General features: G+C 30.8%; 3 protein-coding genes and 1 long non-coding RNA gene across 5 annotated transcripts; 1 reads left to right on the forward strand and 3 right to left on the reverse strand.

Annotated features, from left to right (window-relative positions):
• Nucleotides 1–47,480: 47,480 nt before the first annotated feature.
• Nucleotides 47,481–50,645, reverse strand: LOC129294661 (G-type lectin S-receptor-like serine/threonine-protein kinase At1g34300). The gene has a single exon (XM_054933118.1). The coding sequence runs from the start codon at nt 50,347–50,349 to the stop codon at nt 47,830–47,832; it is 2,520 nt and encodes an 839-aa protein (XP_054789093.1). The 5' UTR covers nt 50,350–50,645; the 3' UTR covers nt 47,481–47,829.
• A 9,216-nt stretch (nt 50,646–59,861) lies between these two features.
• LOC129303375 (uncharacterized) lies at nt 59,862–60,914 on the forward strand. Its single transcript, XR_008591465.1, has 2 exons — nt 59,862–60,155; nt 60,268–60,914. It is a non-coding gene; the product is annotated as an uncharacterized LOC129303375 (long non-coding RNA).
• Nucleotides 60,915–69,967: 9,053 nt separating this feature from the next.
• LOC129289299 (ethylene-responsive transcription factor ERF106-like) lies at nt 69,968–70,853 on the reverse strand. The gene has a single exon (XM_054926075.1). It carries the CDS (start codon nt 70,675–70,677, stop codon nt 70,105–70,107), a length of 573 nt encoding a protein of 190 aa, XP_054782050.1. The 5' UTR covers nt 70,678–70,853; the 3' UTR covers nt 69,968–70,104.
• A 26,276-nt stretch (nt 70,854–97,129) lies between these two features.
• On the reverse strand, nt 97,130–107,957 carry LOC129316353 (uncharacterized). Of its 2 annotated transcripts, none has more exons than XM_054960743.1 (13): nt 107,638–107,957; nt 107,125–107,321; nt 106,069–106,198; nt 105,877–105,979; nt 103,183–103,306; nt 101,746–101,811; nt 99,572–99,610; nt 98,952–99,032; nt 98,776–98,823; nt 98,279–98,329; nt 98,115–98,183; nt 97,789–98,034; nt 97,130–97,669 (listed from the first exon to the last, which is right to left on the reverse strand). In XM_054960743.1, the coding sequence occupies exons 2-13, from the start codon at nt 107,272–107,274 to the stop codon at nt 97,421–97,423; spliced, it is 1,356 nt and encodes a 451-aa protein (XP_054816718.1). In that variant the 5' UTR covers nt 107,275–107,321; nt 107,638–107,957; the 3' UTR covers nt 97,130–97,420. The 2 variants fall into 2 exon arrangements, with proteins under 2 accessions (XP_054816718.1, XP_054816709.1); XM_054960734.1 differs by having other exon boundaries at nt 107,125–107,327.
• Nucleotides 107,958–130,574: the final 22,617 nt, after the last annotated feature.

Consider the following 130,574-nt stretch of genomic DNA (forward strand, 5'->3'; position numbering starts at 1 on the left):
TGTGAAATGGAGGGAAGGGTGATTAGTTTTAGCCTTCAAGGGGTGTGAGACAAGAGCATTCTCTTTCCCATATATATATATATATATATTTTTTAACAATGGATAAACCATCTCATATAATTTTTGATGCTGTGGATGATAGTAGGTGGAGGCCAATGAAGGTGAGAAGGAATGGAACTCTGATTTCTTATTTGCTGTTTGCAAATGATCTTCTCCTGTTTTGTGAAGCTGATGTTGAACAGCTATGCAATGTGATGAATTGTTTAGATTTATTTGGCAATCTTTTGGGTCAATAAGGAAAAAACTAGTTTGTATTTCTCAAGGAATGTACTAAGGGATGAATGGATTGCACTTTGTGACATGTGTGGATTTCAAAGGAAAGAGGAGCTTGGACGTTACCTTAGTACTTGTATTACACAAGGAAAAGTTACAAGAAACAAGTTCCAGTATTTGATAAATAAGGTTCAGAATAAACTTATTGGGTGGAAAAGGTAGAATCTTTCTCTAGCTGGTAGAATTAGGTTAGCATAGTCTATTGCTTCACAAATCGATATCTTTTCTATGCAACATGAGCAAGTTCCAGTTGGTGTTTACTCTAAAATTGTCAAGTTATAGTGTGATTTCATTTGGGGTTCTCTGGAAAGGAAGAGGAAAATGCATTCTATTAGTTAGGATGTTACATGTAAGCTCAAGGAGTATAGGGGAATGGGCTTGAGGGATATACAAAAAATGAATGAAGCCTTAGCATGTAAAGTAGGATGGAATATGTTGATTCATCCTGATAATTTGTGTTCCAAAGTTCTGCAAGTTAAGTACCAGTATGGAATGGATTTGATAGAGGAATGTCAAGTTAAAGATAAAAATTCATAGTTGTGGAAATTTCTTGCAAGTTCTTGCCAAAGCTTGTAGAAATGGTTACTTGGGAGTGTAAAGATAGGAGTAGAGTCAATTTCTAGAACGATTTATGGCTGGATAATAGGATGAAGCTCTTTGAAGTTTGTTTCTGGAAGCCTGAACAAAGATTACTAGATTGTAAGGTGAGGGATAGGGTAAATGAAAGGCATAAATGGGATTTCTCAAAGACTATTTACCTAAGGATGTGCTTATGAAACTTTAGGCAATTCAAACCCTAAAGCTCGATTATGGGGTGGATTATATTAGGTGGAAGGGTGCGATACATGATAAATACTGTGCTTTTGAAATGTATCTCAAAATCTCCACTAATCAAAATGATATGATTGAGAAGGCTTGGAAAACTATATGGACTTGGAAGGGTCCGTGCCAAATCTAAGTCTTCCTGTGGTTAGTAAGACATGATAATGGGTTTAGGGTTTATCTAAGAGAAAGGCAAGAATAATGGGTGGATCTCTTGATTGTTGTAGGCGTGCTTAGGATGTGAAAAACATTCTTCATGCAATTCAGGATTGTGGTATGGCGAGACAGACATGGTTATAGCTTGGCAGATCTAAGTTAAATTCTCATTTTTTCTAGATGAATTTATGTGAATGGATTGATAAAAATATGTGTGGAAGTGCTGATTGGAATAGGATCTTTGTTGTCACTTGTTGGTGGCAGTGGCATTGGTGTTATAAAATTTTATTTGAATTTGATTTTGTGATGCTTGAAAATATGGTGGGGATCATTAGTCAATATGTATGGGAATTGGTGAATCTAAAGGGTGGAAGTATCTCCACTTCTTTTAAATGTATTGTAGTTGAAGTTAAGTGGTTTTGTCCTCTTATGGGCTAATTTAAGCTGAATTTTGATGGGGCTGCAAAGTGTGGATTGAATATGGCTGGGTGTGGTAGATTATTGAGAGATGATAAGGGTATTTAGGTGGGAGGTTTTGCCAAGAAAATTGGTGATTGTTCCACTGTATCTGCTAAGCTTTAGGGTGTTCTGTAGGGTTTATGCCTGGCAAAGGAGTATTTAGTGGAAGAATTAATTGCTGAAGGGGACTTTATTATAGTAATAACCATGTTGAATGATGCATGGTTGGAAAAAAAAGCTAGTAGTATTAGTGGAAGACATATGTAGAGAGTTGAGTTTGTTTAGAAAAACTAATTTTTGCCATGTGTATAGAGAGGGCAATCGGTGTGCTAACCGACTTGCCAATAGAAGTTTTGTTTAGGATTTTTCATTCATACAATTTTTAGATCCTCCAGATCCTTTATAGTCATTTTTGTATAATGATCTTTTAGGTGTTTCTTATCCAAGAGATGTTTCAATAATGGAATAAAAGGAGGGCCCAGCCCATATTCACCAACAAAAGAAGAAGGATATATGTGAACAATACAAAATACAACTTATTATTTTATTTTTGAACTTATTACTTGTAAAAAAATTAAAAGGTAAAAATATAAAGTATATTGACATGATATTATAAAAATATAATAACAAATTAATTTTAAGAATATGATATTATAAAAAGATAAAACTATACGTAGGCTTCATCTAAGTACATAACAAAGGATTTTTATGTTTGGTAGGCAATCGCACTTTGAACCCTTTCAATCATTACTAGTGGTGAAGACCTATAGCTGATTCAACTCAATTAAATAGGCAACCTAGCAAGGTCTCAAAACTTATCATTCCTTCTCACCTTCCTTGGTAGAAGGTTAATGGAATTCTACTTTATTTTATGAGCTTTGTCACCCTTTGATTGCACATTAAATTCTTCAGATGCTTATATCTTATAGTTAGAGCTATGAATAAGGGTTAGGCTTGGCGGGCCTCCCATTTAAGCCGTTTTTTTATAAAGATTCGAACTTGAAACATAGCTTATGTTTAAGGAAACTAGGCTTCTAGGGCGATCCTATTAAGCCTGGGAAAAAGGGCTTGAGCTTGGGCAACTCGTGAAGCTTGGTTCTCCTTTTTTTGCATTTTATTTCATTAAACTCATCGTTTTGGTCTAAGAAAAAAACCTAAGTCAGACTCGCACATATCGAGCTCACTGCCTTACCCACCACAATTCGTAGTTGAGCTCCTGCATCTCACCCTTCACCCGTCCTAGACGCCTCTCTAGTCTCCTCCTTCTCTCTTCTTGACGCACGACAGTTCATGATTGACAAAACATACATATCAATACACCACAGTGACATAGTCCACAACTTTGAGCTCTCAGCCTCTTGCCCTCGCCTCTCCAATCTCCTCCTTGTCTTAACTCTTCTCTTTTTATCTTCTTGATGAATAATATCTACAGAGTGCAGACTCATCTTTCTTTCTTCCTTCACCTCTCAGAATCGACTGCAAAGTGCACAAACCACTTGCAATTAAGGTGGTCAGTCTCACCCATAGACTATGCAAGATAGTAAATTGACTAATAGTGCTCACTTTCTAACTCATGATGTAGTCGGTGCTCACCATTCAAGTGTTTTCTTTAGTCTTCAAGCACCTCTATTTCTCTGATTCAATAGATGTTTGCATGAATAAATGAGCTCTAATAATGTTAAACTATGAATCACATTATGTTTGTTCATGTACTTCACATATCAAAGCATCATTAGCATGATGTCTCAATTTTTTGCAATTTTTTTAAGGTGCTGAGGATGCTAATCTAGCTCATATGTTAACCTATGATTTCTTGATAGTAGTAATGGATAGATATTATGAGGATTTTGATTTTTTTATTTTGAATTTCAAGATATTTTAATTAATTTATAATATTTAATTAATTTACTTTACTTTTTAATTTCCTAAAATAGGGCTTTTGGGTTTGATCTTGAGGCTTTTAAATAAGAGTTGAGCCTAAAAAAGGGTAAAAAATGAAAAAATCGGGCAAGCCCTTAAGGGTTGGGCCTATAAGGGCTTGGCCCACACCTATTTCCTAGCTCTACTTACAATGATCCTAAGGATAGGCTTATTTGAAAAAATTCTTCTTAGACTATTAAGGAAGGCTATAACTATTTGTTCTCTATGAACTATGTGCTATTTAATCTTTAGAATACAAATCTTTGGCCATCACTTTGAAACTTAATCTTCCATATAAAACCTTACTTTTCATATGGAAGTTGGTTCATAAAGGCATTCCCACCATTTCCTAACATTAATACATTGTGTTTTTGGATGTGACAATGAAGAATCCTTGGAACATCTATTCTATGATTGCCCTTTCATAAAAGACATTTGGTGTGGCTTGCTTGGTATTATAACTCATGAAATTTCCACCATAGGTATTGTTAACTGGATCATTAACATGCCTATTGAGTTAATTTTGGACAAGAGATTTCAAGACTTGAAAGGGATTTTCTTCCTTCTTTGTCTTCTATGGTTTAAGAGAAATCAGGCGCCACATGAATCTTTCAACTTTTCTTTTATGAATGTAATCAAAGAATTTCATGGTCAATTAGGATTTCTCAAGAATGTGGGCCTTAAGGCTTTGCAGGCAAAGGATAACTAATACAAATGAAGACAAAAATAACATGATACTTTACCTTAGGACAGGCATTTCATCTTACCTTCTTTTAATAGAAGAAAGATGGAAGATTAGAATAAAAAAGTTCAAGAAATAGGAAGTTACTTGCTATGGAACTAAAATTTTGTACAACTCTGAGGAACCTTGTAGATTCCTCATTAGCGTGCTCACCACAAAGATCTTAGATCTTTCAGACTTGCATGCCTACAAGCAGTTATAGTTTGGATCCTTGAATTCATGGGCAAATTGAAATGAATGTGTGGATTAGATAGTCTGCTAATTGAAATTTATCGAGAAAACTACAATCTAATCGATCATAGGTTGTATTGCTATGTGAAAGATGTAGTTTATTTTCTCAATCAATTTAGCTCTATTCCAATAGTGAAAATTCACTATCAATGGCTAATAAATTCGTTTTTTCTGTTATAATTTTTATTTTTTAAATATCCAAATGTAAAACACTGAATTCTTATTTCTTAATATAGTCTTTTGACTTTTGAAGAAAAAAAGGATTTTTGTGTTACGATTGTAAAAAAATCTAACAAAATATTAATTATTATGCACTGTAAAAAAACAGTGTTTTCATTGTGCCAGGAATAGTATCTCAATGGAATTTACAAAAGGTGAAAGAAAAGGAAAGACTCAACTGCTTTTTTCCAATTTTTTTGTTACGCTTTTTTGTAATTATTTTGTTAAAAATCAAAGCATGTTTGAGCATGACTACTAATATTTAAAAATTATTTTTATATTATATTTTTTAGATATAATGTTAACATATTTTATATTTATATAATTTTTTTATTCTTCATTTTTTCTACAAGTAATAAGTTTAGAAATAAAATAAGGTGTCTATATTTTTAGCATGCACAAAAGTAAAAAAGAGTATTGTAAAAAAATAACAAGTTTTTTTATTATTTATAAGTATTCTTTTATAGGAGGTAATTTAAGATATAGTTTAATACTAAATATTGGCACTTCTCCAATAAAAATTTGAATTTAATTCACCACATTATTGAAGGATTAGCCTCTTTTACTATACCCAACTCTCATTCATAAATAAAAAGGTGTTATTCAAATAACTTATTGCATGTTAGTCATATGAATAATGAATCTTATTGGTGGGCTTTATTATTATTTTTTCAAGATGTAATGGTTTTTTTCACATTTTTTAAGTTCATAATCTTTTTCACTTTGTTTAAAAACAATTATAATACATTATGACCCACTAAAAATAAACAACATAATAAATATAATATAGGACTCATATTTTATCAAGTCAAAACTTCAATACAAAGATATATATTCACGTAAAGTGACGTCCAAAGACAAATAAAAAAAAAAACAAGTGAATTTCTTTTTAACCCCGTGCGCCGCCATGGCCATTTTCTAGTTTCTTATTAAAAAACAAGATTCGTCATTCTCATATGTGTGTGTTATTTGTCGCTAGACCGTGCGTGGACCTTTATTTTGCATAAAATACAACATAATGTCACACCATTCTTAATTTGTAAACAGTACAATTTCTTATAATATTTATATTGTATAGATTTAAATGTCTCTTTTATTAAAGGAAATTATATGTTTTATGAACTGTACATAGCATGCAAATACATACATATACATATACATATTTGTATGTGTGTGTATATATTCACTTATTATTATGGTATCAATTGAATGAGAAGATATCAAAGGTCTTTAAGACTTGAGAACTAGCCTTCAAAGTGTCATAAGTTTTGCCCTAAATATAAATTGAGGTTAAACTTTGTTAGATGCATTATTGACATCTTTTACACATAATAATTTATAAGAAAAATGATAATAAAATTTTTTTAAATTATATAAATGGTAAGTTAGTTCCTCAAAATGCCATAATTCTAATGAAGTTTCTTGGGACCTCTTTATCAATAAATTTTAAAATGAAAAGATTATTTTACTTTTATTAACAAATTATAATTTTTTATTCAATTCTTATAATTCTTTAAATAAAATTTATAATTCTTAAAACAAAAGTTGTGAATAAGGTTGTTATTTTAAAAATTTATTTTTTAATAATAGAAATTATATTTGATAAATTTTGATTTCTTATTCAACTTTTACGATTTATAAAATAAAAATTGTTATTCCTTAAACAAAAATTATGACTAAGAATTATTTCTCGATAATACAAATTATATTTGAGAAGTTTTGATTTTTTATTCAATTTTTATGATTTACAAAATAAAAGTTATAATTTCTTAAACAAAAATGTCAAGGTCAAGTTTTAATCCAAGATCTCTTCCTAATAAAGGAGGTTTAAATGATTAAGAGTTACCTTAATAGCATGTATAATATGGTGATTTGCAAGACGTACGTTTCACTGAAAGTAAAATTCCAATATTCACGTTTGATACAAAATGCAAAATAAAAAGAAAAGAAAAGAAAAGAGGAATTTTTTTTTTTGCCAACTAAAGATGATATAAGTAATTCTTAGGTCTTTCGTACGCATCATCTCTACGATTGTACTTTATGTTCATGCTTTTTTTTTTTTTTTTATTTTGATCATCAGTCATCACTAAAGTTTTGATCTTTGTTTTGTTTAGTTTAAATCCAGTGTGTGTGGTCGAGTCTACTACTTTACATTTTACAAACACATTCATTTGTTTTCATTGTTTTACTCGAGTGAATGTATGTACACTTGCAATATATTGTTAATTAGAATTAACAAGAAAACAAAAAAAAAATTAATATTAGAATATTCTCTATCAGTAAAAATAAACTCAAAATTGGTGGGTGGTTTTTGGCTTTTTGCCGATAACACGTTGCGATACTTCTCTTAAAATTTTCTCTCGAAAAAAAGTTGAGAGAAGTTTTTTCAAAATTTTTCTCGAAAACCTCTCGTTTATCAATTGTCTCAAACAAAATAAGCATTTTGAAAAGAAAATTCGCAATGCAATATAAGTTAACAGGTATTGAAAATAAAAAAAGAAAATTTTTTCAAAAAAGTCCAAAAATTTAATTAAATATCTAGAGAAAGAAAAGGTTAAAAAACACAAAAGGGTACATTCACGCCTATGAGTTCTTTAATTCACAAGACAGGAAGTGGCATGTCCACTAATAAGTTTCCATTTAATTTGCTCTATTACTACAACAAGAAAGATTCCGAAAGAGTTACAATCTAAGCATAAATTCGAAAAATAATGAGGCTTAATTAATTAATATTATTGTTACACATAAAGATGACAGCTAGTTAGGTAGAGGAATGGAACTTATGCTAGACAAATCCAAAAATATTTATAAAACACAAAGTGGGTTTCAGATCAAAAGAGCTCAAAGCACAAGCTTTATATATCCTCATTGTCGAGATCGTAAAGATTAAGAATCATAATCTTTTCATTACCATTATTAATATTATTTATTATTGATATCCATGTAAAGTGTGGTTGTCACACACACCAAAAAATAAAAGTTGTTTGTTTTATTTAATTTGTGGTTATTAATTCAACTGTTGGTCTTTAGTGAGAGGACCAACCTACAGTATTTCTAAGCTTTTATAAATAATATATATAATTAAATATTCCAAATGTGCCTTCAAATTTGAAAATCCCACTGGATAGTCATTTGTGTTAACCATATGCTGAAAGGCACCTTTTTTCTTTTGGTGAAAAAAAGTTTATGGGAGTTAGTCCTAAGAGCTGGCAAAGATCAAATCTTCAAATTCAAAAAATATTTAAAAAGATATTTATAAATTATTCATTAACAAAATTCAAACTTCAATAATGCGGTTCAAATTCACAATCTTATAAGTTATAGATCAAATCATTATCAATTGAACAAACTTTTATTGGTTGCTGAAAGGCACTCCTAAACATTCTCGTTAGTGCTATGGGACTTCAATATGTGTTTCCGTCTATTTTAAATTATTGGAAGCGTAAATATATATTTTTACTCTTGAAGTATCTTTCAAAGAACACCCAATAACCCAAACTATTGATCAAGGTAATTTTGTCATTAAAATAATTAAAACAGAGCATTTTTGCTTTAGCCATGAAACTTCTTAATAGTCAATGTTGGAGTTAAAGTTAGCATTTTCTAACGAGCAATATTAGAAATTTGATGGTAAGGGCAAAAAAAAAATCTCTATTTTAATTATTTTAAGAAGAAAATTATTTCAACTATTAGTTTAGATTTCTCAGTAAAAATGCACTTTATCCTTATTGAAATTTTGTTCTTAGTTTTGGAATGAATTAATATTTTTTAATTTAGCGCTCTCTCTCTCCCTCTCACAATCATCTATCCCTCAATCTTTCTTCTAAAACTAACAAAAATAAAATTGAGTCATACTGAATGATTACCACATGCGAAATTATTTTTAAGTTGATTAAATTTCCACAATACTAGGAGTGGATTATATTGGCTATGTTGTTTTGTGTTAATATTATTTTCTAGGCTTTGGACCTGCCAAAAACATAATATTCTAAACTAAATTTTACATATTTCTTAATTTTTCGGTCATGTGCGAATAATTACTTGCACCTTCAAAACTTTATAATTAATGTCAAAGGGTTGTTTTTTCTACAAATTTAGAAGTTTAAGAGAATTCATTGTCAAATTTTAAAAATTAGGATATTATTCATACATAGGATTTTTTTTCCAATTCACTTAGAATGATTAAAAAAAATACAAATTGATTTATTACTTTTACTTAAAATTTGAATCGAAATCAAAATTTGCCAAACACATTAACTCACCCAATAAAAGGATTTTTATTTTTTTTAATGCTTTGAAAATGACATTTTACCTTATTCTTGACCCCATTAATCGTTCAATTTAAAAAACACAATCAATTAAATACATCGATATAAAATAAAAATTTATGGGAAGTAGAACTTTGGCGATAGTGTTACACTATTACAAATAGTAATGTTTACATATAAACTCACCTCAGCATCAATGGCGAGGTCTAAAATAATTTATATTATTAGCCTAATAATGCAGGTCATCCGTGATTTTATTTTATTTTATTTCCAGTGATGCTAAGTTCAATGCTCAAATGATCATTTTATTTTAATTAATATATAGTTACAAATAAATACTCCCTCTATTCTAAATTATAAGACACTTTTAAATAAAATTTCACAAACTAATGAATTTCATTAAATATATTTAACAACCTTATCTTTTCAAAATAAAAATATAAACTTTTCAAAAATACCCATCATTTAATATATTAAAAAGAAAAGTGATGGAAATTAATTATAGAGAGAGAAGGGTAATATTAAAATTGATACATTTAATAAAACTTTAATTTATTTAAAATGTCTTATATTTTAAAATATTTTTTTTAAAGTATCCTATAATTTAAAATGAGTAGAGTATATGTTAACATAAGATCTCTCAACGCCTGAATATTTTGTATTCATGTCACTGAACAAGTATAACATTATGGTGTTGTGTTTACAACATTTTGCTAACCCCAAAACCAAATAATTGACATACTATATTACTCGTACACCTCATCACGTGCCTCCCTCTTTCTTGTGACCTTCAATTTTTGAAATCCGTACTTAATCTGATTTTATTTTTGATTAAAAAAAAAAGGACAGCGACTAAACAGTGGTACTAACGCCCTGAACTAGAATTACATTTAAATTAGGAGGAGCAAATAGATTATTTTAATTATAGGAAAAAGATAACCAACTTCAACAATTCTTAAGAATGATAATTAATACTTTTAAATCAATAAAAAATTAAATTTTCAATTTTTTCCCTTTACTAAAATTAAGGACTGCAACAACGTGTATCTAGAAATTATAACTTGTTGCAATTAATGAAGGGTAATATTAAAAAAATTAACTATTACATCTTTATCCTATATTTAGAACCAAATAGAGCTTTAAAAATTTGCCTATGACTTGGTCCGGGGGAGTCCATTTTATTTATTAGACGTTTTCAACATATTTTATCAAAACTAAGAAAAATATTAAAATTCATTGATTCTCTATAAAAATTTTAACAAGTTTTTATTTTGATCACATTAAATATACATGCTTTAATAATGTATTTTATTTTACAAACATTTAATGAAAGTAAAAAAGAAATTTGTGATAAAAAGTTAATAACATGTCTTATAAATAAGATTAAAAAATTATTTAGTTGAAGATTGTATTTCCTCATACATATGTGTGTTTAAATTAAAATTTGTATAATTGAAGTTTTTATAAAGTGAAGTTAGGATAAAAATCGTTTATTATAACATAATTTTATGCTTGAATACTTTTTTCCCTTAAAAAATCATTTTAATAAACTGAAACTTATTTGCATGATAAAATTTAAAAGCAAGTTTAAATGTATAGTAACTGAAAATGACATTAATTTTATGATATGTATGTATGTATCTATCTAATTTGATATCTTTAATAAAAAAAATTAATCTTTAAATTAAAAGTTAAAAAAAAGAATGCATATATAATTAAAAATTATTATTTGTAAATTCTAAAAAGCTAAAATAAATTGATAAATAAACAGATAAAGCCAAAAATAAAAAAAATCAGCTTCTTCTGTTTTTATAATAATAAATGGAAAAGAATCAGCTTCTTACCTTACCTTGTTCTTGAGCCAAAAGCTATTTGTAATATCCTAATTTTTAATATGAGATTTTAATGAGGGGATTACCTTAATTTAAGGTTTGTTGAGATTAATAAATAACTAGGAATCTAAATGTGTTGGTTGTTTGGGATTTAGAGTGGTTAAGTTAAGGTTAAGTGATAAATTAGGGATTATGTGGGATTCTGTTTATCACTACACGCGGTCAAGCCTCACGGGTTAATGTAGTGCTCTCTGTTCAAGATCATTTATGGTTGAATCTAGTACATGGCAAAACCATCTGCAATCATAAGTAGCGATGGCAGACTGGTTTAAGTGGGCTTCAACTGTCCACGATTGTGAAATATACATGTCACGACTAGTCACTGTTGAAAATATATATAAAAGTCCTTATTCTAAAAATTAGATCACAATGCATAAGAGGGGTAGGAGAAAATAGAGGGCAATGATTAGGCTCTACTAAGGCTCAAATTTTTAGGGGTTTTAAGTTATCTTTAAGCCTAGTAATCACTCAAGGCAAGTTTTTAAATCCCTCCTCTTCTATTCTACCTAGTTCTTTATTAGATTTGGGCAAGTCTTTTTAGTTAGCGTTTTCTATGAGATTGAAAATCTAAAATTATGATGATTTATTATGATTGTTGAGATTGTTGGGAGCACAATAAATGTTATACAACATTTCTTTGTGGTTGGATTTTGGGTTGAACCCTAAATTGAAATGGTTGAGTTTACGTTGAATACAAACTTTTAGAATGATTTTCTAAGGACTAGATTTTATTTAAGTATAAATAAATGTTTTTAAAGCTTAGGAATGGTGATTTAAGCCTTCACAATGTTTTATTTTTTGGGATATTTTTGGATAAATTTATGAATAGGGAAGGATGAAATGGTGATATTAGAGGTGATTTGGAAGTTAATTATAATTTATTAGTGTGTGGGAATTTTAAGTAGAAGTGTGAAAAGTTTAAATAGGCTGCTAATCTTAAATGAGTGTTAATTGTGGGTTAGGCTTGGACTTCCTAAATGTATTGTTAGAGTTGTTTATTGATTTCAACTTGAAATTTATATTTATATATTGTGAAAAAAATTGTGTATATTGTGTGGACGAAAAGTGTGGTGGAAGTGATATTGTGAAGGGAAACTTATTGACCAAATAAGAAGATACTTTATCTGTTCAAAAATGTAAGACATTTTTAATTAAATCTCACCCTCAATAAAGTAGTTACTTACTTTCAAACTAACCTTATCTTTTCATATTTTTTCCTATTAAACACCCTACAATAAATATATAGTCATTACCAATAAGGATACTTTTGAAAAAAAAAGATAATTATTACATTTCGAAAGATTAAGAATGCCTTACATTTTTTAACATTTAATTCCTTAAAAAGTGCTTTACATTTTTTAATAGAAAGAATAATCATTATTAATGTGTGATGGTGCGTGTGTCCATGTGTGTGATTGATTATGTGTGATTTTTTATTGTGTTTGGCAAATTATGTTTGCTCGAAAAGAATGTATTTTGTTTGAAAAAATTAATTTCCAAGTAGGTTGAACTATATGTGAGCATTGTTTTTGGTATTATATTATTGTTCATAAATATGGGATTGTTTGGATTTTCAAAAATGTTTAAAATATGCATGACATGTCGGGTTTGAAATATGTGATGTTGGGGATTTTCTCTAGAGTTTTTTTTAACACATGGGAAGTTCTCATTGGATGAGTGGCTAGTAGCTTAGACTGACTCACTTTTGGAGGGGTGACTTAGTTCTAGGCATGATGTATGGAGGGATATAAAGTATAGTCATGCAAATTATTTTTGTCCAAATTGTTTGGATATCATATGTATGAAAAATAAGCTTATACACCTACTTGGTAATTGCATATTTAGTTGCATTGCATATTAATTTTGGTTATTGGGACTTTTATGTCTCATTTTCCTTAATTAACATTTTTTACAAAAGCGGGTCCCACCAAGGAAGCACTAGAGACCTAGTTTTAGTGTATGAGGCACCAGTTCCTTTTGTTTTGCCTCTTTTTGGGTTAAGCAATGTATATTTGCCAACCTAAAATAATTATGATTGCAGTTGAGTATGTAAATTGTAAGGTTTCCTTTACTAATCTCTAATTAACTCTAAGAATTAAGGTAAATAAGAAATTAACCTAAAGGATTACCAAGTGGTGCAATTTACAAAAAGTGGATCCCAAGTTTTTGCAATTTAAAACGATTCCAATATAGATACATTCACTAAAAATTAGAGTAAACTATTTTTATGAAAGCATGAAAATCCAATTGTATTGTAGCATTTTCAAAAGAAGTGGAAAAACATCCTTTTCAGCAAAACAATTCGATGCGCCATAGCTTATCTACCTTTGTACCATGCGTCGGGGTGTATTGCATGAATTTGCAATATATTTGTTGTCATAAGATAGCTCTAGGGGAAAAATTTTAACGTTTTTCATTTCTCCATCTGACGTTTGATTGAGGTTATTTAGGTATATACACAGAGATTTCTTCTAGCTCTAGCTAATAAGACTAATCTCATAACAAAAACATTTTTCAATCAAAAGTGAGACACCAATTTTAAAACTTACTCATTTTTCACAATAGCATACAACTAGGGTATCCATTTCACAATGCAAGTGTCAAAAAACTATACTAACCTTTAGACCACACTCACTGGATAATTACAGACTCATGCAACACACACAACCAATCAATCACATATAAATTATATTTTTAACGCTCAACTCCTTAATTACAAAAACATAAAGGACAGCCATATTATCATAAATCTACATATAAATAATCACAATCATTTTTTTACACAATGCCTTACGTGCACTATTATTTTGACACTATATACACATTACAACCACATGACAAACATCCTAGGGCAAAAATACACATTTAAATCATTTATTATCAATAGTACAAGTAGTAAAAAAAGGGACCACAAGATAACCTAGTTGAAAATTATAAATCAAAATACACAAAATTAAAAAACTACAACAGGCGTATAGTCAGGATTGCTTGAAATCCTTTGCCTTAAGTTGTTTTCCCTTAATCCTGATCTAATGAGTTAGTCTATGTGATATTAAAGAATGAGAGGTGAGTATAACCATTCAGTAACTAAGGTCAATCTAACCTATACAATTACATATTAATGGATTATACATGCAAATGGAAATAATGATTTTTGCATAAATTTTGTAAGGTTTTCAAAAGGTTGCTTTGACCACAATACTAACAACCATATAGTCGAGTACCATATTTATCATCTCAAGACATATAAACATAAATGCACATGTGAGGTTATAATAATAACAATCATGTGCCCTCATCAAATCATGACAAACCACAATAATAATAACTATGTAGCTAGAAATATGAAATGCATGATTAATGCTAATTTTATATCCTTCTGATACCTCTAATATAAAACTGGTGGCTATTATGGCTATATCTATAACTTGAACTAACTAAGTTTTCTACTCATGAGGAGCTATCTAACTATGGCTACCTCACTCACTTATGATCCACAGTTTTCACTATTACTTACAACCATGGGATGCTATACCCTTAATCTAGCCTCCTCATGAACCAGTGAAGACTAGTTAGGTTCAAGTTCCTTGAAGAATAAGTGAGACAGTTTTTAATAAATCATGGGATAATGACTATTTCTACCATGGGACAATTAGCCAGTAGTCGGATGACTTTTGATTCCAATGATAAGTCATTGCTACTACGTGGATTTTATAATATCCCTCTTCCTAGGCAAACTCTTGCCAAAATGATCATGCCATGCACACATTAACATATAGTATGCAAAACTAATGTCAACTATCTTATCATGACAATACTTATCACAAATCATCTTTATTATACCCCACACATCTTAATACCCATTTTTAATTACATATATGCATGCTTTCTCAAGCCTTAAAACTTACATGTTCAATATACATTTCATTTTCCTATTTTAAACATTTCACTTATCACATAACATGCCAAGCTTTGCATTAATGAATTTACAAACACCCAATAAATTTCAAACAATTTAGTTCGACAAATAATTAATTAACAAGTACTTATACAAGCTAAATTTTTTTCCAGTTACTTCAAACCTTTAAGAGGTCAAAGGTTTATCTATCAAAACACAAACTTTCAAAGCTTTAATTAGCTTAAATGGTGCCACATTTAGTTAATCTATAATTTAACTATAAGGATAATCATCAATATTTGGGTAAATTTCAACACTTTATCTCATCATTCTAACTTACCCAAAAGCAAAAACTCTCACTATCAAACATACCCATCAAGTTTATTAGGTTTTCTTAGCTCATATTGTTATTAATAAGCCATTAAACCACTATTAATGGCTTCAAAACAACTCCAATCACCCCATTTATGCCAATTTTCTAATATTAATGGCATTTACCAACCAATAGCTTGTAAACCCATTAATGCTAAGTTTAAATAGCCTAAACAACTCTCATTAACTTTATTTAAGTCAATGAATTTGGACTCTTAGCCTATATGACAAAAAATCACTAACCTAACTCAAACCCTAACTTAAACCTGTAAGGAAATTGAAGATAAAGGGAGGAAAGGAGTTTAGAAACCTTAGCTTAAGCATAGGATGACTCAAAATTGCTCCTAAACCTTTAAATTGCAAACCTTAGTAGAGCAAATACTCAGTTCTTTGTCCTTATTTGTTTCCTTTCTCTTTCTTTCTTTCTTACTTTATCACAATCTTAATATTCAACCATGCACTGCGATGCACACAGAGAGGTCTTTCCTCTATGGATGGACACCTATGTGTCGTGGCGGATGTGCTGCACATTGCGGCATACGGTAAAAAGACTCCTTCTTTAGATTTTCTATCTTTTTGATGCCTGGGTGACCCAACTTCATTTCGGACCTAAATTAAGAGTTGAAAATCACAACCAAACACACTTATTAAACTTCTTTAACCACATACCACACTACTTTACTCAATTACTCTCTTTTATTTAACTCGGTTCTTTAATTTTTAGGATGTTACATAAACTCTATGTTCACATATGTTGTCCTGAGGATTCTATTTATCCCTCATGGCCATTGATTGATTCTATATATCTTTCCATGAGGATTCTGTTTATCTCTTAAGGTTCTTGTTGTTTACTTGGAATTCTTATGCTGTAAACAAACTTGAGATTTTGAGTAACTAGTTATGATTATATAAATGTGTTGGTTGATCGTAACCCAAGTATGGCTTTACTTTTCTCTTGTTTAGGTTATGTTTGATTAGTGATGTCAAATGGGGATGTTACTGTGAAGTGTACACCTTAGAGTGGACTTTAGTTGGACCATGCTATTAAATCATAAAAAGCTTTGTTTGGGTCCATTTTGGATATTGACATTTAAATTTATGTTTGGAAAGTGTGGTTTATCCAATCAGAATTTATTGTACTTGTCATGGATGTATGCTTGAGTCACTTTATTGACTATTATTTGTGTTTAATATAATGTTTGGAATTAAATTGCCCTGGGAACCTTGCTTCATGCTTTTTTATGACTTTTAAAGAAAATGATATATTTTGAATATTAGTTTTTAATGGAATCCCATTATGTTATTTAATATTGTTTTTTTATCAATTTTTATTTAGGTAAGTTATTTAGTTTCTAAATTTTGATGGTAAACTTTATGAAAATAATTTTTATTCTTAATTACCATGATAGTCCCTTTTTACCATGATAATATTTTGAAAAATTATGGTTTATTCTTTATTATCAGGATAAACACTTTTATACCATGGTAAGTGTTTAATAGTTAAGGGTTAATTATTTAGTTGTATTTGGCAAAAAAATAAGAATGAAATTTTAGAGTATTACACTATTCTCCAATTAATGGTAAAAATAGGCTAGGTTGAGTTGGGCTTTGATCAAATAGACTTAAGGTTGTATGGTAGGTCAAAGGTCAGAGCTTGTATGGTAGGTTAGAGGTTTGAGCCTGACTTGAAGCTTATATAAAACTTTTTTTCACTATTCAAGCATTAGCTTACCTAAAATCTGACATGGCCTGAAAGTTTATTTAAAAGCCTACTTAAAATTAAGTTTTTTAAATAGGCTTACATATTAGCTTTAAACTTATTAAATTTGCTGTATGACTATTAAAGTCCATATTTATATAACATGATTTATCAATTTCAATATATGATAATTTAAAGGAAAAATTAATTGTTTGGTTATTGTAGTTTTGACCTAATTATAATTTAATTTCTGAACTTTGACTCATTACAATTTGATCCTTATAGTTTTGACTCAATTATAACTCAATCTCTAAACTTTAACTCATTATAACTTAATCCTTATAATTTTGACTCAGTTGTAATTTAGTTTCTGAAGTTTGATTCTTAAAACTCAATCACTATAGTTTTAACCATTTAAATATTAGTATTATATTTTAAAAAATAAACTTATAAGGATTAAAACTATTTTAAAATTTTAATCTTTATAATCTTTATAAATATTAAAAGGGTTTAGTAATTTAAAATAGTAGTCCTAAATTTTAACATAATTTTAATCTCTATAATTTTATTTTTTAAAATATAGATACTAATATTTAAATGACTAAAACTATAGTGATTGAGTTGCAATACTCAAAGTTGAACGATTGAATTATAATTAAGTCAAAACTATAAGGATTAAATTACAATGAGTGAAAATTTAAGGACTAAATTACAATTAAGTCAAAATTTCAAGAATCAAATGATTAGTTTTTCCTAATTTAAATGACATATCAATTACAATACAACAATAAAGTAATAACATTAAAATCAATATATAAGTCCAATATGATTGCAAACATAATTAAAAATAAAAAAGGATATATTGATTAAAAATCAAATGGTGAAACTAGTGTATATGTAATATATTACATAATATATATATATATATATATATGTCAACCTGTTAGGCTTATAGATTAGAACACATAAAAATAGACTAGGTTAGGCTTAAAATAATTTAAATAGGAATATGCCTAAACTTAATTCTAGCCTATTTAATAAATGCACTAGGTTAGGCTTAAAATAAGTTAGATTGGAAGCCCTAAAACCTGGTCTATTTTCATCCTGTCTTTTTCAAGCATTTTGGAAGTAAGGTCATAGATTTGTATTTCTGTATTGTATTGCGAACACGAAGAATAGATTGAGCCAATAATTTTACACTAAGTAGTTCTTCAGCAAGTTCTATTGTGGCTTAAAATGTAATAGTCCTACTATTAGCTTCATTAATCATGAGAGAATGATAATTAAGTGTCAAAGGAACCATTTTATCCTAATAAAGTCCCCAAGAAATTCCAAAATATAAAACAAATCCCATAGATTCTTGGCTGATATTATGATACATGGAAAAAGATTCAAATATCCTTTATAGTTATAATAGAAATTTTTGAATACAGACATTTGCAGCTTATCTTCCCAAATTTGCAACTTCATTTACCTTGACTTGCAACTTAATTTTATAATTTTATTTACAAACACAATATTTTAACATTGAATTTTAAAATTGTTTGCGACTTATTTTCTCCTATTTGCAACTCTCTATCCCAGTTTTCTTTATGAACATACATTTCAACTCCATTTCTAGACCCCCAGATAAAATTAGTTATTGTTAAAATTCAATGTTAACAAACAATTTTAACCTTACATTATCCAGTAATGTTAACTCCATTTATGAGCAAACAATTTTAAAATTCAATGTTAAAATATTGTGTTTATAAATAAAATTATAAAATTAAGTTGCAAATTTGCAAATCTAGAAAAAAAGTTACAGATTTTTTGTGCTCCAAATTTTCTATTATAACTATTAAGGGTATTTGAGTCTTTTTCTATCAGCCAAGGACTTATAGTGGGACTTGCTTTGTATTTTGGAATTTCTTAAGACTTTATTAGGATAAAATAGTCCCTTTGGCACTTAATTGTCATTCTCCCTTAATTTATTTTTAAAAGATAATTATCGTAAACTTAATTTACAAATAAATCAGTTCAATTCCTGAAATTTGTTTATAAATTATCCCTGGAGAGAAATAATCAATACTGTTTGAGACCTCATTTATTATACATTGAGGTGGAAATGCATCATGCCTTGTGCTTGCCCTTTCAAAAACACACAAACGCACAATTAATTGTTGAAGTGAATAAAATTATTGCAAATTTACTTGCTTGAATGGCTAGAACTTAAAAGCATGCTTATTATTTTCTTTTTTTATTTGATTAGTATCTAAATTAATCACTTGCATCCGTAACTTTGGTTTGATCAATTAAAATCCCTAAAATTGAAGGTGGCCGAAAACTATGATTGCTAAAACAAAAGCCCAAACATTTTCAGGCACAACAAAAAAAAAGCCCAAATAAAAACAAAAGCCCAAATATTCAGCGGGTTAATACAGTTAATGGGCCAATATGTCTTGACTCTAGATAACATCACAAAACATAATAGAAGTTACTGTAAATATGTCTAGACTCTAGACAATGTCACAAAACATAAAAGAAGTTATTTATATAAATATATTATATATAATAAATATTGAGAAGATTTTCCCATTACTCTCAATATCTTATGGGAGGCTTCTTTGCAGTTGGCAGAGGATAATCCTTGTGTATCATGATATCGTTGAATGAAAATAAAACCCATCGGTCTTTAAGAAAGAGTGGACAGAAAATTAGGGTCGGTTAAATGCCAACAAATATTTGCTTTCAGGAATAAAATTATTTCTTTTTTTGATAAAAATATTTCAATAAAGTTTAAATGTTAAAGAAAATGAGTATAATATTAATGATCCCTTTGGATGGTCCAATCATTAATCCTTTTGTGTTGATTGACAAGAAAATAAGCAAATGTTAGAATTACAATAACATCCTTATATCAATATAACTAATATCTTCCCCCTGCAATGCACGAGCAATATATCATTTAATTATATTATATCATTATATGTATACTTGCAAAGTTACTTCCTTCTAAGATAAATTATGTTAGAGTATTGTTGTTACGTACTATGAATTTGAAATCAACAACATTAATGTGTTATTTAGTTTTTTTTTTTTTTACGAAGTGTGATCTTCAGTTGAATTACATTAATTTGTCACTAATTGAACAAATAATAAATTGAATGACATAATCATAATTAATTTTGATGGAGGAGTACAATCCATAAGCAAAAGTTTAAGCAAATAATCAATGTAAAGTATTACACAAAAAAGAACTATAATTCATTTTTAATGTTCTCAAATATCTACTGAAATATAACATTAGTCATTCTTGAAAACATTTTACAACTTTTATCATGGATTAGTATATTTAGGTCTTTTTTGTGTAAATTTATTTGCATCTAATCAAATTAATTACATGTAGAGAGAAACTTATAATGATTAATGCCTTATTTCATTAGTAAAATATGAAGTGAGTTATTCAATATCAAAGTGAAAGTCTTCTTCCACTCAAAAAAAAAAAAAAAATTGAAACTCTTCTAGTAAGATGGATAGCACTATAGTATCATAAACTTCATAAGATCGAGAAGCCACAAATATGGCTCATTCTATCCCTATTTTATTATTTTCCTCACAAGCCCTCTTGAGCAAATCAAAAACAAAAGAAAACTACTAAATAAATGGGACCAACATAGAATTGTTTACTCACAATTTTGTCAAAGAGCGCTCCACTAGTCACAAATTCCAATACAGTGTATGGTTTAGCCTTGCTTCCCATGACCTGAAAATGAATCACATAGTTCAGCACAACACGATATCATGCAAGGAAGCTAGCAACAAAGAAAACAGAGCAATGAGAACAGTTAGGTTTCAAATCATGATAATACTTTTTGTATAAAGCAAGATCATCTGATTTAGGAGAAACAAAAGATGATATCACAATGAATAATAAGCATCACTTATAAATTCCATGTTCAGAGAAATACAAATAAAGCAAAAATCAAGGATGTAGTTTCCATATCCATGAAAAAAGAATGAAAATACAATACTAATTTTTTTTTTTGGGAGACACGTGATATGCCACGCTTTCCTTCAATGATAGCAAAAGACAATACTTCAATAATAGAACTTTGATCGATTCAGTAATATTTAAGGTAAAAGCTAAAGTTCACAGATTATGGATTATAAGGACATAAAAAAGAATTATCATAGGCAATCTATTAAAATGGTGAACACTAATGTTGCCTATGAGCCTCAACTGCAACAAAAAATTACCTTCAATAAACGTAAAACCACATATATAGAAAGCTTAAAAATAATAGTTCAATTAAAGCAATTAGAAAATAAAGAAATCAATACACATATCATATTGATGCTTACATGCTTGTGTTCAAACGACTATTGATTAATGTTTCTAATGCTAATAGCTTTGGTGTCATTGAATGGTATGATCACTTCTTGTATCTTCAGGAATAAAATTCCCAAAAAACATGGCAGCAACAAACATGCAAGAAATAAAAGGGAGAGATCACAAATCAGAAAGAGTGATTGTTTTCGTGTTGATAATCGCTTTACTGGAGTTACAATTAAAGAAAAACTTGATGACTGTTAAAAAGAAAAAAGAAAGAAAGAAAAGAAAAGAAAAAAAACCAGATAATTTGCGAAAGAAATTGGATTTTGTGACACCAGTACGCTAAATAGGAAGAGGACACAAGATTTGATAGGAAATGGCATAGAAGGCTCTCCTAGGCAGTTATTGTTTTCTGTAATTTGGCAACCAAGGCTAGAGAGCATCACCGACGAATGAAATAAATTTTGTGGTTGTGGAAGCTTTGGCTCAAGATGATATTCAGTGACTAATATTCCTTCTATTCATTCTTCGTGACATGACCTTGATAACCACAATGCTCCTTGAGCTGTACTTTTTTTTTTTTTTTTGGATGAGGGGAACTAAAGCACTCCATGATGGTTTTTGGTCCAGCTTCTATCTCCAAAATGACCTTGAAGATGAATATGAAAATTATCAATTAGCCTCCAAGAGTGGCAAAAATATAATTTAATACTGCACATCACCTAGTTCAATTGAGTGAGAGGCAGGGAACTGAATCATGAGTGCCTAATCATTCAGTATCATAGAGACAACTTCTTTTCTATCATTTATTAAATATGAAGCCCCCTTGATTGAATAATTCTTAAATTTATTTTATAATGGCCTGTTGATAAAAATGGAGAATATGATAAACAGAGCCATCATTGAGTTACTCCCTCCATTTAAAAATATAAGGTATTTTTAACTGGATCTCACTCCTAATAAAATAGTTACTTTCAAACTAATCCTATATTTTCATATTTATCTCTATTAAACATCTTATAATAAATATAAAGTTATTATCAATAGGGATATTTTTGAAAAAAAAGGCAATGATTATACTTTAAAAAATTGTCTTATATTTTTAAATATCTAACTCTTCAAAAAATACCTTATATTTTTAATGGAGGAAGTAAGTGATAAACCTTGAACTCTAGTATAGTTGCTTGACAACAAGAAAAGGTTTGGTGTGGGGGGAATTAGATAAAACCATATTTTTCATATATTTTTATATTAATTGATATTCAAATATTTGTGATTTATTTTGCATTTTATTTTCATATAGAGAGTCATGGAAGAGGTAGAGACTGAGTTGACTTTTTAACAAATTAAAAAAGTAAGGGGTTCAAGTATCTGTCAGACCTTTTCTTCTGCACAGTCCAACAATTCACAAGAATTTCTACACTAACCCTTACTTGTTTATATTTATGAAGTTAGATAGATAAGTATAACTTAAGGTTATACGGTTTAAGATGAAAATAAGATTAAAACTACACTCATGTCATAACATGAGTGCAGTTCAACCCACATTCTTTTACTTGTATTTTGCCTTAAGCTTCATCAGTTTTAATTATTCTCAGCTTCACATGCAAATTCATCTAACTGCTATGTGTATTATGTGAGTTGGCTATGTGTATTCATCCAAATTCATTCACCATAAAATTTTAAATTGGTAAAAAAATCTAGCATTTAATACTCTAATTTCTCCACGCTATTAGTAATTAGATCATACGAAAATCACTTCAGTTATTGGCATAACAAAATAAAAACCATTTTAAATAGAAGCATTTGCCTTTCCTTAGCCTCTTGTTTTTTTGACTGACTTGGATTCCCTCTAGATATTAATATGTGAAACCATGTTACCCAAGGTTATACCATTCCATTGGTCAATCATAAGTTTAAGATGAAAAATATGAGTAGATTCACGCCTTCTCCTTGGAATGATGTAACATCCTAAACATTTACCCTCTAATAATAATACTAATTAAAGGTAACTAGGTAGGATTTATGTGGTGTGTGGTTAGAGGAGACTAATGAATGCTTTAGTTGGGATTTTATGTATAAATTGAGTCTAAAGTAAAATTGGGTTACTTGGACATCAAAAAGTGAAGAAAAACAAGTAGAAAAGTCTCTGTACCATATGTTGTGGCACACAAGGCCAAGAGACACGAAACAACCTTCTTTGTACCACATGCTGTGGCTTATGGGGACATGTGCCATAATGCACAGTGTGATTTCTGTAGAATTTAATAGCGAATTGGTGCAAAAAATAGAGAGAAGAGATAGAGGAAATGAAAAGAGCGCATTTTTGCTTTGATAGGACTTTTTCCCTTGGAGATTTGAGAGCATTTTAAAGTTAGAAACACCTAAGATAAGTGAAAGGGGGAAATTGAAATAGGTAATCGAAGATAAAGAAATCAAACACAAGAAGACTTTCAAGGCATTGAGAAGATTAAGATCAAGGAGAAGAATCTCATGATTCTTTAAACCAGATTAGCAATGATAGACCAAAGGAGAGATGAGGTTCTAGCAACATGAAGCAAATGGAGAGGATGACGGCGAAGCAAGACGAAGAAGACAAATGCACGACTTGAACCCTTAGCAATGGAGGATCACGATAGACTTACCCACTCATGCCGATGAACACTTTAGAAATGACGGAGAATGCCAGACATAGAGGGTTTTAAAGATTCTAGATTAGTGATCTCCATCCCTCTGGATCTTGGAACCTTCTAGATCAAACCTTAATATGAGAGCAATGACTCTAGTTCCTCCTTAGATTTGTCGTCACTCATCCGTTTTTGGATTGTGCCAATCAGAGTTCATCATTGCTTGTTCCATTTCTACCATTGTATGCCACTTGGTTCGTTGAAAGGTAGCTAGTTCATTATGTGAACAATATATTTTGTCCGGACTTTTTTTAAATTTAATAAAAATTTAAATAATAAATAATCAAAAAATATATAAAAATACAAAAATAAAATTTAATTTTTTTAGGATTATATTTTCAAAACAAAAAAAATTAATTTAATTAATAGGGTTTAATTTTATTTTAGATAATCTTTTGCTAATTAGAATTTTATTTCTCTTAATTCTTTAAAATAATCAAAAAATATAAAAATACAAAAATAAAATTTAATTCTTTTTAGGATTATATTTTCAAAATAATAATAATAATAATAATTTAACAAAATTTAAAAAAATCTTGTATCAATCTTTTAAAATTTCTCTCAAATTATCTCAACCATTCAAAAAAATATTGAGAATTAACTTTTGAGAGCTAACTTTTTTCTCCTTAAATCTTATTTTTCATTTAAAATATATATGTGCGTGCGCGTGTTAATCTAATTAAAATTTAAAAAATAAAATTAATTAAAAGCTGGGCGAAACGATGCGTTTCACCACAGCCAAAAGAAACAAATCCTTCTCGGCGCGGACACAGAAGACAGGAAAAAAGAGGGCAGCGCCCACACAAAAACACACAGAGAAAAACACAGAAAGCAAATGAACACAACAATACAAGAACAGTAGAAGCAGACAGCAGATAGAAATGAAGTCAGACATGCGAGCAAGATAGCAGACAGAGCACGAAGCTTTACCTTTGAAAAAGAAACGCATGCACGTATGAAGAAGCAAAGAAAAACAGAGTCGGAGATACACGCATGCACATTGCAGTAGAAAAGAAGAGAAAAGGAGAAATCAGAAGCCAGACACGACAAGAGGGAGATCACGAGCTTTAGTAATAAATGGATCTCTCACGTAAAGATGAGGAGAAAGACTAGAATGCAGGAGGATTTCTAGAGGAAGAGACTGAGAGTAGGAGAGAGAGAGAGACAAGGAGAGTGATAGATGCATGTTACAAAAAAAAGAAGAAAAAAATAGAGCACAGAGACAGACGAAAAAGAAGAAAACTAGAGCACAAAAAGAGAACAAGAGAGCTGGGAACGAGGATGAAGATTTTGAAATGAAAAAAAGAAGAGAGATTCGAAAAGGAGAGAAAGACAGAGAGTGAGAGGAACTGACAGCATGAGCACAGAAGCAACACAAGAAAAAACTAGACGGCAAAGGAAAGAAACAGTATAAAACTGAGAAGAGTGAGGGAGAGACCGAGAAAGAGAAGTTTTGATGAAGCACTGAGAATGAGAGACAAGCTTTGAGAGAGGGAGTTTGAAAGGGGCCAAGGATAAGAGACCGAGAGTAGGAGAGAGTAGAGGCACAGACGAAGACGGAGAGCAAGAAACACAAAAAAGAGAGACGAAGCCAGAAAGAAAGGCTAGATGCAACAAGACCTGATCTTCTTCCACCTTGCGCATGAAACATGATACCGTGAGATCTGGGAAGATGTTTGAAACTGTACAGAACCATATGAATAGAGGGGAACTGAGAGCTAGATTTTTCCAAAAAAAAAAAAAAACAGAGGAGTGTGGCTGAGCACTCTGAATAGAAAGCTTTTAGAACAGTTCAAGCTAGCTCAGAGTAGAAGAAGAACGAACCCATAGCTTAAATCAAGTAATATTTAAAATCATCTCTCTTAATCTAGATTCATCTATACACACACATGTATATATATTGATGCATATTGAGAATGTAGACTGATCGGAGTAGAGGTGTTTGACAAAAAAAAAACTTGTGATAATATTGTTGATAATTTATTGGATTGGTTATGGCTTAAAGCTGTGTCTATCATGACTATAATCTTGCTAAAAGTTTGTTTGATATGTTGAATCTGTTTAAAACTTGCAAGTGAAAATACGATCTCCATTTACTAAGAAAAAGAATTTTTGAATAATGACTACATTGTTTTGTTTTTAAGTTAGATGTTTTCATGTTCTTAATCTAGATTTCAAGTTACATTACTGCACTTAATCTTTTTCTTTTCTCCCCAATTTGTAAAATATGTATCATGTATTGATTGCATTCTTGGTTATTTTCAATCTAAAAGAAAGCTCTTAAATAATTTCTGTTTTGGCTACTAATTTATGGATTTTTTATAGAATACATCCTTAAGTCGAAAGAATAGTGAATTATCAAAATAATTTATTTTTCTATTTTTTTCATTGTCTTTATTGCATAAATTGTTTATGCATTGATTGTAAATGCAAATATTTCAATTATCTATTTATCATGTGAGATTTTAAAAATCTCTATAGGCATTTAGAATGATTTCAAACTATGCAAATCAATAAAATTTTACAGGTATGAGGATCAATCTTGTATGTATTTATAGGGGTTCCAAAGGCTAATTATTAAAATTAATTCTCTTTTTATAATAAATATTTAAGTCTCATGTGAGATTTCAAGAATATTCGTAGAGACTTAAATTAATCATATCATTGTGTGAGATAATATATCCTCACAAATATCATGATTCTTAATTTATATGGTAAATAAATAAACAAATTTTTGTAAATAAAATAATAAAAAAATTTTATAATATTAAGTAATTAAATTAATAAATTTAAATTATAATTATATTGTCTAATTAGATCTTTTTAGTCATGTGAGATTTTTGAACTCCATAGACCTTTAAGGTAATGGTACTACCATGTGAGTCAATAAGGCTTCACAGGTATAACGAAAAGATTTTTATATTTAAAAATATATGTTATATAATTATGCATTAAAATATATTTAAAGTGATTATTATTTAATCATTTTATTGTGTAAGACTTTGAATCTCTACAGATATTTAGAATAATTTTGTATCGTGTAAATTGATAATAAGTCCTCATAGATGTAGTAATTCTCAATTTTTATAATAAATAAATGATTTTTATAAATAATCATATAATACACAATTTAAAAAAATTAATTAACTAAATTAATGTATTTAAGTTGTAATCACCTTTACTGGTTATATCTTTTAGTCATGTGAAATTTTTAAATCTTTGTAGACTTCTAAGATAATCGTATTATCATATGAGTTAATAAGACTCTATAAATATAACGATTAAGTTTTTTTAAAATATATATATATATATATAAATTATATATTAAATTAATTAAATTAAAAATGTATTTAAATAAATTTAATTCTTTTATCATGTGATATTTTAGAATCTCCGCAGATATTTAGGATAATCATATTACCGTACAAGCCAATAAAGCTTTGCAGGTATGACGATTAAGATTCTTTAAAAACATATATATACATGTTTAAATAAATTATTACTAACATTCAAAAATATAAATAAATTAAGTTGTTAAACTCTTTTATTGTGTGAGATTTTAGAATCTTTGCAGATATTTAGAACAATTACATTATTGTATGAGTCAATAAGGCTCGATAGGTATAGCAGTTAAATTCTCAATCATAAAATATAAAAAATAATAATCTTAAACTCTTTTCCTTCCTTATTCTGAAAATTTAAAGTTGAGAGAATATTTAAAATTCAATTACTTTTTGCAATATAAAACACATGTATCAAATTTTAAAAAATTATTTTATTTACAAAATGGTGAATTATTTTTAATTAATTTTTTTTAAAAAAATATTTTCACCAACAACTCTTAAGCTCGAACTACATAGACTTTGATCCCCATCACAGGATACGTAGGCCTCAGAGTCAGATTCTAAGTCAAGTCCTCTCTCGTAAATAAATAAATATTTCTCACTTAATTCTTATCATTTTTATATCAAACACATGCATATAAAAGGGATAATTAAAATAATTTTAAAACTATATTAATATAGCACAACAAACTTTAAGTAACCGTTCTGATAAATAGGTGTTGTGGGGTGCCTAACACCTTCCTCACACTCAATTGACTCCCGAACTTATTTTTTTATTTTTGCAGACCATCCTTATTCTCCTTTAAATGGTTTCCCAAGATTTACCTCAAAATTTTGGTGGTAACTCCCATTCCATCCAATTCTTGGCCTGAAGGTCAGAACCTTCGCTCTCGCGTGCCGTCCGCATCACATTTTTTGAGTGTGACATATTGCATAAGTTTGTTGTTGCCATCTCATCGTCTCCTTTCATTCGATGATATGTAAGTTATCCCTCCATCTCCCTCCATTTGGTGCTTTGTAAGCTCATCTTTTGTGGTAATCGAGGACAGATTGGAAGAGGAAGAGGGTAGGAGGAGCATAACATTGAAGAAGAAAAGCAGCAAGATATTTGGGTAAAGGAGACTCACATGTGGCAAGCACATTCAGATCTACCTCATATTTTTTATTATTGGCAAGAAGAATGGGGCTCATTGTTGAAAATTAATAGAGGTTGGTGATAGCTGACAGACTGATCATTTTTACACTAACTTAGATAACGTTATGAGTATTTTTACTTTTTTTTTCTTATTTTAGATTATTGGATGCTCTTGACTGACCATTTGGAGGGTATTCTTGTCCTTTTTCCCCTTTAGACTTCTCATTTATTTTGAAAATTTATACCTCATTTAATATAAAAAATATTTCTCCTCACAGTCTAATTGTCTAGTATCTAACTCTCTCCCCCTCAATATAAAAAAAATATAAATAACAAAGTAGGGTATATTTAATTAAATGTTATAAAAATTTCATATTAAAATAAATAAAATTAAAAGCAAAATAAGATAAATTATATATTAATCATTTCCCCCTTACTATACACATGTCATGTTACTATCATATTTGTAATCTTTTAATTGAACATTTTACCATAAAACAAAATTATAAAAAGGAGAGAAAATAAGTTTGATTCGGAAAAACTCATAAATAAAAAATAGAACTTTTTATGATTCAGATTTAATAGTCCTTTGCAAGCAAATTCAGTTTGTACTGCTTCAGACTATCTTTATAAGAAAAATATGCAGTGATATCTCCAGAGTAGATTGTTTTCCCACTTTTAAATTTTTTGTGCTAATTGTGTAGTCAGTATTCTTTTGAATTAGAACTTAGTGCCATGTAATATATCTAGCTGTAGAGGCGTAGGTTTTTTTCTTGCCAAAGAAAATTTTATTTACTGCGTGTAAATTAAAACATATGAATACATTCATCCTTGCATTATGCTATGGGTATAGTACTTGGATGTTGTCGCATATTTCTATTTTCCTTTAAATTCCATTTCTTTCTTTCCACTCAGTTACTTGAACTATTTAATAATTTGTATCAGTACATGACACTTTTCTATCATCTATTTGCAAGCATCGTATAATGTTGTCACTTACTTGAGTTACCTTACTTAGTGTTTGCTTCAAAAATCATAAGAGCTCCCTAGGAAATAAAACAGCAATTGGATGAAGTATGCTGATCTTCTAAATTCTTATATACTATGTTGCTAAAATGTTGATGGAATCCATAGTATTCTGCAGAAACTGTCACTGGCCTTGAAAATAAAAAAAGTTTTCATCCTTCTTTGTATGCAAAGAGTTTCAGTTATTTTCACTGCTCCCTCCTATCTTTCATCATTACTCAGTTATTTTGCTCATTCAATTTTCTATCTTTATATAATTAATAAACTTAATCTGCACTAATAGGCTCCTATTTTTTGCCATTTTGCCACTCCCCTTTGTTTCCTTATTTGTAATTTAGTGCTATGCAGATGGTTAGAGTGGGGTGGCCATGACACTTTTCTATCGTCTATTTACGAGCATCTATTAACATTGTTGCTTATTCGGGTAGCCATGCTTAGTGATTCCTTTAGAAATTATAAGAGTTTCTTAGGAAATAGAACATTTATTAGAAAAATCATGCTGATCTTTTGAGTTCTAAAGTCTTATTTATGTTATGTTGTTAAAATGCCATAGGAATCTACAATATTGTGCTGAAACTATTGGCCTTGAAAATAAATGAAAAATGCATGTCCCTCTTTATATGAAGGGATGGTTGTAACATCCGGGAGAATTTAATCGTGATTAGTTAACCCAATGAGAGTGATTAGTGAGTTAATGAGGTGTATGGCAAGAGGGGCCTAATTTATGTTGATCATTATGATTTTAGCCCTAAAAGTGGGTCTAAATCGGGGGCGAACCACCCAAGCAAGGAAAGAGGAAGAAAGAATGAAGGTTTGCCCTTTGTACCACATGCCGCGACGTGTGGTCAATTCGCCACAATGCACAGAGGTAGATTTGAATGTGACGGGCCTCTCTGTGCCATGTGCCATGGAAAAGGGCATCATGCACCATGATGCACAACTAAAAATATGATAAATCAAATACGTCTCTACGTGTGAAAACAGAAGAAAGGAAAGGAAGAAAATGAAGAGCTCGGTAAAAGCCCTGTTAAGGCATGTTTTGGGATCATATTAAGGATAGATTGAAGCTCTCAAATAACTAAGATAAGTAATCTAAGCCTTCTTCTTCCTTTCTCCCCCTCATTTATGGAGATTTATTATAGAGTTTGAGTTGGAGAGTTTACTTTCAGTCCATAGGAGTATGGGTCTGATCTCATCAATTAAAATGGGTATAATAGGAATTGTTTAAGGTATTAGAATATCATATTAAAGGTTGAAGTGGTTGGTCTATAGGGGTAATAAATACCTAAAAGTTGACATAAATGTAGTAGTTGGGAGAGGTTTATGTCCATTAATGGTGGTTTGAAGTGGTATCAATGATAACGTGCATTAATGGAATTTAAAGAGCCCATTAGGCATGAATGGTAGTGATTTATGGACTGATAGAATAGAGTATGTGAAGATTTATGTTGGTAAACCCTCAAAAATGAGATAATGATGATATCCTTGTGGTATAGATGTAGTGAGGTTTGATTTTGGCACTATTTAAGCTTGGGAGTAGCTTTGGAAGTATTATATGTGAGGGGTAAATTTTTGACCTCTTAAAAGTTTGAGGTAATTGAAAAAAATCTAACTCTACATAATTAAATGTTAATTGTGTTTGTAAAATATGGTTGATGATTTAACTTAAAGATACATATTGGCAATGTGTTTAATTTATGAAATGGTTTTGTAAAAGAAAACCTTAATTATGCCACCCAATTGTGATTTAAGAATTTGATTATGGTTTGTCATTGTGGGTGGAGATTTGTGATGTGTAATATGTTGAATATGTAGATTGTTCAAGTATGTGAGTTTATATGTCATGAATTGATTGTTTAAAATACATATTATGTGAAATATGCTTAGCGTGATCATTGGTGAGAGTTTACTTAAGGAGAGAAGTATATTGATTTAAATTCACGTGGTACTAGCAGTAACCGTTAAAATCAAAAACTTGTCTTGCCATCGATCGTTGGAATCAGGAGGTAGCCCTTGTTCCATTATTGATTTAGAATTGTCCTACTTGTTCTATAAGAAACTTGAACCTAACTAATCTCCACCAATTCATGAAAAGGCTAGGTTAGGGGTACAACACATTATGGTTGTTACTATTGGGGGAAACCGAATTACATAACTGAGTGAGTTCACCTTGGCCCGATAGCTCCTCACAAGTAGAAGGCTGGGTTAGTCCGTGAAGGGCGTAGCCACGTGATAGCCACCAATTTCATGTCGGAGGTAACAGAAGGATATAAGGTGGTACATGATCATGCAAATAAATCTAGCTACATGGTTGTTAGTATTATAGTTTGGTATGAGGTAGGGGTGTATGATTGGCATTATTGCAACCTTGTGTTATGATTTACAAAAGAACATGATTATGTGTGTTGTAGGCTTGGTCACATGGTTGTTAGTTTTGTGAACAGTGGCCAATTCCATCATGTGATTTTATTATGCTTGTTTTCCCTATTTGCATCTATTTTTTAATTGATATGCAACTGTAAAAGTTAGGTGAAACTTAGTTACTAAGTAGTTGTACTCACCCCTCAATCCTCAATATTTCAAGACCTAACAACTCTTTCTCTTCATGAAACCACAATTAAGAATCTCAAGTACAAATGGGGCAATTGGCTTCATAAATGAATGCTATGTCAAGAAGCAATCTCCCTAATGAAACCATTCTAAATCTTAAAAGGGATGGTAAGGAAGAATGTAAAGCAATCACTTTGAGAAGTAGAATGTAATTACTAGAAGTTCTTATGCCAAGTTTAAGTGGTGTGAGTAATGGTGTTACTAATGTGGTTATTGATGATGAAATAATTAATGAAGAAATTGTGGTTAAAGAGTGAAACAACTCAAAGAAGAATCAAGAAGAGAAAAAGAATAATGATGAAGCCAAAAAGGTTGGTGATGAAAAAAAGCAACAAGAGGCCAAGCCAAAATATGTGCCTCCACCACTTTTTCCTCAAAGGCTTAGGAAGCAACAAGAAGATGGCCAATTTAAAAAGTTTCTAGATACGTTTAAGCAATTGCACATCAAGTTTCTTTTTGTGGAAGCTTTAGAGCAAATGTTAAAATATGCCAAATTCATGAAGGATGTGCTCTCTAAAAAAAAAGGCTCAATGAGTTTGAGATGATTACTCTAACTAAGAGTTGACAGATATCATTAAGTAATTACCTCAAAAGATGAAGGATCCCGATAGCTTCTCGATTCCATGTCACATTGCAAATAAATTTTTAGGTAAGGCATTATGTGATCTTAATACTAGTATCAATCTTATGCCTCTTTCTATTTTCAATAAATTGGAGTTGAGTGAGCAAGACCAACAATCGTGACTTTACAATTAGCAGATAAAAGCTTGGCTTATTCACGTTGTGTTATTGAAGATGTTCTTATGAAAGTGACTAAATTCATTTTTTCTGTTGACTTTATTGTCCTTGATTGTGAGGTAGACCATTCTTGGCAACCACTAAAACCTTAATTAATGTTGAAAAGGGTAAGCTTACTATATGGGTTGATAATGAGCAAGTTAATTTTAACACGCACAAGTTGATAAAATCTCTCAATGATCTTGAGCAATGCTTCTTTATTATATGCTTGATCAAGTTGCACAAGAAGAATTCAATGAGGAAACTTCTAATGATTTTTTGGAAGCTTTGTTGATAGGAGCTTAATTAAAGACTCGAGATGGAGAAGAGTGTATGGCTATCATGAATGCATCACCAGTTTATTCTAGAGACTGTGTCCAATTTAAATTTCTAGATTTATCTTTTATTAATAGACCATCTTTAAAATCCTCTATTGAAGAGCCACTATCTCTTGAGTTGAAAACATTACCTTCTCATCTTTAGTATGTCTATTTAGGAGCCAAGAATACCTTACCAATGATTATTGCTACAGACTTGAATGTACAACAAGAAGAGTAACTTGTGGAAGTCTTGAAAGCTCATAAAAGAGCTATTAGGTGGACTATTGCTGACATAAAGGGTATTAGCCCTTCAACTTATATGAATAATATTTTCCTTGAAGACAATCATAAAGCTTCCGTGAAACATCAAAGAAGATTGAATCCAATTTTGAAGGAGGTTGTGAAGAAGGAAATCTTAAAATAGCTTAATGTGGGCATTGTCTATCCTATCTGACAGCTCTTAGGTGAGTCTAGTCTAATGTGTTCCAAAAAAAGGAGGCATGACTGTAGTGGCTAACACTCATAATGAGCTAGTTCTTACCCACACTATTACTGGATGGAGAGTATGTATGGATTACCAAAAGTTAAATGTGGCCACAAGGAAAGATCACTTTCCTACTCCCTTTATTGTCCAAATGCTTGACAAATTAGCTAGAAGGAGTTCTTTTACTTCCTTGATGGATATTTAGGCTATAAATTGCCATAGCTCCAGAAGATCAAGAAAAAATGACATTCACGCGTCCTTATAGAACTTTCACTTTCAAGTGCACGCCTTTTGGGTTATGCAATGCACCGGTTACTTTTTAGAGTTACATGATGGCAATTTTCTATGACATGATCAAGCACACTATAGAAGTTTTCATGGATGACTTTATGATTTTTGGAGATTCTTATGATGAGTGCTTGATCAACTTGGCCAATGTGTTGAAAAGATGTGAAGAGACTAACTTAGTCTTGAATTGGGAAAAATGTCACTTCATGATTAAGGAGGGCATAGTTCTTGGCCATAGAGTCTCCAAGAATGGCTTAGAGGTTGATAAGGCAAAATTTTTTATGATTGAACAATTCTTCCACCTATTAATGTCAAGGGTGTAAGGAGCTTTCTTGGCCATGCGGGATTCTATCCCTGTTTTATCAAAGACTTCTCCAAAATAGTTAAGCTTTGTTGTACTCTTCTTAAAAAAGATATTGAATTTAAATTTGATGATTCTTGCTTGAAGGCATTTGAAGAGTTAAAGAAAAGAATTGTGTCTGCACTTATCATGATGGCTCCTAATTGGATTTTTTCTTTTATTGTTATCTGTGATGCTAGCAACTTTACTGTGGGTGAAATGCTCGATCAAAAGAAAGATAAAGTGCTTCACCCAATTTAATATGCTAGCAGAACACTGGATGATGCTCAAGAAAATTACATCACAACTAAGAAAGAATTATTTGTAATGGTGTTTGCTTTTACGAAGTTCAGATCATATCTTGTGGGTGCTAAGGTGACAGTTTACACCGACCATTCGGCTTTGAAATGCCTATTTAGCAAGAAGGAATCTAAAACAAGGTTAATTCGATGGGTATTACTTCTATAAAAATTTGACTTGGAGATTGTTGATAGGAAGGGTGTTAAGAATCAAATAGCGGACTATCTCTCTTGGTTGAGTACTGATGCTCAACTTGAATCTAATATTACTATTGATGAAGCTTTTCCTAATGAGTAACTCTTTAAGGTTGACAACATTCAAACACTGTGGTATGTAGACATTGTTAACTATCTTGTTTATGGTGTCTCGCCCTTTGATTGAAGTTTCATCAAAAGAAGAAGTTTTTCCATGATGCTAAGTTGTATTTTTTAGAAGAATCTTATCTATTTTGCCAATGTGACGACCAAATGATTAGAAAATGTGTTCCTAAGTGTAAACAACAAGAAATTCTAAGATGTTACCATTCTTCTGACAACAGAGGCCACTTCGAGGGTGATAAGACAACATTTAAAATCTTGTAAAGTGGTTTTTATTAGCCCTCTTTATTCAAAGATGCACATGACTATGTATTGAAGTGTGGTAGGTGCCAAAGGATGGGTAACATATATAAAAGGAATGAAATTCCACTCAAAATATGCTTGAAGTTAAATCATTTGATGTGTGAGGCATAGACTTCATGAGACTATTTCCTATGTCTTTCATCAATCAATATATCTTTATTACTATAGACTATGTCTTAAAATGGGTCGAAGTGATGGCATTTCCTACCAATGATGTTAAAGTAGTGCTCAAGTTCTTGAAGAAGCATATTTTTAACTGCTTTAGAGCACCTAGAGCCATTGTGAATAATGGTGGCGTTCATTTTTGTAATAATCAATTTTAATCTGTCTTGAAGAAATATAGTGTCAAGTACAAGGTTGCACTTGCCTACCATCCTCAAACTTACAAACAAGCTAAGATTTCTAATTGAAAAATTAAGAAGATACTTGAGAAGATGGTTATAGTGACAAGAAAGGATTGGTTTACCAAACTTGATAATGCATTGTGGGCTTATCAAACAGCTTACAAAACTCCTATTGGCATGTCTCCATACCAGTTAGTTTTGGGAAGGCATGTCATCTTCGTATAGAGCTGGAACATGGTGCTTATTGGGCTATCCAAAAGCTCAACTTTGATTTTAAGGCTATGGGTGAAAAGAGACTTCTCCAACTAAATGAACTTGATGAATTTCAGTTCAATACCTATGAGAATCCTAGGCAATAGAAGGAAAAGATAAAAAGATGGTATGACAAGAAAATTTTATGCCAAATATTTGAGCCAGGCTAAAAAGTACTCTTATACAACTCTAAATTGAGATTGTTTCTTGGAAAACTTAAGTTTAGATGGTCGAGATCGTTCAATGTGGTCTAAGTATTCCCTCATGGTGTTATTGAGCTGGAGAACATTGAAGGAGAAAGATTCAAAGTCAGTGGGCAATGATTGAAGTACTATTAAGGTGGTGAGGTAGACTGTGAAGCAATCACCTTGCCTTTATTTGATGCCTCTTGAAGAAGAGAAGAGTCAGGCTGAATGATTATAAAACAAGCGTTACTTGGGAGGCAACCTAAGCTCTAAACCTTCTCTTTTGATTTTTCCTTTGTATTTTAGTTGTTTTGGTGAAGTTATGTGTGATCTTGTGTCTTTTATAGGTTAATATAAAGATATAAGGAAGCATGAGCCTTTGGAGAAGAAAGAAATGTGGCAAAAGACTAAAAGATTCTAAGAGAAAGGAAAATTTCAAGCAAGTCAAGCTATTTAAGTTGTTTTTATACTTATGAACTTGTATTGGCAATTATTTTGAGCTTATTGAAGTGAATGCAAATTTGTGTGGTTTGATTCTCATAAAAAATGATTCTTTTTAAGGGTTGATTGCTTTTTAATTGAAGGAAATTATTTATGGCTAATGAATGATAGTTAGAGATTAATTTTGGAGTGAATATAGTGCTTGGGGGAGGTTTTAAGGGGTAAACAAATTAGATTTTTAAAAGCAGATTGCCACAAAATTTTGCTGTTAAAAAAGTTTTGACAAAAATCGTGACTTTGGGCTCATGACTTTAGGGGTCCGGAGAAAATGAAAGTTGTGGCTTTGGTTTACAGGCTAATCTAAAAGTCACAATTTTAGGGTTAAAAAATATTTATATATTTCTTTTGTGGGGTTATTTTTTTAAAAAAAAATATTTGTATATAATAGTTATTATTGTTGTTGTTATTTTTTTCTCTCCCCCTCTTTTTCCTTTATGTTCTGCATTTTGCAGCTCCTTTATTTATTTATTTTAATTTTTAACCCCAATTTTACTTTTAACCTTAAAGTTTGAAACATCAACTCCCTTCGTTAATTCTCATTCCCTTACCTTGCATCTACTTTGCCTCTCATATTCCTCCACCATCGTCTACCATAGCTTGCATCTATTAGCCTTCACCATCGGCCACCGGCCCTCAAAACTCTAGCAACTAGTTAGCCTTTCTCCTTTATTTTTATTAAGTGTTTTCTACTCGCCTCTGCCATTGACCCTTGAGGAGTCCTCACTTCTGCCACTTTTCATCTCTATACTATTGGTGATCTTTACGAGCTTTAATCTCAACTTTGCCTAGACCTTTGCCATTTGCACAGCCCCTTGATCAATCTCCCTCGGTGTCCCTTCATAGTCACTTATCCCCTTCACATTCCTCTTCTATTATTTTGGGTCAAGCTCTTTTGAGCTTTTAAATCCAAATAGAACCTTGATTTGAGCTGCCAACTGAGCTATTTTTCTTCAAAGCATTTTCACTGTCAGGCTCAAGGTAACTCGGATTGTCCTCTTTAAACTTATAATTTTGTTGTCTTTGTGTTCAAGGATTCTTGCTCTTGCCCTTGATTGTTGCTCTTGAAGATTGTAGCTAACTTCTAATTGTGCTTTTAATCATCGAGTTTAGCTCTTGTTTAATTACCCAAGTACCTTGATTCAGTTGGGCAATTTTTTTTGGTACTTTGTGATACTACAATTTACTTTGGCCATTACTTTCTTTTGTTGTTAGGTCAAATATGTACTTCTGATTTTGCTAATGGCTTAGGTCTCTACGAGATATATGAAATATAGAAAATATAACTTTTGTTTTAAGAGCAATACTCTGGTGTTTTGAAGTGGTTTTATTGCCTCATTTCTTATTTTGATGCTCAAAGTTTAACTCATGACCTTAGAGCTTAGGTTCTATGTTAGGAGTTTCATTGGGGATGCTTGTTATAGGTGGCTAGTTTTGGCGGTGGAAAGTGTAAACCTTATTGATAAAAATTTTAGAATTGCAATCAAAAAATTTGGTGAGAATGTTGGTAACAATTTATTGATTTTGGATGAGAAATTATTCTTCTTGGAATGGACTTTTGATGTGTACTTGTATAGTCATAATTCAGGTTAACCTTTATTAGGCATGACATATAAGCAGTTAAGATGTGCTAATTGTTGTGTTTTGAGCTTTATGGACTCAAATTTGAACTTTTATTTTCATCTTTATTGACTTGTGTTAAAGTGTAACTTGTGATGCTGAATGAGAATGAGGGTAATCTATAGCCAAATTTTTAATTAGTGCTAAACCAATATTCTAATTGTCATAGGATTTAAATTAAATTTAGGCCAATTAATGTCAAAGCTTCATGTCTGGGTTTATGGTTTAGCATAGTCATTTATGTTTGAACTTTTGTTCTTACTTTTCCTGGCTATTACTTTATAGTGTTGCATTGTATGCTTTCTTACAGGCCATGGGTAAGAAAAGTATCCCACTTTCTAAAAAAGCCAAAGTTACTAAGGTTGGTGAAAGCTCTAAGACATTGGGATAGGATAAAACCTAATTTGCCATTGCTACAATTCAAAATTATTTTGAGTAATATTTGAAAGACTAAAAAATAGTCTAAAGAAGACCCTTCCCTTTGAAATGGTCTGAACAATTTTGTAATGATTTGCATAATATTTATCATGCCACTAGCCTTATCTGTGAATAAAGCCATGCCTCTCAGCTGCTTGTTGAATAAGGATAGATTACAATGCAAGATAAATAGGTAGAGATCACTATGGACATATTTCAAAAGGTGTACAACCTTTATGCAATAGACGAATGCCAATATGCCATTTACAAGAATGATAGAAATCAATTACCATTTGATGATGTAGTCCGAGTGTTATGCCTTCCTAACAAATATTTGGCAACATGACACTCATGGCAATCCCAAGAGCATTTTTCGCTGTAATCTGAACAGGATAACTCATATATGGTAGACTTCTTGGCATCTAATGTTATCCCAATGACCCATATAAGTGATGTGATTGTTGATCAAGCTACCCTATTGTTTACTTTGATGATGAGGCAACTTGTCAACTTTTCAAAAATCATGTTTAAGTACATGCGAAAGTTGCCTAAAAGCAAATATCACAATCAAGAATTTGGATTCCCCTACTTGATTACTCAAGTGTGCTTATAAAAGGAGGTTCCCACTTACCCGAAGGATCTTATGCTCCCTCATTTGCTAAAGTTTAATTATAAAGAAATTCGATGTGCTGAGGGACCAAGAGATGTGCCAGAACAAGTTGTGGATAGCATGAGGCATATTGATCCACCTAATATTGAGCAATCTCATAGCACTCATCCAAAATATACATGAGGGCCTCCAAAGCCAGCTTGATCGAATTGATAATAGGCTCCACCACATTGAGCTATTCTTGCATCAAAGATTCCAGATGGACTTGCCAGAGGAAGAAAAGGAGGCTAATACTGATGTTAACTAAGATTCAAACGCTCACACTGACTAGCTTTACCCTTCTTTAATTTACTGCCTTTTATTTCTGTTTTTAATTTAAACTAATTGTTGATTATCTCTTTTTAGGTAAATATGGTTAGCTATAATCTTTTGATATCTTTTGTGCAGGGCTAACTTTGATCTTTTTATAGTTAATCTATGATACCTTAACTGATCTCTTGTAACTAATTATTCTGTGACAACTTGATTGCCATTGTACATGTTGTCGTAGTTAGTTGTACTTTTGGGCTGCTTGTGGATATATTTCAATTATATTGTTACAAATTCTAATTTTTGTGCCTCTCATGCAACTTCTTTTTTATTGTTAAGTTACATGAGAGAGGACCCTTATTTTGCTCTTTTGATAGTAAGGACACTGTTTAATTTAAGTTTGAGGGTAAGGGTATTATTTTGGCTGAATTGACATGAAAATTAATTTTAAAACTTAGATATTTACTATTCCTTTTTTTTCAAATTTAAGCTAGATTGATAAATTATTTATTGAACTGAATGTGTGATCCAATAATAGAATGTTGCTTAGACTATATATTTTATAGGAAGTTGTAATCAATATTTTGGCATGCTTGATTTGTAGTGTTAAGGCCTGTTTTTCAGCAATTTGTAAAATTTTCTTTTACACTTTTGAATTAAACAATGATTTAAATGCCTCTGTTAAGGAATTTTGTAGCAAGTTGATACGTATTTTCTTTCTCAATTGAGAGACTCTATAACCTATTTTGAAATCTCTTGAGGTATTTTACTCACTTTGCATGATATTGAAAAATGATTTGGGCATTCTTTCAAACATGTTTAAGCCTTTCAAATCTATCTATTGTATTATTTCTATTTGATCCCCTTTTAAGCCTTGAATTGAAAACCATGTGTTTTTTTTTTTTGAAACTCACATTAGACCCTAACCTTTTCAACTTGAAAAACCATGAACTATCTCACTTTTGAGATAAGTGATAAAAAAAATGTGTTAGTGGTGAAGATTGGTTTAGTTGTTAAAGGAGATATTGTTATTGTAAATTTGGGTGTGAAAAATAGAAATGAAGTTTGGAATAAAGCACTGCTAATTGTGCTTAAAAAATGTATAAAAAAGAGATATATGCAAAAAAAAGAAAAAAAAGAGCTTTAATGTCAATAAATTTGGAGTATAAGGAATGGTATTTGCGATAAGTTTGGAAAAAGGTATTTGCCTAGCAAGGATGAAATGGTTGGTTTTTCATTGTCATATATCTCAAGTTCTTTGAATTTTATTTATCTTTTTCTTTCAATTAGCCCAAAACCTTTGACAACGCTATAAGCTTACAAAGTCCCATTAATTTTGGATTATGTGAAGTGATATTTTAGTGGAGAGAGAGGAAGAGTTTAGGCATATAAAGTTTTGATATTAAGCTTATTTCATGCATGTTGAGTTGTTACATCTTGACTTGATAGTTGCAAGAGAATCATTTTCTAGTCTCACACACACATTTCTAAATTATTGAAAAGCAAGATCTTAATTTGTAAATTAAGCATTCCTTTATATTCCACTGTTGTCCTCTTTGATATACATTTGGAGCAACTAGTAAGGATATTTTCATGCATGCTTTGTAGATGGATAATTCATCAATCTAATTATTTTGTTGCTTGTTTTACTCGAGGATGAGTAAAAGTCTAAGTTTGTGGGTGTGTTAACCTTTAAAATTTCATATTATTTTATCACATTTTTCTAATTTTCTAATCCATTTTGGCTCAATTGTATATGTTTTTATTTCTCAAATTAGGAAAATGTGCATTTTATTTTAGGTTTGTATTCTTGGCTTTGATTTGATATTTTTTTGATCTACTTTTGTATTATTTTAGTTGAAGACTTGATTAGAAGAATTTTTGGAGTTTTGTAGATGTTTTTGAAAGCTTTTGAATGAAGAAATCAAGCATAAAGTGGATAGTTTTTGTTAGCTGCAAAAACAATGTAAAACTGCTAAAGTCGTGACTTTCGTTTGTGACTCTTGCCACTTTCAAAAAATGCTGCGTTTTATTAAGTCTAAAATGAGTTGAGTAGGACACATATATTCAGATAGCTTGACCCAGTAGGCATTCTACACACTTCAAGACACTTTGGGAGCTTTATTATGCTAAAGTTTAAGCTTTGGATGTGTTGGTCCAAGAGTTGAAGCTTTGAAGAGATTTGAAGCTCTATTTCTTTGGTTCTTTTGTTTTTTTCTCCATTTCTCTTCTTGTAATCTTGTAATGGCTATAAATATCTTGTGTATTTGTAGCTTTTTAATGTTTATGAGTATTTAAACTCTTTGCTCTAGGATTATTTTGAGCCTTTGTATGGATTAACATTATGTTCATCCTCTTTTTTCGTGATTAATAATACATATATGTTTATTTTACTCTTTCCTTAATACTTTTAAGTGATTGGCCACCATTTAAATGTTGGGTTCACTTAATTGATGCTTGAGAGGGTTAGGTTGAGTGTAGAACTTGAATAAAATTGTGCAAGAACTTGATATTTGCATGTTGAATGGATAGTTTTGCTAGTAAAATAGAGATATACTTGCTAGCCTTGCATACCCACATTAGGGTTAATGTTTAAAATTGATTTTTATTAATTGTAATAAGAGATTGAGTAATTAATTTAACTAAACACTTGTCATGACTTGAGAGAGCTTGTCTAAGTATTTTTTAGAACCTTGGGTTAGCACCTATTTTCATTAAAAGAATTTATAGAGAAGGTAATTTTGGTATTAAGAAATGTGAGGGAGATAAATAATCCTAAGTCTTCTTTATCTTTTTAGTATTAATTTAATTTGCAAAATCATTTTCACCTAACTATATATGGCTCAACTTAATTGAATTTACTTAGTCTTTTATTTGATCATTGTTTTTGAACAAATCCTCGAGAGAGCGATATTTTACTTTCATTATATTATTTGTTATGACCCGTGCACTTATAATAAGCAACAGGGTTCATGAATGATATCTAAGTTTGGAGGAGGAGGAACGAGATCTAGTTTTTGGAGAGACGTGCGAGGGTAAAGGACATAAAGGGATCATAAGTGGATGGTAATGTAGGAAGCCAACAAGGCAATTAATAGTGAAATTGTAACATCCGAAAAATTTTAACCCAGATTTATTAACTTAATTAGGGTAGTTAGTAAGTTAATGAGGCGTATAGCCAAAGGAGCTTAATTTGGCATAATTAATGTGATTTCAGCCCTAGAAGTGGGTCCGGAGTGATGGTGACCCACTTAGGCAAGGAAAGATGATGAAAAAGTAAAGAGTTGTGATCTGTGCCACACGCCATGGTGCGTGGTTGGTCCACCGCGATGCAAGGACACAATTTAAACGTAACGAACTCCTCTGCGTCATGCACCGTGGCGGAGGGCAGCGCGCCCTGTGGTGCACGATCAAAAATCTGATAAATCTGATTCGTGAGCTGCATGAAAACAGAAGAGATAATGAAGAGGAAAACGAAGAGCTTGGTTTTGGCTCTGCTAAGGCACGATATTTAGCTCCATTATGGATAGATTGAAGCTCCCAAACACCTAAGATAAGATTATAGTGCTTCCTTCTTCCCTTCCCTCTCTCATTTATAATTATTTATAGTAAGGTTTGAGTTGAGAGATGGATTTTTAGTCCATAAGGGTATAGGTCCAATTCCATTAGTTAAAATGAGGTTAATGGAAGTGATTTAATGTGTTGGAACACTACATTGATGATTTTAGAAGTGGTTGGTCTATAGGAGCATTTAATTTCCGAAATTGGTATTTATGAGGTAGTTAGGAGAGGTTAATGTGCATTAATGATGGTTTGAGGTGTTATTAATGATAATGTGCATTAATAGAATCTAATGAGCCCATTGGGTATGAATGGGTAATGATTATAAGTTGGTAAAATAGTGTATAAGGAGTTTTATATTGATAAAGCTTGAAGAGTTAGATGATAATGATATCCTTATGATTTGGTTGTAGAGAGGTTCGTCTTGGCACCTTTTGAGCTTGTTGAAGCTTGGGGAAGTTGCTATAGCGAGAGGTAAACCTTTAACCTCTTAAGGGTTTGAGATAACCGGGGAAAACTTAATTTTTATAGTTAAATGTTAATTGTGTTGTAAAATGTGATTTATGAGTTAATTTGATATGCATATTGGTAAATGCTTGAGTATGAAATCGTTTTGAGAAAGAAAAACCTTGACTTTACCACCCTTGATTTTATGAAATTAATTATGATTTATTATTATGGGTGAAGAATTGTGATGAATTATGTATTAAAATGTGGAGTATACATGTTATGTGAGTTTATGTGTTGAGTAATGAATGTTGAAATGCATAAAATATATGAAATGTGCATGGCATGATCAATGACGGGAGTTCGCCTAGAGAGAGGAGTAGTTTGATTGGAAATCCATGTGATATTGGCAGTGACCATGGAATTGAGAACTAGCCTTGGCACCGACCGTTGAAATTGAGAGGTAGCCCTTATCCCATGGTTGATTCAGGACTGTCTCACTTATTTTACGAGAGACTCAAACCTAACTAGTCTCCACCGATTCATGAGAAGGCTAGATTAGGGATACGACACCCTATAGTTGTTAGTATTGGGGGAAACCAGATTATATAAGTGAGTGAGTTAACCCTGGCCTGATAGCTTCTCGTAAGTGGAAGGCTAGGTTAGTTTGTAAAGGACGTAATCACATAATAGCCACCAATTTCGTGCCGGAGGTAACAGGAGGATATAAGTTTGGCACACGATTATACATAAAAATTTGGCCATATGGTTGTTAGTATTGTGGTTCGGCACATGTTAAGGGCGCATGGTTGTTATTTTTACGACCCTGAGTTATGTTTTCAAAAACAACACGATATAGTATTTTGTGGCAAGCCCAGTCACATGGTTGTTATGTTTATGAACCGTGACCTAATACTATGTGATATATGTGTTATGTGTCTTTTTACATCTATTTATAATTAATACGTAACTGTAAGAGTTAAGTGAAACTTAGTTATTGAGTAGTTGTACTCACCCCTCAATTTCTCAATATTTTTAGGGACTAGCTCATTGGATCCAAGTTGAGGAAAACACACAGAGACTCAGGGTAAATCCTCTTAATGTCTCTCTTTAATAGTTTACATGTGTAATTGTTAATGTATTTGCCAACTAGGAATTAATTGTCATGATAGATGTACTACTTGCATGATTTTGTGTTTAATTAGTGTATTTTGTGCCCTGAGTCAATGAGTTTTTGTTGTGAACTCGTGGATAGGGCTAAAATACTTGTGCAAGTAGGAACATATGTATTTTTGAGAAATATGAATAAAATGATTGATTTTGTGCAACTTTTCCTCCCCCTCTTTGTTTGTGAAAATTAGGGTTGAGTAGTGATTTTGTGAAACAAGTGTTTTTGATTGTGTATGGTGTGTTGCACGCGTCCACAAGGGTCCATTAAGTGTGGTCGAAGGGTTGGTGTAGGCTATTGGCACGTGTGGTGAAGTTAGGACATTCCATTTGAGAAGTTTTGTGAAAATGTGTCAAAATGGGTTTTAGTGTCCAACTTTTGATAGAAAATGAATTTGAGTGTGAAACCAATGCCATTAGCTAGAGCTAGAAGAAAGCTCCGTGTAAACACCAAAACCACCTTAATCGGACGTTGGATGGAGATTTGGAACGCATCAAAAGTTTGCTTCCTGTGTTGTCAAATGACAGCACTAATCTGTCAAATTTTGTACAATGCACCGTAGCGCATGACACATAGGAGACACATTGTGGCGCACGAACCGTAAGTTGGGGCGCACGTGTCAAATTTTGTGTGAAAAAATCTATTTTGAGTTTTAAAACTCATTTTTAGGTCTTAATTGGTTTTCAAGCTTTCGCTTTGTTTTTAAAACTTTGATTTGGAGTCCTTTAATTATATTTAAGATTTGAAATGGCAAATTGGGTTTCCTTTGAAATAGATTTTAAAAAATTCTTTTATAAACCCTACCGCTTGGTAATTCTTGTGAGTTAAACCCTAGATTACTATAATTTAGAGTTAAGTATGATTTAACCTTAGGAAGGTTACAGGAATTTTTTAATTCAACAATCAAAGTGGTCAAATAGTTAGATCAAGGTATCATTGTACTTAAATAAAAAACAATGGGGCAAAATTATGCTAAAAAAATACTTTAGGATATGAGGTGCACCTTGATGAAAACATTGAGGGCAATTTTATACCTTAGCCCTCCCTTTTTTTTAAAAAAAAAAAAACTAGTTCTTCTGTGAAATTAAAATTTTTTTTAGCTTTTTTTTTTCATATTTCAAGTACTCATCCTTCATATTTTCAATATCAATCTTTAAAAGATTCATTTTTGTGATTTTTTTAGTCTTCATATTAGATATTTTTTAATATCAATCTTTCATGTTTTCACTGTTGAAAGTACTAGAACAATTGAATATGAGAACTGAAAATATCTAAGGTGACTACTAAAAAAATAAAAAAGTAAGCACTAGATATTAAAAAGGACTACTAAAAATATGAAAGATAAGTACTGAAAATATTTAATTAGAGAAAGTTAATCTCAAATAAGAATGATTTTTTTAAATTTTCGTTTTTTTAGAGTTTTTAACTGTAATTAATATTTTTAGAAGGCCTTTAAGGGCCACTTTCCCTCATATTCTTTTGTTGATTAACTTCAAACTCTGACACAGTCCCTCGTTCCTCATTTTTCATGTTATTTGATAGACGACTTATTTGACATGTGCTTTGCATCAAACGTGACAATGTCGTCTTGTTTGGTTTCCCAAATTTCCAGAAATTTTGAGGCAATCAGATTTTAGACTCTTTCTTACTCCATCTCCCTCCAATAAAGCACATGCATGCAAACAAAATGTCAGTCAATGAGGATGGATCCTCATTCACCGAGAGCTAATCCCAACCCTTCATTTGAACATGAAATAATTCCTACCTTTCCTTTTAAATTAATTTTTTATATTTTTAATATTGTCTATAACAAAATAAAAATTATAAAAAATGTTAATATTAAATATAAATTGTTCAAAGTATATCTGGATGCTCATCAAGGGAATAAAACACCATAATTCTCATTAACCTATAAGATCTAGACTATCCAAAGTAATTTTTTTATTTATCAAAATAAGAATTTATATGTGAAAAAAATAAGAATTAATAAAAATTATTAATTTTTTAATAAATTTGTCAATCATCAATCAAGACAACACAAATTACCTTGAATAATCTAATTTAATATTAATTTTTTTAATTTTTATAAATTGATCATTCAAATATACTCTGAATAAGATAGATTTAATTTAGAAGGTTAAATTTAATATCAAAAATTTCTCAAATTTTACTTTGGACAGCTGAAATGCACTATGAACAAACCGTATGTAATATTGATTTTTTTGTACTTTTTATTAATTTTTATTTTAATAAATACAATATTAAAAAAAATCTAAAAATCAATTTAAAATGAAAGACAGGGATTATTTTATATTAAAATGAAGGGCTGGGATTAGCTCATCCACTTGTTAGCACCGGATGAGGATCCCAGTCAATGATGCATCTCAATAAGAGAAAATGTGAAATGAAGACTGATGAAATTTTTTGTTTTTCAAGTTGATTCAGTTATTAATATGCACTAAAAGTAAATGAGTACTTTGAATTTTGATACTGAATTTCATATTTAGTTTCATTAATTGTAATCTTCTGCTGTGCTTTCTATAATGATGAGAAAAAATCTAATGTTTTTTTTTTTTCAATTGATATTAGGAATATCTTTTGTTCATAGTTAAAACTAGTTTCTCTCAAAGTTAAAAGAAAATAAAGTACTTCTCTAAACTACATTTTCTTCATACTGAGAGGCAAAGGATAAATCGCTGTTGTCTAGATGGTAACAGTTCTGAGAAATTTTTATAGATTGATAGGGTCCAAATTCCCAAGTTATATCGCAAGATGAAAAGCTGGTTCACATCGATGGTCGTCAATGATGAACTGTAGAAATATATTCTTCACATACTAATCACAGAAAATCACAATAAGCAGTGAAGCACCCCAATTTCTGCAGCAAAAGATGATATACATCAATTATTGAAAAAACTGCAACCATTTGCAGTTGTCCAGCATCAAAATTTCTCATTGATCACATTAAGGAAAAGTTCTGAAGCTCAACAAAGATATTTATAGCGTAATCTGCACATTCCTATCTCATATTCATTATAATTATTACACCATGTAACTAAGTATCTATCTATCTATTATCTATGACTTGATGACAATTTACCAGCTGAAGAAGCTTACTTTTGCCATTCCAGCATCAAATAATCAAGTGGATAGATTTTTGTCTATAACTGGTCTGATTGTAGAAGAGAGGAAGTTGCCTTCTCAGTGTTCCTTCCTGAAGTCAAACTTGAAACACCACTGTTCAGATGTGAGGAAGATGAAGCAGTACCTGGGGCTGAGGCTGCAACGGTGGAGAAGGCACTAGCATTGCTGCTCAAGTGCGTGCTTGTTCCACTGACGGATCCTTCGACAGAGGGTTTTGGTGCCGGGGGCTTTTCGATCCCGGTTATCCCTTCAAGCATTTGCACGACTCGACCCATCGTTGGCCTCTGAGATGGATGCTCCTGGATGCACCAGAAGCTTACCTGAATTGCTCTTTGTACTTGCTCCATGTCAACTTCTTGGTCATTCAGTCTTTTGTCAAGTATTCCCATGATATTGCCTTTCTCAAACTCTTCATAAGCCCAGTTGGAGAACTTTTTCCTGTTTCTGTCATCCAGCACATCAAAGTTCCTCCTTCCACTCACAATCTCCAACAAAACCATACCATAGCTGTAAACATCAGACTTGGAAGTTATGGGAAGATTGGCAAGCCATTCAGGAGCTAAATATCCTCGTGTTCCTCTCACACTCGTCAGAGTTCGGTGCCTGTGGTCCTTTGGGTTCACGAGCTTTGCAAGGCCGAAATCTGAGACTTTGGCAATGTAATTTTCATTCAAGAGAATGTTTTCAGGTTTTATATCACAGTGGACAATGCAGTCTCGACATTCCTCATGAAGATATGTGATGCCCCTTGCAGTGCCTAGGGCAATGTTGAACCGATACTCCCAATTCAACAGTTTTTCCGACTGTTCTTCAGTCACAAACAGAAGATTATCAAGAGAACTATTTTTCATGAACTCATAGACTAAAAGCCTGTGGCGCCCTTCTGAGCAGAAACCAATCAGCCTCACTAAGTTGAGATGATGAGTGCTGCTTATAGTAGCTACTTCCATTCTAAACTGTTTCTCACCTTGCTCAATGCCCTCAAGTTGCTTCACTGCAACAACAGTTTTATTAGCAAGGACTCCTCTATACACAGCACCAAAGCCCCCAGCCCCAAGCTTCTCTTTAAACCCTTTCGTTGCCCGCTGGAGCTCCTTGTATGAGAACTGGACCGGCGCACCCGAAGCATACTCAAGAAGAGCATATTGTGTAGATAATCCACCTAATATTGTTCTGTTCCTACAGCACCAGAACCACAAACCACCTTCAAAGGCAATCAAAGCTAAAAGGGTACCCAAAACCACTAACACCACAATCCAAGCTGGTACCCTCCCACGATGCTTCTTCTCAGCTCCAACAGAGGAAGCCGGAGGGTTTGGAGCCACTGGTCCGCAAACCTTGACATACGAAGTGCTAGGCAGTGCAGGATTTTGATACCCACTGATAAAATCCGAGGATTTTATGTAACACTGTCCTGTGCCATCTGATAACGAAGTAGAAGCAAAGCAGGAACCTGCCAAACAATTACCTCTACAAGCTGATATACCAATGAAAAATATTTGTGTACTCAGCTCAGGCGGATAAGTCAAGAACTGAGCATGTTCCAATTGCAACATAGTTGCACTTCCAGGACAATCATCAAGATGCACCTTCCTTCTGCATCCTTTTCGGCTGTTACTCGGATCAATCATCTCAAAATTCTGAGACGGGCACCCACAGATTGGGTCTGAATCGTTGTAACTGCAAATACCATAGCTCCCACAGTAAGCATAAACTTCACATTGATCTACAGCAGCCCATCTTGCATTTACAGTTCCACTACCTCTTGAAGAACTGTAAATCCTCAAGTTCCCATCACTATCTATCTTCAAAATTCTCAACACATCACTACCTTCAGCATAGTCACTACTGTAAGCAATAACAACTGGAGTTGACAGATTAGAATCATACAGTTGCAAAAGCCCTATTGATTGCAACCTCAAAACCGGCGAATTTAACTCCGCATTCACAGATGCATTCAAACCCTGATTCCAGTATAATATGCTATCGTTCCATTTAAGGGTCAAATTTCCACTTGAAATAAGATGAAACGAATACGGTCCAGATCGCAGAACCATACGGGTAGTGAAGTTCTGAGAAGGAACAATTGTATCGGTAGGATGGTCGAACGTTGACCAGACGGTGGCGGTTCCGTTTGAGAGCACGAGATTGCCATCGTCTTGTAGGGTAGCGGAGGAGACACCCAGATTTGAAGTTTCGGAGCTCCAAACGGTTGATCCAGACCCATTTACGAGGCGAAGGGTTCCGTTGGAAAGGAACCGGAAGGAGCCGCCGGAGTCAACGGCCAAGCCATCACCAGCGGACCAGATGACGGGGGTGTCGCCGGAATACACGATGGCGGCGATGAAGGTAGGAGGAGAAGTTTGAGGGCTGGAAGGAAGGAAATGAAGGGAGAATGTGTTGTTCGGAGAAGACCATCTTTGATTTGTGTTGGAAGCTAAGAGAGTATCACCAGGAGAGATGGCAGTGGCGGCGGCGGCGATGACAGCGAGGAAGACGACGGAGAGTGTTAAGATTCGGATTGATCGGATCCCCATTTTCTGATGGATCCAACCCGATTTGAGATACAATGAATATGATGCTGTTCAGCCTGAAAAATTTAAAGGTGGGTAGTGGTAGAAGGAGGAGAAGAGGATTGAATTGAAAGGCAAGAGCATGACTTTGACTTGAACGTAGGATTGGTTCAGAGGCATGAGATTTTTTGTTTTTTTTTTTTGGGTTTTTTCCTTGGTTTCGTGTGCTTCCAACATTGAATTTGAATCTGAATCTTCAACTATTGGTTTTGCTTCTGATGACGACTGTTTGCTACTGCTGGTTCTTCACGGTTTTGAGTTTGACTGCATCAAACTTTTTCCCCCCAGCCATGGGATGGAGATGGACGTAACTGGAGGTGCTTTTAATTTTCACCTTCTCGAAAAACTTTTTCCAGTTGCTCAACAACCCAAAAAAAAAAAAAAAAAAAAACTCTCCATTTAAAGCAGAGATTTATTTATTTTCTTAAAAAACTTTTCAACGATTCAAAGTATTTGATAAATTATAGCAATTTTATATAAAAAAATTATAATAAAATCTTTTAAATAATATAAATGACAGTTTAATATTTTAAAATATCATAACTCTCATAAAAATTTTAAATATTTTTGTGTTAATAAGTTTTAAATTTAAAAAATTATTTTATTTTTATTAATAAGTTTTGATTCTTATTCAATTCTTACAATTTTTTAAATAAAATTTATTCTTTAAATAAAAATTATAATAGGGACTTCCTATTTTAAGAACTTATTTTTTAATAATAAAATACTTGACAAGTTATAAAATAAAAGTTGTTATTTCTTAAACAAAAATTATAATTGAGACTTATTATTTTAAGATAGAAATTACACGTGATAAGTTATAATTTCTTATTCAATTCTCGTTATTTACATAATAAATTTTATTATTTTTTAAGCAATAGTTGTAATTGAAACTTGTTATTTTCAATGTGGGTAAAATAATTTTTTTTTACTTTAAAATTTATTGATACAGAAGTTCTCAGAGATTTCAGTAGCATTTATAAGGACTAAATTATCATTTATATAATTTAAAGAGATCTTATTATTACCTTCCTTTTTATATAAGATATATAAATAAAATAAGGATAATACAACTTTTAGTCCCTCAAGTTTGTTTCAAGTATCAATTTAATCTTTTAAATTTAATTTCTATCAAGTTAGTCTCTTGAGTTTATTTCAATTATCTGTTTGATCTTTGTTGTTTAAAAAAGAGATTGCACAATTAAAATTTGCTAACTTAGATAATAAAATATTGATAACAATCATATAGATTAATGAAAAAAAGTATAATTGTTAAGGTAAGAAAAAAAATAAACTTTGAAATTTTAAAAATAAGTCAACAAAACACATTATAAAGAATTATATTGATAAAAAATTAAATTTATTTGAGGGCTAATTTATTCTCATTTAGTAATACATACATGCCAAATCACCAATATTCTTTACACGTTAGATTATTTTGAAAGCCAATTAGTATTTTAAAACATAAAGAACTTACATGATAATTTAAGAAAATATAAAGGATTAAATTGATAAAAATTAAACTTAAAAGATTAAATTAATAGCTGAGACTAACTTAAAAAACTAAAAGTCTCATTATCTCAATAAAATATTATAATTTTAATTTATTTATACAAGGCTACAATTGGTGTGGCGTGTCATGTGGTGATAATTCTGGTCTTTTCTCTTAGCTATATGTTGATAAAGTAAAGTCATTATCTACACTTATGACTGAAGTTTTAGCTCTTAGCGTGCTCTCTTCTAGTGTGAGATTTAAGCTATGATAAGGTAATTCTTGAATCTGATTATCAAGTTCTTACGTCTTGCATCTTGAAAGGGCATCGTAATTTAGGGGACTAAAGATGTAGAATCATCAAAGATATTTTATCTCTATGGGCATCTGAAGCTAGGAATCTCTGTGTCTTTGTCCCACACAATGGTAACTATATTGCTGACGTTATTGCAACATCTGTTCTTAAGAAGTTGTGTGTAATGTCTCGTTTATTAATTTTTTATTAATTTCAACAATCGAGATAATTAAGAGATTAATTAAAAAAGGATTGTAAAGTTTGTAAATTTTATAAATTGAAAATTTCAAGTTTTTAAAAATTTAAAACATCTCAATATGTCTTTACAATTCAAAAATTATAGTTAAAAATGTATGCAGAAACATGAGAATCCAAAAAAATTAAAACATTTGCAAAATAATTGAAAACAGCAAAACAGTGTAGAAAGGCAAATGGGCTCTGCAACATGTTGCATGCAGCATGACACATTTGTCTCTGTGTCATATGCCACGGCACATTGCAAAATTCTGACAACATTGTTGTTATCATTTGATAGCAACAGGGTGGTTTTTTTATGCTCTCCATATTTTCGTCTAACATTCGATTAAAGTAATTTAGGTGTCTATAGAAAAAAATTTTCTAACTTTAACTAATGACGCTGGTTTCACAGCTAAATTATTTTTAATCAAAAATTGGACACTCATTTCTCAATTCACTCCCTTTGCACAAACTCAAAACAACTTGGGTACCCAAAATTCAATCCAAATACCAGAAGCCTAATTTACGCCTTAGACTACACTCAATGGACTATAATGGACCTGTGCAATACACCATATTACAAATTTAATACTCCACACACATTTTTAATGTTCAACCCTTTAATCACAAAATAGAAGGGAGAGCCTCAATTTCATAATCAACATAATCCTTCCAAAATAATCACATTTTCCTCACCTTTTACTTGTACTAGTATTTTAACTTTTTTATAGAGTTCATAATTAATACATATATATCTTAAGGCTTAAAATACAATTAAATTTCATAATTAGATAGTGCAAGTTAACTAATCACATGTACTTTCCTAGTTGGTCATATCATACGAATTATACATATAATAGTAATCAAAATAAATGAGGCTTACTATTTAGGATAGAATACTAGGCCTCAGATTGTTTTGAACGGTTGTGTCTCAATGAGCTAGCTTTTATAATATTAAAGAGCAAGAGGTGAATACAACTACTCAATAACTAAGGTTTATCTAACTCATATTAATGTAAAATCAATCAATTTAAATATAAGTGGCAATCAATTATCATACTCACACTATTTTAGCATGTTCAAAGCACATATTCACATTTCACATCCACAATAGCATATATTCATGAGATAATGGTATGATAACTCAATTTCACATTTATATAAAGCAAGTCACATGATTTGTATCACTAAAGTCACAATACAAATAATCATGTGCCCTTTTATCATAATATGCATGATCACACCTTCTTCATACCCTCTTTATGCCTTCACACAAAATTGTGGGCTAACTCACACTGGGATCATCTATGAAATGAGGCTACCCTAGTCATTCATGCGTGAGGGGTTACTTGACAAAGGTTGCCTATTTCACTAATGGGTCACGATTTCCCCCTAAATCTCACTCTATAGAGTTTTATTCTCCCTAAACTAGCTTTCTTGTCAAATAAGTAAAAACTAGAGTAGGTTCAAGTCCTTTATTACACAATAAGATAGTCTCTCATTGAATAAGTAGGATAATAATATAAATAAATTCAGGTAAACCATCAAACTCTAAGAAAACTTTGACCTCTTATGATCATACAGTAAATAAAAATATAATTTCTCTGAGCATGCAATTAATCACTACACAAGCATACTTAACATTCTCATTGTACTCATATTACACATATTCATCACATAAACATATAATATACGTCATCGAACTCCATAAAACAATTATGTCATTAAACTATATTTACAAACATTTGTGGTACTCCATATTTCACAAAATCATTAAACTCTACATTATTCACATTTGATTGAACTTTGCCAACACATCACATCATTGAATTCTACTTACAAACATCCATAGAACTCTACATAAACCATGTCATTAAACTCCGAAGACACTATTTCATTGAACTTCACACCCATCAAGTCATTAAACTCCATAAAAACATAATATTTCATTTTCAAATATTTTATGCCACATTTACATGTTAAATAATTTCACACACTTCAATTATAACATTTAAATGAATAAATCAATCATTAACACACAAAGGCACAAGAAAGATTTTCTCCTAATTTCTTCAAATCTTTGATAGGTCAAAGGTTTACCCCTCACTTACGTACTTTCAAAGCTTTCACGAAGCTTGAATGGTGCCAAGTTGCAATTATTTTACATTGATTTACACTAATAATTTGTCAATAAACCCCTTAGGTTAATTTCCAGCATTCAATTTAACACTTCAACACCTCCAAAATTTAATCTCCTTATATATAAATGTACCCATAAAGTTTAATAACTTCCTCTAACTCATATTAGCTTCATTGAATTATTAACTAGTCATTAATGGCAAATCATTACCCTAGTCACCTCATTTATGGTGGAATTTCATATATTTATTATCCCACAACTACTAAAACTCACAATGTCATGAATGCTAAGACTAAATAACTTAAACAATACCCATTAACTATATTTAAGTTAATGGATTTAGACCTATAGTTTTTATGGAACGAAAATCATCTTTTTTTAACACACTTTAACTTCTATATTCAAGAAAAATGAAAGGAGAAGAGAAATAAATGCTTAGGAGACTTACCTCTAATATTTAGAAGCTTCAAAACTCTCTTAAGGCTTCCAAATCTCAGGCTCTGGTAGAGCTCTTCTCGTTTTATTTGCTTACTCTTTTGTTTTCTTTTTGTTTTTCACGTTTGAGCCAACTCTATTTCTATATAATCATGGTCATGTATCGCGATGCATGTACCACACGCTGCGGTATGTAATACAGATAAGCCTTCCTTGCTTTTTGGTGGCTCGTGCATCACAGCATGTAGCATAGAGTCATTTTTCTTTATTTTTCTTCATTTTCAATGTTTAGGTGGCTCGACTTCGTTTCAGACTCAATTCAAAAGTTGAAATTATAACTCAAAATATCTGTTGATCTCTATAACCATATTTACTAAATTACCCTCATTTACTCGACTAATTTGAGTTAATTTGTTCCTAATGTTACAATGCATCTAATTAGATGGGAAGCTTCACCATCACCTTCTTTATCTGTTCTTCTAGCTAAGGATGTCTCCATTGCTATTAAGTCTTCAGTGAGTTCTGAAACTCCAAGCATCACTTATGTAAAATTAAAATGATAACTATCAAATATTAAATCATAACCGTTAAAACTTTGATCTAATGATGATGAGGAGAAAAAGAGGGAAATGGAGAGTAAGGGAAAAGGAGACACCCCTCTCTTGTCTCATGGAGCCGTGGATGACAGAAAATTACCATACGGTAGCATAACATTAATACTCAACCTTGGTTAGCCAATGACACAGGGAACCACTGAACTAATCTACAGTTGATTTGGTCCCAAGTTTTGGATGTGTCAATCAAGTTGGATTTTTATATTTTCTTAAGGGAAAAATTTATATCCTTAAGAGAAATACTTAAGTTTATATACTTAAATCAAGATGTGTATTTTTTATAAATTATTTAATCTATAAAGATTTTGAGTTTGGTTGTATCAAACTTCTTCTTTTTTTTGCCCCAATTAAGGGATGAATGTAACTTCATATGCTTTTAATTTTCATCTTCTTGAGACTCTCCATTCTCCAACAGAGATTTATTTAGGGAGAATTACATCTAAGAACTTAGGAAGATAATTATTTACAAATAAGAACTAATGTAAAATGAATTATTATTAAAATAAAAAATTGACTTATTATTATTTTTTTTTTTTTGTGGCATGAGATTTGCTATCGGTTCATGTCTTCCAATAATTGTCTTCTCATGTCCGATGTGATTTTCCCATTTATTTTTCTTCTCAATCGTCTTCTCTCACGTCAGAGGTAAGTTTCCATACCCTCTATTTCCCTCCTTTTTCTTTTATCATTGTTAGATTAAAATTTTTCAACAGTTAAGATTTAATATTTGATAAAATTAGTATTATAATTTTACATAGGACATTTAAATAAAATATTATAATTTTAATTTATTTAGATCAATTTTTAATTGTTAAAATTCATTTATATATTTTTATGTAAAATTAAAGTGATAATTTTATCAAACATTAAAACATAGCCATCAAATTTTAGATCTAATGGCAATGGGAAGAAAAGGATGGAAATGGAGAAGGGAGCGTGCGAGGGAGTCGCAGAGGGAAGCTTCCTCTACCTCTCCACCGAGGCAGAGGCAAATTTAAACCATCCAAATTTAATATTTTTAATGTATATTTTTAAAATAAAAAATATATAAAAATTTTAATAAATTTTAATAAACATACTTACCAATATGACATTTCAAATTTAATATAGATAGTTTAAATTTAATATTAAAAATTTAAATTAACTTTTTAGATGTAATTTGGACAGTATAGGTATATTTTGAACAAAGCAATAAATTTATTAAAAAAATTTTAATATTAAATTTAAACTATTTATATTAAATTTAAACTATCAGAATGAGCTTATTTATTAATTTTTTTATATTTTTTATTTTAAAAATTAAAAATTAAAATATTAAATATAAACTACCTAAATTAAATTTGAATGATTTAAAATTATCTCTATTTTAATAGAGAGATAGGGGAGGCTTCACTCAACGGAGGAAGCCAACTCTGATAAAAAAAATTACCATATGGTAGCATAGTATTAGTACTCGATCCCGGTTGGCCAGTGACATAATTGAACCACTGAACTAATCTACAGTTGATTTGGTCAAAAGATTTGGATGTGTTATCAAGTTGGGTTTTACATTTTTTTAATTCATTTGTTAAGCCTAAAATAGCATTGTTTTGAGTTAAAAGAAAAAAATATCAGTATATCACATTTTTGTTTTAGTAGTTTTGTTTTGCTAGATTATATAAGATTTATACATAAATATTTTATTTTTTTTGTGGAATAGTATTTTTTATTGAAATAATTCTTTTTTAAAATTATATATGAATATTATTGTATATTTTAATTAAATTATATTAGGAGGAAAAATTCATTCCTTTTTCTTTCCTTAAAATTTGGTTTGGATGGGGGGAAAATTGGAGGAAAATAGAGAAAAGAGAATATTAAGTGGAAAAATTATTTCCCTCCTTATATTCTTTTCTCTTTAATTTTCTCCCTATCCAAACTAAAGGTAAATTGCCAATCTAACATTACTGTTCAAATGATTTTGTAAAGGTGGCTGCCACTGACAACTTCTCCAAGCATGACCTTCGTCAACATAATTCTGTTTTGTTATTTGCATAGCAATCCAAAAAATCTCCAACGTCTCATTCCACCCTCTCTAAATAAGTTAAAAATAATACCAAGATTAACTGATGTACTTAGGACAACAAATCACAATGCTCTTTCCATATGTGACAACAATATATATGTTTGTATCAGTCTCAACCAAATTCATCAAGTTTTCTATTCTTTACGCCTAACCATATCAATGTATTTTCTCTATTTGCAAGTAATGGAAGAGGAATCTTCATAATTGCCTTCATCTCTGAACCAGAAAGTTTATTTCAGATTGAATTCAGAACCCAGATGCCATCAATATCTGATGGTGTTATTATATATGGTTCATGCTTTGTTATGTATCCTATCTTTTTTTCACTCTGTTGGCCCCACTTGAATTTGGCCACTGTATTACCTAATTGGTAACTCTTCTCTCAAGCCTTCTTAGAAAATTCAAAGCATGTCATAGAGAACATGGCCTTAGCGATAGCTTTAATAAACACTTTTCTTCTCACCTGTCAGAAAGTAATTAACTCTGCCCCCACACCCCCTCCCCCGGAAAAAAAAAAAAAAAAAGAATTGTAGGTAACCTCAAATACTTAGAAGGATTATCGATATTTTTTCTTTAGAATTGACAAGGTCATAGTTAACACCATATAATTACAAAATCATGAGGAATCTAATCATAAAAAAAAAATTCATACATCTTGCACAATGATGAATTTATAGGGGGTATGTAGGGGCCATCACCCCCATACTTTTTTTTTAATTACCAACACCCTTATACTTTAAAATACTGCTATGTTTTTTGTTTGTAAAATATGTTGAAATGGCCCAATTTTTAAATACATTTTCAGTTATGGCCCCATGATAATTTTTGGATTCATCCCCGATTGTGGGAGTGCAATATTAAAAATTCTGACATTGAAACTACATTATCTGTTTGACATATAGCAAGGGCACATTGATTAGCTTCTTTAAAAACATGCTCAATGAAAGCTTGTCAATCTTGCATGAACACGACTGAGTAAATCCGCCCTAATTTCTCTTGATTTCAGCTCCGCCAAACCATTTTAATTATAGCTTCTACATAAGAAGAATAATGGCAACACCAACATGGACATAATAATGAAGAACATAGCATAGTTGTGACCAATGTTTTAGAACCGGATAGGATGTTGAACTGAGAAGGTTAGTAGTTTACAATTTGCATGGTTCAACCGAGTTAAACTAATGATCAAACTAGCAACGTAATAATTAAATTAAAAAAATTGTATATATATAATAATCTAAATATATAAAATAAATATGAAATTTTTATTTAACTTAAAAATAAAACTAAATATTTTAAGTTTATTATGACTTAACAAGTCACATGATACAATATAACACAAATGATTAAAAAAATTGATCATTTTCTAAAAAAATTGATAAAAAAATTAAAAAAAAGAAATTTTTTGAACAATCCAATTTTTGAAAACAGGGTCTGGTTCCCAGCTTTATCTTAGTTCTCGATCCAACTATTAATCTAAATGACCCGACCCAACCCAACTCAACCCCTAGAATAGTTTTTACATGCTGACCAAGTTGAAATTCAGATTGATCGATGGTCAAATTAGTCTTATTGTTTAGTCCGATCTGATTTTTTGATCACTAATCGTGACATCTCTGCCTCACCTATTTTCAATCAAAATTTTTTCTTTTATTTTTAAATTTGACTTTCGAAACAAATTATTTAACAATTTTTTAAATTTATCATTTCCAAGACATATTTTAAAAAATTATTTCACAAAAACTATTTCAAGAACATGAAAACATAAAACACAATTAAACAAAACCTAACATTTAGCTAAAAGATTCCATTAGTAAGAGCAGTGTTTTATAAGACTTAAAACAATTAATGTTTATTAATTACAATATAGATTCAATAGGAATCAAATAAATCAAACTCAAAACAAAAGCCAAAACAATGTTTATTATTTACACCTCTACTCTCAACCACATCCCTCCTAGTTGTCACACTATTGTTGTATATTTAGTTTGATTAGATACAAGGATTACATACGAAGGTACATTTATTTCTACTTTTAAAATTATAAAAGCACATTTTATGTTCAAAATATATTATATTTAATTATATATTATTAGTTAGGGCCGATGAATTATGTATCCGAAGGCAAAAAGTGGAAATTAACTACACAATAATCTTAACATAAAAATTAAATCGAAGGCAAAGTCAGATAACGGAAACCAACAGCTTAATTTTCTCTCTCTCAAAAGTATTGGCCTGAGATTGCATTATTTGATCAAAGATAATGGATCCCAATGTAGAAAGCAATTGTCAAGAGAAACAGTCGCTCCGATCTCCCAATCCAGTGAGGACCGAGGAGGAAGAAACGGATAATTGCGGGAGAGAAATCGAAAAGAGAGATTGCACGAAACAGAGCAAGATCTAGACAGAGAATGAAGAAGAGGATCGGATATAGGAGGAAGGAAAACGGATCAAGTGAAAGGAATTTCGTCTATCGAGCATTCAATCGCGAGGTCTCTAGGGATTTCATTCCTTTTCTTGAATGCTTTTTGATTTCTCAGGCTTTTATTGGATATTGTTCCCGCTGTTGCTGCAAATGTTGTGCTAAATCTTTGCAATTCACAGTTAATGGAAGAGTGGGATCCTTCATCGCTGTCGAAATTATCCATGATTGAAAGAGGCCTCCAAATTTCGGCGGTAAACTTTTTGAAGGAAGCGTTGTAGAAAGCTGGTTGTCCTGTGAGGCGCGATTTCTTCAAAGCTGTTGTAAATTGCAATGCGAACAAGGCAGGTTATTACAAGCTCATTGAAGGGATAACAGTGTGCATCAACAACCTAACACCGAAACAATGTGAGATCGATGAATTGTTGATGCAGGGGCTGATTGTGGCGTTCGACGAGTGTCGCGGCAGGTCTACGACGTTTCAGAGTGATGTTGTAAGCCATGTGTGTACCAGAATACGAGTGACTCGCTTATGTGGTGGCTGTGGCAAAGATGATAAAGAATGTGTGAAACGAAAAGTTGTGGAACAATTGGGTAGAGAACAGGTCAAGTGCTCTGAAGAATCTGCCAAACTTGCTGTGGAAGCTTTGTGGGATGATTGTTACAATGACAATCAACCTTTTGACAAGCCGCCATCGCAGTTAAAAAAACAATAAGTCGAGTATATTTATCAAATAATAATCATTTTCCTTTGTTTTGAATAATTTTTATGTGCAGGATTAGGAATGTTTTCATCAGATCAATTCTCCATTTTTTATCATTTACAGAAGATGGAGTATGTCTCCGTGTCTTTCGATCATCAACTTATTGCTCTAATTTGCTTAAATTGAATTCTAATATATTTTGAAATGAGTAAACATAACTTTTGATCGCTGTACTTTACTCGTGTTTTACTCTTAATCTTTATATTCATTTTTTAACATTTTAAATCCTTACACTTTTATTTTTAATTATTTTAGATCCTTCTAATATTCCTATACTTTGCTCATATGGGGACTGAAAATAATAAAACATAAAAGTATAAAGATCTAAAACATTAAAAAAATATAGGAACTAAAAATAAAACACGAATAAAATATAAGGATAAAAAATTATATTTATCTTTTTGAAATTTATGAGTTCGGTATATGAAGTAGATTAGCAACCAAAAATTCGGTTTGACTTTTAATCCAAGTAAAGGTTTGAGAGACTACGCCCGATATTGGTGAGGGAGGGATCCATTTTTCAAATTAAATGAATATCACTCTAGATAATTTGCCATGACTACTTTCGCAGCGTTTCTTACAAACACTGGAATTTCCACTAAAATTATTACATCTCCATAAATTTACAAATATAAACCTGATTTAATTTTACATCTCTATAAATATAAAATTAAATCACATAAAATTCAAACAATTAATATCATCTAATAAAAATAAATGACATTCACGGTCCCTTGTTTGGTTCAATGACATTGCACACGTGCAATGGTAATCAGTATTGCATTGCCATTAGGAGCAAGGTTGTTGAACTCGTGATAAGAATGTAAACTCATATTACAAAATCAGATCATAAACTCATAAGAATTTACCTCTATTAACAAATATATATTAAAATATAATTGTAATGTAATTTAATATATTAAAAATATAAATTATTGAAATTAAATTCATATACACTAATAAATTATCATATACAAGACATAAAAATTTTAAAATAGGGGAACTTATTTTTTATATTTTTGCTTTTTTTTATTAATATTAGTTTTTACATTTCAAGTTTTTTTTCCCTTTGAACCATGCCTTATAACTTTTATAAACTGAATTTTTCATAATGTATACTTAACTCACTCAACTCAAAAAAAAAATTAACAAGTTTAATAAGTTTAACCAAGCTTACATCTAATTCGAGTTAATAAATTAGTTGACACGATTTTGTAAGTTAGAAACGTAAAAATGGTAAACTCGTATGTAAACTTGTGAGTTTAACCGAATTTATATCTAATTCGAATTTATGAGTAAGTTAATACAATTTTGTAAGATGAAAACGTAAAAATATTAAACTCATAGAGTTAATTTAAAAGTTTAACAACTATGATTAGAAGAGTGATTAGCTTTTTAGATGGACTCATGATAATGACTTATATTATATGTCATTACCAAAAATTATGGTAATACTCATTCATATCTCCCTCCTATGAATTTTTCATTGCACTCCGTTACCATCTAATGATATTGAGATTGCATAGCATCCCATTACATTACATTCATTGGTTAATTTTAAACACACCCATAATTTAAAATTTTAGAATTATAATAAAACAATTAACTACATATAAAAAAATTAAAATAAAAACTTTACTGACCTGAACACAAGAACTTCCTTGGCAAATATTGCTTGTAGAAAATTTAGCAACCTGCAAATATTTTTTACAAAAAATTATAAACATAAATAAAAGTAAAATAAGATATACTAAAAAACGTTTATAAACAAAACGAAAAATTAAAACTAGACAAAAAAATTTATGAACAAAAATTAAAATATAAAAATGCTAAATAAGATATATACAAAAATAATTTGCAATAAATAAAAAGGAAGAGGTGAGTACCTTAACTTTGAGAGCTACGCAGACAAGCTTAGGACCCATTTGTTTAAAATTAAAAAATAAATTATTTTTGGGTAGTTTAAAAATTTTATAAGAGGCTTATTTCGTATGGATTTTATAAAACACAATATCATTTTATGTTTGGTTATAATAATAAAAAATAATTATTAATTATTTATTTTTTAATTTTATGACATCTTCCTTGATTTTTGTTCTATAAAAATAATTTATTATTATATTACTTAAAATTTTTATAATGCCTTTGCGTTCCTATTTCTTTAAAATACTTTCTCTTATCTATAGTATTAAATTATTTTCAAAAGCTACTTAAGATAATTTCTTAAAAGAAGCTTTTGTATATATAACCCATTTTATAGAATCAAACCTAATAAATAACATAACATTTGTTGTGTGTTGCATTATGGTCATTTTAATATTTAGTTGAGCTTTATGTGAAAAAACTACTCTCTTTACAAATAATATGGCCTACTCTCAAATATTTGAAGATGAAAGACAACTTCATCTGACCTTCTTTCAAAAAAAAAATGATAAGATTAAGTATCCACATATTTACAAAATTAAATAGTATTAATGAATTTTCACTGATATGGTTTTTTAATGATATATAATTTTATGTTACTGATATACTATTGTAAATCAAAAACATGAAAAAAATAATTTGTCTAAAAATCAAACACAGTCCATAAAAAGTTCTATACATCTTAGCTTATTATAAAAAATTAAATATCTAAATTAATAAATCACATTTTTCATCATAAGAAATGATGAGATTAAGCATTCTCATATTTATAATATTAAATGATGTTAATAAATTTTTATTGATATGATTTATTGTATATCACTGATATTCTATCATGGATCAAAAACAAAAAAAAAAGTATAATCATTTATTCAAAATAGATTAAACACAGTCCATAACAAATTCTAGAAATAGGGAATCAAATATCCCTCTACAACATTCATCTTCACACAAGTAAGTGTAGCAATGAGACTCATTTGGAGTGACACAAAAGTAAACTACTCATGTCAGAAGGTCTTTTGCAAAAAAATACACTTATTAGGACAACAAGAAAGTAATATGTAAATATTGCCTTGATTCCTCTGCCCAAAAAGAAACAGAAGGGATTATTGTGAAAAAGAGATAAATATAATGGACGTGTATATAAGAATTTGATTTAATTAATTAAATTTTAAAATCATTTAGTTAGTTACAGGAGATATATTCATGGACCAATTTATACAAAGTGTTTTAATAATATATTTGTTTTATGAATAAAAAGAAAAAATCACTTCTAATTAATTTTGTGAATAGATTATATTTTAAAATATTTAAAAATATCATCCATAATTTATTGAATCTATATTTTTCATGATCATTGAGCCAATTTACTCTTCTTAAAATATTTAGAAATCTACTTTTTTGAATTCTTATTATTTTTACAAGTTTAAATGAATATATTAAAAACTAATTAAAAATAAATTTTTTAAAAAATAAATAATTTTTTATGAAATAAGTTAAAATAAACTAGTTTTTAATGTATAGGTTTTTTCAGGTAGGCATTTTGCTGGATGAAAGTTCCATGTAAGGACGTGATGTCAAGAGTGAGAATTTACACAAGCATCGCCACAACAGGTGCTTGTATAAAGTACTTAATTTATTTTAAATTATAAAATATTTTTAAAAAAAATTTATCATCTTAATATATAAGACATTTTGAGAAAATTAAAGTTTCATTAAATAAGCTTATTTTAATATTACCTTTTCTCTCTCTCTATTTAACACTAATTAAGTGTAGATTTAAGATTATTAAATAAAGGATATTTTTAGAAATTTATAATTTTGTTTTAAAAAAATAAAGTTGTTAAGTGTATTTGATGAGATTTATTGGTATATAATATTTTATTTAAAAGTGTCTTATAATTTGAAATAGATGAAGTATTTTTTGCATTCTTTTTTATTGTTCAAAATAATAATCTTAGAATAATACCTAATTTTTTTATTCTTCAAAATAATATTTAATTTTTATTTTCAAAAATACTTCTTTAAAATGTGTTACTAAATAAATTTTTTTATTTTTTAATAAAAAAAAAATTATTTTGTCAAACAAGCTCCAAAACTAGTGAGTGGGGCCGCGAATGAAGGTTGACTGGCTGATAATGAGAGCGAGCAACTTGCATCTATGCTACTTGAGTTCACTGTAGGCCACTTCAATAATTGGATGTCATTGTATTGTCATTATGCGTGCCTACTTGTTATGGACTCACTAGTATGACAAATATGAGACGCTTCTAATTATTTTATTTCTTGGTATTAGAATTAAAGAAAGATAGTTATTCCTTTTGATATTATATATAAATTAAAATATTTTTAAAAAAATTGTTGACGTTAAATGCATTATTTCTAAAAATAACTTTCTTTCTCATGTAACTCTTCACTTTTTACTAATTGTAAAAGATTAAAATTGGTAGAAAGTAATTAATTATTCTTCTTTTTATAAAAATAACTTATAAAAAATACAAATTCTTGATAAAATAAAACTTATATATAACATCGGAGAGAGTGAGTTAATAAAATGGTTAAAAATAAAAGAATTTTCTAGATTTACCTTGATTTAATTAAAAGCATGAATTGAATTCAATGGGTATTTTGGGGGGGGGGGGGAGCTGATCATTGCTCCGTATTTTCATGCAAAGAAACTAATATATTATACTAATAATTTGTTCTAAAATGTAACTAATATACTCTATAGGATTAGAATGAATATATTTTATTTATAATTCTCTTATAATAATTTTTACCGAAACTATAAGAAAAATCATAAAAAAATTTAACTCTTTTTTAAAATAAAAAAAAATCTAGCTTGCCCATATTAAAAAGAGTTTCATGCTTTTCTACATTAACATTAAATAAAAATAAAAGAAAAAGATTACAATGCATATTCAAATATGATATTTTATGAAAAGGACCACAAAGCTCATGCTTCAAATAGCTCATAAATTTATAGGAGAGGAAATATAAGGTCCCTCTTCCCCAATTCCCAACTTGCCACAAGTTTGTCCCTTTTTTATGTACCATATCACCTTTCACCTTTCACTATTTATTCACAACCATTCATTAATATTTACCTCCCCCCCCCCTCCCCCCAAAACACGTCCAACAATAATTTTTTTTTTTAATGCTATAGTTGTAATCCTTTTAAGTTTAACATTAAAATCTCACTAAAATCAGAAATATTAAAAGAAAGTAAAGCTGCACGATTCCAATAAATATGTCAAATAATTTAAAAAAATTATGATATAGAAAGAAGTCAATTTTTTATAACTTATTAATAATGTCCATATATATATATATGAACGTAATACTAGAATCAAAGAAACCTTAAACTAATTTTATCTAAAAGTTTAATATATTTTTAATTTTACTCTTATTTATGAAGAAATGAATGAGAAGTTCGAGAGAATTTTCAAAAACTTATGATAAAAAAATTAATAACATGTCTTGTATTTAAAATAAAAAATACAACTTTATATGAGACAGGATGAAGTATTTAGTTTAGGGTTGGAAACTTAGAATAGAGCTTATTAAGCCTAAATTTTATAAGCCACTTCTTTTTAAGTAAGGACAACACAACTTGTTAGGATATTGCTAAATATTGGGAGAATTTGTCTGAGACTCCCGTTGAAGAAAAATTAATCTGCACGCCTGAAGGGCTCACATGCAATTTAATATCCAAGCTGAAATGATTGAACTATTCTTGATGACTGGGAAAGAATTACCACGCTAAAAATCTATGGATCTTTTTTAAAATTAATATCTCAATATATACATGCATATATATATATATATAATTTAAATAAAATGATAAGTTAATATGCGTACATGAAGAATAAATGGCTTATGACTTCTTAATTTTCTTGAGTGTAAGCCAACTCATAACCTACTAAGCCCCCATAATTTTCAGAGAGTGTAAAGATAATGGAGAGAATGAAAAGAGAGTTGTGTGTATAGGTTAACGACTGATAACATTATATGAATCACATTAATAATTATTAATTAATTAATTAATCTCTCATTATCTTTAAATGGTTAGTTAAGAGATATAGATTAACCTTTTGTTACAAAGTTATAGGCTAGACCTCTATCTATTGGATTTACTTGTGTGATTCATCTATTATGATTCATATAATATCATAAAGATCAATTTGTTCTATTTGTCCTGTGCATATTAATTAATACAAATCTATAAATAATATTTAAATATTCCAACATCTTTTATATTGTTATTTTGTTTTGGATAATTTGTAAATTTTCTCCTCTTATATTCTTTAACTACAAGTGGACTATTGTGAAGAAACAAATATTTCATTGTAAGCAATTGAACTTTGCCTTTTATTCTACGAACCTTTTGTTATTATTTTATTTTGGTTAATTTCTAAATTTTGTCTTCTCATATTTTTCTAACACAAGTATAAACCACGAATAGATTCTTGTAAAAAAACAAGCATTCCACCGTAAACAACTAGACTTTACTTATTATTTACATACCTTTGATTGTTAATTTGTTTTGGTTTAATTGTAAATTTTATCTTGTATTCTTCAAGTACAAATATATATCACAAATGGACTCTTATGAATAAATGAAAATTTCATTGTAAGTGATTGGACTTTGTTTATTATTTATGAACTTTTTGTTGTTAAGTTGTTTTGGTTAACTTGTAAATTTTTTCTTATATTTTTCAAATACAAATGTAAATCACATATAGCTTGTTGTAAATAAATGATATTTTAGTATAAGTAATTGAATTTTGCTTGTTATTTACAGATTTTTTATTGTTAAAAATTTATTTTGGTATTTTAGTTTAGTATTTTTTAAAAGGGTAGTTTAGTTATTTTGCTTGAAAATTAATTGCGGATGAAAGCATTATCAAATTGAATTGGGTTTATAGAGTATTTTGTTTTTTTTGTTTTTAATTTGAAATCTTCAGGCGCAATTCTCCCTAGATAGTAAATACTACAGGGACAGGATCTCCAAGTATGCCAACCCACAAGCACACGTTAGTTTACAGGCTATAGCTGTCTTTGTCCAAAATAATAATAATAATAATAATAATAATAATAATAATAATAGCTGTCATTTTCTATGGTATTTTCTCTGGTATCCACTTGTACATTATGATATATTGTACAACAGGATTTAATTAATTTGATTTCATTTTTTAATATTTAAAAAATTATATGAAGAAGAAGATATATAATGAGTAATGACACAATGAAATGAATGAAAGAGTTGTAGCGATTTTATTTGGCACACAAAATTTTTAAATATAAAATAATTTAGTTTGACTTTGGTATAATTTTTTACTTATCCTTTATTTACTATTTACATAATTCTCAAATCATTGTAAATGAATTGGGTGATAAGATCAGATTCAAAATCATTATATAAGGCATCAAGTTCAGCCTTTCTAAATAAAATATTAAAAGGCCATGTTAATAGATCCTTTTCAATCTCAAGCCGATGCAAACCGGAGTTTCAAATGAGGCTTTTGTTTTTTTCATGTTTCAATTTAGTTAATAATATTAAATATGGAATGATTTATGAGAGAATAATTGTAGAGTCTCAAAAAAATTGTAACTTCTCTTTAGTTTCATGAAATGGTCAAACACTATCGAGATCTCTCAACACAAATAGTTTTTTGACCATTCCATGAAATTTAAAATATTTACAATTTTTATGTGGGCATCTAGAATAATTCTCCCCATGAGTCATTACAAAGAAAAATATCTACGCCCATCAATTTTGGCAAGAGCAGTATTTTGGACAGAGTGGGTTTATTTGAATGATATTTAATTCGGGTCGTATTTATTTAAATTGAACTTAAAATATTATTTTTTTTTATAAAAAGCTCATATAGTTAAACTTATTTTTAATTTTTTTTGAACGGGTTTTGAATTGACATATTAAGTTTGGTCAAAATTATTAACTCTATAAAATTAAAAATTTTAGCGGTTGAGTTTATTCAAATCACTCTCAATATGGATCAAACTTATTCAAATTTAATTTAAAATGTTTTATCCTCTTTAAAAAAATTTATAGAGTCAAATTTAATCCTAATTTTTTTGTGCAAATTTAGATTGGCCTGTGAATTTGGCTCAAATTGCAGACTTTAATTTGGTCAATCTTTGCAGTTGTTTCAGTTCAATTTTCAACTTTCTATTGACGTCAAATCAAAGCTCCATCATGCGTTTGAAATAAACCACAGAGATGGGCATGTAGCTGCCAAGCATGGTTAATCTTGGACTTTGATATCAATTTTTAGTCTTGGTTAAAAGAGTTTAAACGAAATTATTACATAAGCATGATTTTGGACAGAATTAATTCACTTAACCAAAACGTATAAGCATGTTGGAGCTGCTTATGAAAAAAAAAAAATCACATTTTTAAGCTTTCATAATTAATTTTTTGGGGTCATAACCGACCTAATCATTATTGGATGTTTCATCGTGTGACTAAGTAATTGATGTAATCAAAATATTGATATTTGAATAAACTTTTAGAAAACAACATTTTGGCTCTCGTGATTAATTTTTTGTTCTGTAACTTAGGTTGTGGTTCGTATTACGCCTTCATAAGATCAATATATGATCCAACACAAACCATTTGTTCACTCGCATATTTTTTAAATTCCACCTATTTTCTCCTGTCCACAACACGCGCACACGCACACAATTAGCTGAAACATTAATTTTTTTAATTATATATTTTTAATTATATAGTTATCAAAAGTCCTATATAAATATTTTAATAATGATAATTAAAATTTTAATTAACCATTTTTTAGTTAAGGAATAATTAATGAAGTAAATTAAAGGTATAGTTAGAAAAAAAATTCAATATCATATACTTTAAAACAAATATAACTTCTAAGATATGCTTTATATTATAAATTAGATGGAGTAAAATTTAGCAAAGCATTGTTAATTAGAAACAACAAACATTCTCATTGCTGCTATTTGATCCAAGGAACACAAACAGTCAAACACATATTCTTGCAAAACAAAAACAAAAGGAACCCAAATACATGCATTATATTTTGTGGAATAAAAAAAAAAGTCTCAGCTTCACTTAAAAAAGAAAAAGAAGGAAAAAATTCTCAACTCATGTACATCAGGGCATAGAAGTCTACATAGCCAAAGACTACAAGGACCGACAACAATGAAACGAGTTCTTGGTATTCAATAAATAAACATATAATTTACAACTCGTACTAATTTTCATAAATAACATAGTTTATTTTAATTTTTGTGTAAGGGATTGATGCTTATTAAAAGGGACTCCAATTTAATTATTTAAATCTCAGTGGAAATTTGGGACAGTTCCTCCTGTGAACTTTGTCTTCTCCTTTTCCGGCCACACCGGTTCGGCATCGGATCGGATCCTCCGGCTTCCAGAGGAAAGTTCAATATTGCCCTTCGACCCCTCATTCTGAACGCAGCACAGTCATAAGCCTTTGCAGCGTCAATCTCACTATCAAACGTGCCCAGCCAAACACGTGTCCCTTTCCGGGTCGGGTCACGGATCTCGGCAGCGAACTTGCCCCACGGCCTCCTCCGAACACCCCTGTACCGCCTCATAATCGTCTCATCGCACTCAGGCTTCTCGGTCTCAGGCGATGTGGGCTTCTTCTCCATCACGACCTCCGAGACGGAGTTTAAAACCTCCACATCTTCAAAACCGAAAGTTTCAACAGAAGAACAGAAACTTTGCACCGGAACACACGGATTCAGATCAGCCTCCGATGAAGAATAATCCTCGAGTTTTACAGGATACAGATTGGATAAGAAGGATTGTGAGGACGAAAACTCACCAAGAAGATGTTGGCGAATCCACTCCAGATCCAAAGCTTCACCTGGCTTTTCCATTTCGTCAACTGTAAGTAAGAAAACGAGTGAGGATTTGAGCTGCGGATAGAGTTCAGAGCGTGTATATATCTGGTAGGATCAGTAGGGTGGGACTCACTAGAATTTATGGCTATGAATAGCATAGTGATTCAGCAAGTGGGCATTACGGAGAGAGATGAGATTGTGGACTCTCACACGGTTTGAACTCAGAGAGATAATGTACAAATTGGAAGTCACATAACGATAAAGAAAGGCTCAAGTTGGTCCTTGGAGGATAGCAGAGGAGGTGTACTTGGGAGCAATGAACGTAGTCACGTATGAGAAAATTAAAAAGGATAAGACAATGCATTGTGTATTTGATGGGATGGGACCTACCCTACAAATTGCCTTGAAGAAGCTAAGGACCGTGAATTAATGTTGAGAAAAACGGACTAGGGTCCTCCGAGTGTTTTCTTATGACTACTATTTACTATCGAAACTAACGATCTTCACAACTTTTTACGATTAAAAAGTTCTCATTGTGGCATTAATTATGTTTTTAATCAGGTATTCAGTTGTCATTATGCTTCCCACATAAGTTAGAAGAGTGTTTTACATTGGGATTATGAAGTTTAAAAAATATTGCCAATAATTTGTTTTATTATATATTTTTTTAAAAAAGGTAATTTAACTTTTCCAAGCTATAACTATCTGTTCCTTGATTAGGTATCTCAACTTGGGAGACAGCAGTGAGAGAAACATTTAATGATTTCGACCTTTGCATTGAAATAAAATGACGTATGGACATAGTTTTCATTTTTGGCCAAAGTATAGACATTTGACTTTTCTTTTATCCAATGTTTTTATAGAGAGAAAATATGTGAGGAAAGAAAGTTAGAGGAAAAAATGGGAATTTTTTTTTTTTCATACATTTGACCGAGGAAAGAAAAGTGAGATGACAAAAAAAAAAAAGGAATGAGTGAAATCAATCACATTTTCTCCTCAAATTTTAGCTTCACATATGTGGAGAGATTTTGAGAGTAAAGCTTCCTAGCACTGCCCTCCATTACTTTTGCTCTCTGGCTTTTACCATCATCTTCGCTTGGTCTCTTTCTTGGTCGCTTTCTCCTCTTATTAATTGCATCCGTGCTTGAAAAAAGATGCATCGGAATGTATTTGAACCCAGGAATAAAAAAACCATAAATAATGTAACAATCACGTTAGACTTCAAAAAATAAAATGCAAAATCAAATAAAACTTTAAAAACTCAAAACATTATTTCTCTAAAAATGGTAAATAAAAATAAAAATTTTTAAATTTTTAAATAGAAGCTTAAAAAATAAAAAATAACTTTTAAATTTTTTGATAGAAAAAATAACATGAAATTATGCACTTTTAATTTTTTTTAATAGAAAAATAAAATTTTAAAAAAAATAATAGCGTGAAAATATGTTCAATGATTTGATTTTAAATTATTTTGATAATATTAATTTTATTATATTTTTTCTTTCAAATTATTTTCATAAAGATAAAAACAAAGGTATTATAATCTAACTTAAGTTATTATGATTATTATGATATTTCCTTTTTTTCTTTTGTCTATTCAACATATATAAAGAGTGATAATATTTTTTTTAAAATTTTATTTTCTCTCAATTTTCTTTACTTTGAACTTTTCTTCATATTAAACGAAGGGTTAATTATTTTATAAAGTGAAGTTGAATAGTAGTACATACTAAATAAAAAAATTAATATTAATAACTTTATTTCTGCAAGGACAAATGACAATTAGGTTTTTTGATAATTTTTTTTAAAGAATAGATATAATAGAAATTTTAGTTATAATCTAAAAATTGCATCTGAAGCTTAAATATCTTATCTTTAATTGAAACTCTCATGTTTTTAATTGTTTGAATTGACATTTTCAGCTAATTTTTTAAATTTTTTATTAAAAATTAATTATCCTTAATTAAATATTTTGAGAGTTGACTGTCACACTCTCTCTCTCTTTAAAAATACTATAAGGGAAGAATGACGTTTGATGATTTGACTCAACAATTAATGACAAATAAGGACTTAGTCTGTCACTATTTAAACTTAATTTTGGGAGAATACTAAAGATTCTGATAAATATGGAAATTATATTAACTAACTAAATAATAGAAGACAATGCAAACAAGCGTGGTGCAAATAGAAACTTTTTTATTATCATTTGCCACCTCTTGACAAAGAAGTGCTGGGTGATTGTTGGTGAAAAAATCACCACTAGTTCTATAAGATAATTGCACTACTAAGTGAGCACAAACATTTACTTCCTTATATATAACATTAAAAGAAACAAACCAATCTCTTCCAAGGAAGAGTCCAGGAATTTCAATTTTTGAATAAATAAAAACTATTTATTTCCCAATAAAAGTGTTTCCATGTTGAGATTATATATCAAACTTTAATAACATTTTTTATGATATTAAAAAATAAATTTAACTTTTTTAAATTCTCAACTTTTTTTACACACATGGATATGTGTTTTCCTATCCATTCCTTGATTTGGTATATATATACTCCTTCTGTTTAAAAATATAAAGTATTTTTTTAAAGAGTTGAATGTTAAAAGATATAAAGTATTTTTAGTCTTTCAAGATGTAATCATTGTCTTTTTTTTCAAAAGTGCCCCTATTAATAATAATTTTATATTTATTATAGAGTATTTAATAGGAGTAAATATAAAAAGATAAAATTAATTTAAAAATAGATAATAACTTTATTGAAGGATGAGATTTTATTAAAAATGCTTTATATTTTTGAATAGTGTCAGAAAACTAGACTTGGAGTACTAAAATGTAAATAAGACCGTAAGTATTAGATTGCACAAACATACATGGGTCAGCTTTAGAGGGATTATAAGAAAGAGAATATAGAAACCCTTGCAACTTGTGAAACCAAGCTCTAGGAGCCTGTTTAAGGCCATATAAGGACTTCTTAAGTTTACACACCAATGATTGACCAGTGGTATTATCAACAAATTGATGTTCAAAGTCAGGTGGGGGATCCATATAAATTTCTTCAATAAGATCACCATTAAGAAATGCATTATTGAAATCTACTTGACTTATTTTATATTTCTTTGTGACAGCAATGGTGAGAAGAATCCTAATAGTGGCAGCCTTAACTACAAGACTGAATGTCTCATTGTAATCAGCACTAGCAACTTGAGAATACCTTTTAGCAACTAAAAAACTCTTGTAACGAGCAACTGAGCCATCAACATTTGTTTTAACTTTATGTAACCACTTACAACTAATAGGTTGGCGATGAGAAGGAAGTAGAACCATATCCCATGTGTGAAACTTAAGGAGAGCATTATATTTCTCATGCACAGATTTTTTCCATTAAGGATCAGAGAAAGCTTCATGAATGTTGCGAGGACAAGTGATGGGTTCAAGTGTTAGAAAGACCTTAGGCTTGAAAATGCCTAACTTGGCACGTGTGATCATGGGATGGGTATTGATAGGTGGCGGTGAAGTTAGAACAGTAAAGGGAGAAATAGATGAAGTGGATCTAATAGATGAGTGTGAAGGGGAGTATGTCAAAAGCATGGCAGGATCAAGGGATACATGAGTGGGTGAAGGGATAGAAGGAGGTATAACAAAGGGTGTGGCAGAATCAGAAGGTATAAGAGTGAGTGAAGAGGTAGTAGGATTTATAATAGGAAGTGGATTAGGTGATGCAGGTGGTGTAAAGGAATAGGAAGGTGTAACAGCAATAGCTTGAGTTTATTTCTTAACACTGTATTGCAAATCCTTAAAAAACATATCTTCATTGATCCACACATGTTGAGTAATATGTATCTTGCCTGTTCATGGATCAAGGCACTTATAACCACGATGTTGAGAGCTGCAACCCAAAAAAACACACGAAGCTGACCTAAAATTGAGCTTGTGAGAATTATATGGGTGAATATAAGGGAAACACTCACAACCAAACACCTTAAGTAGTAAATAGTATAGTTAAACGCCATAAAGTTTCTCATATGGAGTAAGACTATTAACAGCTTTTGATGCTTGTTGATTAAATAAAAAAGTTGTTGTCAGAAAGGCATCAGGCCAATAGCACAAGGACAGTAAAGCATAGGCAAATAAAGTTAAGCCAGTTTCAACAATAAGTCTATGATGTCGCTCAACAATCCCATTTTGTTCAGACATGTAAGGACACGAAAAACGCTGCTCAATGCCACATTCTTTAAGAAAACTACTGAACACTCAAAATTCTCCCCTATTATCACTTTGTACTTGCTGGATTTTAAGATTGAACTTGTTTTCAACTTGTAACTTGAATTCTTTAAACTTTGACAAAGCTTTAGATTTATGTTTCAATAGAAAAATCCAAGTAAAGCGACAATAAGGGCAAGGTAGTAAGCAAAGCCATAAGAAACAAGTAGAGCAGGTCCCCAAACATCCATTGTGACTAACTGTAAAGGATGCTCATACACAGTAGTTGAAGAAGAGAAAACTTGTGACATTTACCAAGTTGACAAGCATTACATAAAGGAAAAAAAGATTCTGAATGAAATGGAATAGCATTATTTTTAAGAACAGCCTTGACAGTATCAATAGAGGGGTGCCTTAATTGGTAATGCCACAATGTCAATGACATATCAGCAACAGTTGCAAAAACAGCTGGATGAGAAACAGAACCAGAATTAACTGAGCTGGAACTAGTAGAATAGAGACCAAGCTTCTCAGGCCCATGCATAAGGATATGATGGGTCTGTAAATCCTTAACAGCACTTCCTTGAGGAAAGAATTCAACTGACACCATATTGTCCTTAGTAAATTGAGCAATAGAAACCAAATTTTTTATCATACGAGGAACACATAAAACATACTTAAGGTGAAAATCAGTAGTCGGAGAGGAAAGAGATGCCTTACCTATATGAGTTATAGCAACAGCATCCCCTATGCCAACTTGAACATTACCATGGGTAGATCCTGGAGCCAAGGTATTAAGATTGGAAGCATCATGAGTTATATGTTGAGTTGCACCAGTATCAAAGTACCACTCATTATCAATGACTGACTCAGGAGTAGCCAGGAACGCCTGAGCAAGAGCAGGGGTGGTAGAGGAGCTTGTTGAGCCAGCTGTAAAGGTGTTAACAATAGGAATGGACTCTACAGTAGAAGCAGAGGAGTTAGATATCATAAGAATAAAGTGAGTCATAGACTCAGGTGCAGCAAAAGTAGATGCAAAAGAAGAATCAGAGTAACCAGCAGATGTGAGGTAGACATTTGCATTAAAAGATGGAGATTGATAAGAGCTATCAAACCTGAAGTAGCACCGCTGAGCCAAGTAACCAACCTTAAAGCAAATATGACACACCGGATGATTCAAAAAATGTCCACCACATCCTCGAGAAGATCAACCACTATGATTAAAAGATGGAGTACGACCATAGCCTGAATTAAATGGCGCTTATGAATATAATGCATAAACATCATCATCAGTCTTAGAATACGCAAGATGAGCTTGAGCCAGAATACTATTTGTTAAAAAATTTTGCTGTCGTGCCTTAGCATCAATCAACATATTATGAACAGTGTCAAGATCAAAATGTAGTCGTGCAGCATTGATCATAGCAATTACGGACTCAAATTTTGCTATAAGTCCATTAAGAATGTGTTGAATTTGAGTGGCTTTATCAACTTGTTCACCAAGCACAGCAAGATGGTCATAGATGGACTTAACATTTGCTAGATATTCTCACATACTAAGTTCACCCTTCTGTTGAGCAGTCAGCTGGTTTTGATACAATAAAATCTTTGAATTAGACTTAAAAGAGTACAATTTATTTAGTTTCTCCCAAATCTGAGCTGAGGTTTCCAAGCCGACAAGTTCAGGTAAAATTAAAGGTGCAACTGATGCAAGGAGCTAAGAGGCAAGTGCAGAGTCAAGAAACTTATATTCATCCAACGTAGTATTTGAAACCTCATGAACAGTATCATCACCGATCATTATCGGTGGAATAGTAGTTGAACCATCAAGAAAACGATGAAGACGATGTTGCTTCACCATAAGATAAACTTGCTGCTTCTAGAGTAGATAATTGTTGTCATCAAGACGAATTGTGATTTTTTTTAAAGAAACCATGTTGAGGTGTAGTTGTGATTGGAAAAGTAGTAGATCCTGAAGCGTTTGACATTTTGTTTATAGAATAATCAATCCAGTAAAGGAGATCACGCCACTAACTAATACCGATAAGTTATCCGTTAGCTAGAATCGGAGCTGGCAAATGCACCTAGCTCTGATACCATGCTAGAAAACTAGACTTAGAGATGATAATCAGAATCTTTCAATCTTATTTAATATGATAGTCCCAGAGTACATTATATAAAAGTCATAACAGACTTATAAGAGACACATGAATAGTTATAAAGGCTTAACAATATCTAACAGAATTAGTTAATAGTTGACGTGTACATATGCTAATAAATAGAAAGAGTATATCAACTTGTGAGAAAAACATTTAAAGCCATGGATCTCGCGATTGAAATGAAATGTAGTCAAAACATATAGAGGGTCTACAGCTTTCGATCATATCAAACTCAAATATTGCAAAACCAAAGACACTTGTCAAACAAGCTCTTTAGCTTATGATTAGCCAAATAAATCATATCAAATCCTTGCTTTCATTGTTGAAAGCTGTGTAGCTTAAATTCCTTTAATTCCATAATCCAAACCAACCATTTGCTCAACAAAATTATAAAGAAAATCAAATGTCTTGCCATGAAGAATTGGAGTATCACCTTCGATCATGTGTTTAGAGAATCTAACAAATGTGTAAATTGACTTGCTCATCAAGTTTTGAATGACAATATAAATATTTTGATTTTTGACAATCATCCACCTGAGTGTTGCATCCTTATGAGTCTTAACTTGACCTAATTTATTATTATTGCATGGTTATCCGTGCTTTGTATTAAAAAAAATTCCTCAAACTATTTTAAAATGTGAAAATAAATAGTAGATGTATAAATTAAAATAAAATGTGTAGTATTTAAGAAGCTAATTATGTGTAGTCCTTTTCTTAGCATCTTTCAAAAATAATTCCACTTGTTTAACTAACTTCTTTTTATTATAATTAACTAGAATTAATTATTACCTATTAGTCCAAATTCAAGTATTATCTAGTTTAAATAAGGAATACTTTTCTCATTATACATTTTTTTTCATTCATAAAATATCAATACTTCGTTAGATTATTTGAATTGAAAGGTCAGTTTTTTTTAATAATATATATCCTGGGCCTTCCATTACTTAAATAGTCGTTTGCATTGTGCCCATCTGTATGAACATATATATGGTAGGGAGACTTTTATTACTATATTTCATCTTAAATTCTTGGGAGAATGGTGATGAAACTTAAAATAGAAAATCTATGACACTTAGATCCCAATAATTATTTTTTTAAAAATAATTTGTCAATATTGATATATTCAGATAGTTGTAAATGGAAACTTCAATTGCAAACTAATAATTACATTCAAAATCTAAATGTTGTATTTGTGATTAAAACTTCTGAATTTGTAATTGTTTTAATCAATATTTGTAATTTATTTTTTTGGAACTGTTGGCCCACCTAACTAACAAAAATTTCTTATTTTAAGACTTTACTGCCATTCTCCCTAAATTCTATTGACTAGATTGGTGACTCCTATTTTAAATGAAATCTGAGCTAAACCATACTATTTATAATCTGTAATTTATAAAAAGATACAACTGATTACAAATTATATATGCATCCATACATCGGGGAAGAATCTGACTTGCCTCAGTTTGAGTCAACCTCTAATGATCAATATATCATATATATATAACAAAATACTTCAAGCCAAATTTGAAAAATGACTAAGTATGGCTTCTCTCTCTCTTTTTTACTGTTCATGAAGCCATTTTTACTGTTCATTGAGCTGGTGGCTCCAATGAAAAACATGGCTAGCATTGGGCTGCATGCTGCTCCAAAAATTTGTCCTTTCCTCAACAAATTTCAAAAGTCCTCATGTTTTCAAAATAAGCTGATGATGATCTCAATCGAGCTCCGTAATGCTTACCTCTCCTGCTTTCCATTTTTCAAAGGAAACCCTCTGCCTCGTTCCTCTCTTTAATCTAATATATTTGCTACCATTGTTGAGCTCAGACACCACCCCCGTCGTCGTCCTTAACTCGAACTTGTGGGTGTCCTCAGATCTCGAGGATATTTCCTTCTGCCTCCATTGTTCCCCTCGCTAGCATACCTGCATGTTGGGTGGTTCATTCTCGACGTTGCTCCCCTTTGCCGTGCTGTCATTTAGTGCTTGCCTTCCTTGGTTTGACATTGCTTCCCTCCTAGTTTTAGGGCCCCTGTCTGAGTCTTCGGCTATATGGTTGTTCTTTAGTAGGGTGAGCTTCTGTTTCCCCTTTTGTGTTTTGCCTTCGGCTCTTTCTTTTGTATGGTGATTCGTGTGTTGATTATGCTTGCCACACCGCCTTTTTCGTTTCTTCTCTTCCTGTTAACTCCCCTTCACGAGGCGTCTTCCAGCTTTTCGGGTCCGAGTGTGGTTGTTCCTGTTCTGAAGAAGGTATCGTTTCATCGTCTTTCGTTTATATTTGTTGTTATTTCATTGTTTGGTCTGTGTTTTTTCCTCTTCCGAGTGCTCAGTTTGTTGCAGGAGTGAATGGAGGTCATGCTTGCCCTGTTCATGGGGGAACTCGCAGTTCACTCCTCCTAGCATCGTCAGAGCAGATGTTCCCCTTAAGAGGTGATCCAATTTGTTTTCCACGCTTAGCCCGAAATGAGTTTAGCCAGACTTGTGATTTGTTGACAGGTCGGAGGGTGTTTAACTCCTTTTCCTTTCCTATATGATGCGTTCTTCAGCAAGGTAAACCGTGATCCTTTGTCTGGTGGTTGCAGAGTTTGAACGCGTTGCAGATAATTCAAATGGTAAACTTCATCGGAGAAAATTAAATATCGTTACATCACTTTCACCAGCTTCATCAAAACATATTTTCATTGATTTTAGCTTATATGTTTTTATAAGTCTGTTCGGCTGTGTCTATGTTTGTGTGCTCATTTATTCACCCATCTGACGATTTCTTAAAATTTGTTTACTGGAATTAAATTTGGATGTGTTGTAGTGGATAAAAAAAAGCAAAATTTCACTGTTTCGCATAATTTATTGTGTTATTCTTGCTCCCTCTCATCTTATACACCATTCGTTTGCATGGAAATATTCCAAAATCTGCTATGACAGTATGTCTTATTTTTCGATATTTATGAACATATTAAATATTTAGCTGAAGCATTATAGAAGAACATTATGTCTCAGTTTAGTAAGGTAAAATATCTGTCAAAGCATGTAGTCTTTGTATGTCCTTTGGCCACTACTTTAGTTTAATACGTCATCCGTTTTTTCCCCCCTTCTGTTTTACATATTCTTCATGTCAAGAATTGTCCCATGCACTTGTAGAACAAATTAAACTGGTCAAGTTTAATCCTACAAATTAAATTGCAGTTGTAGAAAACTATGCCTATCTGATTGGTTATCTTCATTTGTGATTGGGGTAATGCATTTTGTTTTGTTCTATTCATCATGATCTGTAACACTAGTATAGATAATAATATTATTTATGCTGTCAATTCTATGAAAGTTATTCGTTCTTGATATGTATGAAATGAACTTAAAACTTTTCTGCAATATATATTGACTTATTTCATCCTATCAGCTTGCTACTTCAGATTATTTTATTTATATTTATAATTTATAATTTATAATATTTATAAACATAAAATAAGTTCAGTTACACTGGCTTCAGTTCGTTGATGAACTCAAATTGAGGAGGAATTGATCCATCTTTAAGGTTTGTCCTTAATATTTATGATCCATCTGTATCTTTTCTGTATGAGAGAACGTATATCCAAGTCTGCTCATCTAAAATCTATTGTAATCTCAGCATTCTACTTCTTTCATTCATTGTTCTATGCTGTCTTTTGGTAAATAGGGGTGTTTTCTGACTTAATACACTTCTTCTTTCTCTTCTTTCTGCCTCCCTCTTATGTGTGTGTTCGTTTCAATCTTAGTTCCTTTTCCATGCGTTTATGTTGTTGACATATGGTAATGTCTTATTGTTTACTATCCTGCAGTTGTCTCAAGTTTGATGAGTTATGCTTATGCTACAAGGGTCTTTTGGAACCCTAGCTTCTAGATCTATGAGATTCCGCCTACTAGGAGGGCTCTTCTTAACCTTTCCTGGAGAACTTAAGATGGAGCTATTTGCTTGGAGTGGCCTGCATTTGTAGTCTTTATGCTTTTGTTCTATTGGTCTTAATATTTGATTGCGCTTGTAGTCTTAGGTCCTTATGCTTTTGTCCCTTTTATATATCTGGGACTTTTTGTGGTAAGGTTATATATTTTCCCCCACTTGTTAAGACCAATGGCCCTCCAGTCTTTTGAACTATCATGTATCCGAAAGCACCATATATCTATTTTAAATCAATGAAAAGTTTAGTTACTAGCTTTGCTTAAGTCTCCTCTAAATCAGTTTGTTTAATTTCTTCACAATGTTATTTCATTGGTATAAGTGTTAAGATCAAGTTTTTACCCATGGGCAATTGTATGTTATTCTTTCCAAAATAAGAAGTATGTATGATTTGAAGATATTGTTGCACGGTGAAAGTGATCATGATTCAAAAACTATCAATGTTGTTTACAAGGAGGTTTTCTAAAATCTGCATACAACAAGCAGTGATGACCATTGAGTAGAGTTCCATGTAATGTTGTAATGCATTAGTTGTTGTAGATTTATTTCCAAGTTCGGTATTTTTGTAGAAAATTATTTCTATGTGCTTAAACTCTTTGATTGCCAGACCTTTATTTTACATTATTGATTGGAATGCATTGTTTTCATTGAGTCTCACATTTTTAATTGGTGAGTCATTAGCAAAATATATTATAGAATTACATGTTTATCATGTTATACTTTTATATATTGTTTTATGGTATATTGTGTTTTAACTGATTCTGTGTTAGTGAATGCTTCGTACGGAGAGTTGGTGCTAGTTCCAGATAATATATATATATATATTTAAAATGGCAACATGCATTAATTAAGACCAAAGGTGCTAAAATGACAGTTGAGAGCGAAACCAGACAACTGTGCAATTTGTTGCAATTTGTAGGCGTCAGTTTGCGTGGTGTGTGCCACGTTGATAGATAGATCTGCCTCATGGAGTTAACACAGCCATCACAGTATAAGATATCTTATAAAAATTTTGTTCACTCTAAAATACAACGTATTAGATTGTTTTCATAATTTTTTTTAAAAAAATTAATCTTTTCAAACTTCAAGTTTCAGCCCAGTTATGACCAGTCCCTTATTATAATTTGCTATAGTTTAAGAGTAAAAATAAATTTTAACTCTATATTTAATATATTTTTATCTAATAAAAAACATATTAATTTTAATGTATTAATAATATTAACAATAAAAATTTATTATGAATAAATAATTTATAAAAAATTTATATATTTTGATTTTATTAAAAACAAAATACATTAAATATAGTACAAGTCTTTTCCAAAACTTAAAAAGATTACTATAATATTGAAAAAGTTATTGCTTGACCAGTGCATGGGTAAAAATAAATGAATGCTTATGAATAAATAATGAAAGGTGAAAGGTGAAAGGTGATGAGATACAAAAATAAGGGATAATTGTGACAAGCAGGGAATTAGGGAAGGAGGACCCTATATATTTTTTTCCTCTCCTATAGATTTATAAGGTTAAGGTATCTGAAGCATGAGCTTTGTGGTCTTTTTTAAAAAAATAAAATATTGATTAATCTCTCTATTTAAAAATATAAGATATTTTTTGAAGAGTTGAATATTTAAAAATATAAGGTATTTTTAGTATTTTGAGGTGTAGTCATTGCTTTTATTTTTTTTTCAAAAGTGTCCCTATTGATAATGACTTTATATTTATTATAGGGTATTTAATAGGGATAAATATAAAAAAAGAGTTAGTTTGAAAGTAGGTAACTATTTTATTGGAGGGTAAGATTTAATTAAAAATGTCTAACATTTTTTAATGAAAAGAGTATGTTTATAATATTTTCTTTCTTTTTTATTTAATATTGATGTAGAAAAGCATGAAAATTTTTTAAATATGGGTAAACTAGAACTTTTTTATTTTAAAAGAGTTAATAAATTTTTAGATTGTTCTTAGTTTTTGGTAAAAAGTATTGGAAGAAAATTATATGATAAATAAGATATATTCATTTGGTCCTATATATTAGTTACATTTTAAAACAAATTCATGCTTTTAAATTAGGGTGAACCTACAAAGTTATTTTATTTTAAACCATTTTAATAACTTGCTCTTTGAGACGTTATATATAAGTTATATTTTGTAGGAATTCATGGTTTCTTTTTAAATCACTAATTCCTTTATATTGATCTTACTCTTTTAAAATTTTTTATAAATAGATAGTGAAAAATTATTTGAGGGAGAAAAATATTTTTAAAAATAATTTTTTTAACATCAATATTTAAAAAATCTTTAGCTTTAATAAGGTAAATAAGAATAATTTATTTACGTATAAAATGAAAAATTGGAAGGAATGCCTATCTTAAAATAATTAAAATTATCTTGTATTTGTCATAGTAGTGAGAACGCTACCGGTAGGCACTAGGCACGCATTATTGATGTGAGTTACATGAATTTATTTGATGGGTTTTGGTGTGAGACACCCACGACCTACATGAGAGAAATTATAGCGTGAAGGGCACAAAATATTCTGAAATTTCACCAAAATTTTTAATTGTTACTTATTAATTTCTAAGAGTCAATTACCTAAATGTCTTTAATTTTTTTTTTAAACTACCACTCTATCGAAGCCTCGTCGTTAGTAGAGACATGGTAAACGGTTGTCAACTCTGAATAAGAGTTTATAGGAATTTAAACTCGTGACCATTTGATTGTCCAAAACATAAAAAATATTAGACATTAGACAAACTAAACCTTTGAAATATATAGTCAATTTAAGATGGGTTGTTGTTAATATCTAAATAATCACTTATTAATATTCATACATAACTTTTCAATTAAAAAAAAAGTTTTTAATTTTCAAAGATTAACTCATTTATTGAATATTGACAAGTTATTAGTATCATGCTAAACAAAATAATATATGGGTATATGTTATAAATTTAGTTTCCAAGCATTTTAATACTGGCTATTGTTAATTGTGAACGAATTATTGTTAATATCTGAGCATAGTTGGTCAATATTCAAGAAATAAGTTGTAAATTTTTAGAGATTATTTGTTCAATTTTTTTACAGCCTTTTTCCATAAATATTAACAAGTTATTAATATTATGTTAAATAAAATTATATCCATATTATAATTTTTGCTTCCAAGAATTTTTATGAACTATTGTTAATTTTGAATAAGTTGTTAATATAACATATGAACAATCATTTGTCAATATTTAAACATAATTTGTCAATATTCATGTTTTAAGTTGTCAATTTCCATAGACCAATTTGTTGCTTTTATATTGATAAGTTTTTAATATTATGCCTTATAAAATAATATACATATGTGTGTGTTATATAAATTTAGTTTTTAAGTATTTCCATGAGTTGTTAAATATGGATGGGCTATTGTTTTTACCCGAAAAGTATCTAGATGGATTTCGTCCGCGATGATCAACCCAGAAAAGTGTCAAAGCCCAAAATGGACTTACTAAACACTACACAGAACTCCACACAAAATATATAGAGTTGAAGTACATTTTTATTCTTATACTTTTCTTAAAAAAATACTAAGTACTTTATATTAATAAAAAGGCATATCCTAAATCATTTTTCATAGGAACAAAAATTCTCCTCCGTTAGTAATTCGTTAATGGAAGGAGATTCTTTGCTCTTTTAGAAAATAGTTTAGTGAAAAAATGTCTCACTTATTAATATAGGATATCTAACGCTCCTCGAAGGAAAGTATAAGGGGAATGCACTTTAACCTGATGCAATATATAAATGATAATAAGATCTCATAAAATGTCATGACTCTTTTCAACTCCCTAGGAATCTTTTAAACATCAATGATTTTTTGTGAAATGAATAAAATACCCCATGTTTAAAATAAAAAATAAATATTAATTATTACTTTAAGTTAAGCAATGACTATTTTTCTTTTGGCAATGATTAGCATGAAACAATCAATCACAATTTTCCTTGTACAAATTTTTGATTCACTAAAGTTTAAGTATTGTATATATCTATGACAACTTTAATTTAACCAATAGCTACTTTTCTTCTGGCAATAATCATAATGGAACAAGTAATTATAACTTCCTCCCTATAATGGAACAATCAATTATTATAGGGAGGAAGTTATAATTGCTTGTTTCATTCTGGTTATTGCCAGAAGAAAATTAGTCATTACTTAAATTAAAGTAGTAACTAATATTTATTATTAGGTTAAAGTGTATTTTTACCCTTATAATTTCCTTAAGGAGCACTAGCCACTATGTATTAATTAGTGAATCATTTTTTTTCTTAAATTATTTTTTAGAGGAGTAAAAGTCCTCCTTCAATAGTGATATGTTGACAAAGATTTTTTAGAAGCCATCTGGTATTCATTGAAATTTTTGTCCTCCAGCCACTGCTTTTGACACCAAGAAGCAAAATTTTGCATATTAACATTGTCAGATTTCAAAGCCAATCACAGCCAACCAAACAAACCTCATCCAAGCACACTGAAATAGTGCATGTTCAAGCGTTTCAAAATCTATAGTACACACTGAACACATTTCATTCCCACTCCATTTTCGTTTACACAATGCCGCATTCACAGGTGTAGAATTGGCCAAACACCTCCAAAGAAGCTGCTCGATTTTTGGCAAAATTTTCATCTTCCAAATTAACTTCCAAAATGCTTCAGGTATAGCTAGCATCAGACGAGTTAGTTATGGTATTCACCACAACATTGTTATTCTTAGCAAAATAATACTCATTTTTTAACAAAATATTTCCCATTTCTTGTTTTATCCCACACAACCTCATCTGCATTGGAAATTCTAGGTCAAGACATATTTCTAATCATATGATACAGTCACATGATGAAATGCTGGAAATACTGAGAGTGAGAGCTATATTGATTATAGTGGAGGCACCAAGTCCAATTATTATAAAATCACGCATAGAAGGGAATAACAGAACTGTCAGAATATAGAGAGAAAGAAGTTTAGAGAGAAGATTTTATAATACTCAACAACCCCTCTCACACACACGCTCTCTCTTATAGTCTCTAGCTCTCTCAGCTTTCACGTGGGCCTTCTCTTACAAATGCTTTTGCATGTCCCAGCATTGCCATCCTCGCACTCATATTGGGTTCAGTGTAAGTCCATAGTCATATTCTTGTTTCTGATCTGTTGAACATCCAGACCCATCATACCTAGGGGTGCCCATAGAACGAAATGGAATTATGACACCCTTGTCTTGTGTTCTATCTTATAAAATGATTAGAGTTGAATTTTTGATCTGTAGCTCTCTCAGCTTTCACGTGGGCCTTCTCTTACAAATGCTTTTGCATGTCCCAGCATTGCCATCCTCGCACTCATATTGGGTTCAGTGTAAGTCCATAGTCATATTCTTGTTTCTGATCCAGACCCATCATACCTAGGGGTGCCCATAGGACGAAATGGAACTATGACACCCTTGTCTTGTGTTCTATCTTATAAAATGATTAGAGTTGAATTTTTATATCATGTCTTAAAAGTCATCTAATCTTTTTAGAAATCAGGATAAGACTAAGAAAGGATCAAGACATCTCAGTAAAGTGAACATGTTTGGATAACAATATTTATTAAAATATCAAATCATGAAACTAATATAGAAAGTAAAAAAATATAAATAACTTGAGATTTTATTTTGTAACAAATATAGAATGTGATATTTTCTAACTGAAAGCCATCTAAACTTTCCAAGGTCACTCCCTCTGATCTCATGAGATTCATAGGAAGCAATTCAAGGAGAGTTATAAGATATTTAAAAGATAATGTATTAACAAATTTTGGATGATCAATGATATAAAATGAAAACTAGGGGAATTTAAGAGAAGTCAAACCTCAAAAGAGCACCAAACATCAGGCAACGAAAAAATTCCAAGCTTCACTTATAGTAGAAAGTAGAATATATTAGAATATATAAAAATTCCAAGCTCAATGTATTGAAAATTCCAAGCAATATTCATTTTTCTACCACGCGGAATTAGATGGAGTTGCTACAACATTAATCACAATTGAAAGGGAATGATAATCATAAATAAAAAATAAATAAATACCTAAACTTTTGTTTGCCAAAAAATAGTAAATAAAAAACATATGCACTAAATATAAATAAAGAAAGTAATAATAATACATAAAATAAAAGATATATATATATATATTATACAGGATGGGATGATGGGACATTCCATAGGTGATCTCATGTTTTGTCTTATCCTAAACCCTATATTGTTTTATCCTGAAAAGTCTCATCCCATTTTTTTGGGTTGGAAAACATACGTCTTAATATAACCAAGACGTAACTAAGCCAGCGAGATGGGTATAAGATTGAACATCATTAATCATAACAATACATGCCCCATAAATATTGACCTTGCCCTCAAGGTCAAAGTCTGGATATAACAAATGGACATCGGGAACAGTCTCTCATCAAGTTGGAGCAGGGGAACAATCCCACTGAATTCAAACCTTAGAAGCAACAGGGGGAGTATAGCTTGCCAAACTAACATCAAACACCTCGAATGGGTGAGCAACTGTACCTTCTGGAACTGATAATTAACAATAGCAGAGGAAGAGTAGGAGTAGTACCATCCCCAAAACATTTCTTTAAGAGAGAGATATGGAACATCGAGTGGATGCGAGCCACAGGAGGAAGTTGCAGACATTAAGCAATAGGACCAAGCTTATAACCGAGTTTTATCGTGTTTTTTGTATTTTTGTCCCCTTTTCTTCTTCGGGGAATCATATAATTATCACTTTAGACGCATTAATTGAATTTTTTTTTTTCAGTTGAATTTATACACTTATATTATATTGAGAAGACTAAAGAGACTAGAATAGATAATTTTAAGCTTTGTTAGGAGAGATAAAAAAAAAAGGCTAAAGAGAATACAATATAATCAAGGATAAAATGATAATTTGGCTCTTAAACTAGAGGTCCAAGAACAATTAGGGTTCTAAACTTTTTTTTTTGGTGCATTTTTACTCTTAAATATGTAAAATTACGACAATCTCTCAATACCATTAACTTTAACTATTAGTTGTTTGGAAAATTCTAAAAAAAAAACCTAAATTTTTTTTTAAAAAAGGACTAAATGAGTAACATAAAAGGACCCAGAAATTTAATATTTTATTTTATTTAATTAGTCGTTTACGCTATAGTTTTTGGGTCTTAAATTTTTGTGATTCTTCATTTCTCTAATTTTGTTGGTATTTTCTTGTAATTTTCTAGTAAACTAGCCATCAAAGTGAATGATAGGAGAAAGATTGCCATGATTTTAATGCACCAAAAATAAGTTTAGGGCTTTAAATATTCCTGTCCTGGCCTATATTTTATGGACAAAATTGCCATTTTACCCTATAATCTTTTAGAACCACCAATAGATTAGCGGCTACTATTCTTACAGATGGCTTAGTGAATGATGTAGCTCTTTTGTGACTCATCATTATTAATACATTAATACCTTGATTAACAATTAGCAGTTTTGGATTGGAAGCTGATTACATTGGGTTGATGTTGGTTGCTTTAGCGGGGTATGATCCAAGATTGATTCCCATGTCCTTGGAGAAGATGGAATTAATGTATCTCTCATATGATTACCTCTGCTCTCTTCCATGTCCAAGAGACAGGGCACACCTGTCGGCTCAACCTCATGTCATGGACAAAGCTCTTACTATATACAACAATAATATGACAACTAGGAGTATGGTTGAGAATAGAGGTCTAATTAATAAATATTGTTTTGGTTTTTGTTTTGAGTTGGATTAATTTGATTCGTATTGAATCGATATTGTAATTAACAAACATTAGTTGTTTCAAGTCTTACAGAACGACATTGTTCTTTGATGTAATGACAACCTTTAGCTAAATTTTAGGTTTTGTTTGATCGTGTTTTCTGTATATATATTCTTCAAATCGTTTTTGTAAAACAATTTTTTAAGATAAGATGGGAGTATGACAATAAAATTCAAAAAGAATAAATTAATGACAGTTAAACTTTTGACAAAATTTTCTATAAAATAAGTTGTAAATATCAATTCAATAAGTTATAAACAGGCATCTAATTGCCAACTAATTGTTATATTTAAAATTTAAATATCATATTTGCAATGAAAATTTTTAACTTTGTAACTGTTTGAATTAATATTTATAATTAATTTTTTAAAAAAATTATCAAGAAATTATGTCATTAATTTTATTTTTTTGAGACTTAACTATCGTTCTCTCAACTAAAATCTGCAAACAAAAAAAAAATTATTTGAATAATTCATTTCGAAAGTCAAATCTAAAAGTAAAAGGTCAAAAAAATGATTTGAAAATTAGTTTTACTTATAGATGTCATGAGTCTGCTATGTTTTTCACTATTATGTCTTTGTTGGTGTGTTGCCATTGCTCTTCCGATATAGAAGCTATTACAGTAGTTTAGTGAAGTTGGAATCTAAAGATATTAAAGAATACTAGTTATTAGTAGAAGTGAAAATATAGGCTAATTTGCAGCTGGTTGTGGTAGGTTAATCTGTGACGGGTTGTAAGTTGAAATTAAAAGACCTGCTCCCTAGTGAAGATCATTGGGTTTTAACATAATGGAAAGGGGCTAAGAGGAAGAAGCAGTTAGAGGCTTGATCAGCGTGCTCATGTGGTGACTAATGGAAGTTTAAAAGAAGCAGTCTCAAGTTAAATTGGATCAAATGAATGATCAACCCAAACCATCAATGACAAAGTCCTTTTTTAAGATGTTAATTAGTCAAATTGGGCTATGCTTATTTGAACTTGTTGGAATAAGCCCATACCTATTAAGGAACAATGAAACATATATATTTATAAATCTTTATAATTTTATTTAATTTTCAATTAGATCTCAACAATTTATTTTATTTTAATTAAGTTCTTATAGTTTGATCAATTATTTTTTTAATCCTAAAAGTTAAAATCCTTTAATTTTTTTCCATTAAAAAACTAAAATTAAGAATATTTATATTTTTATTAAATGATTATATAATTTTTATAACTGAAAATTTATATAATTAGGTTGTCTTCTAAATACTTTTTATCCATGTAGAATTTTCATGAAAAACTAATAAAAATGTAAAGAGTATATTAAATCAAATTTTATTTTTTTGAGTTACAGTTCGGTTAAAACTATAAGGGTCAAATAAATTTTTAGTATTAAATTAAATTTTCTATAAAATCCAAATTTTTTTGTTTTATTAAATTTAATACTTCATTATGAATTTTAATTTTAAGGAGTTAATAAATTGTGGGCACCTAATTTAAAATTGAGCAAAACTATAAATATATGCAGATTAATTTTTTCAAAATAATATAGTCAAACACGATCCTAATACCTTGAGCTTATTCAAGTCGATACAAATACTCAAATTGTCAAAAAATTTATTCTTTTTTTAATTCAATTTTTATTCTGAAATTAATTATTTTTATTTGGATAATTAATTCTTAGGCAAAATATATGATTTTTTTACTATGAAAAAATAATAAAAGGAGGTAAATTTATAATTTTTAAAATTAAAAAAAATACTTTTTTTTTACTCGCGGGTTGGTCCGTTGACCCATCAACCCATTACAGGTTGTGTGGGTTGGCAAAATTCAACTCGCGTAGAATGTTGGTCATGCCAACTCACCTTGCCAAACCCGCAACACACTGTGGATTGACTCATATTATAAGCTCTATTAACTTCCTTGTGTTTCTGAGGCATTCATATGAGATTTTAATCATAAAAGTTCCATTGCTGGTCCTCCTCCCACATCAAAGCTTTTTGAATGTTGGGGCGGATCTTTATCAATTCAAAGTCCAAACATATGTATGTATTGCATGGTCAAGCAAAAAAGAGAGAAAGTTACTATCGCCAATTAAAAGTGTAACTATTTATTAAAAAAGTCTAATTACCAGTATATCTATTTGACTAGAGTTGGAAAACGGAAGGGCTTGGCCCTTCTGGGCGAAGGGCCAAGCCCATAAGAGCCTGAGCCTTTAAGTCCAATTCTCCTTTTTTTTTAACCATTTTTTGAGGCTTAACCCTTATTCAAAAGGCTTAAGATTGGGCCCAGAAGTCCTGTTTTAAAAAATTAAAATAAAATTAACCACCTCAAATTAATTACAATATTTTGAAATTAAAAAAATTAAAATCCTAAAAAGCTTTTAGAAATTAAACAACACATATTTAAAAGTCTAGTAATAAAATTCAAATCTTGGTTAAAAAATAATTCATTTTTTATAAATACACAAACATAATAATTATAGAAAAATAAAAAATATCAAAAAATTTATATTGTACACTGATATTTATTAAATTATATTAAATTAATTTTAAAATAAATTAAAATTAATAATAATACAATGCGTATAGGATCAGGTGAGCAGGTCTTTGGCTTCAAACACATATTTCACTAAAGAAAAAAATTAATAATAATATAATAGGGTTTGAAGGGCTACCCGATCCTGGTCCTTTTTTTACAGCACTTATCAGGGCTAAGCCCTCAAGCCTGATTAAATTTAATTTATTTTTAAAGTCTGAATTTTTATTTAAATTAGGCCTCCAAGCCCTACTCCCGACTCTATATTTGATTATCTTGCGCACATAATACTACTTTGACAACATCTAATCAAAATCCTGTTTATCTTTGTGTGTTTAATTTTCAGTTTACATCTAGCAAAAATATATTTAAAAAATTTAATTATTTATTGAATTTGCCAAAAGTACATCTCAAATGTGGTACGGATGTGCTTTTTGAGAATTATCCAAACAGACCCTCTTCCAATATGACTGTTGGTTCACAAGTATGATTATTAGGTTTGAAATGTACAAAAAACAAATTTAGGATTTAAATTATCATTAAACCCATCTCATAGATAAAAAATTATATTGAAAAAACTAACCAATACTTAAATCCAACCCATGTAGCATACAAAAAAAAGTTCACCCCAAAGTCTTAAATATTAATTATTGTGGAGCATAATTCCTGGGCAACAGAGTTGCATTTAGGGCTTTCATGTCTTTGAAAATCTTTTTGGCCAAAAAATTAAAAATAAAAAGTCTTTGAAAATCTAGAGTGATATTCATTTAATTTCAAAAATGGATCCCCTCTCTGCTTTGGCTCCTTCCACCAATCGTAATCTCTCAAACCTTTACTTGCATTGAATGTCAAACCAAAATTTTTGTTGCTAAACTACTTCGAATACCAAACTCATAAATTTCAAAATGTACTAGAATTCAATTTAAAGCAAATTAAAGCAATAAGTTGATGATCGAAAGATATGGAGACATACTTCATCTCCTGGAAATGGTCATAAATGGAGAATTGATCTGATGAAAACATTCCTGCTAAAAAATTATTCAAAACAAATGAAAACGATTATTATTTAATAAATCTAATCGACTTATTGTTTCTTTAACTGCAATGGCGGCTTGTCGAAAGGTTGAGTGTCATTGTAACAGTCATCCCACAAAGCTTCCACAGCAAGCTTGGCAGATTCTTCAGAGCACTTAGACCTGTTCTCTACCCAATTGTTCCACAACTCTTCGTTTCACACATTCTTTATCATCTTCGCCACAGCCACCACATAAGCGAGTCACTCGTATGATCATAATACTGCTAATGGCATCTCAACTCTCTCTCCCCCATTCCTCTCTCTCCTCCCTTTCTCCTTACTCTGCCTCTCTCCTCTCCTTTCATATGCTCTGGAGAATGCACGGCTTCAGGCAAGGCATAATAGTATGAACATGTTCTCTCTCTTTCATTTCCTCTCTCCCCTCCATTCTCACTTTGAAATTGCACTAAGCTGGTGTTTTGAATAAGTCCCACATTTACCCTGTTCCTAAATCATGAAAACAGAGTGACCTCTTCTGCTCTATTTTGAACAAGTACGAAAGCCCTTCATATGGTGCTCCTTATCCAGTTTATCACTCTCCTCCAAGAAGCTTTCTTCGTCGCCATCACTCTCCCCCTCCAGTTCATCTACCCTAGTTTAATCAAGCAAGAGAGACAGTGGCTAAAGTCAAGCACCTCGAGCAAGAGAGGCAAGATAAATTTTGACCATGTGAAGGACCCTTCATGCATGCATCTACTCATGTTTCTAGTTTAAGCAAGCAACATGTGTGAGAAAAGAGTGAGATTCAACTAGCAAGATTACAAGTAGGCATTAATCCGATCAGGTTGGGACACAAAGAAGAGAGAGGAGAGAAGGAGAGGGAGAGTGAGAGAGGGAGAGTAGGGGAGGAAAGAGGGAGGAGAAAAGGAAAGGAAGGGAGGAGAGAGTGTGTGAACAACATTTTAAAAAATAAATTTTAGGACCACTAAGGCCAACAAACAGGCAAAGTAACAATGGAGTGAAAGGGGATTGAATTTCTAACATTGAAGGATATAATTAATTTCAAGTTAAATTTAAAATTATTTATAACATTTTATACATATTTTAAAAATAAAAGTGATCTTTAACTCATTATTGTTTGAATTGTTTTCCTTTGACCCTTAAAAGAAAAATATCCAAACATTTATTCTTTAAGGTCACATACATGCATGTGTAGGACCCACTACATCATTCCTATCTTTCTTTAAATTTATTATTCCTTGAAGTATCTCCATATATTAATGTATTTTTATATAAAATTACACATATCAATAAAAATTATTTTACATACATATATTTATTGTATAATTTTATTTTTTAATACAAAAATAAAAACTTTCATCTCTTGAAACTTTATTTATGAAAGAATATTAAAGAAAAAAAATACACAGAGATGATGGGTTATATTAGAAAAACATCATTAATAAAATTTTAATTTTATCACATTGTCTTATATTTTAAAATGTTAAATATTTTTAAAAGTATCTTATAAATTAAGATGGAGGAGATAGCTCAAAGAATACAAATTTACATGGGACACCTAATCAATTATAACATTTTGCAGCTTGAACGTGTTGCTGCTCGATGCACAGCTGAAATGGGGATAAAACAAATAAAAATATTTTGTTTTCCATTCAACGTGTTATTCTTTATCCATTTGGCTTGGATGACATTGATGACCGTGCTAACAACCTACTACGATCTTTGCGATGGAGGTAAAGTTCACCAACATCATTGCTAGTCAATTGATACTCAATGGATAGTTTTAATTTGTGATGGAATAATGATTAATAAATAATTATTAGTTAATTAGAAAATGACAGAAAAGGACTAAGAAAATTTTATTAATCATTTTTTTTGTAATTTTTGAAGTTCTTGTTTGTCATTTTTTGTCAACTAATATTTAAATTTAATTTTTATTATCAATAGGGGTTAAATTGTACTATTTTTAAAATTGAAGGAAAACATTAGAAAAAAATAAATTTAAAATCTCAAATATTACTGGACCAATATCTATAGTTTAAATGTCAATTTATTATATATTTAACCCTTAAAAGTATATAGAGAGAATTACACGCAAGTCTCGCACAATGCTTATAAATATTACAAGGTCTATTGGTAACTTAAAAAAAAAATGACAACCATTTTACTGATAACTTAAATGTATGTGTTGTGTGGGATTTCATAGTAATTTGATATCCAAGTGTGTGTATCATGGTGTTGCCAACAATTTTTTATTTGAGTTGATTTTGAGAAATTTTTGTGCATGGAAAATATCGTTTAGCCGATAGCCAAAAACTAAAGCCCTTTTAAGACACAGATATCATAAAAGTGAGTTTTGTCTCTTCTAATAAAATCTCTTTCATGCACGTGACAGGAATCAAATCACTAACATGAGGAATTTTAAGAAAATTTGGGTGCTTAATTTTTATAGATTAAAAATCATATTGAAAAACTATCTTCAATTAAATCTGAAAATACTTAAATCCAATCTGTATATTAACAAGTCAAATAATTTAATATATATTTACAAACCATATTTACAAGTCAAATATCATATATTAACAAGTAAATATTCAAAATTTACAAGTAAAACTTTTTATATTTACAAATCAATCTCTTGCAATATTAATAATTTAATATATACAAATTAAATTTTGCAAATTTACATGTTATACTTCTTACTTTTAAAAGTCAGTCACTAAAAAAAATTAAAAATTTAATATTTAATATTTATAATTCAACCTCAGATTTACAAATGAGTTTACATAATTTTGCGTTGGTTCTTCAAATTATAAAATTTTCAAATCAGTCTGTTAAATTTACAAATAAAGTAAGCATTTTTTTACCTTATTAAGTTGTAAATATTTAGATTTGCTTCTAAATTTAAAAGGATGTCTTATAAATTTAAAATTTTGACTTGTAAATCAAGTTACAAAATTTGAAAAACCATCGCAAAAGTTATATAAATTTACCTTTCAATTTACCATGTTAACTTTAAATTTATAATATTCACTTGTTAATATTAAAGTATTAATTTTTAAATAAATTTACTCATAAATTTAATATGTTTAACGTATAAATTTATAAAGTTTAATACGTGAAATTAACTTGTAATTATTAATATATTAATATTGTAAGAAGTCAGCTTGTAAATATAAAAAAATTGAATTACAAATATTAAATAGTTATTTGTAAATATGTGACATTTGACTAGTAAGTATTAAAATATGAATAATTCAATAAAATTATTTTTAAGAAAATTATTTTTGACCGGTGGCAGCACATCAGACAAACAAAACTATGAGCTTAACCCCAAGTCTGACCTAATTCATAGAAAAGATTGGATTAAAAAACCCATGGTCAAGATTGAACTAGACCAAAATTGGGCCATAAGATAGGAGAACTGCTAGGTGCCTAGGCAGGCTGATACCTCAATTTGCTTCTTTTGTTTTTTCTTTTCTCTTTTTATGTATTTGGAGGCAATTTAATGCGATAAACCCAATTAAGATAACAAAAATACCTACAATCATATAAAACTTATCACAAAACAACTCTTGTTAAATGAAAATTAATAATCTTAAAAAAAATTCTTATTAAAGGGACATGATTGTAAGTCCCAAGCACTTAGACATGATTGTAAAGCCACGAATCTCATCACCTAGACTAGAACCTCTCACACTAATTATTATTGATCATTGGAATTTTGCTCTTGCTCCCACATAACACAACTCAAATTTTCCGTTTCCATTTCCTTTTCCCCCTATTGCACTTGCAACAAATTTTCACATAAAAAACCTTTTTCAAAAAAAAAAAAAAACGGTAGGAGGGAGTCTCCTATTTTGGATTCTCGAACTGAAATAATACGCATTACAGTACAGTACAGCAGTCGAAGAAATTTCTGGAATCTGGACTAGCTATCAATACAACAATACCTCCTATCCTTTCGTTCAAATGCTTCAAAACTCCAAATCATTACTGCTACTATGTTTAACAGATCCAAAGACCCAGACAACTGCATATAAATTCGTCTATTTACTAACGGGATACTCAATCCATTTTGATACGAGGGATAATAGCAAAATAGTTCGTTTGCTACAGGTTTTGTAACTCGTCGGATCTACAAAATTATTCAGACAGATGCCGATAGAGAGAGTTCTCATCCAAATCTACCCAAGACTTGTAGCATAAAATCGCTCCCTCCTCAGTCCTCTAACGACACCATTCAACACTTAGTAATCACCAATATATTAAAATAAATTACATTAAAAAAATATTCCCTTTGGACCAAACTAAACCAAGTGATCTAACACCCTAATCCCCTACTCTACTCCGGTCTGATTGGTCTTTTTTGTACATCAGGCAAATTTTTTTTCTAGATCGGACTAGACCGGGTTCCATCAGGTTGTACTCCACCACTAAGTTTCTGTACAACCCTACCGAGCTACCAGCCTCCGGTCAACATTAGTTAAAGGGGTGTGACTACAAGTGTACTTGTATCATTTTACATGATAAGTTAATTACAATCAAGTCCCATAAAACTTAGAGAGTATTTTCACAAATTCAAGGGACTTGTGCGTAAATAAATCTCTCGTGGAACTCATTTGTAATTTTCCCTGAAAAGGAAGTAAGAGGAGAGTGTTGGCCGGCAAAGACACAATGGCTATGGATGAATGCACCCACTACTTATAGCCTATAAATGAGGAATGATATATCGTTGGGAAATTTCAAGCACGTAAAAATGGAGCCCATTAAATGGGCTCAACGAGGGAGATCAAAGTACTTGAACTACCTGCAGTTGTATCATTTTAGACCTTCAACAAATTGTTTATGACTAGCTAAGAAAAACATATTGACACTTGGAAACCAATGGCAGAAGAATACATTTGAACATACAAAATTATACAACACAACTAACTTCCTGCCCTCAACAAATGATGATTCTTTTAATTTCTAGGCCTAATTATGTTTTTCATCTGCAATTTTCCTAGCTAAATCTATACCATCCTAATGATAAACTCAATCCCTTTCCAGTAGGGATTCATTATATCTGCAGTACTGGACACAAAAAATTACAGCTGCACTAAATAAACCAGATTAATTACATGAAGGTCGTGGTTTTGGTGGCATAAAGTAGGAGTTACCGCAGTCAATTGGCGTTTGCATAAGTGGATTCCACCGATCAAATATTATACGGCCTCCCCTACCAATTCTTCCACGGAATTTATATTGTGGTGATGACTCCCCATTTTTTGTGAAAGAATCTGATGGTGGTATAATGCCCGCCATAGCCAGCTTTTCTGGAATTAAAGGTTTTGTGAACAGTAAAACAGGCTCAAGAGGATCCTGCAGCATAATCCAGCACAACAGATTAACAATTGTACTCACACGACATGGTAGTCACAAAATTAGGAAAATCTTAAAGCTGTAAAAGAAAGAAAGAAAGGAGTTAAGCTAGAAAGTACCAATTTATGAGGCCATCCATGAGGAACATATCGCCTCTTCAACTCTTGCTTTGTGCTAATTGCAGAAACCATGTGTGGGTTGGGATCATAGGAAGGAAGACTTGGCACCATAGCAGACCGTGTACGTGGACGGCTAGTCATGACATCATCAGAATCAAAAAATTCCTCCTCACTTGATCCAAACTTTGAAGTGAAAGGCAAATATCCAGGGAGCGCCAAGCTATCTTCCAAAAACTCAGTTTCATGCTGTGGTCCCATGAAAAAAAAAAAATAAAATCAGCTAAGTACATAGTTTAAACAAAAAACAATCAAAGCCATATCCATACCTTATACTTCATTTGCATCCTCTGAAGTGTAACTTCACTATCCATTACTTCTCTCTTTTTCTCTTCCCTCTGCTCATGATTGTAGTATGAACACGATGAATGTGATTATAAAAGGATAGGAATAGAAAAAAGAAAAACCACTCAAGAAATAACTTGAAAGTAACCTTGATCAAAGCCTCCAACAAGCTCTTAGCTTGGTCAAGGTTGCGCCTCACCTGTTCGAAGTGCAAATGACTTAATAACATCTCAATATATATTTCGCCAGAAATAGTATCTACGGATATAAAGTTCTTCTGACCTAATGAATTTGAACATCATAACTACAAACCATAATCACTAGCATCCAAGTCTTTTTCTAAATAAAAACAAAAAACAAACACTAGGAATCATTGGACTTCCACAAAATATTTTATGGGCAAAATTGTGAGATTATAGGAATTTACGCATAGTGAAACCCCTTAAACTCATAACCAAAAAAAAAAAAAAAGAACAGCATAGCACATTGAAGAGATGTTAGTCCAAATGACCTTTTGAAAAATAGGGAGAGCCAATAGCTACTGCTAGGTGAAAAAACATAAACGCAGCACTATAGACAGCAAAAAATGAGCTCATTTTTACAGGCTTTCAATTAATGCCTAGATAATCAATTAGAGGAACTGACCTGGCGAAGCTTTTCAAAAGACTGTACATTGTTTTCTCTCCTCTGCATCTGTGGAGAAAATCAGCAAGGGGTTAGTCTAGCAGAATTAATGTAAGCATCCATGAAAGGATGCATTGGCGGAGAAAATATTTACCCATAACTTAAAAATGAAAACAAAGGCCACATTTTCCACTTACTCTTCTTGTGTGAAGCCTGTGGGCCTTCTCCCTAGGCCGAAAGACATTATAGGGGTTGGTATCATTGACAGGAGGAGGTGGCTGGACACAAAAAACAGTTCAGCTCATCAATACTCTTCATATAATGTACTTTCATTGCATGCTACTTCATGCAAACAATTTGCTTTAACTACTGAACCTATTATGATAAAATCTTACCTAAGCATAAAAGCCAATTTGACACAAATAGCCAGAAAAAATGATACAAAGAAAAAAATTGCAATTGGAAATATAGATGAGAAAGTGGCATGAACCACAAAAGCTTGCACTCCAAGAAATGAGACACACAATCAGTGATCAACATGAATGGAAAATGGCCATATAAATCAGTGAAGAAAAAGGAACAAATTTGAGTACAGTCACAGTTTAAAGTTGCACGTCATGCCTTGTTACATGGAAGGAGAATAGAAAGCTAAAAACAATAAAAATTGTATGCACCCAAGTCAAAATATTGTAGCTCAACACCAATGAAACTAGGATATTACAAAACCAAATGCATTCATTTACAATGCGAGAAATATATATGCACTGATACATCAAAGCAACAAGTACTTAATAAATGGTAACAACTGACCACCAACCTGCAAACGTCTCAAAATTGGCTTTTGCCACCTTTCACGCTGCCCCAAATAATATGGACAAGAATAATACAAAAAATGTCAGTACAGATGGGTTATCTACAGACAAGAAGCTAAAAATGATAACTCCAAAAAATCTACAGGTGGAAGCATACTCGACTCAATGGGCGGTAAAAAAACACATATAATGAATATCACATTCAAATACAACTTAAGCTAATTTAATCTTAGAAATCTAAGGTCAGATCTTGACACAATTCAAACAATTAAGATTGAGACATATCAAAATTATTTTACTCAAATTTAATACCTTAGTATATTTAAAATTACAAGTTCTTTTGTTTTAGTTGAATCCAATATAACTATGAATTTAAATAAAACAGTTTTATAGTTAACCAAGATGCCTCACAAGTTCTTGAGCCAAACCTCAGAGTACTTGAATCCAGCTCTATACCAAGCCTTGTATAAGACTAAATATAATCAAACTTTAAATCAAGCCTTTAACAAATCAACCACACCAAGCACGTCAACCAGCTTGATTCAAAAGCCATTCCTAATATCGCCACTTTATAATCAGATAACATCCAGTCTTATTTGATTCAAATGCCATCCCTAGCATCATCACTTTAAGATCAGAACATTCAAGCTTATAATGATAAGCATAATATACAAGAAAACATCAATACAGATGATAGAAAGACAATATTTAATTCAGTTCGTTTATAAAAACCCACTGTACACTAAGGGAATGTTTGGTAGGCGGGGGACAAGTACAGAGAAGTGGAAGCGAAAGTAGAATTGATGTTTTAGCTTGTTTGGTGCAAGGATCCTCCTTCTCTTCCCTTGTGACTTCCACCATAATTGATGGAATCAGGTTCCATCCTTATACTGATGGAACAGTCCCAAGTTCCATGAAAGCCAGCCTCTTTTCCCTTTTGCCCTCTAATAGTGACTATCAGAGAGTGTTGAAGGGTGAACAGCGACATCAACAACAGCCTCCATCTTTTGCATCATCTTCAGCCTCCGTCATTGTTGCTGACAGTGACATCATCCCTGCAACAATGTTCAATTAGCTTCTTCCTTGCATTACGCCCTCTTCTTTTATATGCCCACCATTGACCCTTTGCCATTGTCCTCACCCTCCGTCATTGTCACCGCCAACAGCTTCCATCACCTCTGCTCCTCACTCTCCATCATCTGAGCAAGCTAGCAGAAATTTTGATCTGTAAACAAGCTGGATCTATTAATTCAACTTAGTTCATGGGTTTTTTATTTCAGATCTCATCAATGATGCCTCTTACGATCTTTGAAATCATTCCCAATTGTGTCCTCTTTCCATCATCATCCCTAATCACAACCTCCATCTTTGATGCTGAACTCAAGATCGGAGACCTATGCAAGAAAGCAACAATTGAAAAATAGTTGCTATGAATATTTCTCATCGTTGTTCACTTAATTCTTGGATGGGTGTGGAATTTTTTTTCAATTTGATAGTTATACTATGATTGTTGATGTTGTTGGGTTTGATTTTTGCCAACAGTGGAGGTTTTTCCAATGTGGCTGGGTTTTAGTAGGAAGAGAGATTTTTGGTTTGCCATTTTGACCTTAGATGTTTGTTGAATGCTTTGCTGATAAATCTGTGTTCTGGGTTCTCAATGCCTTAATGTTTGCCTTCAATTTCAGGCCAGTAATTGGTGGGTTGTTAAATGTCTTCTCCAGCAATGGCTCCGCAAGTGTTTTCTCTAATGATGGTTCATGTACGCTGGTGCTTCGATGATTTTTTTTATTTTGATTTCATAGGTATTTTGGTCTTTTCAAAATGTATATGCATATATTAAATATAATTTTTATCACAATTTCATCCACATACCAAACATGCGTTTAAACCCCACTTCCACTTGTACTTCCACTTCCTTTAAAAACCCTTCCTCACGTAAACAGGGCATAAGTTATCATGTCGAAGAAAAATAAATAATAATAGAGCAGATCGAATACATCCATTTATCCAACAGTAAACAACGTCCAGACAATATGCAGGCTGATTTATAACAAATCCTAATCAGTATAATTTACAGATCTCATGAAATAAAGCAATATTAAAGGTTATTGAGAAAACTGAATTGAGAGGCACAAGGAGGCATCCCCTTAGAAGTTATATTTTGATTTTGACTCCATACCTTCTCTTTCCAGTAATCATAAACAGAATGGACAACTGCATATTTGATAGAGTGGGCTTGTAGGGCCTAGCATTTACAAGAGAACTTTTGATGAGCCCAACAAGAAATATACACACATCACAAGCAAAGCAACAATTGAATGGTGGTGTAATGATATCAAATGTAACAACAGAAAGACAAAGAAGACTATATAAAAAATTAATGTAGCCATTTGAAGTTCTTTCTTTATAATCCCTTGGTTATTTTTCATTTCTTGACATGTGGAATTTGCTTTTTTTTTTTTTTTTTTACTTTCGATAATAATGGTCATCCCAATATATTTTTGTATTCTTTTTTATATGTTTAAGTTCAAAACAAAATGGAAGGCTACAATAATCAAACCCCCAAAATATTAAATTCAAGATTTATTTTTGACTCATCATGCCTTGATTGAAATACATAATTACACAGAAAAACCTTCTAGTTCTTAAGGACAAATGTATTTTGATAGAACCCTCTATTCTGATAAGCTTAAAACAAGAAAAAACCAGAAAATACACTTCAAATGAGACTGAAAATACTATTGCTGAGTAATAAAGTTGGGTAACAAGGGAAATAATGATTCAAGCTAACCCCATCTCCCTCATACACCCATACACTAAACTGAATACAATTACAGGGTACAAGGACAACAACCTAGAACATAAGCCATTCACTAGCACACACTAAAACATTAAGAGCAAATGATGAAGAAAGATGATCTTCCTCCACCCCAACACACTAGACTTTTGAGAAGCCAGTGCTCTCCCAAACACACTTGACTCACCAAAAGATTGGACTCCCCTCTCTCAGCTGAATTGGAGAATTTAAAACCCAAAAAGTTACAAAATCACTACCCCTACCCTTAGCTGTATCCACTTCAATGTCACTTCTTTTCCTATGGCCAGTACCCATAGTATAATCTTTTGACCCAGTCGTTTGTGTTTTGCCCCCATGTATCATTTTCTTTTTAATTTGCTCCTATAGGCCTTGGCAACTCAGCAGCTCTATCATATTTGTAACTAATTAGTAGCAAGATTAAGGCGGAAAGGTTTAACAATGTCAATCAAGTGACATCCCATTAGCATAATCTGCTCTTGCCTACAAAAGATTTTTTAAAGGATCCAATTAACTTTACTAATGTTGTAGTCTCCAGAAGCTAGGTTGAAGAACAATTTTTTCACACACTGTAGCAAGGATCATATCACATAAAGTACATTTTTACCACCCAACAGTTAATTGTTCAAAAACCAGAGAAAAAACACCTCTTCTTATTAAACCTAATATAGTAAAATTAAGTCCCTAAAAACTCACATATAGAAACAAATATATTAAAAGAAGATCGATACTTGCATGCATATTGTAGTTGGCAATTAGCAATAGAATTCATGAAAATCCACTAGATCATAACAAGTTCACCTCAATAGCAGCATCAAATCTTAAAAACACATGAATTGGTGATCCAAGAGTATGTGTTATAGCTCCAGCTCTTTCCCGGGCTTTAAGATCCAATACCTCCAACTTGAATATTAGACACTCAAACCTATCCACCATGAAATTTACATGAAAACCAGAAAAACACATTAGAAATGTTACAACTCATCTTCTACATTTAAAAATAGGATTGCACGAAAACTAATGTAAAACTATGTTGAATCCCTGACACAGATCCAAGATGCTATTATGATATCATCGTTATTATTCAAAAACAATGGTGCCAAATGACCAAAAACTAAAAAGATGAGAAGACTATGCCTTCTAGGGAAAGGGAAAGGCTATCGCAAAACAAAAAAAGACATCTAATGCATAAAGTGTCTATTTTGCCAATGTTATAATTATTTTTCACATTTGATGTCATGTAAATATATATTTGAATAGTTGGTTGTTGATAGAACCAGTGACATCATACAATCCACGCAGCCAACTTCACTAAGTAGCATAAAACTTCTTGTAAGTGATAAGGTTTGTAACTTGATAATTGATAGTGGTAATTGAAAAAACAAACTTACCTAGAGTCGAACACCCAAATCCTTATAAAAATACAATGGGTACATTAACAAGTATTCATTTTTCTGTGGAAGGAAAACCTATTACTCTAGTACCACCAAAACCTCATCAAATATGTGAGGATCAATTGAGGATAAAAGTAAGCTTAAGAGGAAAAATATGAGTGACGGTGACTTCAGAAGCCAAAAAAACAAAATCAAAAGAAGAGGAGCAAGAGTGAATAAGACAGCTTAAAAAAGAGGGGAGAGACGTATCAAAAAGAAATTCAAGCTTTCGTTTGAGCAAAATTCAGGTTAAGAGGACATTCATTCTCAGTCAATCTGATTAGAAGGTGCCCAATTTGATCACTAATGATCTTGCATATTCTTTTACCAGTAGCTTTGTTTAACTTTTGCAAGAATTAATGATGCCTTTAATGATCTTAAATATTCTTTTCCAGGTGTGGCCTTCTATTGTTGAGAGGGAATGAGTAATATGCAAGACAAGCCAATAGATTGTGGAAACAAATCGGCTTTGGGTAAACATGCATAAGAAAAGGTTTCAAAAGAGTGCAAAGTTGCATCAGGGGGGGCAGCCTGTTTCAAGTTATCACAAGGTTAAATGACAAAGAATAAAAATTATCACAGCTCACGCACCAAACTTCTCCTTTTTCTCTCTTTCAATCTCCCAACCATGATGAGAGTTGGAGTGTAATGACTACAGGATAATGAACTTGAAGTGTAATTGGAGTTCAGGCAACTTCAATGACAGATTTGGTTTGGAATTTTCCCCCTTTTCTTCTCTTTTCTTTCACCTGTTTGCTGTATCTTTCTTATGTCAGATTTGGCGAGAGATTTTACATGCTTTCCTAGTGAATCGAATTGCTATGAATACCTAATTGATTAATGAGGAATCTAAGAGAGGATAGGGAGAGCAATCCGTTTTCAGTTGATTTTCAGGTCAGATATTCGCTTATGTCCATAGCTTAGTGCTAGATTGAGATTTCATTTGGCATTGAGATTGACACGTGCTTCACTCTTGAATGATAATTCAAGGAAATTTGCGTGGAAATCTTGAGGGAAATTCTTGGCCAATGTTCTATAATATTAATTGGAATGATGAAGTTACACTCTAGGAGAAAAGCTTGTAATCAATTGCATAACTATCACATACAGTAGTGTTAGTTAGTTGTATCATCTTGTTACTCTGATTTCTTACTTGAATAGAGATTTGATTTCAGCATAAAAACCCTGTTTTCCTCGAGAGATAAGGAGAGATAGAGGCAAATATCTAGGGGGAAAAACAACAGGAAATGAGAAGTAAATAGGGAGATATATTTACGAGTTTTTAATTTTCTCAAGCCTTAGGCTTGCCTCCTCATTCAAAAAAAAAAAAAAATAGGGAGATATATTTGACTAACATAGGTCAAGCAAAGCAAGAGATAAATTGTACAGCTAAACTACTTCCTGGTACTATGAAGCTATCATAACACTATCACATTATGCCACGGCAACCAGCCATATTTACTACATACTTTTCCAATAACAAACATCCAAAATAACCAAGAAGCAAAACAATAAAGTAGCTTGGATTAAGGTAACGGTATTCAATGATGACATTAATGTAATGTAATGTATCAAACTGCCAATCAATGGTATTCACCAATCCTTGTCATCAACCACCTCCCATTGGCAACCAATCATATTCCTATGGCCATTTACAAATTAATACTAGTTAATCAAAAGTTTTATACGACTCCTTCATGTAGTAGGATCCACAATTCTACTCAGCATGGTTTTCTTCAAAATACTGCGCTCCTCAATAGAAGTTCAACATTTAAAGATTTCTTATTTTTTATCAGAAAAAGGAAAATTTTTATTTATATTCCTTGTTTTGGCTTCTACTTCTTGAATCTGTTTAATGTGACAAACATGATAGTCAACTAATTCAACCAACCTATGTTCAATGGTGCAATATGAATTTAGCCAATTTAAATAAGTTCCCAACAAAACAAAATAAATGAAAGGAAAAGAGCGTATAAAGATGCAAGATAAATTAGCCACTAGCAACCAAAAATGAATACCCAAGTTTAAATTAATGAGGCCACAATCCAGGCTAAAAAGTTACATTTCTGGTGTCAAAATCTTCTGTTCTTTGTTAAAATCTGAAAGCCAATCCTCATCTTCATTGTCCAAGTCATACTCAACAAACTCTCCAAGCTCAGCCCGAGCTGGAAAAATGGGAAGGGATTTCAGTACAGGCGTTAGAATATTATTGCAATCTCAATGAAAAGTATAACTAGTGGTCATGTGGCAGTACCTCCCCTAGCCCGCAAATATGAAGTTGGTTGATTGAAAGTGCAAGAATAGTCCCGTTCATATGTATCCACAACAACAAACTGAGGAGTAGGTATTTCAGCAGATACTCTCCTGCTGGGAACTTGATGGGCCTACAATAAATATGTATTTGGATAAAATCAATCGATTTACTGAGTGAATCCCCAATCTCAGATGGCTGCAGCTTTTAAACAATGCAATAAGGCACTCATAAGTTGCTCTATAAGAGTTCAATATGAACATTGTGATAACTTTTGACGTACAATAAAATATTCAAGATAATAATCACAAAAAAATTGCACCATTGAAGTTGTCAGACATAAATTACTTATCTTGTTTTAAAATGAATAAATAACAGCCTAAAACTGCCAAGGCACCAAAGGCTCAGTCAAGCAAACACATGGATAAAGGCTGCTCACTTCAAACAGCAAGAGATGTTGCCAATTAATGCCCCTTGGCACCTCACCTCAGCAACTTGGACACTGAGGCAAGTGACTTTTGACAGTACTATAATTTGTATTATAATTTATCGATTAGATGCATGATGCAAAAGTCATTTCTACAAGGACAATACATATGTCAAACAAATAGCTCTCGGCTAGTTTCGTATCTATTTTTCATCTATCTACAAGGGAGAAGGTTTATCTGTGATCAATTTGTTATCATCTGAAATTGAAATCCTAAGTCCTGACCATTGAGACTTCAGCACAAGATATATTACAAACATAACAACAACTTAGTAATTCTAAATAACTTATCAGATCATGCAGGCTAAAATGTTTAAATATGATCTCGTTCATATAAATCAAAGGAAATTACAAGTTCTCACGAGTTATAAAATGAAAGCCATCCTCTTGATGCTAACAACAATGTAGTATATAGAAGGTAACCGGAAGATCACTAATACATGCCATTCAAAATGCCAAAAGTTAAAACAAACCTAATAGTTGTATGCATTGAAAATAGACAGAGTACTTACAAATTTCAAACTTAATGTCAGCCTCCCAGTAAATATCACTGGGAAGTAAGAAACACATACCTCACTATCCACCTCGGGAGCAAGGCGCAGCAATTGTGAATTACGAGTAGAAGCAGGTGCCTCATCATCTTCGAAGTCCTTGATGGACTTCACTATAGGGAGCTTCTTGTGAATGTCAAGGGGCCGAGGCCTGAAAGACAACCTACTCATTTTTGCTCATCTATCTCTACTGGTTTGATGTATCCTCCATTGCTACCCTGTTTCTAAAACCAGAGTTTCAACTTTTAGATCATCATGACAGATATATACATACATTAATCCAATTATCCTTTCAGTTTGCAATACAACAAACATGCATTGCTTTTGTGCTCGATACACCATACAAATAATAACATCAAGCAATTTACACAGTTGGCAATGTACATTCAACAAAACTATACACAAAATCAGGAATTGAACGATATACAGGAACAAAATATCACATACAATGAATGGGATAATTAGAGTTCGCAAACAGGAGAAAAGGCCCAGATTAGTCAGAGAAGAAGTAGAAGTTGTAATAATGGGACACACCTGGGGCTGCGAAGTCGCGGGAAATTTAGGAATTGAAAGACGTAGCAACGCCACTGATCTGTTTCTCTGATATCGTCGTCAATCTCAGTTACTTTGTCACTCGCAGGGTTTTAGCTTAAAGAAACCCTAAATTAATTGTCGCTATCTTTTTGGCGCTTGTAATCAGTTTCTCAGTTCTTCCGAGCTCCGGTGTGACCACTTACCTCCCGGCGCTTAAGGTGCGTGCATTCCTGATTCCTTTTCCGCCCTTTCGGTTCCTTTTTCGCACAGATCAGGCCCGGCAAGCACAGTCCGAAGACATGGTTTACGAAGACATGGTTATGAACTGGCCCTTCAAGTTTTTTCCTTAATAATCTATTTATTTATTTATTTATTATTATTATTAATGTTAATATTAATAATTAATAATTGTATTTAATTAAACTAGAAAAATTCTCGGATCTAACGCGTGGAATAAAAGGTGGAGCACGCACATCTAATGTCATTCGTAGAATTATCAATTAGGATTGAGTTTGTGGGTTAACTTTTTTAACCTCAAAAAAAAAAAAAACCAACCTTTTAAACTCTTTTATTATTTTTTTAAAAAAAATTATAATATAAAAAATAAAAAAATAAATATATAATTAAAATAATAAACATATTAAACTCATTCCTCCCTGCTTCACTTATTTATTAAGATTTAGCTAAAAATGTTAGTCAAGTCTAATTTTTATTGGTATTAATTTTAATATTGTTATTTGATATTAGACCTGAATATTTAATTTTTTTTATTTTTTGTGGTGTAAATTAATTTAAATTTATTTTCTTAAAGTTAATTTTGTGTATAATAACTTTTTTAGGATTATAAATATATTTTTTTAGAATTTTAAATTGAAAAAAGTTTTAAACAAAATAGGGCCAAGGTCCTGAGGGTTAGGATTGGGCCTTATAAAAGAGAATCTTGAAGCATAATCAAGCTTATTAGGGCCAACATGTTTAGGCCATGATCCTTCAAGGGCCGACCTCTTAAGGTTGGACTAACACTAATTGACAACTCTAATTATAGGATGACCTAAAACTAAATAACAATTGAGCAAACTAACAATCCAAACTGTAGCTATGCAGTGTGCTTTTTATATAACTATTTGACGGAATAAGATTCCAAGATTATCTAGCTTAATTAAAAGAAGTTTTTTTAAAGATATTTTTTACATTCATACAGACTCAAACCCTATGCAATATATTTTTTAAAGTTAAAGGATAAATTTGTCTTGAAAGTTTTCCATTAGGTGTAACTAATATCCTTATTTAATTTTTAATTACTGAAATGTTATTTCAGAAGTTTTCATTATTTTAAGTATTAAAAAACAATTTTACCTTGGAAATTTGATTAATAGAATAATTTATATTCTAAACTTTTAATTGGCACAATATTTTTAGATTGTCAATTTTTAAATTAAAAGAATCAATAACTTGTTGAAACTCAAAATTAAAAGAAGATTTTAGGTTGAATTACATTGAATACCTCTAAATCTAAATTTAGGCTAATCCATATTACTCGTGAGCAAGTTAGAACAAGGTTATAAGCATGCACAAACCAAGACCTCCTTGTGAGAAAAATAAGGGCAACTATGAACTTCAAAAGAATGTAGGTGGAGTGCTTAGAGTAAAGTTGATTTTGAGTTGAAGTAATATTCAGCAAATCATAGCTCAAAATGTAGAAATGACTTTTTTTAACAATAATAATGGGTTGTTAGAATTTTATTTTGATTTTAACATTAATTACCTAAAAACATTGAGTTAACAGAAATTTTAAGATATCAATTGTTCTTTCCAAAAAAATGAAAAACTTTTGGGATAAAATTACTTTTTAACCTTACTTAGAATTTCCAACTAACAATCAACTTTGATCAGTAACATTTTAAAATGTCACATCTGTCTTTCACAAAAATATAATTTTGTATTTAAACATTAACTATTAAACATTTCTCATGGTAATAAAATGTCTACCATAGTAATAAATAATAAAACATATTTTTCCAAAACAGTACCAATATTTACCATGGTAAAAAAAATTTAAATATTATTTCAAATCTTACCATGGTAAAAAAGAGACTATCATGATAATTAAATATCAAAACTATTTTTATAAAAAATTATCATGGTAGAAAGATTTTTTTTTACAATAAAACATTTCTTAAACGGGATTACCATAGTGTAATATTCTCCTTATTATCCTGACATTTAGCCAAAACCCTTATGGTAATTATGGATTGAACCATACAATTAAGAATTAAACTTAAATTATATTTAGAAAGTATTTCAAAAAATTTGAGAACTTAAGAAACCCTTTTTAAAATATGTTTGAGCTCAAACGTTGATTAAAATATCAATATTTAAATATACGAAAGTATGAAAATCATACTGGGTAAGATAACAACTCAAATTATGGTCAAAAGAGCCAAAAATAGCAATTCTAACACAATATGTCATGGCCGAATGCACATACGCCACGGCACAACGCACAGCAAGCACACTTTAGTAAATTTGGCATTATGCTGCGGCATAACATTTTACGCGGTGATGTAAAATGTAGCAACCTATCATGGCAGATTTTCTTGTTAAACTTTCAACGCGCCTCATTTCTTCATCCAATATCTGATTAAGGTGATCTATGTGCCTGCAAAAAGCTTTCTCTAAGTTCTAGTTAATTGCACTTGTTTTATATTCAAATTATTTCTCAATTAAAAGTTAGACACCAAAATGGCAACTCACTCATTTTTGCTTTTAAAATATAACTAGGATATCTTAAATCACAACCAAATGCCATAAGCTCACAACCACCTATAAACCACACTTAATAAACTTAATAAGACCTGTGCAATACTCCAATAATATATACAATATATTTTCAATGCCCAATCCCTTAATCTCAACAATAATAGAGGGAGTTTCAATAATGTAATTCCACATCTACTTTACCATCATTCACAAATATATCACTTCTTATTTTCACTTGTACCTTGGTCTTATTTAGATTCACATTTAATTCACATACAAGTTAGGGCCCAAAATACACAATTAGCTCAAGTATTTAATAGTGTAAGTAAATCAAACGTGCAACTTCTAGTTGGCAACATCATTTAAAATTATACACATAATACACAAAATAAATTAGGCCTATAAGTTGGGATAAAAAATCCTATGCCTTAGGCAGTTTCCTTTTGCCTTGACCTGATAAGTTAGCACCTGTAATATTGAAGAGAGAGGAATGAATACAACTACTTAATAGCAAGATACAACAACCATATACTATGTCAGTTAATTAAAATGCAAGTAGTATACATAACTTTCACATATGCATTTAACTCAAGGACCAATACACAATTACTTTATCAATCACATGATTTTCACATCAATTCTCACTAGTGTAACATCCTCAAAATTTAAACTTGATTAATGAAGCCTAATTTAAGTAATTAAGTTTATTTGTAAGGTGTATGTCCAGACAGGTCTACCGGGCATGTTTAGTTGTAATTCTAGCTCTAAATGCAAGTCTGAAGTGAAGTCGAGTTGTCCGAATGTGAAAAAGGTAGAAAATCTTAATTGTGAGGTTTTGTGTCCCATGCTGTGACTTATGGATAATTCATCATAGTGCATGTAAGCTAATGTACCTAAGAAAGACTTCTTTATGCCATGCGCTGTAGCAAATTTGAGAGAAAAGGGAGAAAAAATGAAGAGAAGCACAATGTCACGGGGTCATTACTCTCTCTCCAAAAAGCTAACTTATTGAAAAGTGCAGCGCACCCGCTTATATAGCCAGGACCCTTCCCAAATCCCTCTGATGTGGGACCTGCAACTCACTCAGCCAATCCATGACGCCCCCGTCACGAGTAGCCCACTAAAGGGGCCCACAGACTGGGCAAACTTAGGTCTGGCTTTGATACCACTTTATCACAAGGCCATTACTCTCTCCCCAAAAAGCTAGCTCATTGAGGTGTGTAGCGCACCCGCTTATATAGCTAATACCCTTCTCAAGTCCCTCTGATGTGAGACCTGACAATGAGGAACTCTACTAGGATTTGGAGAATTCAGGCATTTGGAGCATACTGGAGCTAGATAACACTTAAAGAAAGGTTTCTAAGCTCATTTCTTCCCTTTTTCTTCTATTTCTTGATGTTGGGAGTTATTAAGAAAGATGATTTTCGGTCCATATAGATTATGAGTCTGAACCCATTACTTTAAATAGAGTTAATGAGAGTTGTTTGAACTATTTAAACCTAGCATTTATAACTTTATGATTTTTAGTTATTGGAAGTCATAAATACCCAAAAATCCACCATTAATGAAGTGGTTAGGACAATGAGGCTCCATTAATGATTATTTAAGAGTTCAATAAAGTAAATGAAAGTTAGGGGAAGCTAAAAAACCTTATGGGTACCCTTATGTGAGAAGAGATTGAATCTTAGGAGTGAAGAAATATTTGAGTTAATAGTGAAAATTATCCAAAAAGGGGGTATTGATGAATTGTATTATGATTAATTATAGAGTGAGCATATTTGGCACTATTCAAGCTTCGTGGAAGCTTTGAGAGTGAATATTTAAGGGGTGAAACCTTTGACCTCTTAAAGGTTTAAAGTAATTGGGGAAATTCTTTATTGTGCTTTTGTGTGTTAATTGATTTACTGATTTATATTTGATAATTTAAATATGTGAAATTGAATGAAATGTAAATGTGGCATGAATTACTTGAAAAATCTAATGATTTTATAAATTTTCATAACATGGTAAATGATTAAAATTCTATGAAACATTATTAATGGAGTGTTATGACATGATTTCTTTGGAGTTCAATGATATGATTTGAGAAGGAGTCCAATGATTATGTGCTAAATGAAGTTCAATGACTGGATGTGTGAATGGTTCAATGAAATAGAATTTGTAAAGTTCAATGAAGTTATATTTGTGAAGTTCAACAAAATATGTAGTTGAAGAGTTCAACGAATACGTAAATGAGGAGTTCGATAAGACAAGTAAAGTGGAGTTCAATGATTTGATTATGCATATTAATGTGATTTTTATGTATGAAATGAGTACAATGATGATGTTATGCATGCTTAACATTGAGTAATTGCATGCCTTGAAATGTTGCATTGTTATGCATCGCATGATCTTGAGAGGCGGGAGTTTGCCTAAGTAAAGGAGTAAAGAATTAAATCCATATAGTAAGACTTCCATCAGAGTTTGAAGGTTAGCCTAGATTTATTATTCATATTATCCCACTTGTTCAATGAGAGATAATTCTATTGGTCCAGTGAGGGACTCGAACATAACTAATTATCCATTTGTTTAATGAGAAAACTAGTACAGAGAGAATGACACCCTATAATGTGAGAAATAGGGGAAATTGTGACTCACTAGTGCGATGGCAAATCTTAACAGGGTAACCTCTCATGCCTGTTTAGGCTACTGTGGTCTCAATTTATAAAAGATCCCAATGTGTTATAGCCCATGGTTTCATGTTAGAGGAATAAAGAGGATATAAGAGAAATGTGATCATGCATATAGTAATAAAAAGGCATATGGTTGTCTGTATTGTGATCCTAGTGAAACAAATCATGTGATTAGTCCTATTTCTATATAAAATTATATTATTCAATCATTATCTCATGAGCATGTGTTATTATAAATAAGAATTTTGAACTATGCTCTTGAACATGCTAAATGATTTGAAATTTAATATCATTGCCACTTGCATTTAAATTGATGGACATGCATTAATATAAGTTAGATATATCTTGATTATTGAGTGATTGTACTCCCCCGACTATCTTCAATATCACAAGAGCTAGCTTAAGGGGATAAAGATAGAGGAAAATAGCCTGAGACATAGGATTAATATCCTATTACTAGGCTTCCTTTACTTTTTGAGTATTAAAGTGTATATTTTTGCATGATATTACCAACTAGAGATAACTCATATTGTGACTTACTTGTATTGTGCATTTTGTTAAATTATATAGTGTATTTTGGGCCCTAAAATGTATATGTATTAATTGTGAGACCTAAAGTAGGGCCAAAATATTAATGCAACTAAGAGTCGTGTGTGACATTTGAATTATGATAATTAATTGATGAAATGTGAGATTAGAGCCCCTTCTATTTTTGAGATTAAAGGGTTGACAATGGAAATGTGTTTAATAAGTATTGTCAGTGATGTGGCATATTGTATAAGTTCATTTTAGTCTATTGAGTGTGGTCTGGGTGGTGTTGGTAGCTTTTGGCTTATAGTAAGAGTTTTGGGCACTTAAGTCTTGTGTAATTGAGAAAAAGAGTCAATTTTGAAATAAGCGTCCATCTTTTAACTGAAAAATAATTTGTGTGTGAAACTAAAGTCGGTAGTTAGGGTTAGGAGAAAGCTCTCTGTAGACATCTAGATCACGTTAATTGGATCAAATCGAAAAATGAGACACATCAAAAGTTGTCTCGGTTGTTGTCAAATAACAGTAAAATTTTACTGTCAAAAGCATGCAATGCGCCACGACGCATTGTGCTTGAGCCACAGCGCATGCCTAATTTCTTGCACTATTTCAATATTTTTCAATTTTAAGCAAATGCCTTAATTCTTTTTGAGATCTCATGCTTTCACATACTACTCATACTTTGAGTTTCAATTGTAAAGATCTTTTGGGGATGTTTTAAATATTAAAAATTTGGAATCTTATTTATACAACTTGATAAGCTTGATAATTACATAGATGTTGGAGATTATGGAGGATTAGTAAGGGTAATCTTAATTGTCTCTCCCTAAATTTTACAACTAGGGTCACAATACTAACAATCATGTGCCCTTAATGATAAATGCCTGATCAGACATCCCTTATAACCTCTTTATGCCTTAAATACGAAACTATAGGTTATTATACAATATGTTTATCCATGTGATAAGATTACCCTAGCCTAATAGTTGTGAGAAGCTACCCGACTTAGATTGCTTAACTCACATATAATTCACAATTTCTCCCAAATCTCGCATTGTGGGGTCTTTTTTCCCTAAACTAAAGTCGAACAAGTAGAAACTAGGTTAAGTTCGAGTCCCTTGATAAACCATAGGACATCCCTCATCCAACAAGTAAGATGACATAAATATAATCAAGGCAAGCCATTAAGCTCTAAATGGTAGCCTTGACGCGTGAATTTAGATTTTCTAATCCTCTCTTTAGGTGAACTCCTACCTCACATGATTAAACCAAGTATAAATGTGAAAATCATAGTATGCATATAAATCATCATAATTAGCATGCAATTCTTACATCATCATTATATACTCACTTATCATCATTTTCATCATGTCATAATTTTCTCCATATAACTAACAATGTATATTTGTTTCACATTATTCTTTAATGATATGAGGTTAAGCACAAGATTTTCTATATCACATAATACCACCTCAAACATTCCATTGCATATGTTCACACACATGTATAGCTTCTCAATATATCATAGATATAAATCATGCTCAACTTATAAATTTTTAAATATGTCATGCCATACTTGCAAAAACAAATATCACATATCTAGATAGTAGTCTATGAAATAGCATAGCTAATTAACACAGATAAGTACAAATAAGTTTTTTACGATTATTTCAAACCTTTAAGAGATCAAATGTTTACTCCTTAATAAAAGTACTTCAAAATCTATACCAAAGCTTGAGTGATGCACAAAATGATTAATCTATAATTAATCATATCAATTATAATTAATATCATCATAAACACTCTTCCAACTTCCATTAATCAATACTTTAATTACCTAAAATTTCAATCCCTTGCATTTAAGCATAACCATTAGGTTTGCTAACTCCCATTAGCCCCATTTAGTTTTTATTAACTTAAATAATCACTAATGCAATGCCTCACAATCCAAAATCACACTTTGAAGGTTAAGGGTTAGCCTAAAATGGATGACCTAAACTCACAACATTGTAAAAACTTTTAAACGATATGTAGAATACTTAAACAACTCTTATTAGTTTCATTTAGACCAATGAGTTTAAACTCATAGCCTTAGGTTCGAAAATCCTTATCTCCCAATGTAGCATCTCAATTTTTAATTCCCTAATTTACTAAAATTAATTAGGATAATTAAGTAAGTTGATGTAGTGTATAGTCAGAGGAGAATAATAAGTATTTTTAGTTGGAATTTTAGGTATAATTTGAGTTTAAAGTGAAATTGGGTTACTTAGGGGCCAAAAAGTAGAGAAAAACTAGTTAAAAAGCCTTTGTGCCACATGCCACAGTGCGTACGTGGTGTGCCGCGGCGCGAAGGGACTAGCACCGCAACACAGTGCGAATTTTGCATTAATAAGTCATGAATTGATGCAAAAATTAGTAAGGAAAGGAAAGGGAAATGGAGAAGCTCATATTAGCTCTGTTAGGGCACAAGTTAAAGGATGATTTAAGAATGTTTGAAGCTTTAAATCATCTAAGGTAAGATTTTTAAATCTTTTTTCCTTTTCTTTTTCATTTTCTCAAGGATTTGAGTTAAGGTTTGAATGAGGATGATGATTTTAGTCTACATAGGGCATGTGTCCGAGCCCATTAACTCAACTAGAGTTAATGAGAGTTGTTTAGAGTATTTAAACCTAGTATTAATAATTTTGGTAGTTGTTGGATGGTAAGCTTCATTAATATTTGAAAATGAATATTAAATCTGTTATTATTATGGTTGTTAAGATGTTAATGGTAATATGGGTATTCAATGAAGCTATGTGATGTTATAGATAGGTAAAAAACCCAATGGGTAGGCCAAAATGTATGCAATGTGGTCATTGAGTAATCTAGAAAAGGAAGATTAGAGTTGAAATGTGTGAGATTGGCAATGTTAATGAAAGTTGACTTGGTAAATTGTAGATTGATCTCTTGTACACCTATTTGGCTTGAGAATTCAAGCTTGGAAGCTGTAACATTAAAAGGTAAACCTTTAACCTCTCAAAAGTTTGAGGTAACTAGGGGAATCCTACTTTGGATGGTTATGTGTTAATTGTAATATGGATGTTAATTATGTGTTTAATATGCAAATTTTGACTTGTGAATGAGTGCATCATGTAATAAAACCTTACGTTGATCAAATCACTTTGATATGTGTTAAACATGCTAAAGAGATGTTAAAATGAGTTTTAAGTTGCAAAAGTGATATTTGAGATGATTTGCATATTTGTAATGTGTTTTAAATGAGTAGTTGATAATGTATTTGATGAAGATGAGAAATTATGATTAAAAAGGGTATGTGCATGTGATATAAGTGAAAATAAGAAATTGATGTTCACTTGGGTAGCGCTTGATCGTGAGCCCAATATATTGACCCTGATATTAAGTAAATGAAAATGTGAAAATGAGTGAGTACTATATATGGCATGATTAGTGGATGGAAGTTCGCCTAGGGACTGGGAGTAGAGAAAAATTCATATGGTATTTAGGCTGTGCTTCGGTACACAGGGATATAGTCTTGTCCCATAATTTGTCGAAAGAATGTCCCATAGTTTGTTAAGGACTAGAACCTAGCTTTCTCCACCAATTCAACGAGGAGAATAGCTTAGGGTATGAGACACCCTAAAGATTTGAGAATGGGAAAAATCGTGGTTCGAGAATGAGTCATGTGATCTTTAGCCGGATTACATCTCATGATTGGTGAGTTTCAGTGGTCCAGTCACATGGATGGAGCCCTATTCAGTTTTGTAGCCCACAATTTCAGTTTAAGAAAATAAGGAGGATATAAGATTGGTTGATCATTGCCTATATAAAATATATGACGTGTCACACATGTTGAGTTGTGGTAAATCGTGTGGATAATAGGTCATAGTCATAAGTCTAAATGTATTGTAACAATACACCTAGCGTATGTAAGACGGAAATGGATTAAAGGCAAAATGATAAATTTTGATATGTGGTTAAATGTGTTTTAAGTACTTGGTTTCATATATATGTGTTGGACTTACAATTGATATGTAACTACATAAGGTAGGTTTTACCTTAGTTACTAAGTGGCTAGACTCACCTCTTTCATTTAACACTTTTCAAACTCTAGCTTTGGTGTAGAGAGGGAGAAGGCTCAAAAGGCTAGGAATTAGTATATTTCTATTATATGCCTTTAGCTTAGATTTATTTTGTGTAATAGAACTTGAATGCCAATTCTAGGTTACATACCATAGCACTTGTACTATTTTGTTATTGCGAATGTTTGGGTTGTATTTTGAGCCCTCAGTATTTGTGTATGATGATATATATATTTATTGATAGAGCCAAAATACTAGTGCAAGTATAGAAATGATGTTTTGACCATGTTTCTTTTGGTTTGGGTGCAATGTAATGGTAAATGCCTCCCCCTTCTATTTTTAGTGAAATGGGGTTGAGGAGTGATTTTGTGCTATAATTGTGTTTTAGTGTACATGATGTGTTGTACTAATAGTCCTAGGGCTAATGGATATGGTCCAGGTGTTAGGAAAGGCTTTTGATACTTGTTGTGGATTTTGCACACCCTTTTTGTGTGAAAGTTGTAAAAAGTAGTCAAAATATATTTGGGTGTCCAACTTCCTAGTGTGACTTGCTTTAAATTGAAACCCATGCCATTAGCTAGTTCATGAGAAGAGCTTTTTATAGACACTTAAATCATGTCATTCGGACATTGAATGGAGAATTAGGACACCTCGAAAGTCCCCTGATTTTACTGTCAAATAGAAGTAGAATTTGCTGATACTTTCGTGCAACATGCCGCGGCATATGGCGCCTGAGTCATAACACATGGCACAAATAGCAACACGCCACAGCGCAGCGTGCACAAATCGTAGCTGCTGCGCCGTGGCGCATTGTCCTGTTTCACAACATATAAGTTTTTTTTAATTATTTTTATTCTATATAACTCTTCTAAGGTATCCCATGCTTCCGTAACTTTTTTTACTCTGATATAAAAGATTGTGATAGATTTAAACTTACTTTGACTATGAAAACTTGGGATCCCTTGATTTTGAATTTAAAACTTGGTAATCACCTTTATAGGTTAATCCTTTGATTACCATGAGTCTCATTGGTTAATGATGTTTAACAAAGTGAGATATTATACTCAATCTCAAATCTTACTTCTAAAATATGTAAAGAGAAGAAGAAGAGACAATGAAGGCATACTTAAATGAAGTCAAGCTCCAATCACCTCCAAAATGCTAAAAGTTGGTGTCTTAGTAGAGAAAGTACTCTCTATGTTGCCTCTCTTCGTTTTGAATGTTTTTTGCATTTTTAAAAAAACTTATTCTCAATATTACATTGCGGCGTAAATGCATTATGTTGCAACATAAAGCATAGTGAGCCAAATTTCAATTTTCTCTCTACAATTTGAACTCAGGTGACATAATTCACTTTCGAACCCAATTCAAAGACTAAAGCCAACTGTGATAGGCTCATTAACCATCTCTAATCATCTTCAAACTCAATTATACTTAAATTTACATAATTATTCTTCCTTAGCTTAATAAATCAAGGGGAAATTTCAGGATGTCACAATAGTAGACAAGATCTACCATGATAGAAAATATTAAATATAGTTAAATAGACATACTATGGTAACTTAGGAACTAAATAAGATAAATAAATAGCAAGTGATGGTAAACTAAATTCAACAAGTTGTACCTAATGAAATTCCATTGAAAACAATTATTTAAAATTCACTTTTTTTTTGAAAAGTGTCTATCATAGTAATAAAAAGTAAAACATATTTTTTTTCTAAAACACTACCAATATTTACCATGATAAAATGAATTTTATATATTATTTTCAAATCCTACCATGATAAAAAAGAGACTATCATGGACTCATGGTCATTAAATATCAAAATCATTTTTATAAAGATTATCATGGTAAAAAAAAATTCTTATAATAAAACATTTCTCAAACCGGACTACCATGTTAGATAAGATCTATCATTAAAATATTAAAAATGCTTAACGTCCATTAGTCATCAATGGATCTCACTATTTTTAATATTTTTATTAGGTTAAGGGTCATTTTTCCCTCAACTTCTATTCGAATGATCATTTTTGCCCTTCAATTCAAATATTTTATAATAAAAAGTATAATGTAAGGCCCACTAACAATCAACTAACAAACAAAATCTTTAAAGTTAAAAAATAGAATTAATCTATAGTTGAGTTTATAGGCATTTTGTGATTTTTCATGTATAGTTTAAAGATAAAAATAATCATTAATCCTAAAAAAAATTTTGAAATTAGATTGCTCCTTGATTAACCAACTAGTCTACATTAGCCAAACTTAATTAATTAACTAGTCAATCAATTGGATTTATATTTTTGGATCGCTACTCTTTATGCCTATCTCTTTCATGCTCCCTCTTCTTCTATCCCTCTGGTGCCATTTGTGATGAGATTTTCCTTTTTTGGCTCAAAATTTGTGATGAGATTAAAACACTAAAATATAAGGCTCGAGAAAACTTAGTGTACATTAAAATAGCTAGTAGACTGAGTAATTTAAAAACTACAAAATCTCATTTACGGCAAAATTCTACACCTCACATAACCAAGGATTAATCATTTAGGGTATGTTTGTTTTCTATTTTTAAAAATTATTTTTTAATTTTGAAAACAAAAAATATAAAAACTTGTTTGGTTAAGTGTTTTTGTTTAATTATTTTTAAAATTATTTTTATTTTTTATTTTTAAAGTACACTTTATTTGATTGTTAAAAATTATAATTACCTTCACTAATTTTTATTTTTAATCACCATCATTAATTGCCTATAACCATTACTATCAGTTTATTTTTTAATTCCAAAACTATTTTTTAATTGAGATATCAAATGGATTTTTATTTGATTTTGTTTTGAAAAAAAAATTAAAAATTGTATTCTGAAGTAGTTTTTAAAAATAAAAAATGAGAACAAAAATCAAGTAAGCCTTTATATTCTAGAGCCATCAAGTTTTCTTTCCATCCCCAAAAATTGGAAGAGATATTAATAATTATATTCAATATGCCATCCCTTTCTTGTTTGGTATACATGGGAGGGAAGAGCCTAAGAGGAGTAATGTTGATGATGATAAACTGACTATTGTATCATTGTATAAGTTTTTCCTTTTTACTTTTTTTACAAAACAGGAAATTGTATCTACAAATGTTATCCTTACTTATTATACATATGGTGTGGATTTTTTTAGTCATTAGATATAAACTTGTTAGAATTAGACTAGAACCATCATATATCCAGTCCAAAATCTTTAAAAACTAAGTAAAAAATGAATTAATGCTATATTTGGACACATATGGATTTGAATTTAAACCAAATTCATTGTTTGGGTAATTAAAAATATATGAATTTAGCCAAGTTCTACCTCAATCTCTTTGTAATTTGAATTCATTTCTAAACTCCTATTATTTTAAATCCCAACTCTTTTTTTTTTTGTAATTTGACCTAAATATATAAAGGCTTTATCAGCTGGCCAATAATAATTGAACTGGACTGTCGAAGCTAGCAAAACCAAGCTGCCATTGTTGATTGGGATCGAATGGTTGACTATCACTGGGACTAGACAAACTACAATGATTGAGAATGGACGATCAAATTTTGTCGGGACCAGACCGACAACAACGATGGGGACCTAATGGTCGACTTCTATTAGGACTAGACTGATTGTGCAAACTTGGTCTGGACGGCTGACTTCTACCAAGATCAGACCAACAGTGATGATGGGATCGAAAAACCAACTTCCATTAGGACAAGACCCATGGCAACAACCCAGACTGGACAATCGATATCCACCGAGACTGAACCAACAACGACGATTGGGATAGGACGGCTGACTTCCATCAAGATCGCCTAACAGCAATGACAGGGACTACATTGTCGACTTTCATAGGATCAAATGGCTGACTTCCATTAGGACTGGACGGCCAACTTCCTTCGGGATCAGACTAATGGCAATAACAGGGACCGAACTACAGCTTCCACCAAGACTGGACTAACAATGATAATCAGGATTGAATGATTGACTTCTACTAAGATCGAACTGATGGTGACTACCCAGATTGGAAGTTAATCAGCCTTCCGGTCTCAGTCGTGGCTGTTGGTTCGATCGTGGTAGAAGTCAGCCGTTCGGTCTTAGTTGTCACTATCGATTCGGTCCCATTGGAAGTTAACGATTCAAACCATTGACTTTGACTAAGAACAGACTCCCGATGTCATCTAAGTTTCTTTTAAATTCAAACATTGATTTTAAAATTTAAAATTTTACTTTAAATCCAAACAAAGGATTTTAATATTATAATTTGAAAATTTTTACATCATCTAAACAAAGAATTTCAAACCTATGAATTTCAAATGTAAGATTTTAAATTCAAATTTTAAATTAAAATCCACCCATCCGAGCACAATATGATAGAAAATCAATTAACATTGGCTAAAACTAATGGAAAACCAGTAAAAACTTATTTGTCTTATTTTTAAAAAACCAATAACCCAAAACTATGCCAATAACCCAAAACTATGTTATGTCATGTTTTTATTTATATTTTGCTTGATTTTTATTTAGTTATAGATGATTTTTGTCAGTATAAGGAGTATGTTCTGTCGATAGTAGAAAATATCTACCCTAGCCTGATGTACTAAAAGAAAGGGTATACATCTTTCAACTAATTTGTTACACATGCAAAGGATTGAGATTCGAGTTTTTGATCACTTACTCAAGTAATGAGAGTCCCTAGTGCTTGTGCTGATTTTAGTTTACATATATGTTTGATGATTTATTAGTGGCTCTTGTTAATTATAGAAACCTAAACTAGTTTAGTTGGACAATAAATTTGATATACTTGATTATTTTAATTAACGCATATGTTTGATGATTTGTTAGTGGCTCTTGTTAATTATAGAACACTATATGAAAGTCATCTTCAACACTAGCCAGACACATGTTGAGAGATTCTTGATCGAAGAAATAAAACTAATAAGAATGACAAAAGGATAATTTTAAGTTTAATTACCTTTGATGCAACTATGTTAGTAGGAGTTTTACATAATTAACTTTGTCACGTATAAATGATTTATCCTTATACAATTGCAAACTTTTGATTTCACACTTCATAAACATTAATTATATCTACTTACTAACTTGCTAGGTTAGCTTATAGTCTTTCTCATGATTTCAACTTATTTGACTTTCCACCAACTTATTAGTTTTTTTGGGTGGCTCTTGCTTCATTTTGTGTCTTAGTTGTCTTTTTTTTTCTTGACTTGTTTTTGTTCTCTAAAGTTTCTAGTTTACATTAAAAAAACATTAATTATATTTTATTATTTTCCTTTTACATGTTCTCTCTCTCTCTCTCTCTCTCTGTGTGTTTGCCAACTCACATTCTACTTGATTATTATGTAATTAGCTCTTTACATCAATAATTAGTAATGATGAGTCAAATTTGACCCCATAACTATCAATATCAAGTTGAAAAAGATTTTATTGGTACCCCTCACCCACCATCCCAGTGATTAAATTTTCGTGCCTCTCGCAAGCTACTCATTTCCAAATAAAGCCACGAAGATGCTATGGTTCATGTATAAATGTTTAAAAAAATAAATTAGGAAAAAGGGAGAATTCATTATAGGATGATATTATTACAAATAAAGCCCACTCACATCTGAAATTTCATTTTTGCTTAGGAGGATTGAGATAAAATAAATTTTCTTAGTTAAGTGATGGGAATGCCTTTGATAGAAATAAAAATAGGGTATGAGTTATTGCTTAACATGACTTATTAAATCCTTTACATTATGTGCGAATTTATTAGATCCTAATTAAAAGTAACTTATTAAACCATTGTCTCAATTTGTTAAAAACATTATTTATTAATTTTATTACATTACTTGATAAGTCCATTATGTTTTTAATAATGTAACATTTTTCACAAGTTAAGATAATGGTTTGACAAGTTATGTATTTAACTAGACCTGATAAATTTACAAGTAATGCAAGGAATTTAACAAGTTATGTTATACATGTAACAAGTCAAATTAAGTAATGATTCACATTCTATTTTTTTCATTTTCTATTAAAGGTAATTTGGTTATTTAATCAAAAAAATTCATTTCATTTCATTTCTCTAAACCTGCAGTGAAATTTTAGATTTAATTGGATGCCATTTGTAATAATGTCACATCTATGATCCTATAATAAAATTATCCCTAGGAACAAAAAACAATTGTTGGTTCTTGTAGTAATAAAGTCGCATCTATGATCCTATAATAAAATTATCCCTAGGAAAAAAACAATTGTTTGTTCTTGTACTTTTAGTGTAAGGTTGTCCTTACTAATTCATACATTAACCTTAGCCTCCTAGATTATTCATGGGATTAACCAAATAGGTTACCCCACCATGGTTAAGTGTTTCTTCAACACACAAGTTAATAGATCTTACACAAAATGAGGATCCTAAGTTTTTTCTATGAAAACAAGGTAAAAGAAGTTCAATCAAATCTAATTTGACATTTGAAAAAATTATAAAAGCATGTAATACTATTTATGTTTTCAAAATGCTAAAAATAGTTGAAAATTTCAACCTGCCCACAATTGAGAGAGGCACCATGGCGTGTCTTTGCTAGGCCACATGACACGTTGCACCAGTTCTGTAGCATGGTTGCTGTCCCAACTTTCAACTTGCTCCAATTTTTCATTCGACATTCGATTGAAGCGATCTAGAAGTTTACATGAAGCTATTTTCAAACTCTAACTAATGGCACATATCTTATTCCCAAATTATCACTGAATTAACAGTTAGACACCTATTTGCAAAATTGCACATTTCACGTTAAAAACTTTGACTTGAGTGTCCAAATTCCCAACCAAGTGTCGAAAGCCTATAAATACACCTAAATTACACTCAATGGATTCAAGGCTACCTATGCAACAAACCACAACAAGCATATAATAAATATTTATCAAATACACTACTCAACCCCTTGATTCTTAAAAACAAAAAGAGAGAATTAATTGACATTAAAAGTCATCAATGTGCTACTCAATGAATCAAATCACATGTATTCTACTTACACTAGTATTTTAACCCTATATAAATATTTCAATCCTTGTATCTACAACCTAAGGCATAAAATACACTAATTCAACACCATCCATATTTGGTGTAAGTATGACAAAATTAATGTAGTTCTAGCTGGCAAATATCACTACAATTTACACATTAACCAAATAAAAAGGAGGCTTTACAATAGAAATCTCAATCCCTAAACCTCAGTAGCTTTCCCTTAGTCTACACTAAAGCTAGAGTATAAAAAATATTAAAAGAGAGGGATGAGTACCACCCTTCAATAATTAAAGTACGTTTATCATATGCAATTACTTATTATTGATAATAAAACATGTGCAATCACCCTAAACACAACATTTTTCATTATGCAAGGCAAACACGTTATTATTTTTCCACATCATCTCACATTGCACTTTGCCACCAAAATAGCAACCAAGTAACAATGGCAAAAGCAAATATCATAACTTGTCATAAACTTAACAATCATGTGACATGTGGGATAAAAAATGCATAATCTACCATCTTTATATCTTTCTCATACCTTTCTATTGAAATGTGGGTTATAGTGTAATTAGAGCTCCATCTCTATGATTGGACTACCCAAGCTTACAAAGCGTGACCCGACCAAAATCACTGCACTCACTCTTGAACTATGACTTTTCCCATTCTCGAATCCTTAGGGTGTTGCAAATCCTATACTAGTCTTTTCAATAAATTAATGGAGTTAGCTAGATTTAAGCCCCTCGACAAATAATGCGAGAGTTTCTCAATAAACAATGAGTTAGGGCTTGCCCTTCAATTCCAACAATTGGTAGCTATTACTATGTGGATTTTTATTTACTCATTTCCTTTAGTGAATTCCCACCAAAATGATCATGTGATAGATTATGCTTACACATTTCACATTTTCATATATGCAAATGTAACCTTATTTGATTCATACATCAAACTATCACATGAACATCACGATTATTTTCACTTTACATACTTTACTTCTTTTCTCAATTTCATATATTATATTCAAAGTTAATACAATCAACAAATCTTTTCATCAATTTTCTGACTTCATGTTTTAACACATAATCATGGCAACATCCCAAGTTCAAACTTTATTTAAAGCCAAATTAGGTTAAGCAAAACTTCACATGATTTTAGGGCGAGTGCACACGTAATCATAAAAATTCAAACATTCACTTTTTTTGAAAAACATAAATTAATTATAGACAATTACACAAAAGAGATTTCTCCTTGTTATCCTAAACTTTTGAGTGATCAAAGGTTTACTCCTCAAAATTTGTTTTCAAGCTTGCTTTCAAGCCCAAAATTGATGCACAAAACAATTAATAATTTCAAATGCCATTAATATTATCACAATATAGCTTCACCACTTCATTTTAACACTTCGACAACCCTAACTTTCCTTCCATTCGTAATTACTCACATCTATTAGACATAATTACTTTCAACAACTTCCATCAACATCATTAAACTCTTTTAGGGTCATTAATAGCTGCCATTACTTCTCAACAACTATATTTATTGCTCTTCAACTATCAATTTCATCTATAATAATGAGCCTAAGCTCAAGGATGCATAAAACCATCAGTATTAAGTCTAGACAACTTAAATAATTATCATTAACTCCATTTAAGTCAATGGCTTTAGCCCCCTAGCCCTATGGTCCAAAAATTAACTCCTAACTGCAAACCCTAGCTTAAAAATAGTGTAGACAAGAAGGGAAAGGATGGAGAAGAGTTACTTTCTAAATCCTCCCAAACTCTTCAAAATCTCATGGCCTAGCAGAGTATGACTCATGCTTTTGATTTCTCTTCCCTTTCTTCTTTTATTTTTAAAACACTGAATGTTTTGATTGATTAGAAAATCCATCCATGCGACATGGCGGATGGCATAGGGAGGAACTTCTTCCCATTGTGTAATACACTGTGACTTGTGCAGCATATGCTGCGACGTGTGGTACAACAAGAGGACCCTTGAGTTTTCTTTTCCCTTCAAAGCCCAAGTAACCCAATTGCGCTCTGGAGTTGATCTTCAAGCTGCAACCACAAGCCAAAAATGTCCATTAGCCATCTATGACCATTCTTTAACTCAATTCTACATGCTTGAACTTGATTATTCTTTAATTAACTATGGGATTAAAATTCAAAATGTTATATTTAGCATGTTTAAATACTAGTTCATATACTTTTTTCCATTGCTCATAGTCTGAGTTTCATCCATTGCAATGTTAGTCCTAATGTTTTTAAATATAATGATAAGAACTTGACAGTGGCTCACGTATATATAAACTTTGTTATTTCTTGTGCTAACTTACTAAAATTATGATAAGTTATATAAAACAAATGAGTAGAGAGGCAAACAAATAAAATAAAAAAGGCAAGACATTAAATCAGAAACCTTAAAAGCGTATTGATGAAGTTTTAGAAGGAAGCAGGTACATGATAGCTAGGATAGATGGAAAAGTTAATTAATAGCCATTTTGCTCATAAAATAGCTACCTCAGCATAATTTTCCCAACTCAACAACATGATTACTAGAGTTACAAATGTGAACGTCAACAAATTTGATTACGTCTTTAATAATAAGAACTAACTTTGCAATGTTGCAGACAGATAAAATTTAAAGGATTATGAGCTAAAAAAAATTGCAAGAATTAATACTAAAACATGCTAAAATAATTATATTTTTCAAATAAGTTAATACACGAGTTTAGCGTGTGAGGCTCAAGCTTTCTTTATCATTTTAATACATGACTGACTGGCACAGAAGTGACGCTTGATCTGATGATTATGCATACTTTTGAACACTATTATGCTTCAAATTTTAATAATTACTATTTTTAATTTCATTGATGTTACCCATCACCTATTAGTCAATGAGAGAGCGAACTGCATTTGAATTTTATGGACACTAATAATTTTGAAAACTTCACTTCATTTAATTAATTGACAACCAATATACAGTAATATAAGCTTACTTAGAGGATATACCGAAAGGTCAAAGGAAAAAAAAAAAAAAACAGAGAGATATACGGCGACGTCAATATTATCCAATTTAATCTTCTCTGTCTTACCGAACCAGAGATTATAAATTTATAACATGTAAACTATCGTTTCCGAAAATTAAACTAGAATGATAAATTACCTTTCCAACTTTTAAGAAATGCTGAAATTACAAGCTAGGTTTTTTTTTTTTTACTTTTTTCGATTTAAAATAATATATTGTTGCTGGTGAAATTTGACTTGGTTTGATAAACATAGTCTTAATATCTTTCCCTTGGAGTAATTAAGGGTAAATTTGGGGTGAAAATAATTAATGCGGTAATCAATTTAGAAAATATCTTGTAAAAAGAACCAAAACAGACTTGTCAAAAGGCTTCTAAAGGGAAGGTTTCTACACAAAGCATGGAGAGTTGGAATAGGTCTAACAATTAATTTTTTTTATGACTTATTTTTTAACACATCAATAGACATAGAGAAAATGACAAAAAAATTCTATAAAATATCTAAATACAAAATAAATTTATCATTACACATAGAGAAAATGACAAAAAAATTCCATGAAATATGTAAATGACAACAAAATATTGTAAAATGTGATAATTTTTCTCAAGTTTTTTGAAGCTTTTCTAGCATTAATATCTTTTATGAAATGATTAGAATGTCCCCAATTTAAAATAAAGAGATTGATCATTGATTAAAAAATTTGTAGGGTGAAACTTGTCATTTGCTCTCATGGTTTAATTATTGTTAGAAGAAAAGTAAATTACTTAAAACAATGTGATCGCTAATATTTATAATACTTGAATTTTTAAAAAATTTGCAGAGAAAAATTTATAATTACTTATTCTATTTTAATCATTATAAAAAAAGTAATCATTATTTTAAAAAAGTAGTCATTGATACTTATGATACTAGGACTTTGATGACTTAAAAAATTAATTGAAATTATTATAATCATTTCACAAAAGACATCAATATCAAAAAGATCTTTAGAAACTTTAAAGGAATTATCACATTTTGCATAACTTTATTATTATTTATATATTTTAGAGAGATTTTTTTTGCTATTTTCCCTTACAAATATTTTACATATAAACTTAAAATATACTCCCTTCGTTTAAAAATGTAAGACATTTTTAATCGAATTTTACTCTCCAATAAAATAGTTATCTACTTTTAAACTAACCCTATCTTTTTATATTTATTTCTATTAAACACCTACAATAAATATAAATTCATACATCAATAAGAACGCTTTTAAAATAAAGATAATGATTATACATTAAAAAATTAAAAATATCTTATATTTTTGAACACCCAACTCTTTAAAAATGTTTTATATTTTTAAACAGAAGGAGTAGTACTTTTATTTTATTAGAGATCATATGATATCTTGTGCTTGTTTCACTTCAACTAAAAAATTTATTGGATTTAGATTAATTTGAAAAGGACCATAAAAGGTGACAAAATTAAGTTGGCACAATTTCACATTAAGTACTCAACATAGTTTCATTTTTAAGTTCTAGAATTCAAAATTTTTGTTAAGTTCTTGTAATTTTACTAGTTGAACTAATATATATCAATTTAATGTCTCAGGAGAATTTTAGCTTGATATGTTTACTTAAAACAAGTTCTTATATAATTTTAAAATGTGTCAATAAAATCACACAACAAATTATTCGCAAGTATCAATTTGAGATATTATACATCATCATTCACATGTGTAATTGTTTAATACCTACTCAAATTATAATTTTATAAAGGCAAATAAACGTGGACTAAAGCAGTACAACAAAAAAGTAGCAATTAACTTTTAAAAGAACAAATTAATAATAACAGTCACGTTCCGAATAAAATTTTTAAAAATAAATTATAAATATTTATTCAAATAATTAAAAATTCAAACATTTATATATATATATATATATAAGAAAAATATGCTCCATCTGTTAAGAAATGTAAGACATTTTTTTATCTAAATTTTTGAGGGGTTGGATATTAAAAAATATAAGGCGTTTTTATTCTTTCAAGATTTAGTCATTATCTTTTTTTTAATAGTGTGCTTATTGAATAAATTATTTTACATTTATTTTAGAGTTAAATAGTGGTAAATATAAAAAGAAATAGTTAATTTGAAGACAAGTAACTACTTTGTTAGGAATATAATTCGATTAAAAATACCTTATATTTTTAAATGAAAGGAGTAACTTTTAGTTGTTTTTAATAATTGATCAAATTAATACTCCTTCCATTAAAAGATATAAGGCATTTTTAACTGAATCTCACCCTCCAATAAAGTTGTTACCTACTTTCAAACTAACCGTATCTTTTCATATTTACCCTTATTAAACACCTTATAATAAATATAAAGTCACTATTAATATGGGTACTTTTAAAAAAAAAGCAATGATTACACTTCAAAATACTAAAAATACTTACATTTTTTAATATTCAACTCTTTAAAAAATATCTTATATTTTTCAACAGAGGAAATATTTATAATTTATTTTTCAGTAAATTTTATTGAGCAGCTGTTATTGATTTATTTTTTTGAGACTCTTTTTTCATTTCTTATAAATATTTTTTTATTAAAAATAATACTATTCAAAATATAATATAAATCTTTTAATTAAAATTTGAATATTAATTCGTTATATTTTATTTAAGTTTTTAACCGCGGGACACTAATCATTTTCATCAAACTTAACTTTCCTGGCTTTTCTTTCGATGCTGCTGTTGAAGGGAAGGTGTCGGTTGTGGGACCCATTCTTGGTCTTCTCTCTCTTCCTTGCCACTCACGAAGTCGGCCACCGACGCGGTTGATCACGAACCATTTGACCCAACC

This window comes from Prosopis cineraria, unplaced genomic scaffold (genome assembly GCF_029017545.1).
Source record: "Prosopis cineraria cultivar Desert tree isolate PC_DT_omini unplaced genomic scaffold, ASM2901754v1 PC1, whole genome shotgun sequence".
Taxonomy (NCBI): Eukaryota; Viridiplantae; Streptophyta; class Magnoliopsida; order Fabales; family Fabaceae; genus Prosopis; species Prosopis cineraria.

Excerpts from the sequence above, each read along its gene's own strand:
- LOC129294661 (XM_054933118.1), bottom strand. The coding sequence starts at position 50,349 with ATGGGGATCCGATCAATCCGAATCTTAACACTCTCCGTCGTCTTCCTC.
- LOC129289299 (XM_054926075.1), bottom strand. The coding sequence starts at position 70,677 with ATGGAAAAGCCAGGTGAAGCTTTGGATCTGGAGTGGATTCGCCAACAT.
- LOC129316353 (XM_054960743.1), bottom strand. The coding sequence starts at position 107,274 with ATGAGTAGGTTGTCTTTCAGGCCTCGGCCCCTTGACATTCACAAGAAG. Across the intron at positions 103,307-105,876 it reads AAGATTTTGACACCAGAAAT|GTTTGAGTGTCTAATATTCA; the intron begins GTAACTTTTTAG and ends CATGGTGGATAG. Across the intron at positions 98,824-98,951 it reads ACAGGCTTCACACAAGAAGA|ATGCAGAGGAGAGAAAACAA; the intron begins GTAAGTGGAAAA and ends TTTTCTCCACAG.